The sequence below is a fragment of the Ursus maritimus genome, unplaced genomic scaffold (genome assembly GCF_017311325.1).
Source record: "Ursus maritimus isolate PB19 unplaced genomic scaffold, ASM1731132v1 scaffold_4, whole genome shotgun sequence".
Classification (NCBI taxonomy): domain Eukaryota; kingdom Metazoa; phylum Chordata; class Mammalia; order Carnivora; family Ursidae; genus Ursus; species Ursus maritimus.
The window spans coordinates 24,900,513-25,033,536 of record NW_024426552.1 but is presented as its reverse complement, the minus strand read 5'-3'; the positions used below and the strand labels follow the sequence as shown (position 1 = coordinate 25,033,536).

The 133,024-nt window shown below is 38.5% G+C and overlaps 2 protein-coding genes and 1 pseudogene across 3 annotated transcripts; 1 reads left to right on the top strand and 2 right to left on the bottom strand.

Moving 5' to 3' along the window:
• Positions 1–25,192: 25,192 nt before the first annotated feature.
• On the top strand, positions 25,193–79,559 carry CXADR (CXADR Ig-like cell adhesion molecule). 2 transcript variants are annotated; one of them, XM_040621088.1, is made up of 8 exons: positions 25,193–25,318; positions 47,322–47,488; positions 51,663–51,867; positions 57,800–57,955; positions 59,408–59,530; positions 60,072–60,210; positions 61,287–61,470; positions 79,192–79,559. In XM_040621088.1, the coding sequence occupies exons 1-8, from the start codon at positions 25,276–25,278 to the stop codon at positions 79,225–79,227; spliced, it is 1,053 nt and encodes a 350-aa protein (XP_040477022.1). In that variant the 5' UTR covers positions 25,193–25,275; the 3' UTR covers positions 79,228–79,559. The 2 variants fall into 2 exon arrangements, with proteins under 2 accessions (XP_040477022.1, XP_040477021.1); XM_040621087.1 differs by lacking the exon at positions 79,192–79,559 and having other exon boundaries at positions 61,287–65,456.
• On the bottom strand, positions 54,803–55,104 carry LOC103673052 (annotated as a pseudogene).
• Positions 79,560–79,700: 141 nt separating the features above from the next.
• BTG3 (BTG anti-proliferation factor 3) lies at positions 79,701–98,264 on the bottom strand. Its single transcript, XM_040621090.1, has 5 exons — positions 98,120–98,264; positions 94,304–94,482; positions 90,465–90,602; positions 85,462–85,669; positions 79,701–80,379 (listed from the first exon to the last, which is right to left on the bottom strand). Exons 2-5 carry the CDS (start codon positions 94,474–94,476, stop codon positions 80,140–80,142), a joined length of 759 nt encoding a protein of 252 aa, XP_040477024.1. The 5' UTR covers positions 94,477–94,482; positions 98,120–98,264; the 3' UTR covers positions 79,701–80,139.
• Between the last annotated feature and the right edge of the window lie 34,760 nt (positions 98,265–133,024).

Sequence of the window (133,024 nt, the reverse complement as noted above, 5' to 3'; positions counted from 1 at the left end):
GAAAGCTGTGATCACAAAGACAGCATGGTACTGGCACAAAAACAGACACATAGACCAATGAAACAGGATAGAGACTCCAGAAATGGACCCTCAGCTCTATGGTCAACTAATCTTTGACAAAGCAGGAAAAAACATCCAGTGGAAAAAAGACAGTCTCTTCAATAAATGGTGCTGGGATAATTGGACAGCTACATGCAAAAGAATGAAACTTGACCACTCTCTCACACCATACACAAAGGTAAACTCCAAATGGATGAAAGACCTCGATGTGAGACAGGAATCCATCAAAATCCTAGAGGAGAACATAGGCAGCAACCTCTACGACATCGGCCAAAGCAATCTTTTTCATGACACATCTCCAAAGGCAAGAGAAACAAAAGATAAAATGAACTTGTGGGACTTCATCAAGACAAAAAGCTCTGCACAGCCAAGGAAACAGTAAAAAAAAACTAAGAGGCAGCCCACAGAATGGGAGAATATATTTGCAAATGATGCTACAGATAAAAGACTGGTATCCAAGATCTACAAAGAACTTCACAAACTCAATACGCGAGAAACAAATAAATCATAAAATGGGCAGAAGATATGAACAGACACTTTTCCAATGATGACATACAAATGGCTAAAAGACACATGAAAAAATGTTCAAAATCATTAGCCATCAAGGAAATTCAAATCAAAACCACCTTGAGATACCACCTTACACCAGTTAGAATGGCAAAAATTGACAAGGCAGGAAACAACAATTGCTGGAGAGGATGTGGAGGGAGAGGTTGTGGAGAAAGAGGGTCCCTCCTACATTGTTGGTGGGAATGCAAGTTGGTACAGCCACTCTGGAAAACAGTGTGGAGGTCCCTTAAAAAGTTAAAAATTGAGCTACCCTATGACCCAGCCATTGCACTACTGGGTATTTACCCCAAAGATACAGATGTAGTGAAGAGAAGGGCCATATGCACCCCAATGTTCATAGCAGCATTGTCCACAATAGCTAAATCATGGAAGGAACCGAGATGCCCTTCAACAGATGACTGGATTAAGAAGTTGTGGTGCATATATGCAATGGAATATTACTCAGCTATCAGAAAGAACAATTTCTCAACATTTGCTGCAACATGGATGGCACTGGAGGAGATAATGCTAAGTGAAATAAGTCAAGCAGAGAAAGACAATTATCATATGATTTCTCTCATCTATGGAACATAAGAAATAGGAAGATCGGTAGGGGAAGAAAGGGAATAATGAAGGGGGGGTAATCAGAAGGGGGAATGAAGCATGAGAGACTATGGACTCTGAGAAACAAACTGAGGGCTTCAGAGGGGAGGGGTGGGGAATGGGATAGACTGGTGATGGGTAGTAAGGAGGGCACGTATTGCATGGTGCACTGGGTGTTATACACAACTAATAAATCATCGAACTTTAAAAAAAAAGATTATGCAGATTTTGTCTCATCCTTGGTGATTAAAAAAAATTAGAGTCATTCTTATTAACATGTATTTCCATAGCTATCCACAAATATTTTGGCTGTTTCTATTTGCTATGTCTATAACTGCAATTAATTTCTTCACTGAGCAGTATCGGGAAATTGCATTAACTTCTCAGCTACTTTAGTTGTATAGGCTAATGTTTTCTGTAACGTCGGGCAGTAGCTTTTCCCTTCTTTTGCCCTGTTTGTGGCTTCACGTTGTGCTTGTCTGAGTCCAGGTTAGTACGTTTGTCTTGCCCTTTCAATCATCAGAACTTGCCTACAAACTCTGCCTGGCAGTTCCATTTACCACCATCAAACTGCACCCTCCTGCTGTCATAACCTCTGTGATTCTCTTTTATGTTACTGTTTTAATGAATGGCATTCCATTAAAAAAAAAAAAAAGAAAATTAGTATTCACTACAGAAGACTTAGAAAATATAGAAAAGCACAAAGAGAAAACTAATCACCCATATTTCTTCAGACAGATTTAAACCTGTTCACATTTTTTTAAGTTTGTTTGTTTATTTATTTTTTTTAGTTATCTCTACACCCATCATGGGGCTCATGACCCCAAAATCAAGAGTTGCAGGCTCTTCCGACTGAGTCAGCCAGGAGCCCCAAACCTGTTCACATTTTAATGTAAGATCTATCAGTATGTTTTTGGACACATATATGTGTATACCATTTATTTCAAAAACTGGATTCTTTGCATACATTTAATTTTATAATTCGATGTCTTCACTTACCATATTGTAATTTTTTTCATGCTATTCAGTGTTCTTCTGTGATGTTTTTTAATGGTTGGAGAAGCTATACTCTGTTTAACCAAACTCCTATTTCAGATATTTTAAGTTATTTCTTGTGTTTTACTATTATTTACTTCGAGCAATTTCTAGACATAGAATTTTTTGGTAGAAGTGTCTATACATGTTGCAGGCTCATGATAGCTACTACAAATTGCACATAGCCACTCTTCCCTCCCCAACCCCATACTCACACTAAACTTTACTTATATACTCACTAGAAATGCAAAGGCCTGTTTCCAGCACCTTTTATCATGGAGTGTTATGTTTTTCAGTATGGCCAATTTCTTTAATTACTGGAGAGGATATTTTTTTCTCATATATTGCATTGACTCCTGTGTACTTTATTTTATAACTAGGGTAGTCAAATTCTTTCACGATTTTTTTAATTTTGAAATAATAAATGTTAAGATAATTATCCCTGTCATATATTTGCAAACATTTTCCCAGTTTATCATTTTCCCCTTTAATTTTGTTTGACATTTTTTTACATACAGATGTTTAAATTATTTATGTTGTCAACTTTATCAATCATTTCCCTTATGTTTTCTTCCTTTGGTTTTATATAATTACACAGGAGTGTTCACTCAGTGAAAATTCATCCAGGGCTCTTATGATCTGCATACTTTTTCTGTATGTATATTTCAATAAAATTTACTGAAAATAAATCAAAAGTAAAGATCTTTGAATTGAATTACATTTCTAGCCTCTAAATATGTATATATACCTACACACACACACACACACACACACACACACACACACATATTCTTTTGGTTATTTTATTCATCTTTTAAATTCTTTAATCCATTTGGATATGTTGTAAAGCAAACTAAATGTATTTTTCCAAACTGTCAACTAGTTTTAGCAAAATAATTTTCCTTTCACTATAGATAGATTAATACCTTTTATCCCCCCTGAACCTCAGCATCAACATTTGCAAAATGAGTAAGATGGATTGATCTCTTGGCTTCTCTCTGTGTCCACCTATGATGAAGTTACATAAATATTAAATAATAATCAATAGTGATTTAAAACCGTAAGAGAGGAAAACACTGAATCAAAATATACCAACCAGGCACTTCATCTAACAAGTCCAGACAAACATGAATAACCAACCTATTAATGGCAATTGTGTTCATAAAAGCAAAGTTCAACATATTAAAAAAGAGAGAGAGAGAGAGAGAGAGATGAAAATGAAGGTAGAAAAGCTGTTTCTCTCAGACTTGTAAATAGTCCAGAGAAGAAATTACCAGAAGCAGCAAATCTAGCCACATCAGCAGCTGAGCACCCTCTTCTACCTTCTGTAATGGGAAATCCATTTGACCCCATGGTTCCTACACATCCATATATCCCTCCATCACCTCCTGATATTGACCTTGGAAGCTTTGCAGACATTGACCTAGTTAGGTATAGACTCAAAACTGAATTACTATTTTCATGTTCATAGAATCAATTATCATTTGCCTTTGAGCTCTTCAGGAATTGACACATTCAGTGAGTAAATTTTGGTACTGAAGCTTTTTATAAAAGCTTTTAATCCCAGAAACTGGACATAATAGGGTTTAGCATAGGAACAAACAGGAGGTAATTCTATTCATTATTACTGAATCATTACTCTTTCTAATGTTTCTCATAGTCTCCTCATTGGAGAAGCATACATTGCCATCACCTAGCCTAGCACCTACATTCTAGAAACTTTAGCTCCTGCTGTCACTGTCATAACCACCTACTGCCAATTAGCGTAGTAAATTCACGGAGACACCTATGCTTCCTCGTAATTATGAGGACCACCTCACACCACAGTAACCCGAGGTACTCTCTTAATTATTTGGTCTTTGGAACATAGGAATTTATGAAATCAGTATATATATCCCCTTTGACCCAACACCCAAGTGCTCCTGGAATTCTGGATACCAATGTTCATTAAAGGCTCATAACAGCTATTAACATTATTGACAAGACTACCCACGTTCATTGCTAAGGGCAGGGGTCAGTCATGAATTGTACTTTGTATTTACTATTGGGAACAGACTGCCATTATCAACTAATATTTGTTTTCTGTCTCTTTAATCTCAGGATATTTGTCAAAATTCTAGAATGCATGGGGGCACCTGGGTGGCACAGCTGGTTAAGCACCAAATCCTGATTTGAGTTCAGGTCATGATCCCAGGGTCATGAGATTGAGCACCATGTCAGGCTCTGTGCTCAGCAGAGTCTGGTTGAGATTCTCTCCCCCTTCTCTGTCACTCTCCCTGCTCCCGCGCCTGCGCGCGCGCTCTCTCTCTCTCTCTCTCAAAAAACAAAACAAAACAAAACAAAACAAACTTTAAAAAAATTCTAGCATGCCTGGTTTGTACATCTGCTGGTACTCATTTTGATTAAGGGGAGTCAGGAGTGAAAAAATGAAAACTGCCTTCCACATCAATACTGACCATTCAAACACAGTCATGCCATTTTGACTGAGATATATACTCCAGAAATAATGAATTTTATTTTCTACTAAATGAAGACCTGATTTACTCCAAGGCTAAATCTACTCCAGGAGCACAGAAACCTGTCTTGTTCCCTAATTTATCCCTGATAAGTATAACAGTATCTAATATTCACTGGGAAAAAAAGAGAGTATTAAAATTTATTATTTTTTTTTAATTTTTATTTTAAGATTTGTCTATTTGAGAGAGAGTGAAAGTGAGAGATATCACAGAGGCAGAGAGAGAAGCAGACTCGCCACTGAGCAGAGAGCCCGACAAGGGGCTTGATCCCAGGACCCCAAGATTATGACCTGAGTCAAAGGCAGAAGCTCAACTGACTGAGCCACCCCGGTGCCCTAAAATCTATTAATTTTTTGAATAGGTAATACATTCGTACAGTACAACTATCAAAAGACATAAAAGGATATACAGTAAAAATTTAGTTTTTCTCCTGTGTTTTCTTAGCCACCCAAATATCCTCCTCAGAAGCAATAACTATTATTGGTTTTTTTCTTTATCTTTCCAGGAATAATAATCATATTCATACACACACATACTTCACACAAATGGTGGTATATGCCAAATACAGCTTTACATCTTTCTTCAATTAACAAAATATCCTTGATACAGTTATTTCATGAAGAGATATTAATATTTCATAAAAAGCTATCTCAATGAAAGACATTTTGTTTTTCTTCCCTAATCGACAGAAGTTAGTTATAACTGTTTTTGCCTTCCAATGAGAATTTTGTAAATTATAAATGATTTTTAAGAAAAGAAGAGTGATTTTCCAAGAAGAAGGTAATACAAATTAATCCAGAAATTAAATGTCTTCCTGGATTAGAGTATATCCTATAATTTAAAATTCTTCCAGAATGACCATGGTTTCAGATAGATTTAAGTAGAGTCCTTTCAAAGACTCAAGAACGTACAGGAGAGAAAAGGTCTCTTTCCCTCTAAAACTGTAAGTGCTAAAAGCCACGTAGAAAGCGCCTACCAAAATTAAAGAAGCAGACCCAAAGGAGCTGACTCATGCTGTGGTCATTTGAACCTCAGGATTCAGTTATGGGTCAGGACTAAGGGGAGGCAGGTGAAGCACTCATCTCAGGAGCAAAATGTAATGGGATGTAAAAAAACATGTCATCAAAAAAAAAGTATTTTAAACAACACTTTTTAAAAATAAAAATGTAAAAAAAATCTGTGATCGAAAAAAAATTCTGACTTTTAAAATACAAACAGGATCCTACTGTGCACTTCGCATGACCTACCTCACTTGCCCCCCTTTAATCCCAGCTCTGAGACATCTTGGTTATGAAAGCAGTTAAATTCTATAAATTCTTTTTCCACACAGGTTAATTTTAGGTCTGTCATTCCCAACTGAAAGAGTTCTACCTACTACAGCACTTCACAATGTTATCATAGCGTTGCATGATTTAATGCATGTATAGTGCTTAGCAAGTACTTGATGCGCCTTTAAATGTTGGTTGTTTAGGCTGTTGTGATTCTCACTGAAACGTCACCTCCCCTCCCCTACAACCTTGAAATACTCCAAACTCCCACACAAATTTTTGCAGATATCTTCAAAATTATAAAAACAGTTCTGTCGACGAGTCCTGGGGAACAACCACAGGTGTTGGGCTCTAATCTACCGCAACATGGGTTCCCAGGTCAAGCTGCCCACTAGCTGCTCCCTGCAGATGACCAGGTATGGCAGGAAAATAAAGGCAGGCTCATTCCTCACTAATTACTTTGGCTTGAGGACTCCCCATTGGCCTTGCTGAGACTTTTAGAACTGCTCTGCATTCTAAGCCTCTTCCCACCCACCGTTCTTTCCTTCCCTCTCTCCTTCGCAGGGGTCAGAAGGGTGTTGTGGCCTGAGGCCCTCTCAGTCTCCTCTATTTCCTCTCTCTCCATTTTCCCTCAAAGGTATTTTCCCCAAGAAATTTCATGCACTTCTAATCCTGTCTTGACATTTGCTTTTTGAAGGACCTGAACTAATACAGGTCACAATCATCTTTTCATTCCTGTGTGCACATTTCTTCCTAAATGACTCAGACCATGCAGAACTATCAGACCTATTTAAAAATACAGACATATACAGATACACAGACGTAGACACACACACACACACACACACACACACACACACTCAGAACCAAAGACCAAAACTTCTTGGCCACCAAGTCGGTCTTAGAGACTTGGCAGTATTACTTAGGGGAAGCTGGGCTGTGGTTAAAATCATCAGGAACCACAAGCACTGGCAGATAAGCAAGAAGCTGAATCATGGAAAATCGTTCCTGCTCTTCTCCCCTGCTCCCCACCTTTTTTGGGGGCCATGATTTATTTATTTAAATTAGTTAAGAAATAGGAATGATCCCAGTAGTTTCTCACTTCCTTTTCTGAAATATCTATATTCTTGCCACCCCAAAACTGGAGTTTCTGGCACAAAAACCATAGTTCCCATTCCTCACTATTCATTCCCAGTTATTCAGGGACCACATGGGAACCATGCAGATCAAAGGTGTTGCCACCACTTACTCCCTCTTGAATCAATAGGTCCTCTTGGAAAACAAACAAAGGAGAGGAATTCTTAGGCCTTTATGAGTTGTTTTATGATACCTACATTAACCAACTTCTGTTTAAGAGAAAGGCTCTATCTCAGCAACAGACCAGAATGCTGCCTGTCTTGCCCCACAACATGGGCCAGAACCGAAGACTTTCACACTACAACCCCACCAGTGGGTTACCCGGCATTTTTAAAGACATAACTCAGTCATAAGAGATATGCCGTGACTCCTGATCCACCACAATAAGAGAAAGTATGCAGGTCACAACATACAAGGTCTATGCCATGCCAGAAATATTGGTAAGCCAAAACCAGTAAGCCAAAAGGCCTTCTTCTCAAAGGGAGCAGACATGGGGGATTATAATTACTGGTTTTATGATATTGCCTTTGTTCCAAGGTCATGATGACATCATAGCAATTATGGCTACTGTTTCAATACTGGTTAATTTTCCTAGGTACTGGGAATCTCTTTCCCACAACCATCAGCACTACTGTGCTAGAAACTGATAACAGTTACTGCTTCTGGAGGAATTCTAGATGACTGACAGGCCATAAGGAAAAAAAATATTTTTATATCCTTTACTAAAACTGAAACCATACAATCGCATTACTCATTTAACAAACAAACAAAATGTAAAATAAAATAGACTGTTTTGAATTTTAAATGGCCTTACCAGAATCAAATCAAGGTTCATAATTCACCCAATTAGGGAAGATACTTATCTTAGTCTATTCAAGCTGCTATAACAAAAATACCATAGATTGGGTGGCTTAAACAACAAACATTTCTCACAGTTCTGGACACTGGAAAGTCCAAGATCCAGGCACTGGCAAATTCAGTTTCTGGTGAGTTCCTGCTTCATGGATAGCCTTCTCCAGCCACTCTAGGGTGGGGCACTTGCGTGGCTCAGTCTGTTAAGCGTCTGCCTTCAGCTCAGGTCATGATCCCAGGTCATGATCCCAGCATGATCCCATGCTCAGCCAGGAGCCTACTTCTCCCTCTCCCTCTCCCTCTGCCTCTCCAGCCACTGCCCACCCACCCCCACCCCCACTCGTGCTCTCTCTCTCTGAAATGAATAAATATTAAATAAATTAATTTAAAAAAAAAGAACTCTAGGGTGTCTTTTATAAAGGCACTATTCCATTCATGATGGCTAAACCCTCATGACCTAATTATTTCCCAAAGGCCCCACCACCAAATACCATCACATCAGGAGTTAGGTTTCAACATATGGCATTTGGGAGGGTCACAAACATTCAATCTCCAGCAATATTATCATTCACAACACTTTTACAATGATATCGTAGTTATACCACCTGCTACAAGAACACCTGGACTTCTCTCCCTCACATCCCCGAATACTTTTAATAATGTCATCCATTGCTCCATCAAGAACATAGTATTTCAATATAACTATGGAATCTATTTCATAACACTTTTTTCCACAAGGCTCTCTAAGACTGTTAATTCCCTAACTGGCCTTAACCACCCTGTATTCACTTTCCAGCAAAATGGGACAATGTAAAAATTTTCCATAGATCAGCTTAGATCCTGAAAGATAGTGACTCTTCAGCACTTAAGGTGTAACTTTTAAATCCCAATAAATTGAATACAAAATCATATACATCTATGCATTTATTGTTTTTTCTGGTGTGATAATCTATAACTTTAATCAAATTGTCCAAGTAGTTAGTTGATAATTGAAAAAACTTAAGAACCATGTAGCAGATGTTTTGGTGTCAGGCCTATATTTACTCTGCATTTACTGTTCCCATATTTCCTACAGGCAAAAATCAATGACTGACTGACTGAGGGCCTTCTCCAACTGAGGGCCTTCTCCAACTGGACCCCTAAAGGACAGATAGAGAATACTAGGGAGTTAATATCCCAGGCACAATCTCCAGCCATCAACAGATGAGGGTTGGTAAATAAACAACCCAGCTCCTCACTCTTCAGATGGGACAACTCCAAGACTTACTCTATATAATCTACCAGGATCTCCCATTGGGATCGATCCATTATCCACAGACATTCTGCTCATCAACATACCTTCAGTTGGCTTTTTTCCATGGTTGTCTCACTTCCCCCTTTCCTTACTTGTGTTTCCTGGAATCACATTCTAAATAAAAACTGTACTCACATCTGTACCTCAGGGTCAGCACAAGTCAAACCACTACTCTACTGGTTCCCATATAGATTTTCCATTCTGGCTATCACTTGGTTCATCTATACTCTAACCAACCGATATAAAATCAGAATGCTTGCTAAAAGGGGCAAGTTCTATACTCCTCTTTGGAAACCAGCTGTGTTTCACTGATCTCCCCTGTAATGATTACATTAGAACCTCATCAACAAAAAACATCCTGGAATGCAAGTATTTTGTTAGAGACAAGGCAAAGCTTTATTGCCATGCAGCTTGTAGACCAGGGAAATACAACTTCTGGCTACAAACCAAAAGTACACTCCAAAGGGGAAGGATTAGGCTCAGGGTTACATGGGCAAAACCACAAGTTCTGTGCCCTTTACGGGGACTGGTCAGACTTAAGACCCGAACGGCAAGTATCATGAGTGGAGTGGCAAGGAGGACAGAGTTCACTATTTCTGGTAGCACTTTCAGGATGTGGCATCCGTTTGAGAGCATGACAGGATGTGTTGCAGGGGTCTTTTTGCAAATTTTGCTGAATTTTGTGCAAGCTTGCCACCTTAGGTTGTGCTGACTGGCTCTCTTCCCCTTGGTCATTCGACCTGTTTAAAAATTTTAGTTTTTTCCTCCTTTGACATGAGGGAACCCATATTGTCTAATTATTGGGGTCTTTTGTTCTAACTGGACTTTGTATTTAACCTCCCTACAGTCCATATCACACTAGCGGTAGGTGATGGAGAAAATACATTATTCTTCCTAATATCTTAGGCTTCTGTGCCCAGTATTGCACCACATAGGATCATCTCAACAGATGCAGAAAAAGTATTTGACAAAATCCAACACCCTTTCATGATAAAAACTCTCCACAAAACTAGGGATAGAAGGAAAGAAACATCCTCATCTGATTAAAGAACATCTATGAAAAACTCACAGCTAACATTATATTTAATGGTAAGAGACTGAATACTTTCCCCCTAGGATCAGAAACGAGAGAACAATTTCCATTCACAACGTCTATTGTACTAGAGGTTCTACCTATGACAATTAGAGAAGAAAAAGGAGTAAAAACACCTAGATTGTAAAGGAAGAAATGAAACCATCTCTATTTCCAGATGACATGATCTTGTATATATAAAATCCTAAGGAATCCACTAAACAAACAAACGAACAAACAAAAAACAGCAACTACTAGAAATAATAAATGAGTTCAACAAGGTTGCAGGATATAAAATTAACATACAAAAATCAGCTGTTATTTCTATACATTAGTATCTTTGACCTTTGGGCAACTTAACATTTCTGAGCCATTGGTTCCTCAATCAGAAAATGAAATTAAGAAATCAATTCTATTTATAACATCAAATATAGTAAATTTAACAAAGAAATTTAATACTTTTATTATCCTGAGAACTGTAAACATTGCAGAAAGAAATTAAAGACCTAAATAAATAGACACCCCATGTTAATGGGCCAGAACACTGAATATTAAGATGCCAACATTTCCCGAATTTATTTACAGTTTCAGTGTAATCCCTGTAAAAATTCCAGCTAGTTTTTTATAAGAAAATGAGAAGCTGAATTTTTAAAATGCATATGGAAATGCAAAGAACCTAGAATACCCAACCCAATCTTGAATAAAAGAACAAAATTAGAAGACTCAGACTTCCTGATTTCAAAATTTATTAAAGATCCAGTATATAAGACAGTATAATACTGGCATAGATATACCTATATTAAAAAAAAATTAAACAGGGCGCCTGGGTGGCTCAGATGGTTGAGTGTCTGCCGTTGGCTCAGTTCATGATAACAGGGTCCTGGGATAGAGTCCTATGTTGGGCTCCCTGCTCAGCGGGGAGCCTGCTTTTCCCTCTCCCTCTGCTGCTCCCCCTGCTTGTGTTCTTTTGTGCTCTCTCTCAAATAAAATAAAAATAAAAATCTTTAAAAAAATTTAAAAGATAGATTTCTAGATCAATGGATTAGAAAAGAGAGTCCAGAACTAAACCTTTACATTTTATGGTCAGTTGATTTTTAAAAAAAATTTTTAAGATTTTATTTATTTATTTGACAGAGAGAGAGAGCACGCGCGCACACAAGTAGGGGGAGCCGCAGAGGGAGAGGGACAAGCAGACTCCAGTGGAGCAGGGAGCCCAACATGGGGCTCGATTCCAGAACCCTGGGATTATGACCTGAGCTGAAGGCAGACACTTAACCAACTGAGCCATTCAGGTGCCCATGGTCAGTTGATTTTCAACAAGGGTGCCAAAAACATTGTATGAGGGATAAATTGACTTTTCAATAAAGGTGCTAACACACTGGATATCCATATGCAAAAGAATAAGGTTGGCTCATAAACCTAAATGTAAGAGTTAAAACTTAAGACCCTTAGAAGAAAATGAAGGAGCAAATCTTAAATGAGATTGGAATAAGCATAGGCTTCTAAAACACAGCACCATAAACACAGGGAGAAAAGAAAATTCTCAGCAGCCTTTTGGGGCCTGAGGGGAAAAAATTAAAGGGTGTGAAAAGGAGCTGACCTAGGATATCAGGAGGCTAAATGTTTACTTCCTCATTCTGTTGAAGATTATAGTCTACTTTGGTTATTTGTTGTTCGAGTTGAACTGAGACCCTTCTTCTTGCTGCCTTTACTGGGCTCTCAACCTGAGGGAGTAACTGGAATCTTAGTACTGCTCTAAGAAGGCAGCCCCTGGAATCTGCAGGCGTGTCTTTTGGCAGATGGCTTTTTGCAGTTCTGCAGACCAAACCTAATTATCCATTTTGAATTGTCATCTGAGTTTCTATTTGAGTTGCCAATGTTTGTCCATTTGATTCTTCTCCTGTCCATTAAGCAATTTTAGTGCATGAAAGAGCATCTAAAAGAATGTCAGGAAACCAGCAGCCATTTGTCGAGAGCCATATGGGATATCCTGGCACTATTCACCAGAAGTCCATTTCTTTCCTTAATCAAGCAAGTAGGAAATGTATACTCCTGTAATAAAAAGCTCAAAAATGATATGGCCTAACACATCTGCAGAACAGTCTGCAAAATTCCTTTCCTGTTAATAGAGTCCAACATACGCACTGAATGCAACTCTACTTGGTCAAGAAGGAATGTACTTAATCTCTATCAGGGATTACAAAAAACTAAAATACCATGAATTGGAGCTAGCTAATTGCTTTTGAATAAATACATATTAAATATGTTTAAATATTCTTTCCTCCGTTTTTTTAAGTTTCTACGAAGGGTCAAATTCCACCCTAACCCCCACCCCCATATAGCATATCTCTTGTCAAATCTGAAGTTTGATTCAACAGCACAACAGAAAATAATCTCCTTTTAGCGATACTCCCTATATTCCTTTCTAGATTAGCAATAGCAACAGAAGGGAAATCAAATAAATAAATCAGCCAAAGTTTATTTTTATACACAACAAAGTGTTCATAAAAGTGAAATCATAATTTTCAGTGGTGACAAGAATACTTTTTAATGACAAGGGGGCTTCTTCAATCTTTCAAGTGCTTTTGAATCAGGAATGCGTAACGGACTTTTAAACATGTAAAAGTAAGGGCAGGTAAGACCACCGTGATAGCAAGTCCATCTACACAATAGTAAAATTCCTCCTTTATTGGAAATTTACAAGTTTCCTAGTCCTTTAGAGCTTGAGTTTTGAATTGGGATATGTTCTCACTACTAGCAATCGGAAATTAGAAATATCCAATGTACCTGTGAAAGGCTGTCCTAGCCAGGGAGTCACCTGGTGGTCCAAAGAATAGCCTTTTCTTGCCTACTGCCATTGCCCCTGGGCACCCCCTCAATGTCATCCTCCTTCTCTTCTTCACCACTGATTAGCAGAATGCATGGCTGATAAAGGTTCTGCTCCCCAATTTTTTTTAAAGATGATTTCTTTACTTCTTAGTTTAAAATTTTTTATGTAATCTCTACCCCAAATATGGGGTTTGAACTCACAATCCTGAGAATCTAGAGTCACATGCTCTGACTGAGCCTTCCAGGCACCCCCTCTGTTCCCCAATTTAAATGTGTGTATGTGGGGGGGTGGCTCTATACCACCAAGCAATTCTCCAACACCAGCCAGGTGTCCTATAATTCAACCCAATTCTGATAATATCTACCCAGAGATTGCATCAGATTCCATAGGTTGAGGGCTCAGTTCTACACATGGCCCCTCCCCCACCTTATTACCTATGCTTCTGACCAACTTGCTATAGATTGGGAGTTCCAATAACCCCCTCCTTGGGCTTAACTTGCTAGCGTGGACCTCCAATGGCAGGTGTCAAGTCCGGGTTGTCACCTGTGCTTTTGAATGAACAGCTATAGATCAGAGGTTCCCACAACTCCCTCCTTAGGTTTGATTAATTTGCGAGAGCTGCTCACAGAACTCAGAAAACCCATGTATCCACTCGAGTAAGAGTATATTACAAAAGATATTAAAGGATACAAATCAATAGCCAGATGAAGAGAGACACAGGGTGAGGGCCCAAACAAAGGGGTTTCTGTCACTGTGGAATTTGGGGCCTGGCATGGTGACACATGGAAGTGTTCTGGTTCGCCAACAGAGAAGCTCTCTGAACCCCCACCTTTTGGATTTTCATGAAGGCTTCATTACATAGGCATCATTGATTGAATCACTGGCCACTGGTGATTGATTCAACATCCAACTCCTCTCCCCTCCCCAGAAATCAGAAGGCGGGACTGACTGTTCCACCCTCTATTCCAGGTTGGTTCTCTTGGAAACCAGCCCCCCAAAATCAGGGAATTTCCAAAAATCACCTCATTAACAAAATGGTGATGGTGGTGGTAGAAAGGGACTGGTTATGAAAAACAAAACATCCATTTCGTTTTTATGGCTCTGAAGCATTTTCAGGAACTGAAGATAAAAGAACAAAAATTATAACAAAAGAAGTTCCCATTGCTCTCATTGCTCTAGAAATTCTAAGAGTTTTGGCAGCTATAGGCCAGGAACTGTACATGAAGACCAAACATATATGAGAAAGGCTTCTCATATACATTTAATCATTCAGATGAACAAAATATATATTTTTAAAAGATTTTATTTATTATTTGACAGAGAGAGAGAGCCGCACAAGCAGCGGGAGGGTCAGGCAGATGTGGACAGAGAAGCAGGCTTCCCGCTGAGCAGGGACTCGCAATGCAATGTGGGGCTTGATCCTAGGACCCTGGGCTGAAGGCAGACGCTTAACTGACTGAGCCACCCAGGTGCCCCCAAAATATTTTTTTTCTAAATGACCAAATAAATATATATATCTCACACTATTTTATAAACCACAATATCACGGCTGATACCTTCCCAAACCGTTGCCAAAGTTGCCTGGGATCTGTGGTCCCAAGCTTGCTTTCTTGCTGATTCAGCACTCCTGCTACTCACTCACTTACTCGAAATTTCAACTCTAACCAGGGTCCTATATTCCGATTTTCCACTGCATCCCCACCAGCATCTAACCATGTTAGATCACTGAATAATTCAGAAACTCTCCCCTTCACATCTTTTTTTTTTTAAGATTTTACTTATTTATTTGAGAGAGAGAGAATGAGAGAGAGAGAGAGAGAGAGAGCACAAGAGGGGTAAGGGTCAGAGGGAGAAGCAGACTCCCCGCCGAGCAGGAAGCCAGATGCAGGACTCAATCCTGGGACTTCAGGATCATGACCTGAGCCGAAGGCAGTGGCTTAACCAACTGAGCCACCCAGTTGCCCCTCCCCTTCACTTCTTTAAATGCAAATATAGTCCCTTCACCCTAAAACTATAAACAATATTAGTCCTGTACCCTAAATATATACGACTTGTCCTCAAACATTCTATGCTCCATTGTTCCTGGGAAAAGAACAAGGTTTGGCAAAGAAGTCTTGGCTCCCAATTCCATGTGTAATGGAGAGAAGGTGCTTTACTGGAGTGCAGAGTTGGCCTTGTGAATGCAAGTCCCCAAAGAAACATTCTTAGGAAGGACGTTTCATCCTGCTCTATCAGGAAGACAATGCGCTAAATAGGTGTTTGTCAGCTTCCTTGGGAAATTCACATTTACAGCATGGCTACTATGAGATTCACAACCAATACAAAAAACTAATTCCTGAAAGGAGTGTTATCTAGGTTCCAAAATCTGGCTCTCCAGCCAGGTCATCTCTCTTTCTGGTATCTCCACTTGGATGTCCCCCAGGTGCCAAAAACCTAACATTCATACTTCACTAAACCTGCTTGTCCTCTATTCCCTATTTAGTTAATAGCACCCTTATCCACTGATTGCCCAAACCTAGAAACCTGAGCTGGCTTTGTTTCCCTTTCCTCACAGCTCACATTCAACTGGGCTCAAATCCTGCTAGTCCTGTCTCTGAAATGTCTCCTATTCCTTCCCCACAACTGGAGTTCAGAACCCACCAGCTTTTACAATAATTTCTTCAATGGTCTCCTTCCTTGTTTCTTCCTCCTCTCTTCAGATCTATCCTTGTACTGCCTCTTTCTTTCCAAAACAAAGACAGAATTATGAAAGGCCCTCTTTAAAACAAAACAAAATAACAACAACGACACACACACACTCTTCCTGCTAAATCAAAAAATCTAACTTCAGAGGAAGAGAGATTATTGCCTACTCCGTGTTACACTCAAGAAACTGGTTAGTACATCTCAGGCTTTTGCTGACAGGAACTCTCCATGAGTCTCACATGTGAGCCCTTCAGTAAGGCTTCTATGCAGCTAAGTCTTCTATGAGTCTTCTTCCTCGGGTGTCCTAGAAAAATCTATAGTGAGCCCCTCCTGACCACTCAAATTAATAGGGGAAGATGACTGGAAGCCAAAGAGAAATAGAGAAGTCCATTTTCCCGGGTTCAAGGGGGGCACTTTCCCTATAGAAAAATTCCACTGGTTTTCTGTCTAATCTCAGACTTCCAAAGACCAGAGGTAAATTTTGTATCAAATTGTGGTAGCTCCCCTTAATCACATTTTTAATGAGCACCTGCCTTTTCACCATTTTCCTAATTGGTCTCTTGTCATTGTAGTTTAATGGTTTTAGTCTGAATTACGTTGCTGAGGCATTCTATGTATTTTCCTATTCAAATATTAGAATAATAGTTTAGAATGCCAACTATTTTCTTACTGATTATAATTCCAAACTGAAGTTTCAGGATTTGGGTTCAAATTCTGAAAGAACACTTCTCCTAAAATCTAAATTAATTCAGTCACCAAATACATTTTGAGCCCATATTTAGCACCAAGCACTTAACTAGATGTTGGGGCTAAAATAGTAAGAAAAAACAGACACGTTCCATGCGCTCGTGGAGCCTACAGTTGGGTGACTGCGACAGGCATTAATCAATCAAATCATTTACACATTTAAGTATACAATTGTAACTATGGCAAGTGCTCTAAAGGGGAGGTGCCTGGTACTTTGGGAAACTATTATTGTGGATTTTGATTTAATCAGGGGGTCTCTTTAGGAGGAGACATTACTCTGAAATGGGACTGACGACGAGGAGCCACTTGATAGGTCAGATGTCTCTGTCACAGTGACAGTATCTGCAGAGTGGCTGCAGCTCTGGGAGGGGAGCTGGGGGGGGTAGGGGTAAGGAGATGAGCTTGGAGAAATAAGTAAGAGCTAAAATCTTCATAGTTGAGGAGTATTATCTTTATCATAAATACAACTGAAGTCCTTGTAGAGCTTACCTTTATGGGGATGGAATGTTAAGGTCTAATCAAAGAAAGGGGGACTTAACCTGAATTCTATCTCTGACTCCTGAAATAACTTGTTAACACTTTAATGCCTCATAACTCTAGTTTTCTTTACCTCAATAATCAGTTTACTGATTATTCATATTCATATTCATGTCCTCTCAAGTTTTGTAGAGATATTTTAAGGAACAATGAGTCATAATTGCTGAGTTCTTTGAACTCTTTGGATGAAAGATGTTATATGGTCTATAAATGTAAAGCATTGCTATTATCTATCAGACAGAAAGCTGTCTCCAACCAAAAAGAAACTGGCAAAATACAAAGTATATGAGTCTCCATCCACTTCTGTCAGAGTTAAATATATAATCTGGGTATAAATTAAATGGGCTTAATGCTGGGTAAGCTCAGCATCTTTGATCTAAAATGCCCAGAGCACTGTGCAAACATTAAGTCATCTGTTCTCAAAATGCCCTATGTGCATGTCATAAACACCAGCCATTATAATTCTTCCTGAGGATTATGATAGAGTTTACAGAGTTTAATTTTCTTTCCAAAGGTCACTAGCATAGTGTAAAATCCCAGAAAGAGGATATAAGCTCCTGGTTTATTCTGCCAGTCCTATTTATTTTCACCCAAGCAAGCAAACAAACATAAACATCTCAAAGCCAAAACAGAAACCACAGAACACGGAGATGAGGAAGAGCTTAAATAAAACAAGCAATGTACTTTTACCCTTAGGTAAACATTGTATCTCTTACTTTTAGTACAGGACAGATTTAGCACGTGGTTGATTGTTTTGGCCTAGAAAAAGTAGAGAAAAGGGACAGAAGATGAAGATACCATAAGGGACTTTTGGCAAAAGAGGTAAAACAGAGACAGAGATGAGAGGAAAATGTGTAAGTTCACCCTTTTCCTTCCCTTTCCTATTAAACCTTTAATAATATTGGTACAGAACAACCTCTAAGAAGGGAATTGAGAGTGAGGGAGACACAAGCAATGCTCAGAGCCAGTTTATCCAGAGCCTTTGAAAATGTTTTCATTTCTTTTAAAGTCAGAAGAAATAATGCCATAATTGCAGTCTGGATTAAATTTGTCTTTGTATCAGCAGTTGTAAAAGACAATTTTATTTTTATTTTTAATTTTTTTTTTCTATCTCAAGTTTTTATTTAAATTCTAGTTATCAGGTGTAGAAAAGACAATTTTAACGATCTTTTGTGGTGTGAGGGGCCCACAAAGACAAAAGTACCTAGGGCCCTTGATGGTCAGAATGTGGCCCTGGAAACTTGGATATTTTGAGGAAAACCTGCTAAGGAAATCCTGGACAAGGATTTATTTATTCCACCTGGACACTAGAGAACCTTGCAAATGCAACTAAATATAATGTTTTTCAAGTGATTCAACAAATTGACCAGAGCAAGCTAAATGAAAATACCTGGAGGGCTGTCAACAAAGGAAGATGCAGTTTGATTTCTCTATATAGCCAGCCAATCTACAGAGCACAGGAATGTTGTTTTATTTAAAAGGACTAGACTGGTGATGGGTAGTAAGGAGGGCACGTATTGCATGGTGCACTGGGTGTTATACGCAACTAATGAATCATCGAACTTTACATCAGAAACCAGGGATGTACTGTATGGTGACTAACATAATATAATAAAAAAACATTAAAAAAATACAATAGATTTTAAGAGAGCTATCAAAAAAATAAAATAAAAGGACTAATGAAGATTTGAGAATGATGAGCCTCATCTAGAATTTATAAGTACCAGTCTCCTCTCATGCTGGCTTCTGATCCAAATTTATATTAACGGTGTCATTTGGGAACTTAATCCCAAAAACTATTTTTAAACTTTTCCTGGATTGGTAGTGCCCCTGGATCCTGGCAGAAGCTGATACAAATCGTTTCTCAAGGAAATACTTAAAACCCTCAAATACTTCACACAGAAAAAGTTCTACAAACATGTACTCGCAATAAAAAATAATCATAAAACAGGGGTGCCTGGGTGGTTCAGTTGGTTGAGTGACTGCCTTCCGCTCAGGTCATGATCCTGGAGTACTGGGATTGGTCTCGCATCGGGCTCCCTGCTCATCCGGGAGTCTGCTTCTCCCACTGACCCCCCCCCTTCATGCTCTTTCTCTCTCTCTCATTCTCTCTCTCAAATAAATAAATAAAATCTTTTAAAAAATCATAAAACATGAAAAAAGAAACCTAATGTTAAGTAAGAACCTGTATAAACGACAAAACACAAAATATGAGAGGTGCCTGGGTGGCTTAGTCAATTGAATGCCTGATTATTGGTTTCAGATCAGTTCATGAACTCAGGGTCCTGGGATCAAACCCCAGTCGGACTCCGCACTCAGTCAGAAGTCGGCTTGGAATTCTGCCTCTGCCTCTCCCTCTGCCTCTCCCCTGCTTGTGTGAACCCTCTAGCTCCCTCGCTCTCTCTCTCTCTCTGACAAATAAAAAAAAAAACTAAAAAAAAAATATATATATATATTTGGGGAAAAATATTTGGAAGTATGAGTACAGAATAAGAAACCAAACGAATATGAATAAAGATTAAATACCTATAAATGAAAAAACATAATTGAAATTAAAGACCATTTGGAGAATTGAATAGTAGATTCAACACAACTGAAGAGCAAAGTTGTTAACTGGAAAATAAAACTGAAAAAATTACTTGGGATTCAGCTCAGAATAACAAATACATGAAAGTGATAAAGGATAAGATGTGAAGGATAGAGTAAGGAATTGTAACATACATCTAATTGGCATCTCGGAGGGCACATCTTAGAGACTGTGAAAAAAACAATATTCTACAAGAATTTGAATATTGAGTTTTTTCCAGATTTGAGAGATGACAGGAATTCTCAGGTTCAGGAAATCCCTGGCAAACAGAAACAAAATGTACCTTAAAGAGATCCTTAGTAAGGGAATTTATAAAGGACATATTTCTGGGAGAAGGAAAATCATCCTAGAAATGGTTTGATATGCAAGAAGAAATGGTGAAAAAGAATGTAGATGAATTAAACATTGGCTATATTAAAAAGAATGACAATGTATAATTTATAAGATGTACAGAACAAAACCACTGGATTACAATATAAATTAGGAGAGGAATTTGATAGGAAGATAAACCAGTCTAAAATCCTTGTATTACCCAGGAGAAGAGTAGACATGTTAATTCTCTTCAGATTTTAACATTTCAATATGCACCAGGAACTTTCACTTCGATTGAGGACAGATTTTTGCATAAAGATGGAGAATTAAACACACAAATTTGTGTGGAGCCTAGATAAATAAATAAATAAAATCTTAAAAAAAAAGAAAAAAAGAAAGAAAGAAGGCAAGCTGAATTCTAACCCAGCAGTGGTCTGAAGTGAACCTTCAGAGAGTTTCAGGATTTGATAGCGTCAGGCACATTTGAGAATGGGATGAGATGAACCGAAACAGGGTGATTCGATCAAAGTTAGTTTAAGAAAAGTTAAAAACTGAGATTCCCACCTTCACCCCTTGCGCTAGCTTGGCCTAAGACTGGGTGGGTAAAAGTAGGTCTTTGGACAAGGGGTATCAAACAGATACACACACTGTATTGTATATACAGAGTATACGAGAGTTAATGCTCTCCGTGCTATTCCAGCCAACCTTCCAGAAAGCTGGCCCAGGAGTGCCTGGCTGGCTCAGTCAGTAGAATGTGTGACTCTGGATCTCAGAGTTACGACTTCAAGCCTCACATTGGGCCTGGATCCTGATTTAAAAAAAAAAAAAAAAAAAAAAGCTGGCCCACCATGTGTTTACACTCAAGTGCCAGATAGATAACAGGGTTTTGTTTGTTTGTTTGTTTCTAAAAGTAGGAGCGCCTGGGTAGCTTATGCATCTGACTTTGGCTCAGGTCATGATCTCAGGGTCCTAGGATCAAGCCCCGAAAAAGGCTCCCTGCTCAGCGGGGAGTCTGCTTCTCCCTCTCCGTCTGCCCCCCAACCACTTGTGCACACGCAGGTTCTCTCTCTCAAATAAAATCTTTAAAAAGAAAAGTAATTTTACTGGTGATCTCCCCAGATTGACCCAGTCACCAACAAGCCCAGAACTTTTAATATGCTTCTTTTTTTCTGCCCTATTTTAAACTTTGAGCAGAAAGCAATGAATTAGAAATTGGAGGAAAGCAACTAGTATGAATTGACAGAGATCAAAACAAAGAAAGCAATCGGAACAAATAGAGACTATTCTTGGATAAGAAAGTTAAAAGGCCATCAATAAAATCTTCAATTTTGTTCTGTATAAACTTCTCATTTTTTTTAAAGATCTTTTTTTAAGCAATTTCTACACCCAATGTGGGGATTGAACCCACAACGCTGAGATCAAGAGTCCTAAACTCCACCGACTGAGCCAGCCAGGCACCCCTAAACTTACCACTTCCGTGTATTCATTCTGGAATCACATTATTAGTGATGAAGAATAACTGGAAGAAAGGCAGACAGGGCCAAAGCCCCTCCCCCCCCAAGGAAACCACCCTTAAAAGGATTTTATAACCACCCTGGAAGGAGCCCTCCACCCTTTTTTCTGTGATAGATAGATGACAAAAACCTGATCGGATGACAGGCGCAGGAAGGGTTAATCAGATTAAAACAGCCCTCCAACAAACCCATAAAAACCCCTAGACTTAGAAACCTGATGGCAACCCTCTCAGGTCCCCTCCCTTCTCCCGAGCAAGCTATCACTTTGCTATGGCTCAATAAACCTTGCTTTGCTGCCCACCACTCTTGTCTGGTCTACATCTTCATTCTTCAAAGCAGCGTGACCAAGAACCACGGGCACCGATGGAGAAAAAATCCTGTAACATTAGGAATCTAAAAAAATTCTAGGTCACTGGCTAAGGGTTGATTTCTAAATATTATATACATGGCATAAAGCTAAAAATGTATGTATTTATAAATTCATTTGCACAGGGGTAGACAGATGACTTGGATGGTATTAACCCATGAAACCCATGCTCTAGGTATTTTAAGTAGAACACACTGTGAGAAACCTTCATTTCCTCCCCCCTGCTTTTTTTTACTTTTAAATAGGCTCCATGCCCAACATGGGGCTTCAACTCATGACCCGGAGATCAAGAGTCACATGCTCTACCGACTGAGCCAGCCAGGCACCCCAGAAACCTTCATTTCTTAAGAACAGCATTATCATTTTCCAGAGGTACAAAAATGAGCAGCGTCACCTATGAAAGAAAGTTTTTTGCTTTACATGGCCTTTATATTCCTGGCTGTGAAGAGGTAAAAATCCTTTAATTCTTAAGAATAAGTCAATCTCTGAATGTGATCATAAGATTTTAATCATCTCTTGGTGCGTTGACAAATCCATTACTACTAAGAAATCTTTGTAAGAACAAATGCTATATTAACCATAGTTGTTTGCGTCTCCACAATTACCACCTTCTTGACAGACCAAGAATCACCTTTCTGCTGGTTCAGAAGCTATACAATGTGGAGTGCTTGGTGCTTTACTAAGATAGGACAATTCATTTAATGGCTGTGCACTACTGTTAGCTTGGTTTGAAAATATCAACCAATATGCATGATCCAGCATTAATGAGATTATCTCATTACAGCATTCAGGAGACATAATTTCCAAGCTAACTATAGACAAAAAGGTTTATTAAGGTGTCATTAAGAAGTTTCAGATATTTCCATAATTTAAGCTGCTGTTTATATGAAATAATGTAGTTACAAACCAAAGTCTAAAGATGACTCCATTTAATTTTTTTCCCTTTTTTTCCCCAGCTTTAATTGTATAAAGAATTAGTTTCCCGAATAAGATAAATTGCTCCTTTCAAAGTTACTTAAATCTTGGAGATGATACACTTGGAAAAATTTGTGTTCAGTAATCTAATGGAGTATAAAACATTGATTTTGTAAAATTTACATTTTTAAAAGTATATTCTAAAAAGATATATCGAGATGTAATGGTTTGTTATTGTATGCATATTAAATACTTTTTATTAATATGTCGATATATCAATATATGAATCGAATATATTCAGTTCAACAAATACTAGAGAATTTACTATAAGCTGGTTTCCAAGAGTGACAAAGATGAATAATGTGCCTTTTTGGCCTTCCAGAAATATTCAGAGTAAGATAAGTGATTGATAGGTATGAAAATGCCTACCACAGAAGGAAGCAAAAGGTAGGGATTGCAAAAAAAAAAAAAAGTACCAGAAGCAAAGGGATTAAGATAAAAATCCTTTCGGATAATTTCAAAAGATTTCCTCTAGTAAGTGGTTGAGATAACCCATGAGGAGTGAGTTTAATTTCTACTAAAGGAGACACTTAAAATAAATCTGTGCTGCTTTTAAGTGATAAAGTAGAAAAATTTTATGTAAGTCTGAAATAGATGTGAATAACTTTAATACTTACTCTTGTCTAATTTCATGAAGTATAATGTGTTGAGTAAAATTTTAAGTTCCAAATATTTTATACCTTCAGTTATATCCAGGAGAATTTTTGTTTCCTTAATAGGAAATCCCTAGCAGTTAGTCTGGACTCTCCTTAGATCAGTCACGACTCCACTGGAGACAAGTTAAATCAGGATCGCTGGACTGGGGGTTCGGATATTGGTATTTTGCAAAAGTCCTCTAGATAATTTTATTTTAATTTTTTTAAAAGATTTTATTTTTAAGTAATCTCTACACCTAAGGTGGGGCTGGAACTCAAACCTGCAGATCATAGGTCCCACCCTCCACTGACTGGGCCAGCAAGCCACCCCTCTAGGTAATTTTAATGTGCAGTCAGGATAGCAGACCACCAGGCCAAATTTCAGTTGAGCAACTTTGATCTTACTAATAACTGATTTGCTTTCCTTTGCTGGTTCAATAAATAATAAGAATTTTTCCAATAACTTTTTTTTTATTAGCTACCGCACCACTGAGTATTTATGTGCCAGGCACAGTGCTCAACATTCCTTTTGAGCATTATCTAATCATAGCTAGGTGTATTTCCAAATTACTTGCCCAGTTAACTGTCCCATTCCGGGACCCAAGAACTTACCCACTGCACCACACTGCTTCTCTCCTCTAATGCACTCCTGATATGGAATTGTCGAGAACACCAAAGTCTATCAGCAGTTATAAATAAACGTTATCTGCAAAGAGCAACCAAGAACACAAATGACACAAGAATGAGTATGGAGGATACCAGGAAGTGACACTGTAGGTTGACCAGGCGATTCAAAAATCTCTAGTTTCCCGGTCCTCCCAACACCTCCTCCAGCCTTTTAAACAACCACCCCTACTTAACCCCAGTTTTAAAGCTCACTGGTCCTTGATGGTCAATTTTAGGGCGAGAATAACCTTTGAATTACAAAGGGTCAAAAAACCAGCCTAGGTATTTCCCAAATCCGAAGCTGCAGTTTAGGGGGTCAGTCATTACTGGAGATGGGGAAAAGCCTTCTCGAGCCTTCCACAGCAGCCCAACGACTCAATGAAATCGGAGAAAATGCCAAAGGGGTGCGGGGGAGGTGCTGTTCAGTTCGCTTTCTCCAGAGCCTTAGGTGGGAGACCTCGCAGCAAACGGCCAGAGGTGGGAAGCGTGTCTGGAATCCCCCCTTCCATTCCCTACTACCCTGAGGGGAGGGCGAAGTAAGTGCCCGCGGGGCCAACCACATTTGCCGCCCTTCAGGATCCCGGGCGAGTATGTCCCGTGCCGCACCCTGAAGGAAGGGCGCGACCGCCGTTTCAGTTGTCTGGGGAGAGGGGCTGGCAGGACCCTAGAGCACAAACCCCGATTTAATTGAAGACACTGAAGCAGGGACCCCGGCTCTTGCTTGGGGCGAAGGGCTGCCTGCTCACCCCAACGCTGAGCGCAGCTGGCGCGGGAGTTTCCTACTCCCCAGGATCCCTAGGGCAGCCCGCGCTAGTTGCCATGGTAACCCCACGCTCCTGGCGGAGCCGGCGCGCGCCGCGGGGCTCAGTCACTACCGGAAGTGACGTGTTTCACCTGCCAAGCGAGGGTGGGGTGGGACGGGGGTGCGAGGTGCCGCCGCCGCCAGCCAGTCGGGAGCGCGCAGGCACCGGGTGACTGAGACCCCGGGTGAGAGCCGCCTACCTTCAGTCACCGCCCACGGCCGGGCCGCCACCATGGCGCTTCTGCTGCGCTTCGTCCTCTTGTGCGGAGTCGCGGGTGAGTGGGGGGCAATTTGGTTCCTAGGATTCCAATTGCCGGCACCGCCCTGGGGCGCTAGCTGCCTGCGGCCACCCGGGAACAATGAGGCGTGGGGGAGGGGACGGGTGCGATTTGGGGGCGCTGCGGCAGTGGTGGCCGTGCGGGCGGTGTTGCACTGGGGTGGTTTTGCGGAGCCAGGCGTGCGAACGGGGAAGGTGGAACGGCTCGGAAGGGAGCCATGCGGGGGCGTGAGGTGTCGGGGGGGAGGGGGGTGGGCGGTAGTCGGGACCGAGCCGCAAGATGAGGGGCGGCAGTGGAGGGGCTCCCCGGGCGCGGGTGGGTGGGCGCGGCATGCCGGGTGCGCCTGGCGTTTTTCCCAGACCATTCTTTGCTGCGGGTGCGAGCTTTGCTTTATTTGCTCTTGCCCTTTCCCTTGTTAGCCGTCGTGTCGTGTCCGTCCAGGGTTACTAGATTTCAGAAGCCTTGGGCTGCGAGTTTCCAGGTGTTGAGCAGTCCAGGCGGTGAGGCTGAATTACAAACGCCATGATTAAATAGACACTGAGCTTTTCAGTGCCTCAGATCTTACAGGCTACCTCTAGGAAAGAGGCGCTGAACGAACAGTAGCTTGAGCTTTCTTGATCGCGTACAAGAGGCGAGCCCAAGCACGAGAACGGTAGCTTGAGCATTCTTGATCTCATAGAAGAGGCGAGCCCAAGCACGAGCTGTTAACTAGAAGGTAGCTCGACGAAGTAAGCGGTTGGAAACCCAAACTAGGTTCCTGCAAAAATGTAGTCATGATTTCTGCAGTCCCGGAGCAAAGTGCAAAGAAATTCGTAACCTTGGTTTGCGTTTATGATGAGTTAATTCATTTTGAAGATAAGAGGGGATGACTTGTACAGGGCAATTCCTAAAGGATTCGCCAAGTACATTTTTCGACTGCGCCTTCCTCGGGAGGGAAAAAAAGGCATTTCAAAAATGCGTGGACCATTAGAAGGCATAATCATTTGACGCTTTAAAAAACTGATCTGTTTTCATGGCAGTGTTTTTTTTACTAGCTTATCTGGTTTGTCAAGGCAAGCACATGTCACGTTTAGAATTAACCAAATGGTTAATTTAAAAAAAATCCATAGGTGCGGCGACCCTCAGGAGGCACACTTTGTGTAGCCTCTGGAAAGATTTTTTTTTTTTTTTTAAGTGTTCCAAAGGATTGCGTGGCCCTTTTTGTTGGGATGGCTCTCTGCTTCCTGTTGAGATGTTAATTCCATTGTTGGATGCCACATCTGTGAGCATTACTCATGGGATCAACATTCTATTAACAAGTCTAATCTTCGATGTATAGCACCACCTCCACCTTTTTGATACATATCATTTAGACTTGGGTGAAATTTCTGAAGTAAAGCTTCCGGAAAAGATGAAGGGTCAGTAACCAGTTTACTCGATAAATTCGCACCTTTGTTTTGTCCAAGACTAAACTGAAGTTGAAGTGGAAAATGCACGTTCTCTCCGGGAAAAAATATTTTAGGCTACATCTAGAGCAGAAAAGTGAAATAACATAAACCATGTAGAGGACTTTTTTTCCCCCGGGGATGTTCCAGATAATTGTCTGGAGTTCATTTTTTCTGGACACCTCACTTTGTTAGGTACAATCTCAGCTGAGGATATTTTTGGTACGTACAGAGTCATTCTACTCATAAACCTTATACTAGGCTGGTGAACTTCTCATGAAAGGAGTGCTGTCTTTAGCTTGACAAGACAACTATTTTTGGTTACAGTTTTCCAGCTTAGGAACAACTCAGAAAGCTATGTTACTGATGTATGGCTTTGAGTATTTCTTTAGATACTCTTGCCATTTTAGGCATTCATTGCTATGAATTTGATTTGAGTGGTAACAAGATTGGCTTCTACATTTGGCAAAACAAAGTGGAGGAGGCTTACATATTAAAAAATTGCAGTACAATTTTTTCTTTAGATCTGTTTCCATATGGATTATAAAGACTTTTGTCAAAAGTCCTTTTGATGCATTTTATTACCTACCAATAGCAAGTCATTCTACCAGTAATAATAGTGGCAGTGGTGGTAGAGCTGTAGCAATAGTAGTAAAATTAAAGCCTTGGTTGAACAGTTATTAAATGCCAGGGTGCTCTTAAGGGCTTTACATATACCCCATCTACTTAGCAACCCTGGAGGGTATGTATTATAATGATCCCTGTTGTACATGTGAGGAAACTGAGGCACAGAGTAGTTACATAACTTAATTTGCCAAAATCACAAGTTTCCTCCTTAATCCTTGCTCTTACCACTATGCTGTTTTGCCTCTAAAGCAGCCACTTTCCTCTTGGGTTACCTCTAATTGACCTCCTGACTTTCTATCAGCGGTTGGTTATCTGTCATGTAGTAAGAACCTGCTGTTGGTTTGACTATGTGCCAAATACTGAAGACTTTTATTAGCCCTTTAATTTCTTGATCTTAGTTGAATGCTTTCAGACACTATTACGAAAACGTGAGGAACCAGGGCTCAGGGGGATGTTGCTAACTCATGTGGTCCATGTACCAGCAACATCAGCATCACCTGGGGATCTTGTTAAAGTTTGGGGTGATGCTGTTTCTCACACTGTGAACATGAATGAACCTAAAAAGTACTTGTCTCCCCGCCACTTGTTAACCGTTTGATGGCTGCAGGCCTCTGTCCTTTCTATGTACCTCAGTTGCTTTGTATGTCAAGATAGGGATCCTACCATCTCAGTCATGATGGAGCAAAATGAAATGTTTTATCATTTTGCTTTCCTGGAGTCTTCCTTTGCATAAAAAATATGTTACCTCTTTTACTGTTTACATTTTGGCCATTATACCAACCACCTAAAAAAATGTTGCCCCTCCTCCAAGGCAAGCCACTTTACAGTGTCTCCTTACCCTGCTTGTTGTGGGGTGTCCCTCAGTTACTCAGCTTATCTCATTGCACTAGGTCACATGGCAGGGGCATTACTTGTGTTCTTGTTATAGTCCCAGTGTTAGCTTATGGTATGTGGTAGATAGCAGATGTTTAGCAAATGTCGTGTGACTGAAAGTTTGCAGCCTTTTTATCACTAGGCCTGTGTATATGATGTAGCTCTCATCAGTTCCAGCTCGCTCTGTCTCTCCCTTCTCATCAGATAAAGATGGTCCTCGGAGTGGTCATTCCAATAGCCTTGTCTCATTCAGTTGTTAGTCTAAAGAAGTTAAACTTTTTCTTTATCTTTGATCTCATTGTTCTATTCCATGCCAGTTGCCAGAGTAACAGTAACCGTGTGCCAAATGCATTTATCTTTTTGGAGCTCCTTGATACCTATTTTGGTAACCTGCTAACCTGTTCTTCACCGACTTCATAGTAGGTCCCTTAAATACCAGCCTTCCCCATGATTTGGTCCATAGTCGTCTTCTCTCCGTCTTAAATGTGGGTGACCTTATTTACCCATTACTATAACCTCCAGATAGTTGCTAGTGACTTAAAAATAGTGCCAGCTCAGCGCACCTCTCCTCTGAATTCTGGGCCACTACTTCCAACTGCCTAACGTTCACATTCCACCTGAATGTGCTTTAGTACCTCAGATCCTGCAAGTCTGGGGGCAAACTCATCCTTTAATTAATTGATTACATGATCTAATCAGTCAAATATTTATTGCCTGCTATGTTCTGTGCCTGTGCTGGGTGCCCTTACAGTAGTATAGAACTTTGCAAGGTGCAAAGTTTTGATAGGACATTCCCAGCAGATGGTACAGCTTTTGCAAAGGCATGAAGATCTGAAAGAGTATCATGTATCTTGAGAGGTGAGAAATTCAGTTCATTAAAGCATCTAACCAGCACTTCTCGAACTTTTGATGTGTATCTGAGTCGTTCTTATAAGTCAGGTGAGGCCTGAGATTTTGCTCTTTAACAAGTTCCTCATGATGTCACTGCTGACCACACTCTGGGTGGGTGAAGCTCTAAGGCTATGCCAAGAGCTTAGTAGGAGATGAAAGATGATTGTACCACCCTCCGTGGTGGCACTGAGAAGCTTGTGGAGGCATTAAAGAAGTGAAATTATACACTGAGATTATTCTCTTGAATGCTAACTCGGCAGCAGTCGTGGAGGCAGGTACAACCAATGGGTCTGGCACTAACACAGGAAGCTGTCTGGGATGATGTACACATAAGCAGTCCCTGTTGAAAAACTGAGTGGTGTTGGGCTTCCTCTGTAATCTGAAAAGTTGTTTTGAGGGAAATGGACTGAAGCCTGATACCTGGTTGGTTGCAAGAAGTAGTTGGAGAGAAGCAGTAAGATTCCCGGCTTTGAGTGAAGTCACTGACTTGCAGAGGAAGAAAAGAGGAACACGTTTTAAGGGAAGCGACCAACGAGCTTAAGTTTGGACAGGTGGTATTTGAGGCACCTGAGGGGAATGGAGGTAAAAAAATACCTAGTAGGAGGGTTGAATCAAAGGACTGGATCTCAGGAAAGAGACAAAGATTGGTGATAGAGAATTGAGAATCGCTGCTGCTAAGTGCCATCTCTGTAAGGTTAACCAGGAAAAGCTGGTAGGACTAGGAGAGATGGTGAAATGTGACACTGGAGCACAGCAACATCTAATAAATAACACAGAAGGTGAACAATAAGGAGTGATGCGGGGGATGTAGCAGCACTGTGGGATGAGGGCTGTCCCAGAAACTGGTGCAGAAATGAGGTCAATGGGTCTTACCATTAGGAGACTATTGGGAACATTCAGGAAGTTCTTGATTCCACAGGGAGGGTGGTTTCTGTAGTGGGTAAAGCTACATTTTCATAGATTAAGGAGTGGGCATCAGGTAAGTAAAGAAAGAGAAACACTTACTAGCATTTGCTGTTGGCTTGACAGTAAAGCGTTGCACAGATGACCTTCATCCCAAGGGAGAGTAGCAGACCCAGGGGATAAAGTAGAAGCCAGCAGATAGGGACTCCCATAACTTCTAACCACCAGACCTAGAACCTTATTCTTCATTTTCCTTTGTGCACCCAGTTTCCTCCTTAAATGTTGGGGTTCCTCAGTTTATGGCTTCAGTTAGCATTTATGCCTTGATAGCTTCCAATCTATTTCTAGTCTGTCTCCCAAGCTTTTTCCCATCATTTGAAACCCCCACTTGACATCCCCTGATTAGACTTCCCACAGGCACCTCCAAATGAACTTGTCTACATAACCACTGTTCCCTCTCCCATTAAGTGGCTTTTTCAGCTGTGAAAATGCCCAAGCAGAAATCTGGATACCCTACGTTTCTGTTCTCTCATCCGCTTACATGCAGTCAGTCTCTGAGTCACTTGTATCCCACCAGCCACCACTCAGAGTCCAGGTTATGCCAGCATCTCTTAGTTGAAATAGCTTCGTTGGCATTGGAGAAGTGAATTTTCCCCTGCTCCGGGCACATTACATTACTGGAGCGTGTTCTAAGGTTTATCAAGTGGGTCTTTATTACAATTGTTTTTCCTCAACAGACTGTACATTTCATGATGTCACGGATTATCTGTTTATTCCTTATTTCATTCCTATTGTGTGCACAGTGCCTGTTAATGAAATAAATGGGGAAAATAGTTCCAGACAGGAATTGATGTATATTGACCTAAGAAAAAGACCTAGAGGGGAAGAACATTTGAAGGTCAAGAATGGGTACATCATGGAAGAGGTGAGCAGGGCTGGGCTCAGTATCCTGAACAGGCCAGCTTGATGTTTGTCCGCTTTGCTCTGCGTTCAGTAATGGAGTGAATTTGTGTTAACACTCAGTCTCATTTTAATCTCCTATTGCAGCCTGTTCTCCCAATCCCCTTGTTTCTATCTTTCCTCTGTTATATACAAATCATTATCAGGTGTAATGAAATAAAGGCAAGAATTGATACTGGGAACTTTTAATTTGGTTCATTTGGTGGCCAGAAAGGAATGGATATGGACTTTAAAATGATAAAGTACCAGACATAATTAAAAATTATCTAAATAAAATGAACTTATGGCTTTATCCTGTTGTTTTTCATCTATCTTGTTTTGTTTTGTTTTTAAGAAAAATCTAATATTCTGGAATAATTGTTAGATTGGTTTTGGAATTAGACTGGTTTCTGTTAAGAGTGTGGTGGTATGTATCAGTAAAAAGCAGCAACCTTTTTTGGTGCTGGTTCCCTACCTTATTTTCTGCTCAGCTTTCTTTGGGAGGCTGAAATGACAAGTGGTGGAATGGGAAGGAGTTGGGAAAGCTTCACCCTGGCATGATGAAGTGATCTGTTGAGGAAGCTGGCTCGGAGCTCATGGTTTGGTTTGGTGATCTCTTGGGGCTCTATTATTGGTATTGCTTTGTAGTTTGTTCACTCTGTTGACTCCATTACTGTCTCTGTGTAAAAATGCAAAGGAAGCTGAAAATGTTTCTACATTCAGTGGCGAAATGGTGACTTAAAGAGACAGTTTCTCTTCTGTGCTTTCCCACAGGCCTTTTCTGTCACCTTTCTTCCCTCACCTCATTGACTCACTCTTCCAGGTTTCAAATAAAGAGTTAGCCAATTAGAGTTTAAGCATTAAAGGCTTTAACTTGACTCAGCAGTATTTGCAATTTATTTTAATTAGCAGTGTGCTATAGAAGAGAAGACTATGGCCTGCCCTGTTGACCAAGGGAAGGTAGGCTAAGGGAGGGAGGTAATAACAGTCTATTTTTAGGGTAGGTGTGAGATCAATGGCATGGTTTAGTTTGTCTTTTGATAGTTGGTGAGAAAAAGGATTAACAGTCAAATTAACCAGTGTTAATTGGTTAACTGAGACAATACAAATTTCCTTTGAAACTATTAAATCACTTTTATTATTTCAAAGGTATTTTACAAGTTGGAATGGGAATGACTTTGATTTCATTTACTCCCAAGAAGTAAAAATGTATTTAGATTTCAAGTAACTAATTGTGGTTACTTTTTCACCATCCCATAGTGTAAATGTATGTTCTGAGTGAGTTTTATAAGTTTCTCCAGAGGAGGGGTAGTTTGGCTGCACAGATCACATGCTCTCAAGGAATCTCAGGACACATTCAGATACAGTGAACCAAATGTGTTCAGCCACATCTCTGTGGAATTGTTAGTGACTGTAGCTGACCCTTTCGGTCTCACTTGGATTCCCCAGTGAAGAGAGCTTTGAACTCCTGAATACCAGACGATTCCCATGGGGATTTTCCCTAATGGGCCAGACAAAAACTTTTGAGTGTTTTGTGCCCTGGGTTGTTGTACAGTAAGAATTGAGAAGAATCTCTAACTACTTGGTTGTACAATGTGAAATCTGATACTTTTAGAATGAACTGGTAACTCTAGGCTGGAAAAGTGATTGTACCTTTTTTTCTTTTCAGTAAACATACACATATATTTTGTTTCAAAAACACAAGAACATTAAACAAGTTTTAAATTTATATTTGGCAATAAAAGGTATCAATAGATGCATTATTTATATAACTTCATCGTGGAATTTGAATCAGTGCCATAAATATGTTGCAGTCACTAAATCTAGATCATCACAATGAGCCAGAATGCATAGTTGTTACGATGTAACTTAATGGAGAGAGAGGGCTCCAGCGGTGGAAGGGCGGGTAGGGACAAGCCGACTCCCCTGCTAAGATCATGACCAGAGCTGAAACCAACAGTCAGATGCTTAATAGACTGAGCCACCCAGGTGCCCCGATGGAACTTACTTTTTATGACAATTTTATAAGTGCCTCATTTGAATCTGCTCTCCTGACAATTTCTGGGTAGGAAGAACATTTTGTATTATTCTCATTTATAGGAATTAAGTCCAATAAATTGTGACATTGGCCTAAGCAGTGCTGTCCAGGAGAACTATAATAGAAGTCACATATGTAATTTAAAGTTCTCTGGTAAAGCCACATTTAAAAGTAAAAAGAGGGGTGCCTGGGTGGCTCAATCAGTTAAGTGTCTGCCTTCGGCTCGGGTCGTCGTGGTCCCGGGGTCCTGGGATAGAACCCCACATAGGACTCTGCTCAGTGGGAAGCCTGCTTCTCCCTCTCCCTCTGCCTGCTGCTCCCTCGTGCTCATGCTAGTGCGTGTGCGCTCTCTCTCTCTGTGACAAATAAATAAATAAATAAAATCTTTAAAAAAAAAAAAAGAAAGAAAAGAAAGGTGAAATTAATTTGAATATATACATTTTGTTTTTGTTTTGTTTTTTTTTCTGGCTTGCCTTAAGCATATGTTACAGGGGTGGTGGGATTTAGATGGAGTCGGAACTCTGGGGTGCCTCAGCCACAGCAGGTTGTGCCTTGTAGAAGTATTTGAGTCTAGAGTTGTGAGACATTACAGTTCTTCAAAAAGAATACATTTTGTTTAGCTCAGCATATACAAAATATCATTTCCATATGTGATCAAATTAAACATTAATAAGATTAATTTTTTTCCCTACTAAGTCTGAAATCTGGTTAATATTTGACATACACGCATCTCAAATCGCAGTAGCCGTGTTCCAAGTGCTCAGTAGTTGTATGTAGCTAGCAGCTACCCTGTTGGTCAGCACAAGTCTAGAAATCGGAGCATTTACATTTTAGGTATGAGGGAGAAAAAAGAAATACATGCACAAAAAAAATCACATTTTTAACTTGCCTGTGAGGGAAATAATTGCATTTATGGGAAGGTAGAAAATAAGGACAGACTGGCACCTGATGATGGTTGCTAGGGAAATTTAAATTCACTTTGGGATATTAGAAAGGAATTAATGCAAGACTGAGACGGTCAAGTTAGACATGCTTACAACAGCATGTCTACAACAGGGGTGATTTTTCTTATTGTAATTAACCCTTTCTTTATTACCTTCAGGATTTTCCATAAGGAGTTAATATTTACTCATTTTGCTCTTGTATCTATTTCTTTGCTTTGTAATTTTCTGTGATCTCATCTTTATAAGATGTTTTACTTGAGTTTTGTTTTGTGTATGTGTATTTGCTTTGTTTTTTGCCAAGTACTCGGTTACTTTTACTGTTTCATGTTAATTAAAGGAAGAGAGCCTGAGGTTTTTATGAGCAAGGAGGCAGAGGCAGGTTTTTAAAAATAGAGCAATACATATTATTCTGTAAAGGTGATGAAAATATTCACCATGGCAATGGATCTGCTTTACCTATAATGCAAAATACTCTTTGCATTTGTTTTGCCAGAGAATTCTGAGTTTAGCATCTGTGTATTAAGGAACGTGGGGAAGGTAATATACTACATAGGTTGAAAAAAGGCTGAGATTTAATTCTGATTGCATTTGAAATTCCTGAGATGAGTATTTCTGTGTGTGTGTGTCTGTGTGTTTGTATGAGGGAGAAAGAGAGAGGAGGGTGGGGAAAGGGTGTGTCACAGTCCAGTTCAACAAATACAGAAAAAAATGTCTACATGTTTACATTCTTAATTCACCCTGGCTTTCCACTATAATTTACGTTTTCCCTGGTCCTGATTTATAACATATATTAAATATTCTTTATTTAGAACTTCAGTTCCTGTGGAAGACATTTGAGGGTAAATAAATCATATAATGTGTATATATGGGTGAGGTGGTGTGATAGATGCTTCAGAAGATATGAGGAAGACACCATTCTGATACTGTTAGCAAGCTTGGGGCCAGATAGGCGAGTCAGGCGCTTACTCCCCCAGCTATGATTCTCAGCAGATCAGGCTGGGGATCAGAGCAGAAATGGTACGTCATATAATGATGTTTGGTTTTCTGGGGTGCCTGGGTGGCTCAGTCGTTAAGCGTCTGCCTTCGGCCCAGGGCATGATCCCGGCGTTCTGGGATCGAGCCCCGCATTGGGCTCCTCCACCGGGAGCCTGCCCCTCCCACTCCCCCTGCTTGTGTTCCCTCTCTCGCTGGCTGTCTCGCTCTCTGTCAAATAAATAAATAAAATTAAAAAAAAAAAAAGATGTATGGTTTTCTGATTATTCTTTTGGGGCCCCACTGGCTTCTCCAGACCACTTTCGCCTCCCACCACTTCGTGTACCAACCCTTCAAACTTTTGAGTCTCCTGCCCTCTGTTTATACCAAACTTCTGGTTACTTCTCCACAATGACCAAGAAATGCCTTGCCTTATACTGCTGTCCTGCCCCTCTCCCATCATTGCATTATTTTGGTCTTTTAGGATTTACATTTTACAGTTCACTCTTTTCTAATATTCTTTTTTTTTTTTTAAGATTTATTTATTTACTTATTTGAGAGAGAGAGAGAGAGAGAACATGAGCTGGGGGGAGGGGCAGAGGGAGAAGGACAAGCAGACTCTCCCCCCCACCCCCGCTCCCTCAGGGCTCCATCCCAGGACCCTGGGATCATGACCTGAACCGATGTCAGTCACTTAACCAACTGAGCCACCCATGCACCCCTCTTCTAACATTCTTACACAACAGTTACTTGACCTCTCAAATATGGTGATTTTTCTTTCCAGTTTACTGGAGCAGGCTTCTCTTTATACTTCTCCTGAAGTCCTGAACTCTGTTGGCATTGTCACCTAGCTTCCTGCATTTCTGTCATACCTTCTATCCCTAAGATCTTTGGGCTCTACCACCCTCTACCCCACCTCTGTTTATTTTAAAACCAGAATTTCTCCAGGAGTCCAGGGTCCCCTGGTCAGAGTTCAGTTCTGTCTCTGATACGGATTGATCTTATAGGCCAGTTTCTTTGCTCCTGCTCATGGACTGTGGCGCACAGTTGTGTACATTGGGGGGACTTTATTGTCCCAGTGTGGCTAAACTTTTTTTTTTTTTTTTGTAAAGTCCATTTTATAAAGCATCGGGACATTATATTTTTAACAAAAACAAAGTAAAAATAACCTTTGTCTCTAACTCCTTCAGCTCTTTCAAATTTCTTTAAAAGTAATAAACCTTTTAGGAGCACCTGGCTGGTTTGGTGGGTAGAGCATGCAACTCTTGATCTTGGGGTCATGAGTTTGAGCCCCATGTTGGGGGTAGAGTTTAGTTTAAAAAAATTTTAAAAAAGAAAAGTAAACCTTTTATCTGAAGTGTATGACATATAGAGAAGCACAAAGTTTAAAGCATTATTTACAAATATTCAGGCGAGAGCGTTTTCACAAAGCAGAAACATCTGTTTAATCTCACCCTGATCAGGAACTAGAATCTATCCCACATTTCTCATTTCAAAACAATCCTTCAGGGGCACCTGGGTGGCTCAGTTGGTTAACAGTCTGACTTTTGCCCAGGTCGTGATCCCAGGGTCCTAGGATTGAGCCCGCATCCCCTCGTCGGGCTCCCTGCTCCCTCCCTCTGCCTGCCCACTCCGCTCCCCCTGATTGTACACAGTCTCTGTCAAATAAATAAATAAAATCTTTAAACAAACAAACAAAACAAAACAAACAAAACAAAACAAGACCACACATCACACTTCACCACTCTCCTTCTACTCTTGAGAGCCAAGTTCCTCAAAACGGTAGTCACTTCTGTTTCTTATTCTCACACATCTCAAGTTCCCAAGCTTTCCTAGTCACTTCTTCACTCTCTTCTGCCTTCTGTGTGGGTTAGTGTTAGCACTTTATGTACATGCAGTTATACAGTATATGGTTTTTGTCTAACTTTCACTTCTCACATTAGAAAGTTTATTGATTTTGTGTAGCTGTAGTTTATTCATTTGCATTGCTGTGTGGTATTCTGTTGTGTGACTTTATCACAATTGATTTACCCATTTTATTGCCAATGGACTTTTTTCCCCCAATTTTTTGCTATTGTGAAAAATGCTTCTGCGTCATTCTCATTCATGTGTTTCAGTGCACATGTGTACACATTTCTCTACCTGAGAATGGTGTTTCTGGGGTCCCGTAGGTAATACCTATGTTTAACTTTAGTTCAAATTGCCGAACAGATTTCCAGAATTAATCATTCCAATTGACACTCCCACCAATAGAGCTTGAGACTTTAGTTGTTCCACATCCTCATCATAGCTTCTTTTCATTTTGGCTATTCTGGTGGGTGGATAGTGCCATATCATTTTTTTAAACACCCTAAGTATGGAAGTTTTCAAATATATAAAACAAGGAAAAATGGTATGGTAAAGCTAGCTTCATCAACTACGAGCTTTTATCATTTGAATTCGTGATACCATTCTGTAACCCCCCACTTCCTTTCCCATTCCTCTTCACAGATATTTGACTTGAACCTGTCTCCAGAAACACTTTACCTACATTTTTTCTGCCTCTTTTATTCCAAGTAAATGCTGTATGCCTCCTCTGTCTCAGAGAAAATAGAGGCTATCAGTTACAAATTCCCTTGATTTCCTGTACCTCAGTGTATGAGCTTATCTATAATTGTACCAGTCCTCTTATGTCCTTTCCTTCATTCTTATCTGTTTGTTTGTTTGTTTATTTATTTATTTATTTTAAGGTTTGTTTATTTATTTATTTTAGAGAGAGTACACATCCCTGCGCGTGAGGGGAGAGGGGCGGAGGGAGAAGGAGAGAGAATCTCAGGCAGCGCAGGGTGGGGGTGGGGCGTGCTCCATCTCACAACCCTGAGATCATGCGTGACCTGAGCCGAAATCAAGAGTCGAGCGACCATAACCAGCTGAGCCACCCAGGCATTCCCCTCCATTCTTACTTTAAAGTGTCTTGTTTCCTATTTTCTAGGCATCATTCTTTTGTGGGGTGTTGATCCTTCAGTCTCTGAGTGTTGTGCTATGTGTGTTTTTAAACCTCTTTCATTCTATTTGCTCTTTCCTTCTGACTCATATAAACATGCTCTACATTTCTCATTTCAGAACAACCCTTCCTTGACTCTCCATCACACTCTACCACTTTCTTCCTACCCTTGAGAGCCAAGTTCCTCAAAACAGTAGTCGCTTCTGTCTCTACTCACACATATCAACCTCTGTAGGTAGATATATCCCATTGCAACTCCTCAAAGCCTTTACCAAATCAGATTTGGCCTAGGTCACTAATTGTGCTCTTTTTTCAAACGTAGTAGATATATTTCAGAGTCATTTATTTACATAACATATTTTGAGTTCTTCCTGTATGGAAGGCACTGCTTAAGTGTGAGGGATAAAAGATTAAAAAATACCTTCCCAATACTATAGGAATTTATGTCCTAGTAGAAGTGACAGGCTTTTTTTTTTTTTTTTTTTTTTTTTTTTTTTTTTTTTTTTTTTTTTTTTTTTTTTTTTTTTTAGATTTTTATTTATTTATTTGACAGAGACAGCCAGTGAGAGAGGGAACACAAGCAGGGGGGGTGGGAGAGGAAGAAGCAGGCTCCCAGAACAGCATGGAGCCCGATGTGGGGCTCGATCCCAGAACCCTGGGATCACGCCCTGGGCTGAAGGCAGACGCTTAACGACTAAGCCACCCAGGCGCCCCAGTGACAGGCTTATAATATGACAGTGAATTGTCATATTAGATACTGTTTATTGAAAGATGATACCAGGTTGTGCTGGAACTGTTCTATAAGCTTTTCATACATTCTTTTATTTAATTCTTAAAATGGAGTAGGCATTATTAATTTCTATTCTAAAGGAGAAAAACACTAACTTAAAAAGGCTGGAAATTTGCCTATAGCCAAGCATTTGGTAAGCTCAGTCTGAATTTGAACCCAGATCTGATTTTAGAGCCCATGCTATTAATGGACAGAACTGCTTCCATAATTCAGTATGCTCATGTGTCAGAAACGTCTGCACATTTAAGTGAGCTATGAGAACTGCTTACTACCTTTGAGTTGTGGAAGAAGGGGAGGAGATGGATGTCAGGGGAAGACTCCTTGGTTGATTGATTGTCTAAAATTAGGACATATTTAGATCTGAAATAGATATTTTAGTTCAACACCCTTAATTTATGTTTAAGCCCTAAAGAAGCAATAACATGTCCAAAATGATAGTGGGTTTTGTTGTTGTCGTTGTTTTGTGACAAATGACAACAGATTCTTAGTCTAGTATTTATTTCCCTATTAAAAATAAGTTCACCCCGGGGCACTTGTCTGGCTCTGTCAGTAGAGCTAGCAGCTTTTAATCTTGGAGTTGTAAATTCAAGCCCCACATTGGATGTAGAGATTACTTAAAAATAAAATTAAAAACAGACAAATAAAGATTCACCCAAACTCCTGAACCATGTGCTACCTAAAATTCTGTCTCCTACAAGTTTGGTATAGCAGAGGAAAAGTGTGCATTCCAAGCCCTCCTCCACCCGTGGTGATTGGAGTGGGGTGTAGAACCTACTCCTGGTGATTCATAGTGATTTTTATTTTTATTTATTTATGTATTTATTTTTAGATATTTATTTATTTGGGGGGGGGAGTGCACAAGCAGGGGGAGCGGCAGGCAGGGAGCCCGATGCAGGACTCAATCCCAGGACCCTGGGATCATGACCTGAGCCCAAGGCAGCCGCTTAACCGACTGAGCCACCCAGGCGTCCCCGTAGTGATTTTTAAAACCAGATCTCTGTGTTCAAGGGTGTTTACTGGTGGACTTCTACTTAAAGGATAAATGTGGCTTGGCAGCCAGTCTGCCTACATTTGTATCTTGCTCCCCTTAGTAGCTTAGATGCCTCTCCCCATCTGTACTTCTTCACTGTAAAATAGGGGAATGGTTTTACCTTCTTCAGAGTTACGAGAATTTAGAGTTAATATGTATACACTTTTGAAAAATGCCTGACACATAATAAGCACCCAGTCACTGTTAGTTACTGTTTGTTGTTAAGATAATCATTTCCCCCTTTCCATCTCAGTTTATTTTTTCCTGGATACCTGCTTGTTTTCTCGATGGGGGCAGGGAGCTGGAGATTCATATTTTAAAAACTGCATAGAAAAGTTTATAAGTCCACTTAATGTCATGTCTTATTAACTTATCTAACTGTAAGTATTATTTTCTTAGCTCTGAGTACATATTAACATACTGTACTGGGTAGCCCACATGGGAATTTAAACAAGCAAAACCCCTAGACAGCAAAGAGCGTAATTTCTACCTTCCTCTAAGTGTTTTTCTTCTCTCCCCCAGCAATATTGAAAGGCCTAGTTGCAGTAGTTAACTATAGTAGTAACATATTTAAAATGTTTTTTTCTTTTTCCTTTCTAGAAACACTATTTAGGTGACTTTTAAAAATTGCTAATCCCAAAGCAACTTCTTGGTGAGAAGGAAAGTTGCCACAGGTTGGAGGGAAGGTCAAGGAAATGATCTAAATAGCATGGCAGTTATTGTTTAAAAGCTTTTCTTTTTATTTTATTTTTATTTTTTTAAGTAAACTCTGCCCCCAGTATGAGGCTCAAATTCAGACTCTGAGACCAAGAGTCACATGCTCCGCTGACTGAGCCAGCCAGGTGCTCCGGCTGTTGCATTTTTGCAGGAATCGGAATATCCTAGTGACTTGATTGCTAACACAGGCATCTGTAGTATTTGTTATCAGAGGCACACAACAGAATTATACTTGTCCTGATCCCCATGTCCCTTAAACATATCAGTTCCTGATTTACCCAGTTTATTTAACATTAAAATAGTAACTCTTAGAACATTCTTTTACATTTCTCAAAAAAAAATCAGTAAATTAATAACCATTGATGTTAAGTCATCATAATGTACCCCTTCCCAAGAAATCAAAGAAATACGCAAGACTTTTGGAATGTAAATTTAAATTCTTTTTTTTCTAGTCTTTTCCCCCCTTTTTAAAAAATATCTTTGGAATGACTCCAGATATTTTGAGAAACCATGCATCAGTATGTAGTATTTTTTATTTTTGCTTCATGTTCTAAGGATAGTTGAAAAATAGGACAAGTGACTTTTTCTCGGCTGTAGTTGTGATTTTAGAATATTTACACATAAAAGGTTTTTTTTAAGTTTTTCTTCATGTCCAATTTCTCTCATGTTAATGTAACCATATATAGAGTTACATACATGTTAATTTCTTACCAGATTTGCTAATATTTCTGGTAATGTGCGTATTAAATTAATAAGCATCAGTCTTTGCTCCTGTCAGCACATGATCAGGTTTGTTCAGCCTTTTATGAGCTGTATCCCCTGTCTAGCGATCATTGTTCCATTCCTTTGCTTTCCTGGATTCATGGTCTCCTGTGGCCCTCCTTCTCATGCTTTTCCCACAAGGACTGATGGTTTTGTGTCCCATTAATCACCTCTTCTTTCAAACAGTTCCTTCACGTTCCCTCTTCTCTGAGCTCCTGCTCTCCGCTTAAAGTTCAGCAGTTTTGGCTAACGCCAGGTCTGAGGGGTTATTTTTGTTTTATTTTTTATTTTTGTATAGATTTTATTTCTTATTTTAGAGAGAGAGCGCAGAAGAGAGTGTGAGCAGGGGGACGGGCAGAGGGAGAGGGAGAAAAATCTCCAGCGGACTCCTGCAGAGCCTCCCGCAGGCCTCCATCTCAAGACCCAAGCCTAAATCAGGAGTTGGACAATTAACCCACTGAGCCAGCCAGGTGCCCCTCCGGGGGTTTAGTAAATGAGGCTTGGGACATACCCTCCGGAGATGAAGTCCTGAGACACTGTCAACTGAGTGAAAGTGTACATGCTTCGGGTGGGCCCCGTAAGCAACTCCCAACAACAGGAACACGTTACTGTATAATACAGAGGAGACAATTAAACACTGCCTGTGTAGGACAGGGAAAACCTCAGAGAGGTGACAGGTAAGAGGTACTTTGATAAATGGCTGAGATGCTCTCAGTGGGAGAGGGTGGGCAACATGCACAAACACAAGGGCTCCACAAATAGGACTTACTTTTTCTCCTTAGTGCTTCCTCTCCTTTCTTTGAGTTTCTATGTTTGATTGGCCCCAGACACTTTGTTGTAGTTCCGTCTTTAATAGAAAAAGGTCTTAACTGATTTTCACCTACTTTTAGTTGCATTACTTGTTAATTTTTCTCCACTACTTTGAAATGGACCATCTTTCATCTGTTTTCCTTTTCTTACGTGAAGGTACTTGTGCCTGTGAGTTGTGTTTTTTCTTTTCTTTCTCTCCTTCCTTCTGTCCTTTTTTACCTGAGTCTTTGACTTCAAAATCAAATGTGAAATGTTCACTGGGGGTACCGGGTAGGAAGGGCACACAATAAAGTAGCAACTTCAGTAAAGCAGGAAGGTGCTTATGATGGAGGCAAGAGTTGCCTGAGGTGTACCTAGAAGACATCTAATTCAATCCATGTTTGGGCACGAGGAATGCCTCCTAGAAGAAGTGCCCACACTCAGACATGATCTTTAAAATCCCTGTGCATGTGCCATCATTGGTCAGACTTCACATTTTATATCTTTTTGTTAGAGGTAAAAACATGAAAAATATGTTCGAAGCTATTCTGTTTTGTTTCCCAAGAGATAGAACAACAGAAAACCTTCCTCTTCTCAGCAAGTTTGTTAAAAGCTAGCTTCTGATTTTCTGTCCTAATACAGTTAAATTTGTGTTTTTTTCCTTCATAGCTTTGGTGTTTTCTATTTTTAAGACTTTACTTATTCAAAACATAATTGAAGATTCTCACGTTTACTTCTCTTTTTAAATCAGCCATAAAATTTCATGAGCACTTTCCATTTTCCAATGATGTTAAGATTGCGAGAAGGAAAAGATACCTGAAGACCATCCAGGTCAATGGGTAGCTTAAGCTTGAAGAAGTTTGTTAAAGGGATCAAAGCAGGTCCTCAGTTCAAAATGTTGTCTTCCTACTAGAGGAGTAGAGTCTTCCATTACCATTCTTAGGGCAGAAACAGATCCGATGTTTGGTGGCAGATGACAACATCAGGGCTAAAAAGATACTCTGATGAGCTGGTGTCATTTTGATGCTCCAGCGGAAGTCAGACTGGGCAGGAGAGAAGCTCTGAAGAAACAAGTGTTTGAAATTTGGAGATGAAAAAAAAGCAAGCAGAGAACTGGGAGATGTTATTTCAGTCACTGCCAAAATGGGATGTAATTCATTTTGTTTACTTATATAATCCAGTGCTGAGCACTTATTAACTGGATTCTGCAAATACTTGCGGTTCATAATGTTCTACATATTTCATCATAGTGAATATAAGTTTAAATAAAGTTAGAAGATTTGTTATTTGATCTAGTTTTCAGGCCATGTTTGAGCCTGTAGGTAGTTTGCAGTTTAAATTCACTTAATTTGCTGCATAAAAAGAATTGGGCAGCACCTATTAGGAAAGAATCCCCAGAGACACTGCTTGGGACCTAGTGTCAGCCTTTTATCTCCTACAATTTGTGACTGTTGCGTACTTCAACACTTGAAAAACTATGCCTCTGGAAAGAGCCCCTTCAGTGTTGCTAGGAAACCCAATAACTGTTTTGTACAATCTTGAGATTTTAATTCATTCTAGTGCAACACATTGAAGAGCAGTTGAATGTTTTAAACATTTTTTTAGAAAGAAATGTTGAAAGCCATTTAAAAATGTTTAATATTTTTTTAGTAGCACACATATTAAAATATCAGTATAAAGCAGAAATAGGCAATCACCTTTCTTAAAATCTCAGTTCCCAAAAAATAACTGCTCTTAACAGTTTGGGATATTATCTTTCCAGATCATTTTTATACATATGTAACTGTTTCATAAGATAGTGTTTTAAGATAAAAGTAATTTTTATGTGTCAAGCAAGAAAGAATGAAAGATACTGTAATGAAAACTGAGGTATATTTTATTCTAACGACTGCAGTAGAAGTAAGGAGAGCATGTTTAGGAGGATTTGAATATGTACACATTTATATTTTTATTGTCATTTAACTTTTTTGACTTTTATAAAATAAAAACTTGGAAAGCATGGAGGAACCAGAAAGTTTTAATGGTGTTTTTTTTTTTTTTTTTCCAAAAGAAAATTCATTTTCTTTCTGGCTTTGATAGTTTTGGGCTATGTCTTAATTCATTTTGGAATGGAATTTTCATTCTGGAGTGTACTCAGATTGTTCTTACCTTACTGCATAAAGAAGTATCAATACCCAGACAAATTAAATGGAGGCAACAAATTGTAGTAGCTATGGAAAGGAGATCTTCAAGTTGCAGGAACAACTTCTGGTAGATGAATACTCTATTTCAACCTTATAAAACTGATCACATTTATAATCTAGTCACCAATTCTTTTCTAATATGCAGGAACTACAACAGGAGATGAGAGTGCAGCACAAAAATTTTTAAACCCTTTTTGGAGCTAATGATTTAAAGGAGGTTTGGGTGGTGGAATAGTGACACATGACAAACAGCAGCGCCTACCTAAGTCAACTTAACAATAAAGCTTATAAGGGGATAAAAACCCAAGATAGTATATACTGAGTAAGTGCCAAATGGGTGATCAGAAAGTAAAGTACTGTGAATATTTGTAGGAAGACAGAAAGAAAAATCACTGTAGGCTAGAGAGGTAGAAGAATGCCTTAGTGAATGAGGTAGGAATTAGAACTGGGTTTATTAGAAATGATGGAAAGTATTTATTCAGAGGATTGAATATTAATTCAGGAGAAACACTTGAGATTATACACATAAATACCAAACCATAATTTTAAATAGAAATACGGACATGAAATGGAGATTGGAATAGTAATGAACATTTTATAGGATATTAAATAATCCATTTGGGCTGATTCAGTGGGTTTGGGTGTTATATCATCAGTCTTTGCTGTGTAGCAAACCAACCCAAACTCTAGAGGCTTAAAACAAAAAACTATGTGTTGCCTCGTGATCCTGTGGGTTGCCAGCTTAGGCCAGGCTGAGATGGGGAGTTCTGCAGGCAGCTGGTCTAGAACTGCTGGAGAGTCGAGGGTGGCCGCACGTCGAGCACTTGCAGCTTTTGAACACCTCCATTCTCTCCTGTGTGGTTTGGTCACTCGGGCAGGGGTCTGAGAGGGCGAGGATGAGAGCAGCAGGGTCTCTTGAGGTCTTGCCTCGGAACTCAGCAGCACTCAGACTATATTCTTTTGGTCAGAGTTAGGCCAGCCTCTGATTTAAGGGAGCAGAGAGTCTTGTGTCCAGTTTTGATCCGTATTTGAGAAGTACACTTAAATGTGATTAAAAGCTTATGATGGTGCTTGAATATAAACAGTTTGAATGTAACCTCTTTCATTCTCAATCTGTTGGCTTCAATGTAGTATTAACATTTTATTACAAGTGGCAGTTGATATGTATTAAGCTTCCTTGGGGATAATGGAAAGGATCGTAGGATGGCTAATAATTTAATTCTTCGTTTTGGTTTGGTCTGTTGGGATTTATTATTTGAAAAACAACATCAAAATCATCATTATGGGGAATTGCGACTTGGATTTACTTACTCTCAATTTTGCTGTAAGATGTTAGTATTTTGGTGGCAGCAGGGGAAGGAAAGGGAGACAGGCAGGCCCTGTGTACTATAGTCTTAGTGCTTAGGGCCTCTTCCAGGTGAACATCCAGCCCTGCAAGTCAGTGTTGGGTGAGGGGGAGGACCAAGTGAATGACCGTTGGAGACTTTGGTTCAGCGTACATTGCTACTTGAAGTTCATATGTAAGAAAATGTTGGGTTATCTCAAGGAAAACAGATGTGACAAACTAGTGCTATGCAAACTTTCATAGTGTAAACACAAATAAGTTTTGTGTGGTAGTTTATTTACATACTAAATTTACATTTTATGTCAAATTGTTGACTTTTTCCAACTTTGGTCTTATAAGACATAGGTAGTGAACAAACCTATTTTTATATGTGAATTGAGATGAACAAAATTGCTTTTCTCTTGAAAAACAAAATGTGAATGGATTATAAACTCAGTATTTTTTCTCTAATATATATCAGGAAACTACCATTTTGCTTGTAGTTTACTTTTACCTTTTTTTGCATGTAAATGATACTAGTTTTGTTATAGTAAACCATTAGCAACCAAGAGGAGACTTATTGTTTAGTTCTTACAAAGATACAGTGGGTTTAAACCATCTCTTTTTAACAGACTCAATCAGAAGAGTCTTGGAATTTTTGTTTGGGCCTCAGGACATCTTATTTTGGTTTTTATATGCTTTTCAAATATTGCCATTCAGTGTTAATTCTCTGTGATCGAAGTGGGAATTTTATAGAATACAAATTCCAGAATAAGTTATAGAATTTTAAGATGTCTTTTTAACAATAATATGATGGACTTTTTCAGAAGAGAAATGGGAAGGGATGAACAATAAGAAAAGTCTTAAGGATAATATTTAAGGTCAACTATTTGATGAATTCAAAAATACATAAATTGACAGCATTTCTTCTGTTCGAGTTGTCATCATATTTATTGCTTAGAAATATTTTTAAGGGGTGGCTGGGTGGCTCAGTTGGTTAAGCGTCTGACTCTTCAAAAAAAAAAAAAAAAAGAAAAGGCGTCTGGCTCTTGATTTTGTCTTGGAGTCCTGAGATTGAGGAGATCGAGCCCCACGTCAGGCATTGGGCATGGAGCCTGCTTAAAATTCTTTCTCTCCCTCTCCCCCTCCCCACAGCTCCCTCGCTCTCAAAAAAAAAAAAAAAGTATTTTTAAGCATTCAGTAAAAATTATAGAATCTAATTTAATAAATAGATATTTATTTAACATAAGCTCTATGCCCAGTGTAGGACTTGAACTCATGACTCTGAGATTAAGAGCACATGCTGTACAGACTGAGCCAGCCAGGCACCTCTAATTTAATAAAAATTTAGAATTAAAGAAAAGCCTTAGTAGAAAACCTGTCAAAATTTATCAGCATGTGCCCCAGCAGCAAGAGTTACCAGTGTGTCTGTGGCACTGGGGCGAGTAGGAATTAATGTAGCCCTGAGTTAGTACGATACAACTGACCTTTCGGAGACTGTAGCTAAGTTCACTTCTAAACATCTGCTTGGATGTAGAATACCCTCTACTAATAGAAACTTGTATCTCATGATGTTGGGAGTTTCGCAATGCTCTTAAAGGAAATTGTATCAGATGAGATGATGTTAATATTGGCATTCCATGTCTACAAAGGCACAAACTGAATACAGTTTGTGTATTCACTGGGGACCACTGAGTTTGAACCTCATCACTCTGGTCACAAATCGCATCCTGTTCTGAACAGCTGGGTGCGCTGAACATGCTGTCAGCCTAACAGCAGATGCTTAGACATGTGCATGTTTCTTTCTCCAGATTTCACCAGAAGTTTGAGTATCACTACTCCTGATCAGATGATTGAAAAGGCCAAAGGGGAAACTGCTTATTTGCCATGCAAATTTACCCTTAGTCCAGAAGACCAGGGACCACTGGACATCGAGTGGCTGCTATCACCAGCTGATAATCAGAAGGTGGATCAAGTGGTAAGTTTGCTAAGTGCTTGCTCACTTAGTAGATGTCCCTGGAACTTCTTAGGTGTCCATCACTATGCTGATCACACAGGCAGGGATGGGGAGGGGGGAGCTATGTAGAAAGCCCCACACTTCTCTGGCTTGTGGTCTGGGTGAGGAAGGCAGTCACTGTGATGGAAAGTGAGGACACATGTGTAGTGGAATGAAATGGATAAGTGGCCTGAGATTTCTTAGCAAAGGCTTTAAGGAAGAAGAGGAACTTAGGAACGTTCTGAAAATCGGGAGTTGGGAATGTGAGTCAGGGAGTGGTGGGAGGGGTATGTGGAGTAGGCATGATAGATAGCATGGTAGGAATATCCATAATGGGTTAGGGGACAGCAAGTGAACTAGACTTTGTAGAGAATTAGAATTCAGCTTTTTGTTTTTTGTTTTATTTTTATTTTTTTTTTTAAGTATTCAGTTTTTAACACAAGGATTCTGTTACTAGTATAAGGATCATCGAGTGTAACAGTATCATACAAGTACATATTACAACAGAGTCTGTTTTCTGTATTCTTCAAGTTAAATATCCTGAATATGAATTTCTTAAAAAGCAAAATAAAATCTTCATAGCAAAACAATTTATAAAATATTTAATCTAAAAAATGAAATAGCAAGATACTGTTAAAGAAATTTTTCTAATTATAAAGTATTAAGAGTCTAATGTTGAAAACGTGGAAAGCCAAAAGTGGCATAAAGGAGAATTTCCTACTAATCTCATCTCCAAACATATATATTACACTTTGTCTTTTATTAGTACTAAAATATTTCACTTAACTTAAAATATTTCATGATAGTTTGACACATTTAGTTCTAAAAAATAACAAATTATATTAGATCAGAGAGAGAAAAACAAGTCCAGATATTCATAGGAATATGGTAATACATGCATTTGAAAGAGAAAATTTATTTTTATTTATGGTCCATAGAAAAGAGGAGGTTATTAAGCCATTTACTGACTGAAACAGTGCAGTTAGGTAAAAACTGTTTCTGGCAAATTCAGGCAGTTTACCCATGATGTATTTGTGAAGGAAAAAATTATTGTCTTTCTCCCAAGTTGTGAATGAGTAGGGCCACCCCCTCCAAAGACTTACCTCTACCCCGATTCTGTTACTGGGAGGAACTTCCTTCTGTCTTCCCTAAGCAAAACAGAGCCTCACTCATTCTGTCTACTCAGCCCAGATACGCTGCCTCCCTGCTTGCTCTTCTTTCCCCGTGCTGTCTTCCATGGCAGCGCCAGCACCCCGAACATAGGCTTCTACCTGAAGTTCTGCATACTCCTCACGCCCTGGCAGTGCCGGGGCCATCTCCCCTTAGAGCCCATGACCGCTCCCGTGGTTCAGATGAATGGATGGAGAGCATGGGTCTGAAATGCTTCTGGCTTGGGACTCGCGAGAGGAGCCCTCTGAAAAGGTACATCTAGAGACCATGAAGCAGACAATGCCCCATAGCCTGGCGTGTCTGTTCATGGAAGGAGGACCCCAAAGTCTTCTGTGCTGAGTGGGAGGCACAGCTTTATTGCCTACAGGACTTATGAGACAAGTATGAAACTAGGTTTTAATGTCCATTTCTGGGTTAAAACCTGCCTTCTGACCTAAAATACAGTAAAATGAAACCAAGAAGAAAGGTAAAAGGGATAGGGAAAGATTGATGAAGAAGAGGATGCTTACCTAGAATTTCAGCTACAGTATCTGTTAGCTGAGCCGTTACTTTAATTTAGTTAAACCAGTAGTCATTGTAGCAGGGGACCGGGCTGGAGAAGTTAACCATCCTTGTTCCCTATGTGATCTCTTTAGTCAGCAAACAGTTACCATGTGCTATGCACTTGTTGTGTGCGGGGCAGTGTTTTATAGATTTTAATTGTATATAGTTATTTAAGCCTTAAAACACCCTAAAATGAGAATTTTTATGCATGTGGAGAGGAAATGGAGGCCCAGGGTCACACAGCTAGCAACAGATGCAGTTGGAGTTTGAACTTGGGTCTCTCTCGCTCCCCTACTGCACTTTATGATCCCTTGCTCGATCCCAGGCTGCCTCCCATGTTTCATAAGCCTCTGTCCTCGTGTAAAATAGGAAAAAGACACCTACCTCTCAGGGTTGTGATGAGAATTCACTGAAATACTGTTTGCATAAGGATTTTATAAGCTTAAAAGCCCTGTAAAAATTAATAAAGTCAGTACCAAGTCAATAAACATACCAAGTCATATGGATCTGGTTTGCATCTTAGCTGTGGGACTTTGCAAAAGTTGATCTGTGAGAGCCACTGCTCTCCTCAGCTTCAGGGTTAAAGGTTGTTGAAGAGGAAGCAGAATTGCCTGGTCAATGTTAGTTCTTCTCTGCGTGACCACCATTTGTAGTATTGTTTTCCTGGGAAAATACAAAGAGAGTTTACAAAACAGCTAACAGTGAGGACACATCTTGTCAGACTCTCCTTAAAAAACTGCTAAGATGTGTTTATAGCGTACGGTAGATTGAACAAGGAGTCAGTTCACTGCAGAGGAAGGCAGGACAGCCTCATTTGAGTCAGCTGTGGACCTTTCGGCTGCTTCTTTTATTTACTTAACAAACTGGTATTGAGTGCAGACATTTAATATATAAATTTAAAAATCTGGTGGACAAGAAGTGGGGTTAGCATGGCAGGGGAAGTGATGATACCAAAAAGAACCCCAAGTCCTGTCATCAAGAAATTCCTGCAGAGGACACTGCTTTCTGATTATACTGCCCATAATTAACATCTCAGGTAAAAATCACTTGCAGGATATAGACTGTAGTCACGTTCTCTGATTATTACTTGAGTTTGCTGCCACTGCTTTCTTTGAACCTTAGGTCTCAGATGACCGGAATGAAGGATTTTCATTAACAAATGTGAAAAAATTATAAAGTATGTTACTTTTGGTGATAGAGATGACTATTGTATTTCTCTTCCAAGCCAAGTTTAACACAGAATTTATTTTCCCTCTGAATCTAGCCTTTAGTTATTTCCATTGACGCTTGTAACAGTGGCTCAGAAAACTCAGTGGAATTAGGAAGGGGTCTTTGCTCTTAGTCTCAGAAGACTAGTTGAAAGGTCTTATTAACCCGGGCACATACATCTCAAGAGGTTTATTTTACGACTTTGTACTAAGACAAAAAATGTTGTCTTTGTTGTTGTTGTTGTTAGATTCCACAGGTAGATTATCACAAGCCTTTTTTGAGGAGTAGGGGTGGCGGTATTTACCTGATTCTATACATTTGACTGACACACTGCAAACTCTGAGACAGCCGAAGAAGAGGAGTATTTGGAGTCCACTCATCTGTGTCCTTGTCCAGTCTAACTCAGCCCCTCTCTTTTGTAGGGCTCTATTGCTTATGTGGGGTCTTGGCTTTCCTATTTATTTATTACATTTTTATTGTGAACTTGTTTTTATTGGGCTATGAGGGATGGGTTGGGAAATGTCATGTGCGTTATGCCCTACCGGGTAAATGTCCATTCTAATCTTCCTGGGGTAACTTCTGGAGCTTTTTCTTTTTCTTGGAGCTGCTGGTGTTGCTGCCAGCAGCCTCTTCAGGTTCACTGGTGAGTGGCTCCTGGTTTTCCATTCAGAATGAAAGTGTGTGACCATATTCCAGGATCCCATTGATCTCTTTCTTTTCTTTTTTTTTAAGATTTTATTTATTATTTTTTAAATTATTTTTTTGAGAGAGAGTGCGTGGGTTGAGTGACAGAGGTGGGGGAGGGGGAATCTCAAGCAGGACGGAGGGAAAGGAAGAAGCAGGCTTCCCACCGAGCAGAGAGCCTGATGCAGTGCTCAGTCCCAGGACTCTGGAATCATGACCTGAGCCGAAGACAGACCCTTAACTGACTGAGCCACCCAGGTGCACCACCCCTCCCAAGATTTTCTTTATCTTTACACCCAACATGGGGTTCAAACTTACAACCCCAAGATCAAGAGTCCTATGCTCTACTGACTTGAGCCAGCCAGGCACCCTGTGATGTCCTGTTTTCTTAATCTGTGATTTGAATAATTGTAGGTTTCCTGATAATACTGTGTTTTTATTCTTTTTTTGGATCCTACAGAAAGTACCATGGTGTAACCAGAGCTCCTTTAATGAGACAGAGGGTTTGCTTATTTGTTTTTTTCCCTGTCTTATTTTGGTTGTCTTTCAGATTATTTTATATTCTGGAGACAAAATTTATGATGACTACTATCAAGATCTGAAAGGACGAGTACATTTTACAAGTAGTGATCTCAAATCTGGTGATGCATCAATAAATGTAACAAATTTACGTTTGTCGGATATTGGCACATACCAGTGCAAAGTGAAAAAAGCTCCTGGTGTTGGAAATAAGAAGATTCAGCTGACAGTTCTTGGTAAATTGTTTGTATTAATGTTACTTATTACCAGAGTAATAACAACAGGGTTCTGTAGTAGCAGCATTTGAAGTAATTCTAATGTCCTCAGATAACATAAAACATAAAACTAGCACACTTTCTTGGATTAAAAATATAAGAAGTGACTGACTTCTCTGTGAAATTCATAAAAGAGTTTAAAGGCAAATGAAAGAGTTTTGTTATATGAAAAAAGAGCCCTAAGCCAGGCATTAGGAGATCTAGGTTTTTTGGTATTATTCTCCGGTTTGCCTTGTGAATGAAATAGAATCTCTTCATTTCCTGGGTGGGCCTCGGCCTACCTTTTTGAAACATAAAAAGATTTAATTATCCTTAAATCTGTGTCCTACCCCATTCAGTTCGAAGTGTTTGTTATGGGCACTTTAAGGTTTTTTCCAACTACATAACTTTAATAAATGAGATTTCTATGATGACTAATGGAGTATTTAGAACAGAGAAGAAGTAATATAGTAGATTCTTAAGGGGATAAGGCTACTAGACATCAGATAATCATTTAACCTACCTGAGCATCACTGTTTTTCATCCTTAAAGTAAAGGGATTAGACAGATAATCATTAGGATGTCTTGTTGCTCTCTGACAGTTAAGAAGGAGATCAGTAGACTGTCTGTGGTTGTGCACAAGCACTCTTGACTCCTTCAAACTGAGAAACTGAAAGGTTATTGTTCATAAATATATTTCTGAAATCTTACCATGATAGACTTTACCCAGAAGTACACTGGCTGCCATGTAGAAAAACACAATGTCTAGCTATGTTTTATGACAGGAAATTCCTGTTTTGTGACGTAAGGTGTCCTGTTTTGGGTTACACTTGGAGACCCACTCTGTGTAGGAAATTTGGATTGCTAGAACTGCCTGGTATACCCCTGGAAATAACTAATCAAGGCAGTTCTCTCCCCACATGAACTCTACCTCATTCCTTTTGTTGTAGAGAACTGATTGTTGGGGGGGGGGATGGAAAAAGTTACAGGTGTTGGATTCCAGATTAATTTAAAACATCACTCTTTTCTAAAGAATGAATATCAGAGCAGGTAGAGACTAGGAGCAAGAACATGGATTTTTGTGCACTCCAGTGGCAACCTCAGGGGTTGTCTTGGTTGGTAAGACTGCCTTCCACTGGCAGCATTGTTGAGTGCTCACACAAGGGAGTCCTGGTAAAAGGCACTTCATCCTAAATGGCCCTAGTTCAAAATGTTTCCTATGGTATAAAAGCCAGTGAACCTGAACAGGGGACCAGAGAGGGAATATGGTAACGTTGGGAATTCCAGCTTTCTATGTCTACGTTTAGTAAACATGGAGTTACCTTTGTTTTTCGTAATTGTGAGAGCAGATAAAACTTTAATAGCTTGTCTGAACTCTTATCCCAGGCTCAGGCATACCTGGGATTATAACTCTCATTGTGTATCTTCTTTTAACACACTCTCCAGGAAGCACTGAGTTAAGATAGAGATGGAATTTTAACTGGTCCATAATGTACCAGACTATACCTGTTATCAGAATTATTTGTTGTGGACCCTTAGGTACACTAGGAAGAATGCAGTTGGCACACATTTCCGGAAATGGTGTGAACAAGCACAAAATGTGTGGGCATGTACATGTTCCCAGGGGACCAGGTCCTGACCAAAGGGATCACTACAGCACAAGGCAGCTCATATCCCAGAAGGAACCTGAGTCTGTAATAATGGTTGGCACATAATGTGGCTAAGCACACTCATGACAGCAGCCGTGACTGGCATGCAGGAGAAATGTCCCGTTTTCATTAAACCTCACAACCCAGCATCTCATACCTCGGGATGGATAAGTGAGAAGCACTGACACGTAACTCCTTTTGTTACCTCTGTAAGGGATCACCTTCGCCTCATAAGCTGTGAATCCAGACCAGGGAGGGAGGAGGGGTTAAGTGGAGGGTAAGAGGAGAAAGGGAAGTGATTGCTGAGGGGCAGCGGGGATGAGTAATAACACTTTGATTTGAGAGGCCATGTCAGAGCTGGAGGAGAATTTCCTGTAGTGCTCTTTTCCATGTTTTCAGATGAGTCATGGCTGCTGCTGGGAGAAACTACCAGAATTTTCTCTTGAAAGTGACTGTTGGAAGGAAGCTTCTCTGTTAGCTTTACCTGAAAAATCTGCTTGGATAGTCCAGAGGAAAGATAAAATGAAGTGCCCTCTAGGGACCAGACTGAGTGTTGTTCCAGTGGAGCTCAGTTCCCTTGGAGGCCCTGCCTAATACCTTCATTCGCTTATGGGATATCTGGAGGAGATGCCACCATGGTGTTCACAGTAACGACGTTTATTCAGTGAACCCTGTGTGCTGTGTGGACATGAACTGGGATTACTGTTGGTTGTCTGGGTGTGAGGGGTGAAGTGTTACTATAGCTTGCCCCATTGCTGGAGCCTGCCCTTCTCTTTCAGATTTGCCAAAAGTTCATGTGGACGCAGCTCAAAAACAAAGGGAATTGATTGAGCACATCACTAGCACCTTCTGCCCCTGGACTTCTGAAAGGGCATATTATCGAGACTTTTTGATATAAACAGACTGGGTTGTCTTGAAGAGTAGAACAGCAGTTAATCGTTTCCTGGTTGTATACAGCGCAATCGCACGTGGGTAGCTTGGTGAACACTGGCCCTGAGGGAATTGTTAAGCTGTTGGTAAAGGGCAGGGCATTTTTTTTTCCATTTTTTATTTTGAAATAGTTTCAAAATAAAAAAGTTTCCCTATTAGAACATGACTATTTTCCTCTCCATAAGTAAAAAAAAAAAAAAATCTATCTGTCTGTCTATCTATCTATCTTGGGACCCACTTTGAGACTATGCAAATATCTTCTCAAACTTTTGCCCATTGATTTCTTTGCATGATTTCGCCTGGAGTCAGGGTATTTTTTTGTTGCTCCATAACTTAACCCATTTATTACAGGCTAGCAGTGTTTCAAATGGTGGAGGCTTCTACTGGCTTTCAGTTCTTTCAGTCTTCCGATGGCCAACTTTACTGTGATGGTCCAGGCACCCTTGGCTACCAATTTCATGCAGGAACCACAATGCCAGATCCCCACAGCTCATCTTTTCATCTTGGTTTTGCCACAGAAGGAACAGGTGTACTTGGCATGCTGGCTTCTTTCAGGCTTCTTCACCATTTTCCTGAGGGAGGCACCATGACAGTTCCCATACTTAGCAACGATTCCGACCTTCTTGATGCATTTAGCCATGTCTCCCCAAACTAGGTCTGAGCCTAGAGAGCAGGGTATTTTCAACCAAGCAAAAATAGCATTCCTAGATGGATGATGTGATGATAAAGGTATATTCTGTCTCATAGAGGAATTCAGAGTGTTTCTCCCATAGACTGATAGAGGCCATTAGCGTGGAGGGGTGATGATGGAGTCTGTGTATGGAGTACAGCATTACTACACTGGCGGGATGCTGTCCAAGTATAAGTTGATGGACATCCACCTTGTCTTGAGAAGGACTGACCGTGCTAATGATCATGGAAGCAAGTGTTTTGAGGACAATGACCGGGTATCCTGGAACCCCAGGCCAAAGAAACATTAGAAGACAAGACTTTCATCTGTCTTCTTTTATAGTTTATATCTTTCTTTCAATTTAGGCAAGTGCCATGAATTAAGAGTTATCTTCCCTGTGGGTATAATGGTTGGGGTTGGCATTGGAGAGACTTGCACTTTCTCCTCCCATTGGAAGGCAAGTGGGCCCCTCCAGAGTGACACCCAGAAGCCAGTGTTGGTAACATCTTGTTCTCTTGTAAATGGCGTGTGTATCTTAAGCTTGGGGGGGGGGGCTTGAATTTCCTCAGGAACCACTTTAAATAACTGTCCATTATTGGATATGTTTGGTTTATGGGCAAGGGATATTTTTAAGAAAAGATGATGGTTAGGGTTAGGACACTGTATTACCAATAGATTTTTGATGTATGAAGCATTGCTTTAATATCTCACAATATCTCCTAATTTATGTAATGAAGGATTTATTTGGTAGTTTGAAGAAATGGAGAATAAAGCTCATTTTGTTGAAGATTCACAGGATGAAATACTTTGCAAAACCAATTTAAAAGTTTTTAATAGCTGTAGTCCCCAGGGCAACTGATCAATCTGAAAAAGAAACACATTTGCTTAGGAGAATCATCAGTGCAATAAAATGCATGTGTTCATCCTCTTTAAAAGGTACAGGCAGTAAGGGAGTGGAGAAATAAGATCAAATTTAAATATTATCAAGAAATGTGTGAAGAAGTGAGATCATGATTGACAACCTTTGTTAAAGATGCTCCCCAGTAATTCTCTTGGTCAACCTAGGAAAACAGTTTGAACGACTCTTACTGAGTTAAACATGCACTTACCAAATAGGATCCAGGAATTACCAAGAGAAAGGAAAACATGTATCAGTATTTATATGGTGTTGAAGCAGCATTTGTAGTAGCACAAAACTGTAAAGTCCATTAACATTCTCGCAGCAGTGAAAGAATAAAAGCCCATCCAGGACTGAAAGAATAAAAATTAGCTCAGAGTGAAAAAGAAGAAAGCAGTTCTGCTATTTATCAGACTGGGAAGACATGTGGTAACAACCAGCTGTTCGTAGGGAGCACTGTTCCTCCCAGGGTCGTGGAGCAGGAGTAAACTAGAGACGACTGTTGCTTCCCCAGTGATGACCCCATTTTGCACTACTCATCTTTTCTTGCGGTACTCCGTTGCTGAATGGCCCTCATCTCCAGTTTAATCCCTGCTTCTCCTAATCCTGCCTCAGAAACAGCATCTGATGTAGAACGGGGCCCACGCTGCTCTTTGACTATACTCAGAATCCTTCAGAATCCCTCCTCTGATGGTGACAGACTACACACCTGTTCCTGTTGAGTTTAGCTGATTTTTAACACTAGCCCCGAAACTGGAAACCGTGTTCATCAGTGGATGAACGGCTGAGCAAATTTATGTTCTCGTCCCTCGATAGGATGCAGCTCAGCATTATACAGTGAGCTGCTGATCTATTCAACTGCATGGACCAGTCTCAGAAGCCTTACAGTGAATAAAAGGAGCAAGACCAGAAAAAAAAAAGTAAATGGGTATTATTCCATTTATATGACTCTAGAAGCAGCAGAACAAATCTATAGTGTGATAGAAATTTGATCAGTGGCTGCCTGGGACAAGGGTTATGGCATCAGATCTCAACGTGAGGGAAATTGCTTGGGAGAGGATGGGAGCCATGCTTAACACATTTGTTAAAAGTGATCATCCCACAAGATTCAGTTGTGTTGATTTTATTATATGCACATTGTGCCTTTATAAAGTTCAGCAGAAGAGTATGAAATGCCAATTCCAGTATTTGGAGTGGGTTACAAGGAATGGGCTTAGCAGCTGCTCTGAACAGTTACCCAGAGAGACCTGGAGTATAACCTCAGGTTTACCTTTTTATAACACTGCTTCCTGGATGATTTGGGGTAATGTACATGCAGAGTGTTAATTGGTCCTGTTATCAGCATTATTTATTATAAATCCCTCCGAATGGTGAGATAGCAGCGCTCAGAGGGATAGGACACGGCACAGACTCCCAGAGCGCTACCTCCATGTCAAGCACGGAGTAGAACAATAGGTAAGGATTGGAGGGAGGTGGAAACTTCCTAGAGTCTGAAGGGAGCCCCACCTGCACCATCCTTTCTTTTTTCAGATGTGCCCCTTGGAATGAAGGAGGAGAGACCCGCCCAAGCTCATTCATGCCTGCTTTGTGTTGCATAAAGCTGAGTAAACTGGTGCTGGTAACTTACTATAGTCTTTCAGTCTTGTCACCTCTGCACTCAGGACCGCAGGATAATGAGTCAGTGGTTATGCAACATACTGTGTGTTTAATCCTTGCAAACATAAATTCTGTTCTCTTGTATAAAGTTACAACTTATTCTTTTCTCAGTTAAGCCTTCAGGTATAAGATGTTACGTTGATGGATCAGAAGAAATTGGAAATGACTTTAAACTAAAATGTGAACCTAAAGAAGGTTCACTTCCGTTAAATTATGAATGGCAGAAATTGTCCAACTCACAGAAACTGCCCACCTCATGGTTACCAGGTACTGGTGATATTACAATTTGTACTATATGCCATTGGTTTGGACTTAGTTCTAGTAGTGGGGGAGGGGGGTGTATGGTATATATATTTTGAAATGCCCAGATACCTTCTCTTTTCTGTACAAACAAGATTCTATGAGAATTAGTCAATGTTTTACAATAACAACTTAGCGTCCTGTCATGTTAATGAAAATATTTTTATAATCTCACTGCTTAGGGTATAATAGTTTCTTTGTTGTATATTTTTTAATTGATAGTAATACTGGTGGAAAATATTCACGATCATAATGTAGATAATGGCCTAGTTATAATAAAAGTAGGATCTTGAATGTCTTGCCTAGATTCATGTTGAAGTAGGATTTTTCTCCACCTCTTTCTTTTTTCAAACTAAGAGGCCAAACTTATATAACCCTTTCTGACTTTATGTTTCTTCCATCTGAGGGGATAAAATAGGTTTTGAAATCTTCCTGCTGCACCAAAGAGCCTTTGTGGGATGGAATTTTTTTGTTTTTTCAAGTAATCTCGATGCCCAGTGTGGGGCTCAGACTCCTCACACCCTGAGATCAAGAGTTTGCGTGTTCTACCAATTGAGTCAGTCAGGTGCCCCACTATTTTGTATAATCACCGTGGCTCTGCCTCAGCTGAGACTGTACCTGGCTCGGGCAGTTGTGGACACTGTCGCTTGTGATACAAGTGAACTGGAGGACAATTACGTTGGTCCTTGAACAACACAGGTTTGAACTATGTAGGTCCATTTATACATGGATTTTTTACAGGGTACTGTAAATGTATTTTCCTTATGATTTTCTTAGTAACATTTTCTTTCTAGCTTGCTCACTGTAAGAATATAGTATATAATACATACAACATACAGAACGTGTTAATCGGCTTTTAGGTTATTGTCAGGTTTCCAGTTAAGAGTAGGTAGGCTAATTAAAGTTGCACTTCGGGGGCACCTGGGTGGCTCAGGCAGTTGAGCGTCAGATTCTTGATTTCAGCTCAGGTGGTGATCTCAGGGTGGTGACATGGCGCTTCAGGCTCCAGGCTCAGTGGAGAGTCAGCTCGAGATTCTCTTTCCCCCTCTCCCTCTGCACCTCCCCCCCCCACTCCGGCCACGTGTGCACACTTTCTCTCTCAAAATAAAGAATAAAATCTTTTTAAAAATTACAGTTACATTTCAGGGGAGTCAAAAGTTACACCCTGATCTTTAACTGTGCAGGGGATCAGAATCCTTACACACCTGCCCGCCCCCTGCCATTATTTAAAGAGTCAACTGTGTTTCTATTCTGGAGACAAGCGCATGTCTCTGTGGAAATTTGTTCTGTATCCAGCTTCAGTTTGTCTCACTTTTACCTGGATTGTCAAGCTTAATAGGGTTTGCCTTTACCAAAATCTTATCAATACAATATTGTAAAGATGGGTTTTGCCACATACTCCCCCTTTTTTCCCCATAGAAATGAATTCACCTGTTATATCTGTAAAAAATGCCTCTACTGAGTACTCTGGGACATACAGCTGTACCGTCACAAACAGAGTAGGCTCTGACCAGTGCCACCTACGCCTGAATGTTGTCCCACGTAAGTACCTTCTTTCTGTTGTGATAACGTTGGTTTGTTGTCTTTATACAGCTTCCTTGGGTTCATTCAGCAAGTGTTTTTGAGGGCAAGGGGATGCTAACTTTGGCAAAGCACTCTGTGACTTGGTTATTAGCTATTCTGAGTCATGGAAAGGGAAAAAATATTATATTAATACAGCCTTCATTATTGTAAAAACATTAAGAAGGTAAGAGTTGTCAAATCGACTCTTGTATCATATTTAGCCATTATAACAAGTATAAGCTATTTAGAATATTCTCACATGCCAACCAAGATAGATAGCTGTGAATATTAAAATCTTTTAGTCTGATTTCATGATTTTGATGCTTGAAATAGATTATACAGTTCAGAAGAAAGTTCTTTCAGTGGATTTTCCCACTGGACCAAAAACTAACTAATTTGTCTTAAAGTTAATATATGCAATGAAATCATCCATCAGTGTGTATCCTTAACCTTCACTATGACTAGGTACAGATTTTTTTTTTTTTACTATTAATTATTTTCTATTAACATCTTATTCTAGCTTCAAATAGAGCTGGAACAATTGCAGGAGCTATCGTAGGAATTTTGCTTGCTCTAGTGCTCATTGGTCTTATCGTCTTTTGCTGTCGTAAAAAGCGCAGAGAAGAAAAATATGAAAAGGAAGTTCATCATGATATCAGGTAATTAAGTGACACAAGAGTTGACTGAAATAAACTAGTTGTATTATGTCTCTAAAGCATGAGTTCTCTTAATCATGTGAAGCATTTACCCTATTAGAACTGGATAAAAGCTGTAGCTCTTCCCCTCAATACATTTGAAAACTTTTACTTGTCAAGTTCAAGTGTACGGAATCAACCAAACTCCGTTGTGCCCTGCCTCCAGCCCTAATTTTGAATCCTGTTTTAAGAGCTACTACTACAAAATGCTTGTCTTAAGACTGTCTACCTTCTCCCAGTGAAGTGCAGGCATGAAGTTTTCAAAAGCTGATATTGAGGTTTAGAAAGACCTGATAGTATCAAGTGACGTCGGTAGTTCATAGAGCTGTTGGTAATGTGATTTTATTTCTTAATATTCTAAACTAGTAGATCTTAACTAGAAGTGTGCATTGCATTATAGGAGTTTTAAAAATAACATATGACTTAAATAACATCCAGGAAATAAATTGACATTTGGTAGGTCTGGCTTGGGGTCTGGGCACTTGACTTCTTAAGCGGCACCGGAGGTAACTCAGGTGTGTATCTTTGTTAGTGCTTGGTTTGAAAATTCTTATGCTTAAATTCTTAGCTTTTGCAAATTTAAATCCGCTAAGCTTTCAGCTAAGGTCTTAGAGAAGTAATTTTCATAACAAAAAAGTTTTTCTATCTTTTTTTTTTTGGTAGAACTATTTCTACAGGTGTTAGTGCCTTATCAGCTATAATGTGTTGGCAGACTATAACTATAGATTATCTTGATCGGTGATAGTAGATTATGAAGAAGTTTGTTCTTTATAAGACAACATTATAGAATCAATTTTTTGTAAAAATTATACATTTTATTATGTATGAAGGTATATACTCTGTAAATGATAGATTTGGGACGAAGACACAGTTCATGACATTGTACCTTTTGTGATCGCTTGTGTGTGTGTGACACACACTTTCATTAATATGATCCTTAGAGGAGCCTTCCTCACCCATATCCATTTTTCATAGCTTGCATAATTGTAGGTTTTTAGAAACTTGTTCTTTGAACTTGTGTTGGGATCTTTGTTTTCTAGGGAAGACGTGCCTCCTCCCAAGAGCCGTACGTCCACCGCCAGAAGCTACATCGGCAGCAATCACTCATCCCTGGGCTCCATGTCTCCCTCCAACATGGAAGGATATTCCAAGACTCAGTATAACCAAGTACCAAGCGAAGACTTTGAACGTACTCCTCAGAGTCCCACTCTCCCACCTGCTAAGGTAGCTGCCCCTAATCTAAGTAGGATGGGAGCGGTGCCTGTGATGATTCCAGCACAGAGCAAGGACGGGTCTATAGTATAGAAGCTGCGTACTTTCCTCTGTGCTTTTCCATGTTTCTTTTCTCCTCTTCAAATAGGAAGACTGTTCTGTTCTAAATTCTGCTACCAGCCTCAAAATATATCAAGAAGTTAACCGGAAACCAAAAATTATACTTAAAAAGTTTTGTTTGGTTACTGAAATAGTGAAGGCATTGAAGTTACTAAAGACAGATTCACCAACTGAAAAAAGATTTCCTTTAAGAGATTGATTTGCTTTCTAAATATCAATACTTAAGGTATAGCACTTTGAATATGAAATCCTGGTGAAGAAATTGGTGAACTTACATGCACCCTAAGTTGATACTTGAATCATGTGAAAGTGGTACTCCCTATTTTCTACCATTATTTTTAGGTTGCCTTTCTCAATTAATTTATGATCCAGTGTCCCCTCTAAATTGGTAAAGAAACATTCATAGCAAAAATACTTATGACACATCTATGTTTGTTCTTTTTATAGCTTCTTTGGAAGCTTATTTAAATATGAGTTTGAGATATCTCTAATAACATAGAAAACACTACAGTGTTCTAGAAATTACTAGTTTTACTTCCGAATCATTCGTAAACCTTGTCTATGAAATGATTTCTAACTATTTAATTGATAGACTGCTATAGGCAACAGGGACGTAGTAAGCTCTTTTATGTGCTAAAATAAAGGAGCTTATCTCTGATTCATTTAGAAAATTTGCTGCCAGCTACACACAGCAGTGATAGTAGTTAGTGGTGCAGTAGTGAATATGGGTTTTGTTGATGAGTGATCTGATGCCTTGAGGCCTATGGCCGTCTTCAGAACAATGACCAGTCAGAACAAGGATGGAATATTTTGCAGTTCCCAATGAAATACTAGCCCTTGAAGTGATATTTTTCTAATATGAAAAATTATGACTTTATTATTTGACAGTTATAGTTTGAAATCCCCCAATTATTGGTTCCGATTTTAAAAACATTTTTTCCCTGGTTGGTTCAGTGTTTTGGGGGTGGGGTTGTGTTGGTGTTGCTTAGTATATGTTCTAGAAACATGTAATCCTAAATTTACCCATTTGAATGCAATTCCTGGAGGATATTTTCTTCATAGACTCAGAATGATGAAATATGTTTTAGGTTAGTAGGTGTCCTCCATCGATTCTGTATTTCAGACTTGGGAGGATGTACAGCTGCTATTGTATGGCCAACATGTCTTTGTATAGTTGCAGAAAATCAAGATGAGCTTTGAAAAGAGTGAGTCTTAGTTTTGTGAAAGTGATTTATTCTTTAAAAAAAAAAAAAAAAAGAAACGAAAGGAAAAGGAGTAAAAGATATACTCCTAACTGCCAAATGTGTTAAATACTGTTGTAGTAGAAGAAAGTGAGTTTATTGTATTTCCCTTAAGATTGTGAGGGAGTGTGGATATAGTAAATGAGCCAACAGTTTCTTTATAGTAAATAAGGTTTGCAATAAATTATTTCACTAGCTATAAAACCTTTTCCCTAGATTTTGGTAGGGAGTTGGTTCCTGTCGATCTCTTTGGGTGCTGTGGTGGTAAATGCTACATTATAAATTAATGTTCGTATGAATTTGAGATTAGGCAGCATATTGTGTATACTTTTTAATGCTGAACTTAAGCTGAATGTCTGTGTAATGGATTAGTGTATAGTTTTATATATTTGGAAGCATTTTTTAGTAGGTTTTTAACCTTATATAATATTGCTTTTATACTTGTGTTAACATTTTCATCTGTGCCTTTGGGTAATTTTAATTTTTATTATGAATTTCTGGTGCCTATGAGCTAGCTATCACCTGAAAGGTGCTTAGAGGTGAAGGTACTATTCCTAAAAACACATCACTGTGACACCTTTCTCTTTTCATACTTTTAGACTCTTGCCTCCTCTTCCCTGTTCTTTTTGGATGCAGCTTAAAGATTGTCATTCGTAAAGATTTTAAAATTTCAACATCCCCAGCACTCTCTGTGTTTATGATTTTATAACAGTAGCTATTTTTGAATGCCAGACGTTTGGCCTGTTTTATATGATAAAATTTATAAGATAGTATAAGAATAAATAACAGATCACAAACTTGAATAATAAAAGCATTTGGTCCTTCCCAGCCCTAGTTTTCGTACAGTGAAGATTATGTTGTCCAAAGTAGGAGCTACTGTAGGAGGTGGACATGCCCACCTCTCTAGTCTAGGATTGGGCTCTAAGGAATCAGACTCTCCCGGAAGTGCTTCCAGGTCCATACCGCTTACAGCCTGAGAACAGAGCTTGTAAAAACATCGCTTGTGTGAGGACAGAGTTCAGTTTTAGAATTACTTCTCCAGCTGTTCTCATTGTAAGTTTCAGCTGATCCAAAAGTCAGATCACAGGTACTGATAACTTCCCAAATAATTCTCTGTGATAATTCAGTTGAACTAGAAAATTTGTTCTAGAATAACTTAGTAATCATCAAGCAATTCAACCAAATCTGGTTATTCAAGCATTACCATGAGAAAGCTGCTCCAGAACGACATTGCATCTTTGAGGAGAATCCCTTTGATTCTACTTGACACCTAAGAGACTTGATACCATCTTTTTGAGTTACGCAGGATCATTTGAAAAGAAATGATACTGGAGAGTATGAGTTCTGTGCTTGGAATATGTACTTTACTGGTGTTCTTTTTTTTATTGGCAGTCTTACCAGTATTCCCCTCTTCGAGAACCCCCAGTATTTCTTACCAATTACACTGACCAGTTATTCAGGCAAATAACTTTCTTTAAATTTGGGCTGTCTGTTGTGGAGTAGTTACAATGGAAACACAGCCTGAGTATGTCTTGGGAGGGGTTCATTGAAGAAATGCAATTAGATTATGGATATGAATAAATACCTGATTTTGTTAAAATGGTAAGTTTTAAGATCGAGTTCTGGAAATTTGGAGCAAGTGAAGGGGAGTAAACATTTTGATTAAATATAGAAAGAACTCATTGCATGAAGTTGGATTATCAAGTTCTGTAATGTATGGCTTCTTAAAATAACTATTCTGTCTTTTGTGTGTATGCGGCATGTAAATTTGAAGTTATATGAATGTTTAAGGTTTTTTCCTAATCTCTTCATCTCCACAGTGTTTAGGGCTGTCAGATGCCTTATTCCAGTGTGAATAGAAAAAACAAACATTTTATGTGGTGAATGCTTTGATGTGTCATGTTAAGGAGTAGTTTGTAGAAAATGTTGGCACAACTTTAACTTTTTAGTGGCTTGTGACATTATGTATATGTACATATATCTTTATAATATTCTTGTGTTTGGTAGTATAAATGTTCTGGGCAAGTTTTAATATTTCAAATGCCTTTAGATAGTCTTGCAATAGAGGCAACACATTCTGCAGTTGGAGTTTTTACTCGTTTGCCTATTTTGACACTAAAAAAGGTCCATAACTGAGCACAAATTCTACAATGTTACAGAAGTAAGGAAAAATAATAAATAAACTTGTGAATTGTGGTTCTGTTTACCTTATAGATGGTAACATCAGCAAGTAATTTCTTCATCTAATCTCTTACTATTATTTAAAATTGAGTTTTAAAAAAACACCCTAATTTTAAAAGTATGGTGACTCTGAGTTGGATTGGTCGTGAATACTAAAAGCTCCAGTCAAGGAAGAACTCTGTTTTCTGCTAACTTAATGACATAAGTGTTAAGAGAACCACAGTTTACTCACTTTTCTCATTCCTAACTGTGAACTTTTGTGATAAATACACTTGTACTACTGAGAAAAAATATTTTGACACTTCCCATATGCAAGTAGAGAATTGATAAGTGTCAGTTTCAAAAATGATTTTGTATTTAAAGTTTCTGGCTTGCATATCCAATGGTGCAGATTTTAAAATTTATAAGAACAAAATTTGTTTTAAAAAAACCAAAAACTTGCTCTAGTTTTGTGACCTTGTGTACTTTTGAAATAAAATCAAGAAAGCAGTTTCTGCCTCATGGTGTGGCTTCATTGTGCCTTTTTAAAAATGTCTACTTTATAAAAACTTCAATATGCTGTTCCTCAGGGTTTCCTTTTTTCCTCCCCTCCTTGCATCCTTTGTTAAACAGAATAAAGATCAAACTATCACACATCAATGAAAACATGTCCGACATACTTATATTTCCCCACTCCTGTGCATTGTATGACACCAAATAACATAATATTTGGGGTTGAAGCCTCCACAAAGTTTTGTGATCAGTTCACAATTAATAGCATAAACCCAAATTTGAGTTCTTAAAGAGTAGCATTGAATACATAAACATCTAGTTATGGTTTAAAGCTGTTTTCGTTGATTCTAAAGAATGATTTCAGAAAAGAAAACCATGAGGTAGTAAAACCTTTGTAAGAAGACGTGTTTAGGACTGTTTTGTTGTTATCGTTTTTCCGTCTCAGTACTTCGAGAGCATTTGGGCTGGGTAGTCCTTTGTTGTGAGGGACTGTCCTGTGCACTCCGGCGTGTCGAGCAGCATCCCTGCCTTCTTCCTTCCTCCCCAAGATGCGACGATCAAAAATGTCTCCAAACATTGCCACATGTCCACCAGGATGGAGGGCAAGATTACTGCAGTTGAGAACCACTGGTTTATACGAAGGTGAAATTTTCTACTCAGAGATTAAGAGGATAGGCTTTGTAATCAGACGTGTCTAAATTCTGCTTATTACTAAATGCTTTCCTTAGCTTCACTTTTCCTGCTGTTTAAAATGGGGATAAAAATACTACATCATGGGGGGTGCTGGATGGTTCTAAAGAGAGAATTGATACCATAATGAAAATTCGGTGCATTTGTTCCTGAGAACTGGGATGCTGACAGTGATACACAGATTTTCAGAGAATCAAGGTTACAATAAAATATGCTGAGTAGAAACTACTGAGTGTAATTTAATGCCTTTAATTTAGACCATATTTTAACCTTGTAGCTCTAAAGGCCAGATCATATTTCTAGTTAATTAAGTACCAAACGGCAAAACTGATAAAATTGAGATAAAATTGAATATAAAGTAATCTGTTTTTAAATAAAAATGGCCTAGCATTAAGCCTAAGGCATAATCAGATGTAATTTCTAATGTAATAAAGGCAATAGTGAAAAGATCATGAAGCCAATCCTAGGAACCCGGCTCAGTTTTTTGTGCTGGTATTTCTGAAATCTAAATCAAATGTGATGTGGTGTTTTGTTACTTAAGTGATTTTTCTAAATTTGATAACTATTTATAGAAAAAGTTGTTGCAGGAAAAAAAAATTCTAGAGTTAATGAAGAACCAAGACATAAATTTCAGGATAAGGTCCTTGATCCATTGGTTAGCTTCTCGTCTCGCTACTGAGCTGTGAAAATTCTAACTAATGGAAAATGAGGAGGGTGGGAGAAGATGCAGGAAATCAGAGGTAAAAACCAACGCCAGTCTCCAACAACCCATCATGATCTTGACTATCTTCCTTGTGTCCTTGTCCTCTAATCCACTAAGTCATAGTGGATTGGTTTTCTTAAAATGTAAATATGATCGTATTAAAAACCAGATCATCTTAACCTGATAAAAAAGATCGTGTCGCTACAGTTTATTTTCTCCACACCTCCAGGTGCACCTCTATGCAGTGGCCATGCTCAATAGCTAAGGGCCACAGTTTCATACCTTTGTGAGTGCAATTTCTTAAGCCAGAGAACAGCCCCGCCTTGCTTACCTGCCCTGCAAGTGTAAGTTGAGTCATTTTTCCTGATTTGCACCCCTGCCCCTCACTTTAAATTAGGGGTGCATCTGGGCTCTCAGTATTGTCAGTATAGGTCTTTTAGGGCCCAAATCCTTTGAATTCCAATTGTTAATATGCTCTTTTACAAGTTTGAAGTGGATTTACTCACCTCTATCCTCAGTGCCTAACTCTGACTTGCGTTATTGCTCAGTAAATGCTGAGTGCATTTTTAGAAAGGAAACTGTGAGCAGTTGGGGCAAGTTTGCATCAATTTGGTATGTGTCATATGTTCTGCAAGACAGCTGCCCTGGTCGCTTCCAAAAAGACCGTGTCTGGAGAGAAAGGGTGAGTGACTATGTGTGGGGAGAGGAAAGTGCACGTGGCCTAAAAAATTAACTTGCACGGGGGCACCTGGGTGGCTCAGTCGGTTAAGTGTCAGGCTCTTGGTTTCGGCTCAGGTCATGATCTCACAGCCGTTGTGGGATTGAGCCCCGTGTCCGGCTCTGCGTTCAGTGCAAAAGCTGCTTCAGATTCTTTCTCCTTCCCCCTCTGCCCCTCCCATCTCTCTCTCTCTCTAAGAAATAAAATCTTTTTTAAAAAGTTAGCTTGCACAAATACAGAAGGAGGTGACCTGATTGAATAGGAGTAAACACAAAAACAAACCTAATTATAAAAACATGGGGAAGCGGAGAAGCATTTTAGAAGTAAACTTGTAAAATCCTCCTGAGAGATGTTGAGTAGTCTAGAGTGAAGTTAGTGACCGTTTTCTCTCCAGGGTTGTTTTGATAATTACCTATGGGAACCTCTGAATTGTTCAGGGAACCCTTTGCAGATGACTGGTTTCCAGATGACTGGTTTCCATGCTAAGTTGTTAATGGTGGAATATTTTTGTCTCGGGCTTCACAAACTCCCGGAAATACCTGAGTACGCCTTTAGAGAGGCCAAAACGTGCTTAAATATTGTTGCCTACTTGTGGTATACTAACATTTCTTGGTATCAGAATTTAAGGAGATCTACTTAGTTAACTAAAATACCATTTCTTAGAAGATTTTAATCCCCCCCCAAAGAATGTCAACTGTTTTCAAGTCTTTTAAAATAGTCTTCTGAAATGACTAGTCATTTATCATTAATTTCTATGTATAATTGTGTTAGTTTGCTAGGGCTGCTGTAACAAAGTACCAGAAACTGGGTGGCTTAAACAAATGTATTGTCTCGTGTCCTGGAGGCTAGATGTCTGAGATTTACGTGTTGGCAACATTGGCCCCTTCAGATTGCTGTCAGGGGAGGATCTGCCCAGGCCACTCTCCTTGGTTTGTAGGTGGCTGTCTTCTCTTTGTGTCTCTTTGTGTCCCCTTTCCTCTATAGGTATCTCTTTCTCTGTCCTAACTTTGCTTTTTTATAAGGACACCAATCCCACTGGATTAGGGCCCACCCCGATGACCTGATTTTAACTACAAGGTTCTATTTCCAAATAAAGTTGTATTCTGGGGTACTAGAGATTAGGACTCCAGCCTAGTTTTGAGGGCACACAATTCAACCCACATCAGTAATGATGATTGGAAATTATGAAGAACTAATAAAACAGTGAAAGTTGGCATGGAGCACATACCCAGAGAGTTTCTTTGCCTAACTCTTAGTGGTGTAATAAAAATATCAGCACCTAAATAACGATGTCAACAGAGTTATTTAATGGTTGTCCGTCTCCCCCATTACCTCCCCCAGAAGTGTGCTATCTTTATTTCAAATACGAGTGACCATATGTGCTGTTAACCTCCTATCTGTTTGTCACGTGAAAAAGTAGTTGATGATGTGCTTACGGATTTGTCTTTTCTTAGGAATCTTGCTGACAAGATGAAACTTTCTCTGGGGAAATAGTTTTTAACCTCAGGAAGACATGAAGAGGTGATACTGACCACTTTAGGAAAAATAAAATAAAAAACAAAAAACACCTGATTGTGGAAGCAGATAGATGGCCATTGCTCTGCAGTCACCTATGATCTACACAAGAGTTGATTAAAACTCTTCATTTCCAGGTTAATTTTCTTAAAGTATTTAGGCTCACTGTTTTGCTCAAAAGCTTTCCTGGACAACCTCTAACTTAAAAATTCAAACTCTAGCCTGATTTTAGACTCTCACAAGTGGCCTTACACTACCACACTTCTGTGCTTACGCTTGCATATACATGTTTTGTTTTTTAAATAAAGTTTTATACGAAATTTTTAATTTAACAAATGTCCTCAGATTATTCTGTATCTCTTATCTTTTATGTATCCACCTACCTAAAACCTTTGTCTTCAAAACTATATGTTGCATCATAGTGATACACTGTAACTTAACCAGTCTCCAACTGAGGACCATTTAAATTGATAACATCCTTTTGATATATAATGAGTAAAATTACAAGCAGTATATTTGTATATACATAATTTTACAAATGTACAACTATGTCCTTAAGGTAAATGTCTAGAAGAGGAGGTGCTAAGTAAATAATATTCTGATAGCTGTTATTAAAATACCTTCTTGTTACAGCAGCTTGTGCTTGCAGCAGACGAGAGTGCTTATCTTCCCCCAAATCCTCACCCATATGCTTAATCCAACTTTTTGATCTTTCCTGATTTCTGAAAGAAATTATCTCATGGTTTAAAATTCTGTTTCTATTTATTCACTTGATTATCTTTTCCTGTGTTTAAAAGCCCTTTGTACTTTTGAGAAATGTGTTCATATGCTTTGGTCATTTCTCTTTTGTATTGCCATTTTGCTAATTTGGAGGAGCTCTTAAATATTAATAAAATTAGCCCTTTGTGATATGATTTTTTTTTTTTTTTTTTTTTTTTTTTCCAGGTTACCCTTTCTCTTTCACTCTGTTTATGGTCTTACCCTTTTCTGATCATGTAATCCTAACCCTTCCTAGGAAAACCGTCCTCCTGGTTCAACCCTACTTCTCCCTTCTTAAAATTGCACCCTCAGAGGAAGCTGAGGGTCACTTGTCCTTCCACGTATTTCTCCTCTCCTTAAGCAGATGGCAGGCCTTTCAAAGGTGGAACATCTTTACATCCAAATGATCAACGTGTAGATTCTCAGTAATCTCTATCAATGATGATAATTGCAGCAGCTCTGGCTGTGTTCGCATCAAATTATTGCCACACATACCCCATCACAGTGTGTTGTTTTCCTCAGTTTATCTGTAGTTTCTTCAAGTAGCTGGTGTTTGGGCTCATAGCAATTTCATAGAATCAGCACAAACTACATTAATGAAGAAAATGAGTTATCTTGCACTTGGAAAGAAGAGCTGCCTAGGCCACGTGTTAGGTCAGCTGTCACACACTATGCCAAGTTGAATGTTGGCTACTGGCACTGCGCTCTTTTAATGTTGCTAAGTAGGACATTCGCCCTCTCACGTAGTCCCAGAAGTGTCAACAGTGAGAACATTTCTAGGGAACAGTAGAATGACCTTGCAGTTTTGGTTTTTTTTTTTAAGATTTACTTAATTCATTTTAGAAGAGAGTGCGCATGAAGAGGTGGGGAGAGTAGAGGGAGAGGGAAGCCCAATGCAGGGCTCGACCTCACAACCCTGAGATCATGACCTGAGCCGAAATCAAGAGTCGGACCCTTAACCGACTGAGCCACCTAGGTGCCCCGACCTTGCAAATTCTAAGAGGAGAGTTGATACAGAAGATAATGACTGATTTGGAACATGGTGGAAAATCAGTCCTCTGACATTGTCTCCACTAGTCTTTTTTTTTTTAATAATTTTTATTTTGTTATATTAGTCACCATACAGTACATCCCCAGTTTTTTTTGTTTTTGTTTTTTTTAAGATTTTATTTATTTATTTGACAGAGATAGAGACAGCCAGCGAGAGAGGGAACACAAGCAGGGGGAGTGGGAGAGGAAGAAGCAGGCTCCTAGCGGAGGAGCCTGATGTGGGGCTCGATCCCGTAACGCCGGGATCATGCCCTGAGCCGAAGGCAGACGCTCAACCGCTATGCCACCCAGGCGCCCCCATCCCCAGTTGTTGATGCAATGTTCCATGATTCATTATTTGTGTATAACACCCAGTGCACCATGCAATACGTACCCTCCTTAATACCCATCACCGGCCTATCCCAATCCCCCACCCCCTCCCCTCTGAAGCCCTCAGTTTGTTTCCCAGAGTCCACAGTCTCTCATGGTTCATTCCCCCTTCTGTTTATCCCCTTCCCTTCCTTCTCCTACCGATCTTCCTATTTCTTATGTTCCATAAATGAGTGAAACCATATGATAATTGTCTTTCTCTGCTTGACTTATTTCACTTAGCATAATCTCCAGTCCCGTCCATGTTGTTGCAAATGTTGTGTAATCATTCTTTCTGATGGCTGAATAATATTCCATTGTATATATGGACCACATCTTCTTAATCCAGTCATCTGTTGAAGGGCATCTCGGCTCCTTCCACAATTTAGCTATTGTGGACAATGCTGCTATGAACATTGGGGTGCATATGGCCCTTTTCTTCACTATGTCTGTATCTTTGGGGTAAATACCCAGTAGTGCAATTGCTGGATCATAGGGTAGCTCAATTTTTAACTTTTTAAGGGACCTCCACACTGTTTTCCAAAGTGGCTATACCAACTTGCATTCCCACCAACAGTATAAGTGGGATCCCCTTTCTCCAGATCCTCTCCAACATTTGTTGTTTCCTGCCTTGTCAATTTTTGCCATTCTAACTGGTGTAAGGTGGTATCTCAAGGTGGTTTTGATTTGAATTTCCCTGTTGGCTAATGATTTTGAATATTTTTTCATGTGTTTTGATCTAACAAGGAGGGGACCTTTTATGTGTCACAGAAACAACAGAACACAAAATTAAATAATTACATGGAATATAATCTGCTTTGCCAACTTAAAGATACTGTGTGCTATGCCCAGGACAGGTTAAAGATACACAATATAGTAGCCAACAGGGCTGTTAGCATGTTTATGTAGTTTTGATTTAAACTTTTTGCAATCTGGGCAAAAGATTTGTGATTTAGTTAAGAAAATTGACAGGCAGCTTTAAGTTTTGTAAAAATAAAACAACCCAAAATATCCATAGGCTACATTATCTAGTTCAATATCATTTTATGAAAAAAATCAAGATTCAGAAAGATTTCGATTCCCCCAGGCCACATAGTGAGGAATAAAATCCAGGTCACCTGACTCTTGGTCTAGTATTTTTCTAAGAACCTTCAGTTCTTGGCAGTCTGGGCCCTGTGAGAACCATATGAAGGGAAAGAAAAAGGGAAGTTAGAGTGTGTGGCTCTCCCTCTCATCTCTCACTGCTCCCAGCAACACCAACCAGGCAGAAGGCCAGTGGAAAAGAGCAGACTCTGGCCTAATGAGGGCTTTCTGTTCCTTCCTAAACACAGTCACGGTGCCCAGGGCACACTGAGCATTGACAGCTGCGCTCTTCTCCCAGATGGAGTGATGCTCCTGCTGGGGGTTATGACTAGCGTGCACACAGTTTGGTACCAAGCCCATTTATGCTAATGTTACATTGCTGATTACATAATTTAAGTAAATTGCACATACCAGCTGTACTAGATATGGTGAAGACAACTTACCAAAGGAGATGATTCTGCTGGCACATAGCTTCAAAGTATGCTTTCATTCGACTACAAAGAAACTAGACTTTAAATTAGGATCAATATATTATGGATGTAGGTTATGAGAAAAAGAAAACAACTCCTAGCAATAGGCCCATATTTTTTAAGATTTTATTTGAGAGAGAGAGAGAGCACCAGCCGGGGTGGAGGGGGAGGGGCAGAGGGAGAGGGAGAAGCAGGCTCCCCGCTGAGCAGGGAGCCCAGTGTGGGGGGCCTCAATCCCAGGACTCCGGGATCATGACCTGAATGGAAGGCAGATGCTTAACCGACTGAGCCATCCAGGTGCCCCGCAATAGACCCATATTCTAAGAAAAATTCCTAACTACATAAATTTGGTGACTGAAAGTGTACTGATACATTTTAAACATTTTAAAATATATAAGAGATACATAATTTTTAATGGTTTTCCAGTTAAAACTTTTGATTGGCATGCCTAATTGTGTCAGGGGAGAGGGATTTTGTTGTAAATCTGCGTGCCAAATCCCTGTCAGATTCTGTATTTTAACTTTTTGTGTATTCCCTCCCAGATTTCACAGTATCAAGCATCACAAATGGTATCTTCAAAATTATTTACCAAAGGGTCTTACTAGCTATCAATATCAGATTTTAAATATAGTCTGCCTTATCACTGGGAAACATGAAGTAGTCAGATTTCACTTAGGTGATAAAACTAAATTTCACATTTTTCATGTTCCAGTCATTTTAGACAAATTTCAAAATTTTAATACTTTCATTTTTAATCAGTAAATTTAATTTCACTTCTTTAGAAGTGTTTGATGATTTATAAGATGCAAAACTTTTTTTTCTATTGAATTTAGTGAAACAATCACATTGGCTTCTTACTAATTTAACTCTAAAAAAATTATCATCTGTACATTTCCTATATGAATTCAGAAAGCTGGCAGTTCTGCTACATGATCAAGTTGTCCTTTTTTTTTTTTCTCTCTCCCTAAATTAAGCTCTAGGCCAAAGGTGGGGGGTTGAACTCAGCACCCAGAGATCAAGAGTTACAGGATCCACCAACTAAGCCAGCCAGGTGCCCTTCAACTTGTCCATTTATTTCTAAACTTGAAAGGAATACTCCCCTACACCCAACCCCACTCCAGCAAAGGTAGTATATATTTAGATACATGACTGAAGACATTTCCAAGAGAGATCTGTAGCTTAATATCTAATGATAAAGATCGTTTGAGTCACATACATATGAATACCATGCAACTACTTTTAAAAACCATGTTTTAGAAAAAAAATCAAAGACATAAGAAAATGTTTCACATTTTCAAACTGTGTGACCATAAAATGAATATATTTCATAATACAACAGTATAGGAGTATATAAAGTAAAAGCTCCTTTTTTAAAAACATTCCCATCTACTAAAATATTAACAGTGGTTATCTCTGCTGGAGTGATTACAGGTGATTAATAATCTTTCTCTGCGTTTTTAGGGTTTTTTTCCCCTAAATGTCTATTACTTTTGTTAACAGAAAAATAATTATAGAATTATTTAGCAGAAAAATAATTTCTCTAATAGAGAAATGTTGTGCAGATTAAGTATGGCGTACTTAGAGTTCCCCATTACCAATGACAATTCTACATGTAGATCCATAGGAAAAGCAGTGGTTTAACTTAAAAAAACTTAAAAACTTAAAAAAATTAAAAAACAAAACCGTAGCCACTAATGCTTTTCATGGAAAAGGTAGATTAACTACAAATACAGTCTTCTCTAAATTGGAAAAGAATATCTGATGCCCTCTTGTGGCCAATAATTTTAATAAGGTAGTTTATTCCTTTTCATTCGTATCAGTCCACAAGAGAATAACACAAAAATATCTATTCTATTGCTTTCTAAATGACAAAAAATGCTCACATAGTATTCTTAACAGTTTGTCTATCTTCCCAACATGTGTCCTGGAGTTATATTACCAGGGTTTGAAGCCCTGATAATTTAGGTCACCTGGGCAATGGGCAACTTACTCGAATACTCTCTAGACAGTTTCCTCATGTGTAAGATGACAATAGTAAAATGTACATAGGTTTATCTTAGAATGGAAGGGACTTACTGGTAGTACCTGTCACACAATATGGTGAACATCTTCCCACATGAATAGACACAAATCATTCTTTTACTGGTCTCATGTTCTTATATGGTATGAGTGAATTATAATATAATCTTTTATTATGACAAATGAGGCTGCATCAATTGTACATTTTTATACATTTGCAAAAGTATTTCCATAGGGTATCTTCTAAGTATAGAATTTGAATTATGGGGGTTAAGAGAATATATGCATTAAAAAACATTGACAGTATCAAATTGTCTTCCACAAAAATGCAAACCACAATCTTTCCAATGTTTGTCAATTTGTTAGGTGAAAATGGTATTTCATGGCTTCAACTTATATTTCCCTTGTCATTAGTATGCCATTAGCACATCTTCTGTATTTAGCCATTTGCATCTCTTTATATTTATTTAGCTCTGCTAAATAATTATACGTAGAAGCTTTTCATAGTCTCAGAATAGTAATTAATTTTCTTTTAAACATGGTGTGGAAATTTTCTCTTTGGAGTTTAACTTTATGCCTTTGATATGCAGCTTACTTTTTAATTCCAAACCACCAACGTTCCTGTTAAAATTGGGAAAAGTTTCCTAAGCTAAAGTTAGTAAATATCTCCCTTCATATTTTCTATCAGTACTTTTACAGTTCCATAATGAACATTTTATTTTTAATCTATTTGGAATGTAGTTTTATAGCTTTGGGTAGGAATTTAATTTAAAAAAATGCATACAGGGGCGCCTGGGTGGCACAGCGGCTGAGTGTCTGCCTTCGGCTCAGGGCGTGATCCCGGCGCTATGGGATCGAGCCCCACATCAGGCTCCTCCGCTATGAGCCTGCTTCTTCCTCTCTCACTCCCTCTGCTTCTGTTCCCTCTCCCATTGGCTGTCTCTATCTCTGTCGAATAAATAAATAAAATCTTTAATAAATAAATAAATGCATACAGGAGTGCCTGGCTGGCTCAGTCAGAGAAGCATGTGACTTGATCCTGGGGTCGTGAGTTCGAGCCCCATGATGTCTGTAGAGATTATTAAAAAAAAAAAGAAAGACTTAGGGGCACCTGGTTAAGGTCGGTTAAGCATCAGTTGGTTAAGCGTCTGCCTTCAGCTCGGGTCATGATCCCAGGATCTGCCAGGAGCCTGCTTCTCCCTCTCCCTCTCCTCTACTTGTGCTCGCTCTCTCTCAAATAAAATCTTTAAAAAAATAAGTTAAAAAAATTTTAAAAAATTTTAAAATGCACAGCCAAATAGTTCACTATTAATTTTTTATTAGTGAATTTTTTTCAACTTGAAAAGTCACATTCACCATACGTTAAACTTTTGTTTCTGGTTGTGCACTTGTAATTCTGTTTCATTGTTCATTGTTCAGTCCTATGTTATACTTTTGAGTATACACTGAGAAATCATGTAAAAGGAAGAATATTCCCTGTCCCTTGTTCTTTAAAAAAAAAAAATCTTGGTTATTTTTGAGAACTATTCTTCCGTGTAAACTTAAAATCAGGGATTCATGTTCCATTACAATTTTATCAGAATTTTAATTATGATTTATATTGACTTCATATATTAACTTGAAGTGAAGTTTCCATAATGTTGAGTCAATTTAGAAATACAGCATATTCTTCTAGTTGGTTCTTTTTCTTTTTGTAAATTTTTATAAATTTTTCTCCATTTGATTCACTTTCTGTTGTTACAGTTTATTTCCAGGTATTTAGAACTCTTTCTTAGGGGTTCTCTCCCATTTAGCACTATTTTAAATTTTTCTTATGAAATTAATATTATTTACATATAACTGGGAACAGTGGAGGAAAGTATATAATGCTACCACTCTATTACAAGCATTTATTATTTTGGAATATTTCCTTCTAGACACAGTATGATCAACAAACAAAATTTTTAGCCACACTGTGATCCTTTAATTCAGAAAGGTAATACACTGCCCATGAAACATACATGCAATTTGGTTATCAATGATATATTTGTATTTGCTAAAAATAAAACCACCAAACTTGTCTTAAATTAAGTGCTCATAAAAAATGTTTTATCTCTCTGCCCTCAAGTTACAAAGTAATAATGCTCAGTATAAAAGTCTAAAGACTGAAATGTACAATCTAGAAAAATAAAGTTCTCTGTTTCTGATCCCTTCCCCTGCCTCTAAGAACACTAGCTACTGTCAATTTGGTATTTATTTTCTAGACAATTTTTGGCACCATCATAGAAATATTTTTTCATCTCCCACTTGCAGTATTTCCCCAATTTGCAACATTTTATTCCCTGTCATTACAATTTTTTTTGGTAGCTATATGGTATTTTCCATAGTATTTTTTTGAGTAGATGTTCAGATTTTACCTGTTTACTTGTTGTTGGCTACTTGGATTTTTGTTGTTTTTGCCACTCACAATTTTGCAATTTAGCTTTCGGTTATCTTGGGCATTTTTTAATGTCTCTGAGAGTCCTTACCTAAATTGGGATAATAATGGTGCCTACCTCATGGGGTTATTATGAGGATTAAATGAGTTACTGGCACATAGATATAAAAAATTTTAAAACTTATTTAATGTTATCTATAAAATGGATAGAACAGCTACTCTGGCAAGGTAAATGCACATGATAGTGTTTAAGTTTTGCTTCTTTTCAATCATCAAATAAGAAATCACTTTAACAGTGACAGTTGAGAAGTCAACATAAATGCTTTATTAATCTTAGACTGAAATGTCTGCTTAAAAGTTAAATATATTAAGATAAATATTACACTAAAAAAACAGAAATAAGTACTTTAGTATTGATAGAATAGAACTTACCAAAAGAATTTGTATTTTTTACCTTTTAAAATTCTCATGTCCAAGTTTAATCTGTGAATTTAGAACTTTGCAGTTACACCTACAAATACAAGATTGAGAATTAAAACAAATTACCATCATTCAGTCACAAACCAGTTCTGTTTGAAACAGCCTGAAAAGGCTTTCAAGATGAACTTATGCAGCAATATTGTCTTCACTAGAGCAGTCCTAAATTGTCTAAGGGAGACAGAGATGTTACATCTAGAGTCTTAAACACCATTAAAAAAGTTTGACAAACTTGTACCCATGCTTATTAGGCTGAATTTAAGACCCAACCACTTCAAGAAAGACGGCTTTTTTCATTAGGATTGGATTGGAAAAGCCATATTGATGAGTTTTCTTTTGCTTTAAATAACTTTTCTAACAAGGTGGGAGGCTGGATAGTCATTCAAAGGGCAAAATCTTCTACAGGTAATATGTCTAATACAGTCAAATGCAAAATTAGTCTTTTTCCTAAGGCACTCAGCCATTTAGCTGTCAACACTAATGAATAAGAGATTTAGGTTTTATAGTAATCTAATGTGGAAAGAAAAATCTGGTTACTAGATGTGTGCCAAAAATACTTCCCAACAGTACACTATTACGCTTCTAATTTTTCCAACAAGCTTATAACTACAACATGAGCAAATTAAAAGAACAAATGCTATCTAACTCCATGATAAAAATTCTTGAAACCTGCCACCTACCTTTACAACTGCACACAATCTGCCATTATCACACAAAACTCTCAAAATGTTAAGAAAATTTTCAAACTTAAGTAAAACTAAACTTCCTGCGATACCTAGAAAAATATGCTCATTTGAATAGGCATTGATTATATATTTCAGGAAAAAAGGTTATCATGGCTTAGAAATATATTAAAAGATATATATAGTTTATCAAAGATAATATTAAAACTAGGAAAGTCCCTAAGGTTTAAAAACAAGTTTCCTGGGGCACCTGGGTGGTGCAGTCGTTAAGCGTCTGCCTTCGGCTCAGGGCGTGATCCCAGCGTTCTGGGATCGAGCCCCACATCAGGCTCTTCCACTATGAGCCTGCTTCTTCCTCTCCCACTCCCCCTGCTTGTGTTCCCTCTCTCGCTGGCTGTCTCTCTCTGTCAAATACATAAATAAAATCTTTTTAAAAAATTAAAAAAATAAATAAAAACAAGTTTCCTGTTGAGGTTGCAGAATTTAAATTCCACGTATTTTCAAACCTTTGGGCTATATGCATCTTTATGATTTCTGCACTTCTCTGGTACCTTATACTTAAATAGAATTTATCAGAAAAAATGACAACAGGAATATTTGGAACAGCCAAGGCCTTCTAATGATTTATTAGCAAGCTGTGATTTTTCTAAGTCAAATAATTTATGACTAGAAATTTAAAGATGTGGGTAACAGGAGAAACTAACTTCTTTTTTAATTAATTTTTGGGAAAAAAATCAAATTCTTATATCTCTTTCTCTCTTTTTGTAGTTCAAGTACAAGACTGATGGCATTACGGTGGTATAAATATGAAGGACTACTGAAGAATCTGAATGAAGTACTGTACTATTTGGCTTTATTTCAGACATCTATTAAAGACTTTCATGTGTTGAAAAAAAGCACAAGAATAGAGATTTAAGAACATTTCTGCTTTATGCAGTGGCATTAGGCATCTAAGTCAGATGACACATCAAAATTAATACAGGCTAAACTCTTGCTTAGGAAAATCCTAGCTATAGCAATTTGATGGCTGAAAGATGTTTTATTGTATTTATATTTTCAATTAGTACTACTAATAAACTGTAGACTTTTATATGCACATTTTGGTATGGTTGCCTTAGAGAAAGTTATGGTTAATAAAAAAAGTTGATTTTTTTAAAGAAAAATTTAAATTCTTACATCATTTTTTCTTTGCTAAATATTTAAACACATTAAAGTGAAATAATCCCCTTTGCTATTTCTCCCTTTTTTAATGCACACAAAAGAAGCACACGTTGTCATGCCTCAAACTACTTTTTATTTGCAACTACATGATTTCACGCAATTCTTCTAAACAATGACATAAAATAGATTTCCTTGTGTATAAATAACTTACATACTCTCCATAAAGTAAATGCTCAAAGGTGCTAGAACAGATCGTCTGTTGCTACAGTGTTCTCGTATCCAACAGAGTTGATGCACAATATATAAATACTCAAGTCCAATATTAAAAACTCAGGCACTTGACTAACTTTAATAAAGTTTCTCAAACTATATCAATATATCTAAAGTGCATATATATTTTTTAAGAAAGATTATTATCAATAACTTTTCTATAAAAATAAGTTTGATGGTTTGACCCATCTAACTTTACTACTAGGAGTATCAACTTTTAACTTTTAATGTGGTCAGGCTTATTCTACCTTCTCTCAACACTGACACCAACAGAATCAAAAGCAGCTAGTGAGGTGCTAACATGTGAGGATTAATCCAGTGATTCCGGTCACAATGCATTCCAGGAGGAGGTACCCATGTTACTGGAATTGGGCGATATGGTTTATTCTTTCTTCCCTGATTTGGATAACCGAATGGAATAGGAGGAGGGTAGTGATTCTGATGACCATTCCCTCGGTACATTCCTGGCTTTTTTCTGGGCAAAGGGTGCCACATTGGAAGAGGCGGGAATATCAATTCTGAAATCTGCATGAAAGAGAAAACAGTAAGTTAATTCAAAGGAAAAAATAGTCACATTATGTAAAAACAAAAACATGGTGAATTTCCAGATTACCCATTAAACAGAAACAAAATCACTCACCCATACCCTTAAGAGTAGGTCTAAGTGGCGGTCAGATCTAAATATGTTAAAAACTTCATGTGTAATAGGTGACTGATTAGTTTTCTGAATGAATGAAAATGAATAAACTCAAAACAGCACTCTAAAACAACCAAAAATAAATAAATAAAACAACCAGAAAAGATCAAAACAGAAATGAATGGAAGCTTGAAAGGACAGATTATGTGTTTGTTCTTTTAGGACACATCCTTAGACCAGTGGTTTCCAGAGCTGGCTAATTAATAAGGAGTCACGTAAAAAGCTTTTAAAACACAAAATATTCATGCCCTAGCCCTGGTCTACTGAACGGTAAGAATAACAAAATTTTAGAAACAGAGGCCAGCTATTCTGACCAAAATGTAGGTGATTCTGATGTAGCCAGTTTGTGTTTAGGAACAAAAGTCTTAGATTATCCCCTAAGTTAAATGGGACATCAAATTCACATTACTCAAAAAGTTATCAGCAGTTTTGGACCCCCCTACTCAGAATGCTATACCTTATGACTATGAGTTTCTGAATTCTGATTTTTATTTTATGATTTTTATTTTGTTGTATTAGTCACCATACAGTACATCCCCAGTTTTTGATGCAATGTTCCATGATTCATTATTTATGTAGAACACCCAGTGCACCATGCAATATGTGCCCTCCTTAATACCCATCACCGACCTATCCCACTCCCCCACCCCCCTCCCCTCTGAAACCCTTAGTTTGTTTCCCAGAGTCCACAGTCTCTCATGGTTCATTCCCCCTTCTGTTTACCCCCCTTCATTCTTCCCTTCCTTCTCCTACCGATCTTCCTATTTCTTATGTTCCATAAATGAGTGAAACCATATGATAATTGTCTTTCTCTGCTTGACTTATTTCACTTAGCGTATCTCCTCCAGTCCATGTTGCTGTGTGTTAGGATCCAAAAGATGGTGAACTATGCCTGGGCAGGGCGAAGCCAAAGGAAACTCTGGTGGAGGTCCGTAGCGGTCCTGAATTCTGATTTCTAATCTGCTCTTTTTAGTACAGGTATTTTAAAATTTATATTCTGTATAAAATTGTATTCATATCATAGAAAATACAAAAGGTATAAAAGCATATACAGTACAAAGTCCCTCTTTATCTGATTACCAGCTACCCCACTTACCCTCTCAGAGGCAACTGACACTAATTATTTTTTTTGTGTATACCCTTAGAAATATTTCATGCTTATACTCAGGTGTACATCTATACACTCATTTTAAAAAACACACATACAATTTTCTTTACTCCTTTTGCACTTGATAAACACATTTCGGAGACATTCATATCAACACATAAAGTCCTTTTTCATTATTTTACAGCTAGATGTAATGCAATGACTATGCCGTAACCAAATTAACTAGTGTCCTAGTGATGGAATATTTAGGCTGTTTTCAGTGTTTTACTATTAAAAAACAATGCACAACAAATATAACAATGCTTCAATGAATAACCTTAGTATAGTTAATTCTTGATTATATAAAATAATGAAATAAGGAAGACTTTAGAGTTCCAACTAGTAATTGACCTATACTACAAACAGGTAGCAAAATGAAATGTTTTCATTTCTTTTTATACTGGGATGCTGAAAAGGTTTTAAAACTGTCAGAAAGAAGGGATGCCTGCCTAGCTCAGTGAGAGGAGGATGTGCCTTTTGATCTCAGGGCTGGAGTTCAAGCCCCACTTTGGGTGTACCGATTACTTAAAAATAAAACATTAAAAAAAAAAAAAAAAACCCTTTCAGAAAGAAGACAGAATTCAGGAGCTTATATTACCCTTTCCAGATAATCCTCACACCCCACAAGCAGCCACTGTTCTAATTTCCAGCACCAGACTGAGTTTTCCCTGTTAGTGAACCTCATATAAATAGAATCTTCTAGCATGTATTCTTTTGTGTGTGGCAAAATTCCTTCCTCAGTCAAATGTTTTTCAGGTCTTTCCATATTGTGTCTATTATTAGTTCATCCTGTTTTATTGCTATTATTCTACTGTGTGAATAACCTCACAATTTTTCTCCCATTTACGTGTTAATGGACATTTTTGGTTGTTTTCCATTTTACTATCATGAAAAAAGCTGCTACAAACATTCTAATACATGACTTTGTAAATATTTAATTTCTCTTGTTAAATATGTAAGAGTGTAATTGTTGGGTAATAGGGTAGATGCATACTTAACAAGTGCCAGAGTTTTCCAAAGTGGTGGTACCATTTTATACTCCCACCAACAGTTATGAATCCAACTATTTCACATCCTTGCCAACAGCCGGTGGTGTTGGACTTTAATTTTAGCCATTCTGGAAGAAGTAGTGTTTCATTGTGGTTTTAATTTGCATTTCCCAGATGACAAATAAGGTTAAGCACCTTTTCATGTGTTTACTGGACATTTATATAACTTCTTTTGTACAGTGTTTATTCACATCTTCTGCCCATTATTTTTAATTGGGTCGTTTGTTTTTTATTATTGATTTATAGGAATGATTTATAAAGTATATTCCGGAAACAAGTCCTTTGATGTATGTATTGAGAATATTTTGTTCCAGTCTATGCTTTGCCCATTCATTTTCTTAATGGTTTGTTTTGATGAGCAAAGATTTTAAATTTTGATGAAGTCAAATTTATCAAGTTCTTTTCTTGTGTTTTTTGTATCCCCTGGAAGAAATCTTTGTTTATCTCAAATAATAAAGATATCTCTCAATATTTTCTTCTGAAAGTCTCAGAGTTAGCTTTTATGTTTAGGTCTATGACCCATCTCAAATTTTTTGTATATACAGTCAAGCAGCAGTTAGGTTTGTTTTTTTCCTATATAGAGTATCTAATTGTTTTAGTACCAGTTCTTGAAGACTTTCCCTATTGAACTGCTTTGACACTTTCCTTAAAAAAAAAAAAAAGACTACATATGTATGTCTGTTTCTGGGTCTATTTCGTTCCATTAATACATTTGTGTCTTTAAATCTTTACCACACTGTCTTGATAGACATAATAGCTTTATGTAAGTGTGAGGCCTCTAACTTGATTCTCCTTTTTATAAATTTTAGAATCAATTTGTCATTTTCTAGAAAGATCTTGTTGGGATTTTGATTGATACTGAGTTGAATCTATGTATCAATTTGGGGAGAAATGACAATCTTTACTTCTTAATTAGTAATATCTGGGGGTACTTTTAACTTCTTCATTAAGAATCTCTGGGGGTACCTTTACAAAAAACAGACTCCTAAAAGAACAAAGATCCCAAGCTAGGAACTTTGTATCCTTATTCTGATAAGCCCCCTTTTTAAACCTTTTTAGCAATGCCAGGTTCAAGATGAAAACATGGATAGGAAGAAAAGATTAAAGTGGGCCACTTGCACCAGCTTTCTACACAATAGCTTTTAACAAGCCATGCTTCTCTGTCATGAAATGTTTTGTTGGTGAATATAATGTCAAGGAAAAATGTTTTATTTTAAAAGCACACAAAAGACATTTCAATTTCCATGCCTTTGTTATAATTTTATCCTAACAGTTTCTCAACATGAGGGGAAATAAATGCAATTTAAAAGGAAAATCTAAAAATTAAAGGTCAATTTACTTGTAAAATATCAGCAGCAATCAATTCAATTTAAGACTTTCTTGCTTTGCTGAATAACAACAAAAATCTGATATAAAATTGCCATATATGAATGAATTCCAGGCAATTTAACAATAGTAATTTAGAGTATATAATACATCACACAGAGGAAAAGCAGCCCAGAACTTATGACACAAGTCTTAAACATGATCCCTGAAATACAAATATTATGTTTACTTATCTATATAGGGAATCTCTCAGGAAGAATACAAAAATAACTGGTAATGAATACTTCCATTGAAAGGTACAGGACTGGTGGTTGTGGGGGGGTGAGGGAGGACTTGGTCATTATTATACTTTTTTACACTGTTTGAAGTTGTTAAAGCAAGTGCATGTTATCTTACAATATGCATATAGACATATATCCCTAAAAATGATAATCCTAAGAACTAATCTTCCTCATAAGCCTAGAAGGATAATTCAACAAATGAAAAAAGAGAAATGAAAAATTAAGTTATACTGAAAGCATGTTCATTATATAAATGTATGATGAATTTAAAGATTTAGGTTCTCATACTCAAAACTGATTTCTTACTCATTGTTTAAATTCTTATTGTAGCCCAAATCCAACCCTACCATGAGCCTGTTATGTTTCATTATGTCTAATTAAGGCCAAATTAATAAAAATAGGTATATTTTAAAATATACTCAAAATTAGAGAAAAGTACATGTACAGAATAAGGCTCAATTCAAAAGATTTCTTTAAACTTTTTTGAAATATCTTTTCTGTCGAAGATTATTACTGTATTGAGAATTTTTTAAAGTATATTAAATATTCTTTGGTATGTGGGGTATAAATAATAAATAAGTGAACAAATTTGTAAGTGCATGCATGGTTGCTATAACTTAACTGCTGAAGTAAAGGAGATATTGTTCTGACCTGAATGAAAAATTAACTCATATATAATTCAGAAGTTTCTCTTTAATCATGGAGAAAAGAAAGTTAAACCTAATGGTATGAATTAGAAGTGTCGACGACTACAAAAACTGAATACCTACTTTTTAATAAAGATTTTAAAAATATCAGGAATGTTTTATCACTGTGATTTTTTTCTAGTCTTTCCTGCATCTTTTAAAATATACTTGTCATAAATAAATACATAAATACATAAATAAATAAAATATCTTTATCCTACTGAATTGAGTAGTAAAGCAGACCCTTGATAAAGTGACTCAGGATGCCATTTACATCTCAAAGGAACAGCTTCCTTTTATGTGGAAAAGACTGGCACTCAAAACCTCAAATCAGAAACCCTAGGGAACATGAGCAGGACTACCTGGAATGACCTGACAAGCCCTGCTCACAACCTTTAATAGACAGCCATTCCATGGTTACCTGGTACACAGGGCTTGGGGTCGCAGTCACCGAACTGGGTTTCACTTCTACTTCCTTACTTGTTTCTTCATCTGAAGAAGAGGATCCTGAATGATAATCAGAGGTAACCTTATCAAGGGCCCGGGTAACTTTCTTGGAGATTTCATCCTTGTTCTCATCCTCATTTTCAAAGCTGGCAACAATGAATGCATTATTTTTCTCTCCATACCTAAGGATTAAACGAACAAACAAACTCACAAACCTTGAAGTACCATCAACAAAATCAAGAAATTGTTTGTCCATATAAACAATCAAACAGGCTTGGACATGCTACTAGTCCAAAGCAAAGGAGGAACCTCCCAGAACATAACCCTACATATACAGTATCTTAACCCAAATTCCATGCCAATAGGCAGACCATGATTTTCTACCTCTGGCTTATTTAAGTACAAATAAAAGTGATTCCATTCTCTTTCCCAATTTTCTTTCCTACTGCCACTAACAAAAATAGTTGTTTAAAACACTAAAGAGAAATTCACTGTTTTGATTACATTTTTGTATATACCATTAAACTGGCTGTACAGTAAAACTTGCTAATGTATTTTTAACTAACCACTGTAATGTAGATACTAGTAATTCAAGTCACAAATCAACTAGACATTTCCTTTGAGATTTACTTTTACCATGAATTAAATTAAAAAGGGGCCTGGGTTCTATATCTACACTGACAAAAATGAGAACTGAAGCAACTGAAAACAAACAAGTGTTGAAAATAAAGGGGTTTTGCTTGAATTATATTGCTTACCTCATGGAGATTCCTAGGGAAACTTCTCACTTCTCATCTTAATTTTTTTTTAAAAAAGTAAAATGAACCTTTTAATCCTGCCAAAATATTTTTAGAGCCTTGAGCTAGAAAAATAATTGTTAGAATATGTAACTTTGGCTCTTGGCTACTTAAAAAAAAAAAAAGGAAAATAAATTCTGCAATGAAGCAAGATAGCATAATGAATAGTAAAACTAGCAGTTTTTTTTTTTTTTTTTTTTTTGGAGGGGGAGTTAGAATATGTAACTTTGGCTCTTGGCTACTTAAAAAAAAAAAAAGGAAAATAAATTCTGCAATGAAGCAAGATAGCATAATGAATAGTAAAACTAGCAGTTTTTTTTTTTTTTTTTTTGAGAGAGAGAGAGAGAGAGAATGCAGACAAGAGGTGAAGGGGGTTGGGGGGGAGAGAGGGAGAGAGAATCTTAAGCAGGCTCCACACCTAGCATGGAGCCCAACACAGGCTTGATCTCAGGCCCCCAAGATCATGGCCTGAGCTGAAATCAAGAGTTGGATACTTAACCAACTGAGCCACCAAGGTGCCACATAAAACTTGTTTTCATTTGGAGAATAGGAGAAACCCACAAATCTATTTGAATAGACTGTACACCATACACACTAGGAAGCAATTTCTAGTGTTAGGACAAAGCAAATGAATTCTTAAGCAGTTCCTAAACAATATGTAATTAGAGAGACAAAGTGATTTTAAGCTTAAAAAACCAAAAACAACCTTGATAGAAAAACAGGGTTAATAATAACTATGTCAATTAATTTCATTTTGAGGTAAGTCTTGTCTCAAATTATTTCTGAATCGGGATATGTATAATAAAGTAAAAGACCAAACTGCAATAAAGCCTTTGAAAGTTTTAAGGAAATCATGTAGCCTCGTGAGTTCTACTTCTTTTTTTTTTTTAAGATTTTATTTACTTATTTGAAAGAGAGAGTGAGAGCATGAGCAAGGTGAGGGGCAGAGGGAGAAGCAGACTCCCCACTGACCAGGGAGGCTGATGTGGGGCTCGATCCCAGAACTCCAGGATCATGACCTGAGCTGAAGGCAGATGCCTAACTGACTGAACCACCCAGGTGCTCCGAGTTCTACTTCTTTATACAGCTGTGCTGTCTTCCATTCTCATTCTCACACAGGCTGATTGGAGCCATAAATGCTACCTAAATATGGGACATAACTCCCTTTTCTATTCTTTTTCAGTTCATCTCATAAAAGGAGTTGCTACAGATGGTGGAAAGAGCACTGAACAAGTTCCTGGTTCCAGCTCTCCCCACTAACTAGCTCCATTACAAGGAGCAAGTCATTTAATGTCACCAGGCCACAGTTTCCTATCTGCTGGGCAAGAAAGCTGGAACTGGCTGGATACTGATTGGTCTTCAGCTAATGATTCTTCCTAGTACAAGATGTCTGAGCAGTTAGGCAAGTTCTTCACAACATAAAACTTTTGTACTATAATTTCAAGTAGCACAGAGTTTTAGCAATGGTAAATTTCCATTGTGGCCTGACATGCCAAGTTTAATACGGTTCTGCATCTTTCCCTTTCTAGTATTTTGGTATGAGAATTCTCTTCATGTAAGTGAAGCGGTTTACTGTACTACTGTAACATTAGAGTGTGCCGTTAATGTCACAGAATTAGTAATGGATAACTTTTAAACTTTCCATTTTTCAATCGCACACTGCTAAAACATTAAGTCCAATTTAGTTAACTTGAAACATATCAATAGTATCTAATGCTTTATATCAGGAAAGGGATTATAGAAATTCCAAAAAAAAGGTATACAATATGTTGGAGAGATAAAGCTGTGAGCCATTCTCAGGCATCTCTTTATAGGAAGGATCTGTTATCTATTCTGTATCACCTCACAAAGTTCACTAAATGATAACCTAACTATGTAACACTCTTTGTACACTTCCAGTATTTTATCCTGATGGAATAACTCAGTCATACTATGAAGAATGTTCCCTTGAGTGCATTTCAATTTTTTTATAAGCTTAGTCTCTAGTGTACCAATGAGTTATTATTATTAATGACTCTCAGATATTTGTTCAATTATATAAGTGCTGGGTCAGCTTTATTTTAATTTTCAGAATATCTATCTTTACAGTTTTGGTCCCAAAGCACTAATCAATACTGCAATCTCCTCTATTAACTTACAGCAATCACCTCTACTCGATCGCTAGCATGTCTTTCTTTGGAATTCTACTGTCACAGAATGAGTACCTTCCATTCTGAAGGTGATTTCTATTAGCTGTGAAAAAATATCACATCACAGCCAATTTTTGGCAAAATTTTAATTGTACGTAAAATTATTAAAAGGCTACTGAATGCAAAGATTTTCATATATTAACAAGATGAAAGCACAATAATTTTTCATTATCTGGAATCATTAATTAATGAACAATCCACCTAAGTAGAATGTCTATTTAACTAAAGCTTTTATCTTTAGGTGCCAAGATTTAGTTTAAGCCATTTCAAATAAATATGTCCAAAATGTTTATACAATTTCTTACAACTTCTCAGCATCTTTGAACATAGAAACATTTCCCTAATGATTTAAGATCGTCGTATTAAATACTCATTATTTGACTGGGTGATAATAATTTTGCCAATTCTTTAGCTTTTTTGCTCCCACCTCCATATAAGACTATATGATAATCTTTCGGTAGCTTTATAATTACATGAAAAAGCCCCTTTCGAACACTGCTTATAATTTTTTATGGCTCAAAAACTACATAACTAACTTAAAGAACTGTGTGTTAAATAAGAGTGAATCAGGATCTAAGTGCAGGCCTAATAAAGTAAGCAATTCAATATGGTAACTTTGTAATAGCTATTTCTTATATACTGAGGTCTTCAGCAGGGGTTCAGGGTCCAAAGTCTATATAGTCTGACCTTACACTAAGAGGAGTCCTAAATTAGTCCCAGAATCTAAAAATGTTTGACCTTTTCGGACCAAAACTTGAGATGTCTTGCTCTTCTTTTTTCTAACTGAGAAAGAATTGTTGGATAATCTAGTACCTAAAGTTCAAGTCTAAGTTTCCCAAAGCAAGAAGCTTACACAAACAGCTTATATCAAAGTAGCTCCACGGTGGCCCAGAATAATTCAGTGGGAGAATTACCATGTATTTTTGTCGTGACATGTCATCGCCTCTACTTCTCTTGTTGGAGATCAGGTCAAAGGCTATGACTACCTTTGGAATACATTAGGGTTACATCAAAAAGCATCTCTACCATAGTCAACAGGTGAAATGCACTTAAAACCAAAAAGAAATACCCTAAAGGAAGAGCTGTAGGAAATCACTTGCAGGGGATTCCATGCATCTACTCATTCTATTTTTCCTGACTGGAAATGTCCTTCCCACCTTGTCATCTATTCAACTGCATCCTTCCCTACCCAGCTCTAGCATCACCCACTTGGTAGTCTTTTCTAATTCCCAGCAGAGGTAGTCTTTTCTAATTCTCCTTTGTGCCACCAACCACTGCATTTTGTACGTATTTCTATTACAGCATAAATCACACTGCTGTAATCTGCTTATTCTTTCTTCTCCCTTATTATGCTTTGAACAACCTGACAGCAGAATGTCCTTTCATTTTTTAAAACCCCGCAACTAAGAATGCCTGGTCCACAATGAATGTTTTTTAGAATGAATGGAATTCAATTAGCTATCATACCTAACACTCACCTTTTACAATTCTGCTCATTAGGAGATGAGAAATAATCTCCATTATAAAAATAAAACCATGAAAATAACATTTGGTCACTTAAAAATCAAAAAGGGGGAGGGAGGCCAGAGTAGAAACAAACAGAAACAGAAACCAAGCAAAAGTTATTATTATCCACTACTATTTGGGCTTAACTTCTTTCCTAATTTGAAGAGGGGAAAGACAAGTGTACCACCAATGAAAGACAATAATTGACCTATAGAAGTTTAGGTGTCTAAATTCTGCTTCTTGGTCTATAATAAACTTTTTGGCAGAGCCCTAGAAAAACCCTACCCAACCAAGTTTTTAAGTTTCTTTAGCTGTAAAAAAGGAATGTAACCATCTTTCACCTTCGGATTACAAAATTCACAACTAAGAAAGCCCAAACAATAGCTTCCAGCCATCAAGACACACAAGCAGGCAGGACCTGAGAGAATTTCCTAAAATCAGTTCCAGTATGGTAATCAGTTCAGCTGGCACACTCAAGAACTCACCGACAGCACACCTCACACGGATCCACCCACAGAGTGAGTTCCTTTGGTAAGCCTAGATCACTGTATAAGATGCAGCTGTTCTCACAGGCTTTCAGGACATCAGGATCAACTCTCTGAAACTTATTGACACGAATGCATCTGCAACAAAGAGCAGTAATGTTAGTAGCTTTAATTGAGTCTTAATCATAAACCTTGCTATATTATTAGTATTTGCTAATGTGAATTTAAAACAAACAAACCCTAATGGAGAACCCAGGAGCATATCTATCCTAAATGCATTATAAATGTGAATTGAAGGCAAAGAGGCACGATTATCAGTAAGACTACTCCGCCTGGTGAAAAGAGGAGGGCATCTGTCCGAGCACAGGGAAATCACAAGAACTGGCTTTACATCATTTTAGCCAGGAACTACTCAATTTCACATGTACATTAAAAGACTAAGGAGCATTAAAGCTGCTTGAAATTACTTAGAGCTCTAAAGGTAGAAGTATTAATAGGCCAAGTTACTATATAACAAAATCTCAAAACTAACATTAAGACCTTAACCAATGTTTCAAATACTTTTAAATTCCTGTGATGTTTTGATCATTTCCTTGCTTATAAATCCCAGATAGTGTTAAGAAAGGTGTCCTTTTCCTCACCTATAATTGTTCTATAAAGAATCAGTCCAAGACACAGAACCATTCATATCACATAGTTATGATTAAAATATAACCCAAAGTGTTACTGGCTTATCTCATTTATTTGTTACCAAAGGGTTTTCATTAAAAAAAAAAAAAAAGTTGTCAAAATAACTGGGAAAAAAAAAACAACCAACAGAGCCTCCATTCTATTTTTTTAAACCTAAGAAATACCACATCTACTTAATGGAATGCTCAAAGATAGCTCCCAGGATGAATTCAAAAATACATGTTAAAGTAAGCATTTTGCTTACACACAGAAATGGTGGCTACAATAAAAGTATTTACTGCTTCTACAACTAAGAAATCAATCAAGAGAACCCAGGTGTTAGTACTAGTCTTAGTACTTATTTATTGGGTGAGTTTAGATTAAGTCATTTCACCTCTTCCTCATATGCAAAGCTCTCAAATATGGAAAATACAAATTTATTGACAAATAGTAATTATACCATTAAATACAATGACATCAATAGAACAACATGCTGTTTGAAGTTTTTTAAAAATTATTTTATTATTCGATTTCAATTTTCATTTAAAATGGTGAAAAAGTTCTCATTAAGTAACAGCTAATACAGATTTCTAAATAGTAATAATTACTCTTTTTGAAGGTTTACTATATAATGGACAGTTTCCTAAGTACTTCACATGTATCAACTCTTTTTATTTTCACAATTATCCTGTAAGTTAGATATCACTTCCCCATTGTAAGAAAGAAAGGAGGCAGAGCTGAGTAACTTGCCTAACTTCACAATTAGAAAGTGGTGAATCCAGGGGATATATCTGGACCACTGGACTCCAAAGTCTATTTTATGAAATATCCTATTCTGTTTGTGTTAATCTTAACATGACCATTAACAAGTAAGCAATTCAGAATAAAAAAATTATTTTACAGCATGTAAGATACTATTTATTCCTTTCTTTAAGATGGTCTATGTTTATAAATTCCAGTATTGTGTAGGTTGATTCAAAAGTCCCATGTGCCCCAGGAACAAGAGCAGTTATAGGTAAGGAGATAGATCTTAGAAGTATGTGTTTTCGTTATTCAAAATAAGGGTGATGTAGGCTCTAAGCTTAAAAAATATATATGTAAATAAAGATGCTCAGAGACTGCTTCATTTGCATATCTTACATATTTTTGTGCTGTTTTTTTTAACTCTATATAGTGTGACTACTTATCCATTAAGCAGTCTTCAAAAACAGGATTTTAAAAGCTGCACAAAAATAGTCTATCATTTACTTAATGTTGACAGTTCTTCCCAATTTTTTGCAATTATAAAGTGTAAGAAACATCCATATTCATACATATTTATCTGCATTTCTGATTATACTTCTTGAATAGATTTTTAGGAGACTTACTGTTCAAAGAGTAGGAGTATTTTTACAGATCTTGGTAATATTGCCAAATTGCCCTCCAAAAGCCTCTTATTTGTAGATATTGTAGAGAAACAATTTTAATTTATAAACACATTAAAAGAAAAAGAACATTTCTATCCTACTCTATGGATTCAAGAGTCTCACTGGCTAATCCTATATTCTATTCATTTTTATAATAGTAACAACCCACCATTAAGTCTAATAGTTTTCTACTTCAAAGACAGCTTCAAAATGATTCAATAATGATACTTCTGATCATATGCCAATTTAATCCTGTTTAGCTAATTTTTTTCCTCAAGTTTTAAGAATTAATGGAAATGAAACTGTACACTGTCTGACCTTTAAGCATTTACTTGACAGTGTCTTCTTTTCTCAGTAATAGTAAAAAGTTGGTTTGGCACTTCCAAAAGCCTTTGTCCAATGTCAATTACATCAGTGTAAAAAGCCTCAATAGCTCTAACTCACAAAAGCTCTTCACTGTATCAGAAATGAAGATGTGCAGGAAAAAAATTAAAGAGAATCAAGTGAGAAGATAAAAAATAACTTTAGTCTGCTTTATATGGAACATCCACATTTCTACTTTAATTCATCACATTTTCCAATTTACTAGGAAACCTCCTTAGATAAAAATAAAGAGGAAAATACATCAATAACTTTGACTCTTTCCCTTTCAATAGAAAACATGCTCACCTATGTCTTTTAGCAAATGAGAACTAAACAAATCATATTTTCATTTCCTTTGCAGACTCCCTGAATACTCTTGTACTTGTAAGAGCTAAGTGACTGAAAGGAAGTCCTTTTTACATCAAAGCACAGAAGTGCTGATTTGAGAAGGAAACTTTGGGGACAGCAATATGCATAAATAAAAGAATTTCTGTAGTCACAACTGTTCTACTTTTTATTTTTTTGTGGCCACCTCCACAAATGGGGCATGGTTTGACAGCTGAGTTATTTAGCAGAACCCAGGTTCTCAACACAGTGATCACATAAATACTAGGGAATGAGCATGCCAGAACATGTTTTGCAGAAGCTTGCTCTTCTTTACTCTAAGCTATAAATGTAACTTATAAACCAGAATACAAAAAGACAGCTGCAAGTGAGAGTTACTTTCCCTCTCAAGAGACAGGGCAGTGGTCAAACTGTGGTGTGCAAAAGCCCATAAGAATTTAGGGTCAGTTAGACCTGAGTTCAAATCGCAGAGCTAATATTTACCAGTTGTAGGCTGTAATAAGTTACCTCCATCAATAAAACAGTTACAGTGGCTTCTACCATAAAGAATTATGCATAGTAAAATGAAATTATTTCTGTCAACAATGCATTAGGTATCTAATATTCTTAGTTCTCGTTTGTCATAAAACTTTTACTTTTTCCAAATACATGTAACATGTAATTTATTTGTAGAAACAAAGAGACTTGTTTCTCTCAACTCTTACCATGCCCATTTATGGGTGAGTTTTAGGGGTCCTCTAGAATTGTGAAAACCCTCTAGTACCTGTGATACTTAAAAGAAATGCATTCAGTCAGAAGCCAAACCAAACCACAAGACTAACTCCCATGAGCCGACAGTATGGGCCTCCCAAGTCCAGGTAGTGGGACTCCATCGACAAATACCTGTATTTTAAAATGCATAAGGAAAGAAAATACCAAAGACACCCCAGAGTTCTGTATTTTGCAGTTAAACTGTGAAAGAAATGGACTGGAGACCCTTCAGTCCTCTGGCCTTGCACTCATTTCAGGAGCTATCAGCATCTTAGTCCAATCCAACTATCCAATCTAATCCTTTACCTGTAGGCCTGTCCTTTTGATGGTTTTTCTGGATACCAGTGATTTTTGTATTTTTCTTGAAGTATAAGAGTCAATTTCTCAGCAAACCTCTCAACTGCCTCTTTTTTCAACTTGTCATGTTTTCGAACTAGCCTTGTGAAAAAAAAGACAACAGCAGCAATTTCGTTCTTCATCTTTCCCTGCAAAGAAAGATAAAACAGTTTTTCTCAAAAAACCAAAACGCAAAAAATGGAAGATAAAGCTCTACAAAATATCCCTCCTTCACAGCTCCCTTCTTTCAATTTTATCTTGTGTTTCATTGGCTCATATCTGGAAAAAGGAACAAATAATCACTAATTTAGGCCATAAAGACCTTATTATAATACTGTCTAAGAACTTATCACTTAGCTTTGTGAAGAAAGCTTTGTGAAGAAGTTCAGTAAAGAGAACAGACCAAATTGCTCCTGTTGGCTAAAATAAAATTAGAGATATCACTCAAAGAGAAGCACTACAATGACACCATTATATACTTTTTACTAAACATGTTAATGTTTAGCTACAATAACTTGTTTAAAATTCTGTGAAATAATTTGAACTTTAAAACACAATATTGTATAGCTACTACAGAAAACAGTGGTAATTCCTTAAAAAAGTTAGACAGAGTTACCATAAGACCAATCGATTCTACACTCATACTTATATGCCCAAAAGAAATGAAAACATATTTCTGCACAAAAACGTGTACACAAGTGTCCATAGCATTATTCGTAAGAGCCAAAAAGTAGAGCACCTAAATGTCCAACTGATGGACACTGACATTTGTCAACTGATGGACAGATAAATGTGGTATATACATGCAGTGGAATATTCTTCAGCAACAAAAAGAGGAATGATGTACTGATACATGCTACAAGAGAGGTGAACCTTTTTTTTTTTTAAAGATTTTATTTATTTGACACAGAGAGAGAGAGCCAGCGAGAGAGCGAACACAAGCAGGGGGAGTGGGAGAGGAAGAAGCAGGCTCCCAGTGGAGAAGCCTGATGTGGGGCTCGATCCCAGGACTCTGGGATCACACCCTAAGCCGAAGGCAGACGCTTAACGAATGAGCCACCCAGGCGCCCCAAGAGAGGTGAACCTTGAACAAACCGTGTTAAGAAAAAGAAACCAGTTACAAAAGACCAAATATTGTATGACTGCATTTATGAGTTTTCCAGAATAGGCAAATCCATATAGACAGAAAGTTGGTTAGTGGCCTAGGGGCAGAAGTGATGGGGGGAAAGGAGAGACATCAATGAATGAATACAGGTTTTCCTTTTAGGGTGAGGAAAATATCCTAAAATTAACTGTGGTGATGGTTACGCAACTTTGTGAATATACTAAAACTAATGAAATGCAGATTTTAAATGTATAAATTGTATGCTATGTGAATCCTATTTGAATGATAAAGCTGTTTAAAGAAAAAAAAATCCAGCATTTAGTTTCTATAAGCATTCTTTCAGGAACAGAGATATATTTACCTAAAAGATAGGACCAAAACAGTGGCTCTATCAAAACACTTAAGAGAGTAGAAATTCAGGGTCATCCAAAGAAAAATCAAACTAAAAGAAATAATCAGAGATTTAGCTGCACTGTGGAATTGCCTCAAGAAAGACTTTCTTTAAATGGCAGATCTGATTTATCATTGATTAATCCATAAAGGCAAAAACCTTATCCTAGGATTGTTTCGATGTATATTCTGTCTTTATGTGATGAGCTCATTCATTTGGCTGCTTTAAGTAACTTGGAGTTATTCAGATGCTGCATTTACTAAGCAATATCACCCTTTCGAGAGCCAATTATCAAAGACATACAGCTTCTGCTATGTTTAGTACAAAAACCAACTAACCTAGCTGATAGTTTGTGTTCTCACACATTTGTTTTCTCAAGCCTCTTATAGTCTCTCATGATTCCTTTACTCCTTGTGCAAATTCAAACAACGGATCTCACTGTGAAATAAACTCTACAGTTATCTGAGAAGCGTGCTGGCAGCCATACCTACCCTGATCTCGGATGGGAAGACACCCAAACCTTCCTCCTGGAACCCTAGAATGCCAAATCCACCTTCTCTGGCCAGCTACCAGACAAGAGGAACTGGGTTGCATATAAGAGTTGTGGAGGTAGATACAACCCCAGCCTTCCACAACTGCTATGAGGCATCCTCCTAAGAAAAATGTTGAGCCATTTCCACTTTATAAAGATATATTTATATTCTACCACGTTATAATGGAAAAGAAAACCCACTGCAATTTAATATACAGTTTGGGATGAAAGTTGCTTGCTGATGGAACTACATTAGCTTCCATCTCACCAAAGAAAACAAGGAACTACACTAAAGAAAAGTACTGAATCCTTAACTGTACCATTCTCCTCATTCATTAAATTTGTCTACTGTGCTCTACATATCTGAGTTTAGGGTTTTGTTTTCCTTTTTGTTTTGTTCTGTTTCATATCAAAAAATAAAAGAAAGAAAGGAAGGAAAGAACCACTTAGTGGTTGTTATTGCTTGTAACACAAGATGAGTCATATGGAATTACTTTTTTTTTTCCTCCCGGTTTGAAGGAATGATGCCTGGAATAGCAGAAAAATTAACCCACTCCCACCACTTAGAATCCTGGGAGTACCAAAAGGTAAAAGAGGGAGTTATAAAGTCAGAGAGGGAGAAACTAGAAGCAAGCTGGGCCAATAAGACCTTAGGCGTCTTGAGAAAGTAGCCGCAATTCCTCCACCCACACTCGGAGCGAAAAGCTCCCATTTTAAATATCGCACGGTGACGTCATCTGGGACGTAGTCACCGCGGCGGCTCTCCTCAAGTTCTACTTTGTTCCACAGGCTCCTCTGCTCACAGCGGCGTGCGTAAAACCCAAAGGAAAACCAAGCCCGGCCTTCCAGGTGTTTATAACTTTGTACTTTTCCCTGTGTTGTAACGAAAGGCTAATCGCAACCGTTTCTAGACACAAATATTTCTGATAGACGTTCCCAAGGTTGAGGAAGCGGGGATCGTGGCCGTGGGGGTGAGGAGCCCCTGCCCAGCCTCAGCGGCGTTACAAAGCGGGCTCTCCGGACGCTGAGGAGACGGGATTTCCCACGGGGCCGGGACTTGGACTTTTTAGGCCATCAAAACCTGCTGCTAAGCACTCAGGCTTGGGTTTTAAGAGTGCTAGGTGAGTAGGCATCAAACATCTCCACCCACTCTGGGAAGAACGGCCTGCAAGCGCGTCCAACTTCTGCAATCGCGGTTTTCCCCGAGTTAAGGGGGAAGGGCCGAGGAGCCCCATTCCCCTCCTCCCCCCAAACAGCCTCCCTCGCAGGGTGCGCCTTCCCGTTCGCCCGCCGGTCCGCTGCCACCGGGTCGATTCCAGTCTCCGGGTTGCCCCGGATTCCAGGACGGGGCTCCCCTCGGACGCGACCCTCCCCCCCCTCAGACAGCAAGCCGGGTCCCCGGCACCAGAAAACGCACGGACGCGGATGGGGGGTGGGTAGGCGCAAGGCTGTCGCCCACCCTGAGCGGAGGGTAACGCGCGGTGGAAACGTGGCGGGAGTCTCGAGGCGGCGTCTCCTCCGTCCCCATCCCGCCGAGGGTCCCGCGGAAACGCTCTCGGGCCACCCGCCTTGGTCCATAGTCCTTCCTTCGCGCCGGGCCGGGGCCGATGCAACCCGGTTCGATCCCACACTCCTCCCCTACCCCGGCGCGCCGCCTGCCGCGAGCCTTCGACGTGGCCTCAGGGGCGCCGGGACCACCCTCCTCCCGGTGCCCTCAGCTCCACCATGTCCGCCTCCCCCCCGGCCCCGTCTCCTCACCGCCGCCGCCCTGGGGCCGCAGATTTGGCGGTCCCGACCGTCTCCGGGCCGGGAACCGAGGGCGCCGCCTCAGCGGGCCGGCGCTCGGCGGGAGCGAGCGCAGCGAGCCTAGTCCGGAGCGTGTGGGTCCCGCGTCGTCGGGCGACCGAGCGCGCGCTGAGAGGGCGGGCAGGCAGCAGAGCGCGCGCGCGCGCGAGCGAGCACAGCCCTGAGGCGACGCGCGGGGGGCTCGCGGCCCGGAAGAAAGGAGGGGCGATGACCCGGGAAAGGGTTGGCGCCGCGCGGGACCGGCAAGCGCGCCTTGGGGGGCGGGGGGAGGAGCCGGAGGGGCGGGGCTTCGCCGAGAGCCCGCCCCCGAGACCCAGGCCGCACGGCGCGTAGACCCTGCCAGTCCGACGGCTAGACCCGCAGTACCTCGGCCTACCCTCCTCCGTCGAGATCTACACGAGGGCCGGGCTGATCCCCTCCAGCCTCCCGCCCTACCTGCTGCATCGCCATCGGGGGTCGCGCTTGGGCCTCCTCGCCACCCTGCCCCCTGACAACCCCGGCCACGAGTTCTAGACCCAGCTCTGCTCCAGCTCTTGAGAGGTGGCATGGCGACCCTATCAGCTGGAAGGGAGACTGCATTTATTTATGGACTGATCCTCGTCCTTGTGGTAATTTCAGGCACGTCCACTGTGCAGCTGCTTTGTGATATTCTAGGTGATTTGTTTAGAACTCCTAGTTGGGCTGTTCCCTGGCCAGGCCGGAGGCTCCCTCAGAGCAGGGGCTACCTCCTGTTGACGGGGGCTCCGGCCTGGCACTGAGTACAGTGTCTTGCACAAAGGGAAGGGCTCCAGGGATGTTGGCCGAATGAATGAAACCTTGAGAGTCCAAGCTTTCTATTACTGAGACGTTTCTACTCCAGGGCTTCCGCGATACAAAGCTTAATCTTTGAGCAAATACAGACGTGGGAAAGGTACATTTTAACATTCTGAAAAAAAGGAGCATCTCTCTAATCTTTTACATTGAATTGGCGCCATGCTATTAGTTCTGCGAAAGCACTTTAATACATCAGACCAGGAAAATACGAGATATTTCTTTTAAAAATTATTTGTGAAAGAGAGCCAGTTTTCACTGTTTCCAGCTAAAACATGTAAATTGCTCAAGCACTGATTGTTCAAGTTGTAGATTGACCAGATTCTTCACTGCCCTCTAGGCCTAGGAGCATATTTTCAACCTTGGCCTATGAGTATTACAATTTTTTAAAATTTCGGTATTATTTTTATTACTGATACTGGTGATTATAGCTTATTCACAATTCAAAACGATTTTTTAAAGCATTAATAAATAGGCAATTCCAAAACCAGTACAATAAATTTTATTTGTTAAAAAAAATTATACTGTTCGACCTATGGCTACTTATTGGTTGATTTAAGGAGGATATTGATATTTACACCCTGGACTGTTCTAGGAGATATGAGGGTGTTTTCATCATTCTAAACTCCCAACAATCTGATTGAGGTTATTTTACTGATAAAGGCTTTTATCTCTGCAATTTCATAAAATAGCTCGGTAGCTACAAACATTACTAAGAATTTGTCCAGAAATTTCTATAGCTTGAGATGAGTATTTTGTGTGATGTTTATAAATCTGTGACCCACATGGTCCAGTCTTAGAGCAGGACCATATTCAAAATAGACAGGCAAATGCTTCATTTTGCATTTTGAAATAACTTAAAAAATTCTCATAACCCAAACACTGTGAAGCAGATAAATAACAACATATCTTAAACATCTCTCTTTTTTTCTCTCATCCACTGTTCTCACATACGATAGCTGCTTGTACGCATCTGTCTTTCAAAACATGCCCTACTCTTCTCCAGCCCTGGATCTGTGCTTCAGATCTTTTCCCCCAGTCTCTTTCTTCCTGATTCTGAATGACAGAAGTCCAAAAGAATTGGTCTACAAGGCAGGACCCTCTTTGGGAGGCTGGAAGAGAGAAGCAGAGCTGATACAATCACCCATTAACATGTATTTTTCCTTTCACAGTTGATTCCCTCCCACAGTTAACTCCAATGTTCAGTAATACTGTGTGCTAATGGATATGGTAGTTTTAGAACAAGTTTTAAGGCAAGTTTGTGGGTGTGTGTGTGTGTGTGTTTTGAAAATGGGCCGCCATAATAGGTTAGGGGTCCATAATCAACACATCTTGTGGTGTTATCCCAAAGTCATAGAGAATACGATTCACACTCAATCACCAGAATCTATGAACTGCTTTCATAATCAGGACTTATTTTCCACTAAATAACTATATAACAGTTATTGGCAGTTTCAAATACCATCTTCTCAATCCACATGTCAAGCTTAAATCAGAATACAAAACCATCACTTTTATAGTGGACAGAGAGAGTTCTGTTATGTAACATCAGGGGAAGTGTGTAGCCTCTGAGGGCCATTGGAGGTCTACCAAGTGGTATCTAAGACTTTTTAATTCTGAAAACACTTTAGTATATTTCTTTAGAAATTTCTATGACCTAACCATATGGCTAAACTAAAAGAAACTAAATCTACTTTTTTTGCTTCAACTTCTTAAATATCCATAAACTGGCAGTGGTTAAAAAAACATAAGCATAAAGAAAATTTGTAATCTTCATTATTTTCTCCATTACATCATGCAATAAAACTGACTTCCAAGAGTCACAACACAAACTCTCCTGATAAATGAGGCAATGGAAACTGGGCACACCAACCTCCTATTTTGAGTTGCATTAATTGTTGAAACCCTCCTCCCTGTCCCAACCATGCCCCAAACATGGCACATCTTTTTTAGAAGAAAATGTTTGGATCAAACTACTCAGACTCTTTATTGGTAATTGCTTAAGATTTGTTAATTTGTATAAACCAGCTTAGGAAAATGTTCCTAGCTTAGGGAGTAGGGTATAATATTTAGGCTGCCCACTCTAGGCTCAGATAGAGCTTCATATTGGAAACCTCTGGTGTAAAATTTCCCTGCTTGGCAGGATATGTGCCATTGTTGAGTTCCTTTGACAACTCTCTTGTTCTCTGTACCAACAGAGAAACTGACTTCTGTTAGTAAGTAGTATATAAACTCCTACTCTTACTCCAAGTAACAAAATTAAGAATATGGTATATTCAATTAGCAAAAGGTTCAGAAGTATTATAAAAGAAAGAACTACTTCGAAATGCAACATTAGTCAGGGTTCTCCAGAGAAACAGGACCAATAGGATGTGTATATGGAGAGAGAGATTTATTTTAAGGAATTGGTTCATGCTATGGTGGGTGCTGGTAAGTCTGAAATCTGTAGGGCAGCCAGTTGGCAGGCTGAAAATTCAGGCAAGAGTTGAAGTTGCAGTCTTGAGTCCAAAATCTATTGGTAGGATTTCTGTTATGATCTTGAGGAAGTAGTATTTATTCTACTCCCAGAAACCTCAGTTTTTGTTCATAAGCCTTTCAACTGATTGAGGCCCACCCACGTTATTGAGGGTAATCTCCTTCACTTAAAGTCCACTGATTGTAAATGCTAATCACATCTATAAAATACCCCTCACAGCAACATCTAGTCTAGTATTTGACCAAACACCTGGCACCATGGTCTAGCCAAGTTGACCCCTAAGATTAACCATCACAATGACCTCCATTCAATAGTATTTCTTCAAAGGCATAATGATAATTAAGTTTAAAAAATATAAAATCTCTTAGTGAACAATGTAAGGCATGTTTTCATTAAGAAAACAAATCCTCTTGTTTTCTTTTTCTTTGTTCTTTTCAGTAAGTTGTTTGGTGATGGGAATGGGGAAGAGTGGGGGAGGGAGGATTGGATGTGTTCACATGCCCTCTTCTGCGTAACCTCAAATATTTCTGCTAGAGCATTGAGAACACTGTGTCTGTCCATTAGAGAGGATCAAAATAGGACAAATAAGTTACTCACAATCTAGTGGAAGATAAAGAGATATGTAAACAACCTACCTTACATATTACATATTAGAAGTTTAATTATAAATTCAGTGTCACAAAAAGGTATAAAGGCAACAGCGTTGAAGGCATATAAAAAGGTTTGGATGTGATTGGGCTCCCAGCTGAAAGGAAGTTTCACAGACTTGTAAGGGCAGCATTGCAAACCTTCCTTACCACTTTTCAGTACAGACAGGTAAAGGGGGAAAGGCCATAGCATAAGGAAATTGTTTCCAAGGTAGGGTCACTCCTCAGTTGCACCACAGAGATGGCTAAAGTTAATCAAATTCACACAGCAAGTCCTGACATTTGATGGCCTAATTAGAATGATTATGGGTACGCTTTAAAAATGTGCTTTGTCAGCAGATGATCCAATGAGATGTTTCCATAAAGAACATGTTCCCACTCCACACCTGGCCCAGGAGAAGCTCAAAACATGGAACTAAAGTTAGTACATTAATAATTGTTTGTGATGTGGTTGGCAAAAATACTTTGTAATTTTGCTCACAGGAGTGCTTTAGGGAGATAATTGCAGCAGGTCAGGTTTTTCTCTACCTTATAAGAATGTTTCAGTAACTTTTTTTGTGATTAAAAAAAAAACCTTTGTATGTATGAGATACATATATATAAATATTTATAATCTCATATATATAAATAAAAGCTTTATTTCTCTTTGAGAGAGAATGAGAAAGCTTCATGAAAGAAATTTGTGACATATATATAAAATATATAGATATAACATGTAATACATATTTTATGTATATATAATATATATTAGTGTTTTTATACTAGTCTAAAGTACTCACAAATACTTTTTTTTTTTTCCAGAAGGAAAGTTGGTGAGAACAATAAACTGTGACCTGTATATATCATGAGCAACAACCGAAACACAATGGGGGCAATTGGTGTGTAAGGAAGCAAACGGTAGAACAGAATTGTTAGGTTGGTAATTTTGTTTTGTTTTGCTTTTGCTTTTAATTGCAGACATGTAAATACTAAATTCTCATAGTGTTGAAGAACTGAAATAAATTGAAAGAATAACACTCCTCACCAGATGTTCAGTGTAAATGTTATATAAAAATGTAAATAATTATAGGATGTGAGACTGTCTTAGAGCAACAGCTATTGAGGGAATACAATTCACTAGTCTTTTGATATGGGTGTGGAGTTTATGCTAATTTCACTAGGGTTTTTCAACTATATGATCTGTGTTTAATTTGGAAGACCTGAAATTAACTGATGGGTCTTTATTTTGAATTTTCTGCATTGGTACAGATATTATTTAATTTTATTATTTTAAAAGCAGTGTTGGAAAGGGAAAAATTAACTTTGCCCTTCAAAGTTTGTCTAGCTGGTCTAATAATTAAATTGACATGAGACAGATTAATAGGAAAGAAAAACAAAGTTTAATAATATGTACACAGAGGCCCAATAATAAAATTGAGACCTTAAGAAATGACCAAGGCATGTAGCTTCTATATTTTTTGGACAAAGAAATATAAATCTGTGAGGAGTTGACAGGACAAAGTAAATTTATGTTCAGAAGCTTCAATTAGTAAGGAATTCTAAACAGAATTTGGTCTGGGTAGTAAGTTAGTAAAAGTAACAAGATTTGTTTATATAGGCTTCTTCGCCCTGAATTCCCTATCTTTGGTGATAAGGATGTCTCTTTACCTCCTGGTACAGGGAGGATACCTTTCACTTGAGAGATTTATTTCCTGCTTTCAGGAGACAAAGGAGGGTCAGAGTGTTCTTGCACTGGTTATTTTGAAAGTAATTTTAATTCAAAATAATCAGTATGCCATTGTGGCACATTTGGGGGCAGCCTGGGGCCCTTCAGCAGGTAATTCATTAAATACACAACTAAATATTTAAAAAATATTTCGTATTGTGAGATTATTAGTATACTTGTATTTACCGGTCAGAAAAAAAATGATCTAGGAAAGACTTTCAAAAAGGAGTAAGCCAGGAAGAACACTCTTCTTTCTTTACACTCATTTCCTGCGTGTTTGAACTCTTGATCTCATGGCTTTGAACACCATTGTTGTGAGAGGACTCCCTAATTAATAGTTCCAGCTCAGACAGCAGACTTGTATAACTAACAGTTTAATGAACATCTCTACTTGGATGTCTGATAGGCGTTTCATACATAACATGTCCCAAGATGAATCCTTGCTTGCCCTTGCCCCTAAGCCCTCACCAGACTTGCCCCTCCTGCACTGTTTATCTCAGTACAACTCTTGTACCCTTGGCTCAGGCCAATGATTTTGGAGTCAACAATGACTCCTTTCTTTCCCCAACACCCTGAGGCCGTCCATGAGCAAATCCTCTTGACTCATCCTTTGATTTTTTTCACTGTTTTTGAGCCACTCAAATGGCAAGTTTATATGCTTCAACCTAACATATCCAGAATCTGACTATTCTTATCTCCCTTATGATTTCCCTAGTTTTTACTGTTGTGTGGATTATTGCAATATCCATTCAGCTGGGTTCTATGCAAGGTAGTTCAGAGTGATCCTTTTATAATGTAAGTTTGGTTATGTTATGCCTACCCCCAATGCCCACTGGCTCCCATTTCATCTGTGATTAAAGACAAAGGCCTTAAAGTGGTCTAGAAGGCCCCACAATAACTACCCTCTGTTTACCTTCTTACTGCAATCCATCCTTTCTACCTCTCTTGTTTCATCTCCTATCATACTCCCTACCTGTTTCTTTCTCTTTTTTTTTTCCTTTTAAGTAGGCTCCAGGCCCAGCATGGAGCCCAGTGCGGGGCCTAAACTCACAACCCCAGAGATTGTGACATGAGCTGGGATCAAAGTCGACACTCAACCAGCTGAGCCACCAGGCACCCCTCCCTACCTGTTTCAATTTAGCCTAGTCTATATTAGTTTTCTATTGTTGTCAAAGCAAATGACCACAAATTACCACAAATTTAGCACTTTAAAACAATACAAATTTATTATCTCACAGTTCTGTAGGTCAGAAGTGCGGTTGGTTTAACTGTTTTCTCTGGTTTTTGGCAGAATTTTATGCTATGTTTGTAGGACTGTCCCTTTTTCCTTGTGGGCTGTTATCTAGGGCTTGCCCTTAGCTTCCAGAGGCCTCTTTCTGGTCCTTGCTCAGGGGACCTTACATCTCAGAGGCAGCAACAATGTATAGTATTCTTTTCATACTTGGTATCTTTCTGGTTTACTCTTCTGCCAAACCTCTCTTTCTAAAGCCAGAAAGTTCTCTGCCTTTGAGGTTCATGAAATTATGTGAGACCCACCTTGATAATCCAAGATAATCTCTTTATAAGGTCTGGAACTTTAATTCCATCTGCAAAATTATTTTGCCTGAAATATAGGAGTGTCCTAAGTTCTGGGAATTGGGACCTGGACAGGTTTGGGGTACTATTATTCTGCCTACCATTGGGCCTCTTGACCAAGCATGCTTCCATCTTAAAACCTGTATGCTTGCTGTCATGCTATGTGGAATATTCTTCCCCTGGATAATTACACAGCTCATTCCATCACTTCTTTCAGGTTTCTGCTTATCACCAGATTCTATCAGCCTCTTTGATCAGCCTTTAAAAGAAATACCCACTTGCCATTGCTCTTTTTTTCTCTTTAACCTTTTTTTTTTTTTTTTCTTTCTCTGACCATTGCCTGACATAGAATATATTTGTTTACTTGTTTATTATGTCTCCCTCTACTAAAATCCCTGGCGGTCAGGGATTTTGATTTATTCCCCATTGGATTCCCACTACCTACAGCAGTTCCTGGCATATGGTAAAATGTTCAATAAGTATTTGTTGAATGAATGCAAATCACCAAAAAAGCCCTAGAGCCCTCACTCCATTAATCATGTCTGAGAAAAATGAGTCGACTAAGTCTGAATTGACCTAATAGAACAACTTAAAAAAAAAACCTGTTATTCATAAGAAAATTATTAGTTGGTCAAATACCTTGCTGAAATCATTAGTGGCAACTTCTATAGCATCGCCCAATCTATCATAAAAGAAAACAGTTTGGCATTTTTTTTTAAGACTTATTTATTTATTTTAGAGAGGGAGGGAGGGGCAGAGGGAGAGAGAATCTTGAACAGACTCCCTACTGAGCGAGGAGCCCAATGCAGGGCTCTATCTCACAACCCTGAGATCATGACCTGAGCCGAAATCAAGAGTCAGATGCTTAACTGAGCCACTCAGGTGCCCCCCAGAGTTTGGCATTTCTATCCTTGGCATGCATAAACTAGCTCAAAGTTTTCATCTCTTCCACCTCTAAGTGCTGATAAGCTTTTTGATAATCTGTTCTAAAACTTGAAAGAGTGCAAGTCTGTACTTTTCAGAATCCATTTTTTCCATTTTTCAGAATAAGGATATATCTCATTTGCAAATTCTTGGTATTTCTCTTATTTAAAATATTTCCTCAAAGATTATTGACAGTGAGCCCTAAATCTATAAATGACTCTGGAATTAGAGATATTAATCCCCTCAAAGTTACCATTCCTTCTTTTTCTTTAACTCCCCTCCCTATGATGTTTGTTTTGTTCTTTCCTGTTTAAAATTGCTTTGCTTGGAGCAAAGAATGAGCACAAAATGAGATTTTTGAAGATTTTGCTTTCTATCTCCATCTGCAATGAGAAGAGATGTGAATACTTTTCTCTGAATTTAGCTAAACAGCCCCTTGTGGGAGTATCAGCTCATCCTGACATTTAGCCCCCCCTTCACCATTGTTAAGGGTTTCATCCCGAGTCTTTGTTCTGTGGCTGATCCATCCAGCAGCACCTTATGCAGTCTCTTTCGTTCCCTATGCATGTTTCTCTTTACTTTCCTCCTGGGTAAATATCTTTGATAATGTGGGCAGAATATTTTAGAGTTATCTATCCCTGCTGAGCCATTTTCTATTTACGAATTTTCTCAATTCAGGGCACCTGGGTGGCTCAGTTGGTTGGGGTCATGATCTCAGGGTCCTGCGTTGGACTCCAAGTTCGGAGGGGAGTCTGCTCAAGGTTTCCCCCCTTGCTTTGTCCAAACTCCCCCTGCTAGCACATGCATGCGCTCCCTCCCCCCCAAATAAATAAATAAGTCTTTAAAAAAAAAGAATTTTCTCAGTGCAAGCATACCTATCCTTCTGAATTAAAACAGATATTTTTAAAAATAAAGTTTTGGAACGCATGCTAAGTGCGGGCAAGAAAATGTATTATATACAGCAGAACAGTTTTTTCTCAAAGTGTGGTCACTGGGCCACCTGAATCAGAATCATGGGACAGGGAGGAGTACTTATTACAATGTAGATCACCAATTACCGAATCAGAATTGGAAGGAGATAGATGAGAGGCTTGGGAATCACCATTGTTAATAAGTTCCTCAAGTATACTTTTTAAAATTTGTGAACTTTATCTGTCAAGGATATATGCAGAAGCATAAGCCACTGCTCCTAAGGAGACAATGCTATATTTAAGATGATAAGGCCTAAAAATAATACGTGGGAAATTAATGGCATAGAAAATAAGTGCAGTTGAGTCAGCAAGTCCAGTTGTTAGGGGAGGGGGAGGGCTATTCAGGTTTCATAGAGCAGGTGTGCATTGGTCATAAGAGATACTCAAGAACTATTGAATTAATGACAGAGCTGTGCTGGTAGATGAAGAAAACATAACTTTTTTTTTTAATTGAAAAAGAACTTAGAATCCTCATCTTTCCTCTTATCATACAGCTAGGGAAATTGAGTTCCAGAGAAGTGATTTGACTCAGTTGCCTCCTGTCACACAACATGGTGCTATTGGAAAAGACTAGACCCAAGGTTTCCTAAATCCAGACTTGGTGATTTCTCCACTATTTCTTGAGAGATTAGGACTTGCTAAGAGTAAGGGGGAAGGCATTTTAAGAACTGGACTAAATTTAGTTGAATATATATAAAAGAGGTGTGTATTCACCAACATAGCACGAAGGGGGGAAGATTTGCTTGAGAGTCTGACGAAAGGTAAATTGTGATCAGATTGTGAGCAATTTTGAATACTAGGGTGAAGGATGTAGATAGTGGAGAGCTGCTGAAAATTTTGGGATAAGATAAAAGCAATGTATTGGTAAAATTAACCTATAGTTGCCACTGGGAAAGATAAGAGGGATGAAATGCCAGAACCAGGGAGAAATGGGAGGAGTTAGCTTCAGGTCCATAAGGAGAAAATTCAGACCCAGACTGATAAAAGAATGGATGTGTGACCAAATTTAAAGAAGGGATCAATAAAACATGGAAAGTAGTTTCATTCTAGTCTAGTTTAGGACTTTCCTTTTTCTTTTATTTTTTAAATTATTTTTTTAAAGATTTATTTATTTGAGAGAGAGAGCAGGGAGGGGGAGGGGTGTGGGGAGAGGGAGAGAGAAACTTAAGCTGACTCCACCCTGAGCGTGGAGCTCAACCTGGGCCTCACGAACCTAAGATCACCACCTGAGCTGAAACCAAGAGTTGGACACTCAACTGCCTGCGCTACCCAGGTGCCCCAGTTTCCTTCTTTTTTTAGTTGACTAACATTTTAGCTGTAGTTTTTAAAAAGCAAGGAATTCACTCTTTCTCATACCATTGTAGGGCCCAATTTCCTATTTTCAAAACTAACTAACTAACCAAATATAAGTCTTACATTTAGGAGACCATTAAAGCACTATATTAAAATACTAGATAATTCAACAAATCACTTAAAGAAACATCTATGTGTTGTTAGGCAGTGTGCCAAGTTTTGGGCCATTAAAAATGCATAAGATAAGGTTTCTATATTAGGGTTCTCCAAAGTAACAGAACCAATAGGATGTGTACATATTAATAAGGTTATTATATATCCTTATCCTTGGCTCATGTTAGGGAAGCTAAGAAGTCTCAAGATCTGTGGGATGAATTGGTAAGCTGGAGACCCAGGAGAGTCAGTTTTTAATCCAGTGGTCAGCAGGCTCAAAACTCAGGGGGACTGATGTTAGTTACAGTTCGAGTCTGATGGCAGGAGAAAGACAGTGTCCCAGTTTGAAGGCAGTCAGGCAGGAAGAATTCTCTCATACTTGGGGAAGGGTTAGATTTTTTTGTTCTGTTCAGGCTTTCAACTAATTAGGTGAAGCCCACCCACATGATAGAAGGCAATCTGCTTTACTCTGTCTACTGATTTAAATATTAATCTCATACAGAACCCCAGAATAATGTTTGACCAAATATTTGCTCAGCACGTGGCCCAGCCAAGTTGGCACAAAATTAGCCATCTCAGTTGCTGTTCTCAAGGAGCTGACAGTTTACTGGGAAAGACAGACAAGTAAAATAATCATAGCTTTAATGTTTCAGTATAGATATTTTTTAAGTGCTATGCAAACGCAAAGGGGAGAATGATAAATTCTGCCTGTGGAGAGAGGGGAAGTCAATGTAGTTACAGGAAAAATAGCTTTTGTTTAGAAAAACACCTCAGTGGGTTGTTTTGTTTGTATGTATCAGGCTCTCTGAGCAGTGCAAGAATAACCCAGGACATCTCCACATCACTCTGGTTGGGAAATAAATGTGCATTTGATGGTTGGATATAGCCAGGAGATTAAGAGCTAGAATCTAAGACGAAATCAAAGCAACCCAAAAATATATTGCTTTCCAAGAGGGTGGTAGATTGTGGAAAAGAGAATGCAAGTGCAGAAGTTGAAATGGATGGCGTAGATCAAAAGACAAAGGAAGCAGAAATGCATAGAGAGAAAGCTGATGTAGAGAAGCCGACCTCTCCTAAGCTCCCTCATACCTGCCAAAGGAAGTGAACCAAACTTGAGAAAATGAAGACATCAAGTGTAGACTTTAATATAATTGTAGAAAGACCAGTATTATATTAAGAGGATGGAAATCTGAATAGAGAAATGTATTAAATCCTCAGAATAGATTTTTGTTACATTGGCATTGTAGGTTCTTTAGCTTAAATATAGAACTGACAATTTTTTCTTGAGGAAAGGATAGATTATGACACTTACTGTAGAATTATGTAGAATTCGGTGGTAAATGGTTTAGTAAAGTTTTATAGTTTGTTTCTTTTATAGTCTGAGACTATAAAATAAAACATTTGAACTGAAAATGTCTTGCTCTTACCCAATTTCATCTTCCCAATGCTTGTCATGCTCTCTTGCTTTTTCTTGGCCAGCATACTGCTTTGTTTTAAGCCAAGCATTTGAAAGTGTCAAATAAAAGTACTGTTGCAGTCAGGCAACAGCTGACTTTGTTTTTACTCAAGTGTGAGATAGCACCTACAGATGTCAACTGGGATTCTTTTTTAATGAAATAATTTCTATGAACTCCAAATACACTAAAACATTGCCAGAATTACCTTTGAAAATGTAGTGTACAGTAGTCGGTTTAGATTCCAGCAACAACTCAAATATATCAAATACTCATTCTCCTAGAGACCTGGTGAGATCGATACAATAATATTGACAATTTTACCTTTTTAAAAAAATTCACTCTTGATATCCTTTTCATTTTATACATTTTTCTACAAATTGTCATCTTATATGTTTCTCCATGTTACTGCCATCTAAGACAGACTGGAAGCCAAAGGCACGTTTGTGTTGCCTAACCACCCCCATGTACAGTAGACTAGACACCACTTGATTATGGGGACAACGAAAGGAAGGTGGGAGTTATTTCTCACTATTTAAAAAATGTCTGAATTTGGGAAATTTCAATAGGAAGCAGACATGATTGAGAATTTGGATATAAATAACTTATTTCCGTTTTCAGTACCACATAGTAAAAGATTCAGAGTGAACCATTTGAAGTCAACAAAATTAACACATTTTTTTCAAGAGTGAAGGGTTTTATAGTCTGTAGGCTAAAATTGGGGTCTGAGTTTAAAAAGTCTGTGAGGTACAAAGTTTAAGCATTCAAAAAAAAGTTTAAGGGTTCAGAGAGAAACTTAAGAGAATACAATGTGAGTTAACAGCCTTAGGAAAGATCAAGGATGAGAAGAGCTATAAAAAGAACAGATAAAGCATGCAGAGTAACAGAATTGCATATTGTTATGGAGGCTCATTAAAAGAAAATTAGGACAAACTGGTAAAGGTTTCCAAAGGGCAACATTTAGGACACACAAGGTTGGCAACTCAGGTAGTCATTAGTGGTATAACTTATAATTAAAACTAAAGGGAATAGACTTGAGTTAAAGCCTGTGTCGATAGGTATGAAAGGTTTAAAGGAGCAAACTTAGATTCTGGCTATAGCTATGGTCAAGATGTTCCCAAAGTTTAAGTCTAATTCTTTAAACCTATGCTAAGGTAATTGTATAACATGAGACCACATTTGGAATGTTCTTTAACTATATCAGAATGGCATCACATACACTAGTAAAGATTAGCAGGTCTGTCGGACCAAGTTCTAGAATAAAGTTGAACAGAAGAAGAAAGAAAATCTCAAAAGATCATGAACCCAGGAGTAAGATCTTTAGAAAAGAGATTTTCATCTGGAACTCTACATAATAATTGTGCCTTATATGGGAGGATCTGCCAACTGGGACCTGCCTGAGGCAGAATAAGGTAGCGGTATTCTAGGTATTCTGGCCACAGCTAAAAGACAAAATGCTTTTTAAGACTGCAAAATTTCATTCATGTTCCTTAACTTCTTGAATTCTGTCTTTATGCACTAAAAAGAGATAGCTTAAACAGGGCTCTTTTTGGACTACAATCTTTCTAGCACAATAGCTCTTCTAGTAAGTCAGGAATCAGACTTACAAAAATATTTAAGGAAACTTCAGATGTAGCTAGAGAAAGATCAGTTGGTGCACTTGAACTATTTATTTCCATTTAGAACATTGAACCTCTTAGTTTACTTATCTATCCTCCAATACTCTAACTTGCTCTGGAAATCAATACAAAAAATAATGGTCGTACTTCATGCCTGTGATGTGTCAAAAACTACATTTTGGAGGACTGCAGAAAGAATTAAAAATAGAAATATCCATAATCATTGGCTCAGACATGCTAAATGCCTTCTTTACCCGTCCTGGATGAAAGAGAAAACCATTTTATAGCCCCTGATTTCTTCAAAACAACCACAATCCCATAATAATGTTCTCTAATAAAGATACATATACGTAAATTACAAGAAGTTGGATTCTATAGAGAAGAAATGAATAGAAGTCATCTCAAGGTGTAGTAATGCTGAAACACACACACACACACAAACACACGCAGGTCTAAATAAAATTTTTAGTACAGATCTGAGAGGAGCCCTTAGAAATTATGTCCCTCAATAACCTCCTTTTGAAAATGTCAAGACTAAGACTTAGAGACGTAAACTTACATGCCCAAAGGCTCGGTAGTGATAGAACCATTACTACAGTTTTAGGTTCTTAGTTTAGTACACATTCTCGAGTTTCTAAAAATTGATGTTACTATTCTTTGTTCTATTAAGGCATCATTATAATCATCACGTATTTGTAGAATATCTTTTGTATAATAGAATATCTTTCTTTTTATTTATTAGTAATTCTATAACTATTTTAATTTATTTAGCACTTAGATTTTTTTCTTCCAGTGCATCATGTATTTCACTAGCAGGTAATCCCATGTCACACCCTCATCCTATCCCATTTCACTCTCACCTGGTGTCTGAAGGATAGAGTTATTCAGGCATTTCTTAAGCTCATGACAACTACTAATATGCTTTTAAAATATTTCAAACTTAAAAGGGTTTTGAGCTGCAAAAGATCAGATTTTCTTACAGATATTTCCAGCCTTTTATCCAGAACTATACTCCTAGAAACAACTCCCTAAGAAAAACTCAAAATGTTCTCTCTGTTCTTTTCCCCAAAGTTGTTTAGCTATTCTGGATCTTTGGCATTTTCATACAAGTTTTAAAATCAGCTTGCCACTTCTACAAAGTAGTCTGCTGGAATTTTGACTAGGATGTCTTAAGTCTATAGATCATTTTGGAGAGAAGTGATTTCTTAAAAATATTGAGTCTTCTAATCTATGAACATAGTATATCTCTCCATTTACTTAGGTCTTCTTTAATTTTTCTCAGAAGTGTTTATAGTTTTTAGTGACTAAGTCATAAACGTTTTTATCAAATTTATTCTTAAGAATTTCATAATTTTGATGCTATCTCAAATGGTGAATTTTAAAATCAATTTCTGATTGCTCATACGAATTTATAGAAATATAATTGGTTTTTGTATATTGACTTTGCCATCTTACTAAACTCAGTTTTAGTTCTTATAGCTTATTTGCAGTTTCTTTAGGATTTTTACATAGATGATTACATCACTTGTGAATAAACAGAGGTTTGTATCTCCCTTTCCAAACTGTTTGCTTTTATTTCTTTCTTCACTTTATTATAGTGATGGGACCTCCAGTACAGTGTTGAATAGAAGCAGTGAGAGTGGACATCCTTACTTTATTTTCCATTTTAGTAGTGATACGTTTAGTTTTTCACCATTAATATAATACTAGCTATAGGATTTTCAAATATGTCTCTTATTAAGTTGAGAAAGTTCCTTTTTATTTGTATTTTTGTGAGGTAATATCCAAACTGAAAAAGTAATTGTCGACTTGGCATAATTTTGAGTAATTAAAATATTGCATCTCAATTATGTTTCTTAGTCCTGACGTATATATCTTTTCAATAAAATTTTCATCCATAATAATAGTAGGTGAGTCAGAACTCTTCCTTTGCTTTGGACAAAAACCCCTACATTGGCTGAAGTAAAAGGGGGAGGGGTTATTTGTGTAACGGAAAGTCATGCACACTGACCTGTGGTTCTGTCAGGACCATTTCTCTCTCCTGGCATCTCTGCTGTTCTCCTTTCTTGCACTATTCTTAGCCTTTCTTACTGTGATGGCTATAATGGCTATAGCAGTTCTACATCTTACATCTCCTCAGCCTTAAGGCCACTAGAAGAGTGTGTCTGCCTCTGTCTTGGAAATCTCAGCCAAAGTCTTGCTGTATTTTTGCCCTAGATTGGGTCACTTGTCTATCCTTAAATAAATTAGCCTGGCCTGGGCAGTGTGATGAGTTGAATAGGTCAAGCCTGTGTCCAGTGCACCACCTGGAGTTGGGGTGAGGCCTGAGCCAAAAAAACCACACAGCCTAAGAGTGGCAGAGGTCCTGCCCTGAAAGGAAATAAGGATATGCTTACCAACTTAGAAGGAATAGATTATTGACTAATCAGAGTCAATAACAGTTCACTGTGCTAATATTTCTTCAGCACACAGTATGTATAAAACCCCTTAAATCTCATTTATTTCTCCTCAAAACAACCCTATAATGCAGGGACTGTTATTATTCCAATTTACCGTGTGAGGAAGCTGAGGTTGAAATGTCACACAGACTCAAACTCAGGTGGTCTGAATTCAGTGGGCAAGTGATTAAATCAGTATGGCTCTAGATATTATATTTAAATTCTGGGCAATAAGATGGGAAAGGTGGAGGCATAAGATACCTACTAACAGAATTGGTCCCTTTTTGTTAGGAATACAGTAGCTTTCCTGGAAGCCTTAAATAGTAAATGTCCATTTACATTGCATTAGCCAGAGACAAATCATACGTCAACCACTAGCTGAAAGACATCTAGGGAAATGGGTTTTTATAACTGGTTATTTTTCTGCTCCAAAAAAATTTTGAGGTTCTACTTTTAAGAAGTAAGGAGTGGCTATTGGATAGGCAATTAGCAGAGATAATATTAACACCCACTCTTCGTATATCCAGTGCTATGCAACCAACCACCCCAAAATCTAGTTACTAACAATGACGACATTTAATTTGCTCACAAATCTGCATTTTCTCAGGGCTCAGCAGGGTAGGTCCTCTCTGCTCTACTCTGCATCAGTTGGAGTGGCTCAAGGCTGAAGGCTAGAATCATGTGAAGGCTCACTCATTCAGTCACACATCTGGAGGATTATGGCTGTTACCTGGTACCTCCACTGGGCTGTGACTGGAATACCTGTGTGTGGCTCTTCTATGTATGTAGCTGCTTGGCTTCCTCACAGCATGGTGGCTGGGTTCTAATGATAAAGGCAACGTTCTGTTGCCTTTTATGACATAGCCTGGAAGTCATATGGTTTCACTACTGCTGTAGGCATAGGTCTACCTCAATTCAAAGGAAGGGGACCTAGCATCTTCATATTGTGAGAAGAACATGTGGGATGAGATATTATTGGTGCTACCTTTAGAAGGTATAATCTGCCAGTAAGTGCTTATGTATCATTATTCTAATGTCTGAACATGAATATTTCTTTTTTTTAGTTTGAATCATTAATTAAATGTTTAATGCAAACATTTTAAAAAGAAAATTGCAAACTAGAAAAAAATTCCCCTGAAAACACTTAATGTAAATAACTCCTTGAGATGGTGCTTTTTACAAAAGGTTTGTCAGAATATTTCGTTTCTGCAAACATCAATGAAAGCATTCTTTTTCCTTCCTTCCCTTCTTTCTTTTCTAGAGTATTCTTTTTAAAAACAAAAGCTGGGGGGCGCCTGGGTGGCGCAGTCGTTAAAGCGTCTGCCTTTGGCTCAGGGCGTGATCCTGGCGTACCGGGATCGAGTCCCACATCGGTCTCCTCTGCTGTGAGCCTGCTTCTTCCTCTCCCACTCCCCCTGCTGTGTTCCCTCTCTCTCTGGCTGTCTCTCTGTCACATAAATAAATAAAATCTTAAAAAAAAAAAAAAAAAAAGCTGGACCATGTTGTTTGTCCTCTTAAAATGTTTCAGTTCTTCTCATTATAACCTAAATACAATAAAATCTTTTTACCAGGGTTTATGAGCCTGGTTTCTTTCTTCAATTTTCTTCTCTCCTTCCTTGGCTGTGCTTCTGTTATAGGACATGTCAGTTGTGCAAATATTTCAGCTTCTTTTATTCTTCTAGTCCTTTGTACATGCTGTTTGCTTCACCAGGGGCTCTCTTCCTCCAGTGCATTGAATGGACCCCTGATCATTCTTCACCTTCTTAGAAGGCCTTTAAATAGGTGATCAGCTAAGACATTATATATCAACATTTATTTTTACTCATTTTTTATTTATTTCCCACTCTGAAATGAAGCTTCATAGCTGTAGAAACCTCATCAGTTTGGTCATTGCTATGTATCTGTGTATACTACTGTGCGTGACATTTCATCGTAATCCAATGAGCTAGGTACTATTGTCATTGCCAATTTACTGATAGTAACTGAAGCCCAAAGCCCTGTTGGGGAACAAGAATGTCCTGTCCCCTTCAAGGTCCTTCTAGCTGGCCTAAGAATCAAATTGACATGAGACAGATTAGCAGGAGAAAATCAAATTTAATAGTGTATGTACAGGGAATCCACACAGACATGGAATTTGCAAAGACAGGCAGCAAGGCATCTTGAATTAAGGAGAAGGGGTTAAGGGTCTGGGACTTCAAAGGGAATGAATGCAGTCCTCAAGAAGAATGAAAAAGATGGTAAAAAATGTTTTCTGGGTCACTCAGAAGCAATGGGATGAAGAAAACACTTTGATCAAACAGACCTTGCAAGGTTCCTCCCTGTCTATCATACCTAGTTCATATCATAATGTAGTTATCTATGGTGATAGCTCTCTTTCTGGAGCAGGTCCTCCACCTAAATTCTTTTTAATCAGTTATAGGGGAGGTAAAGAGCTTTTCCTGAACCTGCTGTGTCTTGATTACTTTTGACTCCAAGTAATCTTTATGCCAAGATGGCATACATATTTTGGGGGACCTGTCGCAAACTTCTTCAGTCTGTAGGTAGTAAGTAGATGACAAAACCAGACCTGGAACCCAAGCACTTGGACTGCAGAAGCAATGCTCTGATTCACATGCTCTAAATGATTTGGTAAAAATGAAAAGCATGCATTAATTTGGCCTGTCGTAGCTGATCAAGAGAGGAGTTGAGCCCATTTGAGCAGGGCCTTAAGTGATGGATACAGCTTCGTTGGATGGTGATGGGAAGATAATAGATAGATAGATAGATAGATAGATAGATAGATAGATAGATAGATCACTACTATGAGTTATGAGCCAGGTGTTCTTCTAAGAGCTTTACAATATAAAACTCATTTAAACTTGCCTTGCTGGATTATAGTATCTTATTAAGAAAGAAAGAGGGATGGTTGTTAGTTACTTAATAGTTAGTAACTCAATAAAAGAAGATTGCCTTTAGGATGGGAAAAACTCCTAAATTTGTCTAAGCTGAGAGAGAACAGGCAGTAGAGAAGAGATGACTGACTGAGAAAGAAGAGTTGGGGGAAAGATGGGACATGTACTAGAGAAAAACAAGAGGGGTTAAATCTAATTACAGACAAAAGTTAGACTTGGTAAGAGGATAGGTTAAATACAGAGATGATTTCAGGCAGAGGAGATGCTAGGGAAATAGATGGCGTTAATGTCAGATCGATTAGTTTGCTGAGGATGTACATAGCTAAGGTAGATGACTGAAGGGACATAGAAAAGATTTGGAGTAGCCTCTCTGGGCAACATGACAAGGAAAAAAGAAAGGTGAAATAAAGATGGCCGGGTAGAGTGAGGATTCACTGAGGTTAGACAGCATGAATATATGGTGATACCAAGTAGTACCATTGAGTGACTTTCAAGCAATGCACAGCAGTCTGCAATGGAACAGAAATCCATGTTTGGGTTTACACTTCTCAACATCACTTCTCAGGCAGTTGTTGATAGCTGGACATATGGATTCATGTGAATGTCATGCTTGTCATATTTTTTTTAAAGATTTTATTAATTTATTAGAGAGAGAGAGCACAAGCAGGGAGAAGGGGCAGAGGGAGAGAGAGAAGCAGACTCCCAGTGAGCAGGGAGACTGTCTCGGGGCTCGATCCCAGGACCCTGAGATCATGACCTGAGCCAAAGACAGGTGTCCCACGTTTTGGTATTTTTTATTGTTTGCCTTAAGGTTAGGTAAAGAGCCAAGTGAAGCTAGGAGAAAGGATAGAATCATGGGTCAAAGCAATATGAATTGAGGCTATGAATACTAGACCGAGAGCAAGGAGACCTGAGTTCCAACCCTCCCTCCATTTTCTAGAGGGTTGACCTTGGGTCATCTCCCTTAGTTCCTTCATCTTTCTAACAAAAGTGTTGAAGTAAATCAGCTCTCAAATTTGGCTATACATAGAATTACCTGGTGAAGTTTAAAAAAATATTATTCTTGGTCCCTATCTTAGAACAATTAAATCAGAGTGGGAGGTGCAACCTAGATATCTGTCTCTTGTTTTGTTTTTGTTTTTTTAGAGTATGTCAGGTGATTTCTCTTTTACTCCAGCTTTTTTTTTTTGAGATTTAATTAGCATATAACATTGCATAAAATTAAGGTATACAACATGATGATTTGATATATTTGATGTCTATATTGTGAAATGGTAACTGCAGTAGTGTTTGTTAATATATTTATCATCTCGGTTACCTTTTTTGGTACTAAGAACTTTTAAGATTTACTCTTAGCCACTCTTAAGTATGCACTACATAACTATAGTCATCATGCTGTACATTAAATTCCCCAGTCATCTTATAATCGGAAGTTTGTACCCTTTAACCACCTTCACGCATTCTCTCCACTTCCCACCCCTGTCAACCACTGATCTAGCTTCTGTTTCTATGAGTTTTGTTTTTTGTTTTGTTTGTTTGTTTTTAGGTTCTACATACAAGTGAGGTCATACAGTATTTCTTTCTTTGTCTGACTTATTTCATTTAGCATAATGCCCTCAATGTCCATCCATGTTATTGCAATGCCAAATGATTTCTATGGAGCAGCCAGAGTTGAGAACCACTAGGGTAGATGATCTCTAACATTTCTTCTCTGTTCTGTTTGACTAGAGGTCTCAGTGAAGGCAAAAGCAAGTTCAGTTATAGTGAGTGAGTGGGAAAAATAGGTCAGAAAGTGAAATTTCAAGTTGGTGATGAGGTTTGGAGAAAGGCCCTCCTTGTAGATGGTCCACACTACCTAGGGTTGAATTTTCTGGTGGCACAGAAAGAATTTTTTTTACTGAATTTCTATTAGGGCCGCTGTGCAAAGAGTCCATAGAATAAATGCCATAGTCAAACAATTGATAACACATGGGTTCTAGCCTGTGCCAGTCTCAGCATTTATAGACCAAGCTAACACCATTAAGTCACCTGGGGCCTTCGCTCAGCTGACACTGATAAAACCATAGAGCTTTGTTAGCTACTAATTCCTTTTATGCTTTTCATGGCTGTCACCCTTTAGTCTAGAATGCGGACTCTTCAGGCATTTATTTCTTATTGTCTTCTCTATCCTGCTCTGTGCTTTTCCTCTCTGAGTCATCCTCTCATTGCTTCCCACTGCTGACCTCTCTCACAACCCTTTCTACTGCTTTCTGGAAATATTCTATTCTCTACAACATCCTCAATCTCTTCATGGAACTCACTGTATTCTTGTTCTAATGTAAACTTGGCTTTTCCTTGACATCATCACTTCTCAGGCAGCTTTCTTTAAAGATGCTAGCCATTCTTTCTTCATTTGTATCTCTGGGCCAGGAAGTGATATTCATTTAGACTTTCATTGGTACTTCCAAACCTTGACTCTCCAACCATGTCCTTTTTTTTTAAGTTGTATGATACTCCATTCTAACACGCACTACCCTACCTCAACTAATCTGGTCACTTACATGATTACTGAGGACTATGACAAGTGGTTCCTCATCAAAAAGAATGTGAAATGAAAATTGTCTTCCTCACATGTCTTCTAGGTCCCCACTACCTCTCTCTGGGAAGGAACTATCATCTCCAATTTTTGGATATCCTTCCAGAGATATTTTATGAAAGTAGAATCATATGTATTTATGTATATGTATGCATATTTATGTATAAATTGTTTCTTAGAAATATACAAGTGTTAAGATATTATATAGACACTGTTCTGAAAACTTCTTTTTTTTTGCTTAACAAAATATTTTAAATAATTTTTCCCGTTAGTACATACAGATTTTCCTTCTTAAAAAAAAGTCTTCTGCTATTGCAAATGAGGCTACTATTCATAGCATTTTACCTGTGTCATCTTTTATATTTGCAAGTTATTTGTGGCATCAGTTCCTAGAAGTGAGATTGCTGGGTCAAGTTATTTGCTTTTTAAAAGTTGTGGTAGATAGTGACAAAATTGCTCTCCATAGGCTGTGTGCTGATTTACACACCCATCAGTGATGTTTCAGAGTCAGTGTTTCATTATCCTTGCCAACACAATATTTGATTCTTTGTTTTCCCTTTGCCAGTTTGATAATTGAAAATTATTTCATTGAAGTTTTAATTTGCGGTTCTCCTACCTTGAGTGAAGATGAACATCTTTTCAAATGCTTAGCTCTTTATTTCCCTTTCTGTGATTTCTTGACCATCTCCTTTGCCTATATTGTGATACCGTGATTCATAATAAGAAATACATATTTTGGTCTTCATCCCCATTTCTGACACAGAGTTATTTATTTATTTATTTATTTATTTATTTATTTATTAGATTTTATTTATTTGAGAGAGAGATAGAAAGAACACGAGCGGGAAGGAGGGGCAGAGGGAAAGGGACAAGCAGACTTCCCACTGATCAGGGAGTTCAACTTGGGAGTGTGCCGATCCCAGGACCCTAGGACCCCAGAACCCCAGGACTATGACCCTAGCTGACCCTAGCCAAAGGCAGATGCTTAACCAACTGAGCCACCCAGGTGCCTCTGGCACAGAGCTTTTTAAACCTATGGAATTAGGAATTTCCTAAGTAATGAGAGCAGTGAAGATGTCTTTTGTTATGTCAGTGAGGTGATTTTGGACCCCACCTAAGGTTGCTAGGAGAACCAACCATGTGAGTAAGGGGTTGGCACTTTCAGTCCCATTCTCCTGTCCTCTGAGGAGGGGAGAGGGGACGGAGGTTGAATCAATCACCAATGACCAATGATTTCATCAATTGTGCCTTTGTAATGAAGCTTCCATAAAAATCCAGAAGGAGTCATTTCAGAGAGCTTCTGAGTTGGTGAGACAGAACTCTTGCATATACCACCATGCTGGGCCTCACGAGGACAGAAGATACTTTGTTCAGGACCTCACCCTATGTATCTCTTCATCAGCTTGTTGATTGTATCCTTTAATATCTCTTGTAATAAAACTGGTAATCATGTAGGTTTTGTGTGCTGCTCTAGCAAATTAATAGAACCCAAGCAGGGGGTTGTGGGATCTTCTAATTTATAGCTGATCAGGCAGAAGCACTGTTAACCTGAACTTGTGATTGGTATATAAAGTGGAGGGTAGTCTTGTGGAACTGAGCCCTTAACCTGTGGAATCTAATGCAATCTCTGGGTGGTGGTAGAATTGAGTTGAATTGTAGGACATCTAGCTGGTGTCAGAGGATTGACTGGTGGAGTGGGAAAAAAACACCACACGTTAGAATGGGGTTCAGAACACTACCTATCTTCTTACTGTTTTGTTACAGGATTTTACATGATAAGGAAAATAGACCTCTACTGATATATGAATTGAAATACATTTTTTACTAATTTGTTGAATGGTTATTTGGGTTTTGATGTTTGTTGTGGAGAACAAATTTATTTGCATTGTTTACTGATCTCTCCATTTTGCTATTTTATGTCATGCCTATACTTTTCCTATTTTGAAATTAATTTAAAAAATTTCTGTACCACATGGTGACCATAGTTAATAATACTATATTGCATATTTGAAAGTTGTTGAGAGTAGATCTTGATAGTTCTCATCACATACACAAAATACTTTATAGCCATGTATGGTAACAGACATTGACTAGACATTGTGATCATTTTACAATATATAAAAATACCAAATCATTATTCTGTTGTACACCTGAAACCAATGTAATGTTTTAGGTCAATTATACTTCAATTTAAAAAAAAATAAAGAAATTCACATTAGTTTTGTTAGAAAAAATACTTGAAAAATATTTTATTATTATAAAAATTAAGGACCTTCTCAAAATTCCACTTAGGGTGAATTTTGCCAATAAATGTCAACTAAGAAAAAATGACTTTGTTTCTTCCAGTACTTTAATTTTTATATAAAAAGTTTTAGTCCATCTGAAATCCTAGCCTTTCTAACTCTTGCCACCATCTTGGATCACTTCAGTGCTGATGACCTTTTCAAACTCCCACCCACCTTGGTCCTTGATCTCCTCTGCTCCAACAGTCACCTCTCTTCCCACCTCTCACCACCATGTCCTGGAGCTTCTCATCCTCTTCTCCTTTTCTGAAAACTTAAACCTCTCACATTCCACTGCCTCATCACAATCCCTTATCCTTTTATGTTTCTTGCTATCCTAATTTGACTACAAATTCATAATAGTTTCCTCAAGACCTCTGATCCTTAACTTCCTTTTTTTCTCATATTGTCTGTCTCTCCTAGGCAGAACCACATAATGACTTTCATGAGACTTAGGCATTTTTGCTTTCATAGGCCCGTTTCTCCATTAACAAAAGAAAAATGGTATATTTTACATTTACACTTATAAATAAAAGGTAAATATAACATTTTCTTTGGCCTGAAAGTTTTTCTTCTGATTCTTAAAGAAATTAAAACATTTTTGTGGACCCTAAACTGCATGCCTAAAGTATCAGTCGGCCCTGCTCCTGGGCACTGTTTTACTGCTTAACCACTTTCTGGGCAGCACCCTCTGCTCTCTTGGTCCCTTGCTTTTTTGTTTACCTGCACTGCTGAACCTCAAACCTATGTGGATCTTTTGCATTCTACTAGAGAAAAATCATAAAGGGTATTGATGCCATCACAGATTTACGTCTATGACAAGAATTAGACCCTTGACAACGTTTAATAATTTTTTGACATGACCCTGATCAATTATCTGTTTCGTTCCTCATATTAGCTATTCCAAATCATTTAGCATTCTACTCAACTAAGAGAAAATAAAGCTTGAACTCTCTTTTAACTTCCCATTCTTCTTTGTTCTGATTAGCCTTGACTGGGTAACAAAACACCCCAAGATTTAGTGGCTTAAAACAATTATTCTTCTCTTAAGTTTATGTGGGTTGGTGGGCACAGCTGGGCATTTCTCATTTTGGGTGTCTCATGTGATTGCAGCTTGACCAAAGACAGTCAACTTGGCCCATAGACAATTGAAGATTTGACTTGGCTGGATGCCCAAGATGTCTCTTCCACAAGGCTGCAACTGTTGTTGGTTGTAAGCTAAGAGCTGGGCTGAGGCGGTTGACCAGAGCACCTATGTGGAGCCAGCCTCTCCAGTGGCTCCGTGTGGTTGCTCACAGCGTGGTGGCTAGGTCTGAAAGGGAGTGTCCCAAGATCCAGTGTTTCAAAAAGTGGACATAAGCATTGGAGGTGCTGGAATGTCAGTTCTGTTGTATTCTACTGGTCCAGCAAGTCACTAAAAACAGCCTAGATTTAAGGGTAGGAGAATGACCATCTTTTGGTGGGGGAATGACCTGGTCACATTGTTACGGAGCATACAGATAGAAAATGGTAATCTGCCACGTGCTAACACAAAATTAGTTGCCTCTATACCCATTTTTATTGCTTCATTCCCATCTCAGAGGAAGCAGTGTCCTTACATCTTTTCATGCCTGATCTTTTAACATAGTCTGTTCTTAGCCTTCCCACCTCTTCAGAGACCTCATTTTATCAAGTTTCTTCCCTCCTGTGTGTTCTGTCTTCTGCCTCTATTGGTTGTTTTCTTATGAATATCCTCAAGTCTCCCCCTTAAGAATAATTAACTTTGGGTTTATATTCTACTCCAGATAAACGTCTTATATATCTGTTTTCTATATGCAAACACAATGTTTGAAAATCAGATCTATCCTTATTGATTTTGTCTTTCAAGTTCCTATTCACTGCTCAATCTACTGGATACTGGATATGGACTGCCATCCCTACCACCATGTTGAAATTATTCTTCTTTTTGTTACTAAAGACTTCCTAAATGCCTAATCTAACAGACGCTTTAAAATCTTTACACTTTTGATAATATTTAAAGATATTGATCACTCCCTTGTTCTTGAGACTATTCATGGGCTTTTATGATTCCTTTTCTATTGGTTTTCTATGTGACTTCATGGCACAATATAAGTGGTAAAGTCTTAGAGAATGGAAGTAAAGAATGGAAAATAATATGTTAATATCCTATGGTTCTATAACAAAGTGCCACACGCTTGCTGGCTTAAAACAACAGCAATTTATTCTCTTTCAGTTCTGAGGCCAGAGTCCAAAATCAGTATCACTGGACTGTTGATGTTGGCAGGGCTGTTCTCCCTCTGAAAGTTCTAAGGGACATTAGGTTCCTTTTCTCTTCTAGCTGATTCTTCTTCTTCTTCTTCTTCTTCTTCTTCTTCTTCTTCTTCTTCTTCTTCTTCTTCTTCTTCAAGATTTTATTTATTTGAGAGAGAGGAACAAGAGCAGGGGGAAGGGTAAAGGGACAAGGAGACTCCCCACTGAGCACAGAGCCGGATGTGGGGTTCAGTCCCAGGACCCCAAGATCATGACCTGAGCTGAAGTCAGATACTTAACTGACTGAGCCACCCAGGTGCCCCTCTCTTCTTCAGCTTCTGATGGCTACTGTCATTCCTGGCTTGTGGCAGCATCACTCCAGTCTTCAAGGCCAGCATCTTCAACTCTCTCTGTTTCATCTTCACACTGCCTTTTTGTGTGTGTTTGTCAAGTTTCCCTCTGCCTCTCTCTTACTAAGACATATGTGACAGCATTTAGGGGCCATACAGATAATCCAGGACAATCTCATCTCAAGACTCTTAATTTAATCACATCAACTCCTTTTCCAAATAAGGTAGCATTTACAGGTTCCAGGGATGAGAGCATGGGTATATTTTGTGGTTCCATTTGTTAGCCGATCATAGATGGAGAAGAAAACTGACCTAGTGATTTAAAACCTTATGGAAGGTCATGGATAACTGACTAAGATGGGTCTCACTAATATAAGTAAATAACATGAATTTCGGAAGAATAATAGAAATTATTGAGGCTGTTTTTTTGTTTTGTTTTTGTTGTTTGTTTTTTCCTAAAGCTGAAAACCACAGTCTGGAAAAAGAACATGGCAACTCTCTTGTAGGTTTAGGACTAGTAGAAGGAAGCAGCCCTCACTGGAATCAGGAGAAAGCTAAATTTCAGTGAAGGCAAGAAGGTGAAAGAAGCCTTAGATGAGAACCTACCTGGACATAACAATTATAACATAGTGAAGTCATGTTAGTATGGGGAGAGAGCACTATAAATGCATCTAAAATATAATTTGTTTCAAACTAGCAGTGATAGTACAAGCCATTTATCATGGTTTCCACATTACTGTCCTAAAATAGATACTGTATAGTTAATGCATAATTAATTAATTATGGTTTGTCTAAAAAGACTAAAATTCCAGACAATAGTGCTTGACTATGTGCTTATTCAAGAACTTTAATTAAATGGAATTAATTCAATTAATGATCTAATGAACACAATGATCTTTAGAAGAACTTGCAGTCTGACCTCCCTAGCTGGAGAACAATTGTCCCAGAAGACTCATTTGAGTATTGACTTATCAAGGTAAGCATACTTGCTTATATAAGCAAGTAGTCGATCAGATATACAGCTCCTTGAATCTAATTTATATACCATTTTCTTCTTTATTTCCTATCTAAAATGGTAAGAATTTAAAAAGCAGTCAGTTGTTAATTACAGTAAAATCATATTTCAAATTACCATGAATTTGCTTTGGCATGTAGGAAAAAGACTTTCAGTGTTGACCGTGATAGACTGAAATTCAAAAAGAATGAAAGCAAAAATGCACCATAATTGCTCCTGAAACAGAGGCTATTGATTTCTTCACCATCATCTTATCAAACAGACGGTGAAGGGAGAAAAATACAAGTTCAAAGGGACCAGCTACTCAGGTATTGGGCAGGAGCTTTGAGTGAAAATTTCAGCCTCATTAAAAACATTTAAAGGAAGCAGCTTGTCTTCTTGTAGGAATCATTATTCTCAGTTTGAGTTCATCCTCTGGAGTTTTTCACCTCTTCAGAAGGGTGCATTCTGTGCAATTTCTAAGAAGTGCTCCTTTAATGGGAGGGATTTATGTTAAGTTGGTTCAGGAGAGGTAGACAATTGTGGAGCCTTTTTAATGGACTACAAAAGACTGTCGAGTAATTAAATAGATTTCTTTTCCCTTAGACCGTTCCATGGTTTTAAAAACACTCCGCTGAGCATGTAAAATCAATTTCCATTACTGGCCTTGACCTTTGCAGTTTTATAAACATGTTTTTTCCCTGGGTTTGGAATGTGGTTCAAAGGCAATAGTAGAAGACTGGAGAATAAGACAGGTCATTGTAATAAAAATTACTGCTTTTACAATGAAAATCTTTTCACACAGGCATTCATTCAACTGTGTATATTATGAATATAATTATATAAATATCTATGGTATATGTATATGTGTATTTATATGTGTCAAGGCAGGATTTTTATTTTATTGGTTTATAATTTTTAAAAAAATCTTTGTTTTCGCTGCTAAGGGTATTTTTCCCTTTCCCATTCCAAGAAAGTAGCCAAACCATTGTGTTCCTTTGCCCCAGGGGTTTGGGTTGCTGAATGGAAAGCAGATGTTGCCAGAGAGCAGTTTCATTCCTCTTTTTTTTTTTTTTTTTTTTGGTTTTCTTTTGAAAGACTAGATCCATTGTGGGGACCCATTCTCTTCTCTGGAAGAGAAGAAAGATAAGAGCTTTGGCAGGGCAGGGAGATATTGGGGATGGAAATAGAACTGAATATAGGCAAGCAATTCCTCGGGTCCAGCAGGAGGAAGAGGGTTTAGGTGGTTTCCCAAAAAGGTAGCACAGGTCCTGCTTGTTAACTCCCAGTTGGGTTGATTGCTGTAGGATGCTAGGGAGGAGGGACTCTAGGAGCCATGGCCTCAGGAATTGAGATGACAGAGACCCTTGTTCAAGTTGTGAATACAACTTCCCTCAGGAACAGATCATGTGACCCAAACATTGAGCATATCAGTGGGGATCAGTGGAGACCATAAGCCTTTCAGTATTTTGGTGTGCAGAATACATCCCCATTCCCAACCTTTCTATCACCTGGAAATGTGAATGGAGGAGGTCAGTCCAGTAAGGACTGAAATAGAATTTCCGGCCAGCTGATTGCTGCTCTAAGCAGCTCGATTGCATTTAAACAAAATAAAGAAATGTGATATCTTACACCCAGAGTTATGGCAAAATTTTCATTGCCCTTTATTTTCCCTCCACTTCATCTGTAATATAGCAATTATTAAACTCACTCTGCAGAGTTGTTTTAGCATTAAATTAGATGACATGTACAAAGTGACTGTATCAAATCATCTATGTTCAATAAATTATCACCAGGAAATATGTATATGTGTACATACTGTTGCAAGAATGGAATCAGGTGCTAGGTTTTCAAAGAAGCACAAGACGTACTTCTGGTTCTTAAAGATTTTGTTAAAATTAGAGGTGCAGATTAAGTATATAGGACTATGTAGAAGTCCTAGGTTTATAACTCTAAGCAAACATGGGCAGGGGGCATAGGGAAATTGAATGGAAGAATTTGGAAGCAGGAAGCGTGACGTTGAACAGAAACTTACAGGAAGCTCAGAAGAAAAGATGGCAACCTTAGCGGTGAGGGAATTTGAGTCTGATGCTATCACTGGAAAATTTCACCAAGCTACAAATAGTTATTCATATAATATCTGGATAGCAGGTTTGGATTTTTTCCCCTGTGGCTCTTTCCCCTTCAATTTTTTATAAATCAAAGTTATAGGTGCACAAAGTTTAAATAATAAAATAAGTCAACAGGATAATACAAACCACCACCAACAACAAAAACAACCCTTAGTCTTTCTCATCTATTTCTTTTTACCCAGAATCAACCACTTTCAGGTCTTTTATTTTATTTAATTTTTTCTTGGGTATATGACTGACCTTTCTGTTTGTAAATAATATTTTTATTCTTGATTTTTTTTAAATTTCAGTCATTATCTATTAATACATCCCATTTTGGAAGATGGTTTTTCTTTAGTCCTCCTGTTTATACCCTACTCTATCACATGCTTTTTTTTTTTTTTTTTTTTTTTTTTTCCCCCTTTTTTTTTTTGCTCCCCATCTGTCTACTATAGTTATTTCATAATTTGGGTTAGAGCAAAATTATTGCATTATTATAATGATGATAAATGCTATTCACAGCTATGCCTTGTAGAACGCAATGATTTATACAAGTATGATTATTCCTCCCACTCACAAATGTATTTTCCCTGGATTAAATAGTTGTCCTCAAATTTTTAAAAAATTAGTTTTCTATGTATTTCTAATTGAAACTCTCAGCCAGTTGCTTTGCAGACCTGGGTGGCTCAGTCGGTTAAGCCTCTGACTCTTGATTTCGGCTCAGGTCATGATCTTCGTGTTGTGGGATCGACCCCTGCATGGGGCTCTGCCCCCAGTACCCAGCACAGAGTGGACTTGGGATTTTCTCTCTCCTTCTGCCCCGCCCCCCAAAAACCTTCCTTCCCACCCCCGCTTATGCTCACTTTCTCACTCTCTCTCCCCTTCCTCTCTAAAATAAATAAGTAAAATCTTAAAAGAAAGAAAGAAATTATCTGCCAGTTGCTTAAATCTCTTCTTCGTATGTACAGATACATGAGGTATTCTGGCATTGCATATGCCCCTCCCCACACCTGTGACCCTGGAGGAGTTCTCAACAAGGGTTCTATAATTTCTTCTGCCTTTCTCCCCTATAGAATTCCTGTTTCCAGGGTCTCATGTTTTCCTTGTTTTTGGTTTACCCACTGTGAAGCATAGTCTTTAAGTGGCTATCTGAAAGAGGGTGCAGGTGATACAATATTTTTGATCCCCTGAATGTCTGAAAACATCTTATTTTACGTCACACTTCATTGATAGTTTGGCTGAATAGAGACATCTATGTTGAGAAATATTTTTCCCCAGAATTTTTAAGGTGTTGCTCTTCTACTTCCAGTGTGCTGTTGAAAAAATCCAAAGCTACTCACATTCTCCATCTTTTTAGGTGACCATCTGCTCCCCAGCCCCCACCCAGAACCTTGCCTTTGTCTCCATGTTTTAAGATTTCACAATGACATGACTTTGGTGTGGTTTATTCTCAGCTATTGCCTGGGTACTCTGGGTTCTCTTGTAGTCTGCATACTTAGGTCACTCTGTTCTGGGAAATACACTTGAAATGTTTCATAAGTAACTTTCTCCCCTCATTTTCTCTGTCCTGTTTCTTGGGAAGTCCTTTCGTCTGAATGTTGAACTTGTGAACTTATCCTCTAATTTTCTCATTTTTTTCTCCTCTTTTCCATTCTTTATCTTTTTTGGCCTGCTTTCTGAGAGATTTCTCCACTTTTATCTTCTAACACTTTTATTGAGTTTTTCAGTTATGCCATTGTATTTTTAAAATTTCTAGTTTCTTGGGGTGCCTGGGTGGCACAGCGGTTAAAGCGTCTGCCTTCGGCTCAGGGCGTGATTCCGGCGTTACTGGATCGAGTCCCACATCAGGCTCTTCCGCTATGAGCCTGCTTCTTCCTCTCCCACTCCCCCTGCTTGTGTTCCCTCTCTCGCTGGCTGTCTCTCTCTGTCGAATAAATAAATAAAATCTTTAAAAAAAAAAAAAATTTCTAGTTCCTTATATGTGCTTACTAATTTTTTTAAAACAGCTATACTTGTTTCATTGAAACAGGATCTTCTCTTCCCTCCATGAAGATATTAGTAATGTTTTCTTCTCTCTGTATTGTCTGGTTCTTCCAGTTTGCTTATACTGTGACTCTGTTTTTTGTATTAAAGATGTCTTAGGTATCTGGTGGTCCTTTGTATTTGCACATATTTAAAAGTGTGGCACACTTAGAATGTGGTAGTGGAGATTGTTGGCTTCGCTGTAGGGAGATCTGTTTAGAAGAGCACTATCTAATATAATTTTATTCGATGATGGATGTGTTCTGCATGTACACTGTCCCGTATCCTAACCACTAACCATATGTGTCCGCTGCATGAAATGTGGCAGTGCAACTGAGGAACTGATGCTTAAATTTTACTTAATTTAATTAATCAAAGTTTTAATGTAAATCATTACAAGTGGCTAGTGGCTACTATATTGGACAATAATACAGGCCTATGGTTTCTCTTTCATTTTTTTTCTTAGCGAATTGGGTTGGATTCATTAGAGAAAGAACTTTGAACTTTTTCCTGGAAGGTTCAGCTTTGATTGCTACCATTCTGAGAGCCAGGCAGAGATAGAGGACTAGGGGCGGGGATGAATTTTCATTCGCAATATGCCAACATCCACCTGTTCTTAATTTTCTATTTAGTATTGCAGCCCCCCAACTCTCCCAGGATTCTCTGGCTTAGTTTTGCTAGAAAATAAACTTCTAGGCTTTGTGTTTGTTTTGGGTAAATAGGGAATTTTTAAAAATATTTGAGAGAGAGAGAGCGTGTGTGAGCAGGGTAGGGGAGGGGAGAAGAAGAGAAAGAGAATCTCAGACTCTGAGCTGAGTACCAAGCCTGATGCAGGGCTCAATCTCACAACCCTGAGGTAAAACCAAGAATTGGACACTTAAACCAGCTGTGCCACCCAGGCATCCCCAAATATGGGATTTGAGGCTCTGCGTCTTATATTTTGCTCTACCTTCAGTCCTACTTCCAGAGCTGTCCAGTGCCATCGGTTCCCAAAACTTGTTTGTAATCAATGCTAGTCAGCTTTTTTTAAAGTTTTATTTATTTAAGTAATCTCTACACCCCATATGGGGCTCAAAGTCACAACCCCAGGATCAAGAGTCACATGCTCTTCCGACTGAGCCAGCCAGGTGCCCCAGTGCTTCTCAGCTTTCCTGCCACCATCTTGGGACCCAGCACTGTCCGATCTGGTACATCAGTTAACTTTCATTAATCGTCCCTACTTGCAAATTTTGATGTCCTGTCTTTCCTCATTCTTTGTCCTTATGATTTGATGTCTTGAAAAAAACATTTACCACGTTTTAGTGGGGTCTCAGAAAAATATAAACAAATGTATATTTTCACTCATCATGTCTACTCCACAATTGGTTTATTTCATATGTGGGTTATCTTTGTCTATTCAGCTATAACTGAATATAACTTTTGCTATAACAAAAGTACTACAGACTGGCTTAAACATATAACTGAATATAACTTTTGCTATAACAAAAGTACTATAGACTGGCTTAAACAACCAACATTTATTTCTCGTGGTTCTGGAGGTTGGAAAGTCTAAGACCAAGGTCCTGGCAGATTTGGTGTTTGGTGAGAACACTAATCCCACTGATGAAAGGCTCTACGCTCATGACCTAATCACCTCCAAAATGCCCCACCTCCTAATATCATCACTTGGAGGGGTAGGATTTCAACATATGAATTTGGGGAAAAGGATTACATAGAATTCATACCTCCAGAAATAATTTCAAATTTGGAAAATATTTTTGCTTCCTTTTTTTTTTTAAAATCAACTTCATCAGCTGACTTCTACAAGCATTTTAAACTGCCACTGATTGAGACTGAATCAGGATAATTGAAGAGGTCTCTCATAACAGGAGAGACATTGTACAGGTTCAAATATTAGGTAGATTTTTATCTCTAAGAAAAAATTTGGGAAAAACTATACCATCTATTCAGAAATATGCCTCCTAGAACAGGAAAGACTTTGTAAAGACTCAAATACAAGGCAATTCCTTTGGAATAATTTTTGGAGAAAGCATCATTTATATTCAAGTTCATATGGTATTTAGACAAATCTGTCTAAAATACAAAGCATGGGGGCGCCTGGGTGGCACAGCGGTTAAGCGTCTGCCTTCGGCTCAGGGCGTGATCCCGGCGTTGTGGGATCGAGCCCCACATCAGGCTCTTCCGCTATGAGCCTGCTTCTTCCTCTCCCACTCCCCCTCCTTGTGTTCCCTCTCTCGCTGGCTGTCTCTATCTCTGTCGGATAAATAAATAAAATCTTTAAAAAAATAAATAAATAAAATAAAATAAAATACAAAGCATGGGTATAACCTCATTAGTACTGTTGCATTTTCTTTCCTTGTCTCCCACTAAACAGCGGGGCGTGGGGTGGATAGGTCAGCAATGATGGTTTGATTTTTGTGGGGGTGCAGATTCAGATTACCATGATTTTCAGAAAATAAAGTACTATTTATTGTTCATACATGTTTATGGAATTGGGCATATGCCCAACATATATTTAAAAGAATATACGACAAGGGAGATCAGCAGAGTCATGGGTAGAGTAAGCCATTTAACTATATAAAGTGATATGTTTTAAAATTTACTTTGGTTTGGACCTTTTATGGAGTTCGATGATTTATTTCTGCTCCTCATTTTCTTTTTTTAAAGATTTTATTTATTTATTTGACAGAGATAGAGACAGCCAGTGAGAGAGGGAACACAAGCAGGGGGAGTGGGAAAGTAAGCAGGCTTCCAGCAGAGGAGCCTGATGTGGGGCTCGATCCCAGAACGCTGGGATCCCGCCCTGAGCCAAAGGCAAATGCTTAACGACTGAGCCACCCAGGCGCCCCCTCTGCTCCTCATTTTCTAACTGTAAACTGACTTTCCTTGAAAAATAAAGGTGGTCACTCATCTCCATTCACCACAGGTGAGGCCACTTAAGGTCCATGCTTAGAACTTTCAAAGTGCTCCAGTCTTCTTCAAGATTGTTACATTGGGGCATTAGCAACCAGAGCTGGCTGGTTTTGCTAGCATGTCTTTGCGTGCTAAAATGAACCTCTTCTCAGTGGATTGGTCTGCTTTTGTTAAATCTACAGTTTGATTTCTGTGTAAATCTTAGTGGTTGACAAATCACACTTGTGTTTGTTTTTCTGTTTAGTGCTTACAGCTATCACCCCACCCTCATTGTTCTCCCTTTTTTATAAACTCTTACTCTGCCTTTGTACCTTGCAGTTAAGAATCTAAGTCTATAGTGTTTGGTTGCTGCTTGTTTCAGATGGGCCTTACTCCCCCTTTGCCCCTAGTCCCCCCCCCCCCCC

What these genes read in the sequence shown, in the direction of transcription:
- CXADR (XM_040621087.1), top strand. Translation starts at nt 25,276, where the DNA reads ATGGCGCTTCTGCTGCGCTTCGTCCTCTTGTGCGGAGTCGCGG. An exon ending in CCTCTTGTGCGGAGTCGCGG is followed by an intron (nt 25,319 to 47,321) that starts GTGAGTGGGGGG and finishes TTCTTTCTCCAG; the next exon opens with ATTTCACCAGAAGTTTGAGT. An exon ending in ACGCCTGAATGTTGTCCCAC is followed by an intron (nt 59,531 to 60,071) that starts GTAAGTACCTTC and finishes ATCTTATTCTAG; the next exon opens with CTTCAAATAGAGCTGGAACA.
- BTG3 (XM_040621090.1), bottom strand. Translation starts at nt 94,476, where the DNA reads ATGAAGAACGAAATTGCTGCTGTTGTCTTTTTTTTCACAAGGCTAGTT. An exon ending in TCAAAAGGACAGGCCTACAG is followed by an intron (nt 90,603 to 94,303) that starts GTAAAGGATTAG and finishes TCTTTGTTGCAG; the next exon opens with ATGCATTCGTGTCAATAAGT. An exon ending in CCCCAAGCCCTGTGTACCAG is followed by an intron (nt 80,380 to 85,461) that starts GTAACCATGGAA and finishes TCTTTCATGCAG; the next exon opens with ATTTCAGAATTGATATTCCC.